The sequence below is a fragment of the Haliotis rubra genome, unplaced genomic scaffold (genome assembly GCF_003918875.1).
Source record: "Haliotis rubra isolate DU_JTF1 unplaced genomic scaffold, ASM391887v1 Scf493, whole genome shotgun sequence".
NCBI classification, from domain to species: Eukaryota; Metazoa; Mollusca; class Gastropoda; order Lepetellida; family Haliotidae; genus Haliotis; species Haliotis rubra.
Window position 1 is genome coordinate 708,315 of NW_025767183.1, and position 139,273 is coordinate 847,587.

At 40.1% G+C, this 139,273-nt stretch overlaps 3 protein-coding genes across 4 annotated transcripts; all 3 read right to left on the reverse strand.

Moving 5' to 3' along the window:
* Positions 1–7,477: 7,477 nt before the first annotated feature.
* On the reverse strand, positions 7,478–64,917 carry LOC124291506 (fatty acid-binding protein, heart-like). 2 transcript variants are annotated; one of them, XM_046728492.1, is made up of 4 exons: positions 64,782–64,917; positions 12,362–12,549; positions 9,020–9,121; positions 7,478–8,669 (listed from the first exon to the last, which is right to left on the reverse strand). In XM_046728492.1, the coding sequence occupies exons 1-4, from the start codon at positions 64,849–64,851 to the stop codon at positions 8,616–8,618; spliced, it is 414 nt and encodes a 137-aa protein (XP_046584448.1). In that variant the 5' UTR covers positions 64,852–64,917; the 3' UTR covers positions 7,478–8,615. The 2 variants fall into 2 exon arrangements, with proteins under 2 accessions (XP_046584448.1, XP_046584447.1); XM_046728491.1 differs by lacking the exon at positions 64,782–64,917 and adding an exon at positions 30,612–30,882.
* A 14,625-nt stretch (positions 64,918–79,542) lies between these two features.
* Positions 79,543–95,521, reverse strand: LOC124291507 (zinc metalloproteinase nas-13-like). The gene is made up of 12 exons (XM_046728493.1): positions 95,369–95,521; positions 94,136–94,202; positions 91,514–91,613; positions 88,538–88,635; positions 86,775–86,892; positions 86,561–86,627; positions 85,870–86,073; positions 84,828–84,951; positions 84,306–84,491; positions 83,089–83,208; positions 81,295–81,429; positions 79,543–80,369 (listed from the first exon to the last, which is right to left on the reverse strand). The coding sequence occupies exons 1-12, from the start codon at positions 95,438–95,440 to the stop codon at positions 80,266–80,268; spliced, it is 1,395 nt and encodes a 464-aa protein (XP_046584449.1). The 5' UTR covers positions 95,441–95,521; the 3' UTR covers positions 79,543–80,265.
* A 30,690-nt stretch (positions 95,522–126,211) lies between these two features.
* On the reverse strand, positions 126,212–127,215 carry LOC124291505 (M-phase inducer phosphatase 1-like). Its single transcript, XM_046728490.1, has 3 exons — positions 127,081–127,215; positions 126,624–126,923; positions 126,212–126,427 (listed from the first exon to the last, which is right to left on the reverse strand). Exons 1-3 carry the CDS (start codon positions 127,213–127,215, stop codon positions 126,212–126,214), a joined length of 651 nt encoding a protein of 216 aa, XP_046584446.1.
* Positions 127,216–139,273: the final 12,058 nt, after the last annotated feature.

The following is a 139,273-nucleotide window of genomic DNA, read 5'->3' on the forward strand; positions in this document are numbered from 1 at the left end:
CTGTTGTGCCCAGTGTAGACTTCGCGGCGGTGACATTGCGTTAGCACTGGTCCCAGAGCACGACGTCTACAGTCTAAGTTGATGTGTTGTACAAACTTATCATTTAGTCTTCGGATCATGTTTTTTTAAATGTTGTTTTCAGTCATCAAGTGACAACTAGTTAATCAAAAAAACATCATTGATACCAAATCCATAATCTCAAAAATACGACGTTTCTTTTGCCTTTCAGTATATAATTCCTGCTTTAAATATTTGATTTCACGCATTTGTGTCACAACCAGGCCATGCACTCTACACTACTCAGTAGAAGTTAAGGACCAACAATTCTTTCCAATTACTTTCTTTAATCTGGCATTCTGTGACATTTTGACCATTGGAATGAAAAAGAATCTTGTGATCCCATTTAGGGTAACATGTATTCCTATTTTTACATTTTTTTGAGTGGAAAAGCCTGGTTGTTTCATATTTATGTTGAAACACATTCAGTGAGATATTTCAGATTGTTCTTTAGGTTCTTTGGGGGGCGATGGGGTAGCCTAGTGGTTAAAGCGTTGGCTCGTCACGCCGAAGACCCGGGCTCGATTCCCCACATGGGTACAATGTGTGAAACCCATTTCTGGTGTTCCCCACCGTGATGTTGCTGGAATATTGCTAAAAACAGCGTTAAACCATACTCACTCTTTAGGTTCTTTAAAATGTCCCGTGAATATGTCGACCTGTCAGTTGAGCATGTCTGGTCATTTCACCTGCTACAATCATGCAGTTTACATTAGCTTGACATTATGTATGACAAAAGTTTTTGACCGAGAAATGTAAATAAGCATTTCAAATAAAGAGGACCATGCTTTCAAGGTTTTAATATTTTCAACATTGACTTTATTTATTGTCGTCAAAAGCCATAGACTATTAAGAGAGTGTCAGGTATTTTTCAATCTCATATATTTATGCCTTGAAGAAAGTTAAGTGCTGTTCTTCTTTGTTAATACTCTTTTATGAGTTGATAAGTAAACAGTATGACATGTCTCAGTAATTGAGTGGTATGTCCTTTCAGTGTTAACTAATCACTGGCATGGATTACTTCCAATGCATATGAGATAATTGATTTAATTTGATTTTGTTTTCAATGTCATTTTTTGAACACAAACACAATTATTAGAAAATTAATGCTCGATATCTTTCCTTAAAATATCGAAATAAGTAAGCCAGTCTATATGTCAATATGTGTCATGTATAGAGCATTGGCTTCCTACACCTAGGGTCTGTTTTGTTTCACCCTCATGGGTGCCATTTGCTTTATAAGTTCTTTGTGTTCCTTACTATTGCAATAAATAGTGCTAAAAGAGGCATAAAACATTTTACCTACTTTTTTGTTTGTGTCTTCTTTTTTAAAAATGTATGTATCTAGTATTCCAAGATGAACCTCATTTCTTTCTTTATGATCTGCAAATAATTCATTCATTCGTTCTATATTTGGGTGTGTGAAGCCCATTTCTGGTGTCCCCCGCCGTGATGTTGCTGGAATATTGCTAAAAGCGGCGTAAAACCAAACTCAGTCAGTCAGTCTATACTTGGGGTGGACATTGTAATGGTACTTTTGTGACCCACTCGTGTTATTCCGGGAAAAGACGAAGAGCCTTCGTTGAGGTTACGGAAAGGGGCGAGGGGTGACGAATGTGTAATGGTATTTCGGCCAATTCTTGTTTTGGGCCATTCTGGAAACCTATGATTGTGGGTTCCAATCCGGTGTACCATGGGTGATTCTTTGGCCGTCAGCACCATCCACATTCTCATGGGTTTCATCATCACCATACCGTCTGAGACCAACTCACTCACTGTTGCCGTGGGGGCGTGGGCTAGCCTAGTGGTTAAAGCGTCCGCTCGTCAGGCAGAAGATCTGGCCTAGATTTTCGAAGCTCTCTCAGCGCTACGATAGTCGTAAGTGCCATACATTTTAACATTAACTTACAACTGTCTTAGCGCTATTAGAGCTTCGAAAATCTAGGCCCTGGGTTCGATATCCCACATGGGTACAATGTGTGAAGCCCATTCAGGCGCGTGGCAAGCCATTTTTTCGTGTAAGCTCGATAGGTTGCAAAGCTTTATATTTAGATCGTATTGAAGGCTTGCCCAACCTTTTTAGCAACAATCATGTGTAAGCCCGGGCTTCTTTTTTTATAATGGTAGCTACGCCCCTACCAGTTTTGGTGTCCCCTGCCGTGATATAGCTGGAATATTGCTAAAAGCAGGTAAAACCCAACTCACTCACTCACTATTGCCCTGTTAGTTCAGTAGTGCTGCCTTTGTGGTACTGTGACAGCACAATGAATAGTGTCCTCATTGTCCCACATTCCAGATTTCCTGATTTTGTTCAGCAAGATGTCAAAGCTTTCAATGATGTATCTTATGGACTTTTTTCTTTTCCCTACAGTTAAAGGGTGATTTTGGAAATGTGAATGTGTTCCTGGGATTTTCTTTTGGCCAATGCATCAAGATACCATTCAATTTGAATAGACTCAAATCGCAGTTGACAGCTGAGATATAGCTGAAAAGTTACTTTTGTCCAGCTGATTCCAGCTTTTTTTTCAAAATCGCTATTGTGATATGTATTATAACCTTTCAGAACTGGCCTATGTTTCATTCATTGATTGTATTTAAGAAGAAATTCAACATAGAGAGGTTAACCTTTTCGTATTTGTTGGGACTCGTAAGTCTTGTCAGAGGACACTCAGTCACTTAATGCACCGCTGTTGTCTGTGCAGACCTGCGTCATGGACACATGAACGTGGGTTCGTATCCCAGTTCGCCCCAGATTAAGATCCCCTGCTCGTGTTTTTAACCAAGGGAGGGACCCGTGGATCCGGGGTAGAATATGTCTCAGCAACCTGCATGGTTTGGGGACTAACGGGATCGGGTGGTCCTCCTACTCTACATGTCTGACTCACGATGATGCTGTTGATCACTGGATTGTCTGGTATAATTACGCCGCAAAAGAAAGCTGATGAACCTCACAACTAATTTGCATGTGTTCTACACTCTCAAGAGGAACTAATGTTCGATGAACCCTAATTTCTGTGTTCTATGTCTAAGAGGAACTAATGTTCTGACCCCCCTTATCTATCTGAACAACCCATGCTTGTCGTAAGAGACGACTAACGGGATGACATGTGACTTGGTTGACACATGCCATCCTATCCCAGTTGCGTAGATCGATGCTCATGATGTTGATCAGTTGATTGTCTGGTCCAGACTCGATTATTTACAGACCGCCGCCATATAGCTGGAGTATTGCTTAGTGCGGCGTAAAACTAAACTCATTCACTCACTATTGACTGTCATCCATAAGTATAAAGAAGTATATTTTGTCCCTGTTTGCAGTAGACTGTTACTGTAATGCAAATTGAGGTGTTTTAATGTGTTACCACATCCCGCTTTTTGTGAACATAAGGTTATTGTCCAATAAACATCATCCCCCAAAATAGTTTTGTCATTACTTTACTGGTAGATACCTATTGATTACCTGTTCAACTCGCACTCCTCACCCGATGCTTTCGGGCTAATGGTACTGTGGTCGCTATTGGTAAGGTAGTCTGTCTCACAGACCCTGAAACAAATATACCCAATGCAGCATATACAAGTCTAGAATATGTCTAGAATAGAATAGATTTCACAGTTTCTGGAGGGATGTCTCTGGACTACTATACTTTATATTATATTTATTTTGGATGCATTTTTCAACATTTTATACAAACAAATAACAGTGATATTCCAGTACACATGATGAAAAATCAAATAGTTTTAGCAGAATTTATGATTATTGAATCTGACGGGAATTCAAACGTTGAAAATATTTATTTTCTGATTAAACCGTTTTATTTTCTGTAAAATATGTTTATTTCAGAGATTATACGTTAGTGTATCCGCAAAGATATAACGCTTGCCTAGTGTTGCTATTATTTGTGTGGCATCGTACACTTGGCCAGGACCACCAGATTGGTCCAATGGATAGAACGTTTGCCATGAGAGCGAAAGCGGGGCTGGATATCGTTTCACACGGAAAGATTTCAAGGTTATTACCCTGCTGTCGCCGGGCACGGACGAGCCAGCACGGTGTATCATCGGGCGAGCACTATAAAACCTGCGTTAGTCCGTACAAATAGATGTACAGTATGCGAGAACGACGGGGTCGATGAGTTAGCCTTGTGGTTAAGGCATTCGCTCGTCACGCCGAAGACCTGGGTTTAGTTCATCACATTGGTAAAACGATTGAAGTCCATTCTGGTGTCCCGGTCGTGATATTACTGAAAGCGGCATAAAACCAGGGACACTCACTGGCTTGAACGCGACGTAAAGCTGACTACGTCGTTGCTTCCGCATAATCCACTGTGAATTCATAACCCTCATTTGACCCGTGAAGGTCCGGGTTAGAATATTGATCTTCAGTAACCCATGCTTGTCGTAAGAGGCGAATAACGGGTGGGGGGTGGGGTGGGTGTGTGTTGTGTGTGTCAGGCTCGCTGACTTGGTTGACACATGTCATCGGTTCGACCAATGGCGCAGATCGATGCTCATTTTGTTGATCACTGGATTGTCTGGTCCAGACTTGATTATTTACAGACCGCCGCCGTATAGCTGGAACATTGCTGAGTACAGCGTAAAACGAAACTCCCTCTCTCACTCGTATGTAACTGAGCTCACACGGTTGCCGCAAAGTCAAGGTCATGTCAACCTTGTCAGTTCATTCCCATTTCAGTAATTCATGTTTGTCAGTTTGCTATTCTAAAATAAATATTTTTAAAAGCCCATTTGATTTATTTTCCACGGCAGGTTTCTGTCAATAAACACTAAATCACTGGATTGTCTGGTCCAGACTCGATTATTTACAAACCGCCGCCATATAGCTGGAATATTGCTCACTCATAACCCTCATTTTTAGGGTTAATGGTGCGACCGTAAAATATTCAACTATTTCATGCAAATTCATTTCGGTTATCGGTTATTGGTTCAGTCGAGCATTTGAAATTAAACCCGGCGTATTGCAAAGCGCTATCATTTAGTTAGTTACAGAGGCGAAATATTGGGTTTAGCGTCGCGTTCAAGATTATCAAACTTGAGTGACTTGTTGCGTGTGGTTTTGCTGGTACGGTCCGGACTAACAGGTATATTTTGCTAGTCTTTGAGGCATTAACCTATATTACAATTAGGTAATGCAGCATTTTACTACACCGTGGTATGCAGTCCCCGAGCCGACCAGTCTTAGCTTTCCCTCCTAATGCTGAGCGCCAGGCAGGGCAATAACAAATACCATCTTTCAACGTCTTTGTAACTGATCGCGACTGCCGATTGTGGGTTTTGCAAGGGAGGATATAGTTCGAGGAAAGCCTTGAGGCACACGTGACAAAGTGTGCTAAGTTGCTGAGGTACTCCGCTGATATGTCCTGATCCAGGAGTGGAAACTTACTCTTACTTGACACAAGGGACGTGAGGTGCGTGACGTAAGCTTGTCAGAATCCTGCCATCATAGGTTCGAATCCAGGATTCCCCTTGACGTTTGGTTTGTCAGCACCGTTATCATGATCGATTTTGCCAAAAGTGTTAACTTGTGGTTTCCATTTTACGAGCTGATACGGGGCGGTGGGTAGCCTTGTGGTTAAAACGTTCGCTCGTCACGCCGAAGACCTGGGTTCAGTTCATCACATTGGTAAAACGATTGAAGTCCATTCTGGTGTCCCGGTCGTGATATTACTGGAAAGCGGCATAAAACTGGTTTGAACGCGACTGGCTTGACACGCGACAGTATGAAGCAAACATGACGGTACGACGTTGCTTCCTGCATAATCCACTGTGAATTCATAACCCTCATTTGACCCGTGAAGGTCCGGGTTAGAATATTGATCTTCAGTAACCCATGCTTGTCGTAAGAGGCGAATAACGGGATGGGGTGGTCAGGCTCGCTGACTTGGTTGACACATGTCATCGGTTCGACCAATGGCGCAGATCGATGCTCATTTTGTTGATCACTGGATTGTCTGGTCCAGACTTGATTATTTACAGACCGCCGCCGTATAGCTGGAAAATTGCTGAGTATGGCGTAAAATGAAACTCCCTCTATCACTCGTATGTAACTGAGCTCACACGGTTGCCGCAAAGTCAAGGTCATGTCAACCTTTGTCGTCAGTTCAACCCAGGTTCGATTCCCCACATGGGCACAATGTGTTAAGCCCATTTGTCAGTTTCATTCCCATTTCAGTAATTCATCAGTTTGTCTGTTTGCTATTCTAAAATAAATATTTTTAAAAGCCCATTTGATTTATTTTCCACGGCAGGTTTCTGTCAATAAACACTAAATCACTGGATTGTCTGGTCCAGACTCGATTATTTACAAACCGCCGCCATATAGCTGGAATATTGCTGAGTGCGGCTCACTCATAACCCTCATTTTTAGGGTTAATGGTGCGACCGTAAAATATTCAACTATTTCATGCAAATTCATTTCGGTTATCGGTTATTGGTTCAGTCGAGCATTTGAAATTAAACCCGGCGTATTGCAAAGCGCTATCATTTAGTTGGTTACAGAGGCGAAATATTTGGTTTAGCGTCGCGTTCAAGATTATCAAACTTGAGTGACTTGTCGCGTGTGGTTTTGCTGGTAGGGTCCGGACTAACAGGTATATTTTGCTAGTGTTTGAGGCATTAACCTACATTACAATTAGGTAATGCAGCATTTTACTACACCGTGGTATGCAGTCCCCGAGCCGACCAGTCTTAGCTTTCCCTCCTAATGCTGAGCGCCAGGCAGGGCAATAACAAATACCATCTTTCAACGTCTTTGTAACTGATCGCGACTGCCGATTGTGGTTTTGGCAAGGGAGGATATAGTTCGAGGAAAGCCTTGAGGCACACGTGACAAAGTGTGCTAAGTTGCTGAGGTACTCCGCTGATATGTCCTGATCCAGGAGTGGAAACTTACTCTTACTTGACACAAGGGACGTGAGGTGCGTGACGTAAGCTTGTCAGAATCCTGCCATCATAGGTTCGAATCCAGGATTCCCCTTGACGTTTGGTTTGTCAGCACCGTTATCATGATAGATTTTGCCAAAAGTGTTAACTTGTGGTTTCCATTTTACGAGCTGATACGGGGCGGTGGGGTAGCCTGGTGGTTAAAACGTTCGCTCGTCACGCCGAAGACCCTGGTTCGATTCCCCACATGGATACAATGTATGCAGCCCATTTCTGGTGTCAACCGCCGTGATATTGCTGGAATATTGCTAAAAGCGGCGTAACACCATTCTCACTCACTGCTGAGCTCATACATCGTGATAACATGATCCTGTCCAAAGGGGAGATCACTCCCGACTACATAAAGAATATCTAAGCAGGACCACATCAACTGAGAACAAAGCTTGTTTTGCGACATGTGGAACTACTACTATATATGTGTATGGAGATAGACAAAAGTGGAACATGTGTACAATGAAAAAAACATTTATTAATCAGTATCGTCATACATGTAGAACAACACGACTGACAAATTAAAATATACATAAAAAAGCTCACTCGACATTGACATATGTATTGTAATTGTGTAGAATCGGAACAAATGAAATGTATAATGAAATAGCACACGAACATCCCTGAAGACTTGTCTCTTGACCACATCTTGACGTCAAGGCTGAACACATATCATTACAGAAGCTTATTTGCTAGCACTGCAGTTCCGACTAAAATATATATGTGACACTTTTAATTGAAAGGATATTGATACAATGTAGACCCACACTCGAAACTCGTTATTTCAACATTAAGGTGTTTATACTGATAGAGATGTAGTGTTTTATGGTTACCTGATCACGTTTTTGAAAAAAAAAATCCAACTCTTCTTTCACAGAAAACAAGGACAATCGATGATATTGCAACATCTGGACAAAAACTTTGCCTAAAGATCATAAGCACATTTAGCCAGGATAGTGTCTTCAGTGAGTTTACTATCAGAGAAGTGGTAGTTTTATTACCTTGAAGTTACGACATATATGAAATTTCATTTGCTTTTGAGATACTGTAACACCTCTTCGCCTTCTTCCCATACGGTTGGCAGTGATATGCAAATTTGACAAAACACTTGACACAACTTATGACGCTGGTGTGATGGTATGGTGAAACTCTGACGTTGTCTGAACAGTCATTTACAACCGAGAATATGTATATTTTCAGAATATCTGCGGTCAAATTAGAATATGCTTTTGTGATGCTATAGTTAATAAGGTATATGGATGTTTTTTATCCAGGACTAAAACAGGAAGCAGTGACTTCAATATTAACTTTTCCGCCAAGGTAGAGAACCTCAGTCAAGTCCCATGTTTTTGCATATATAAATACCATAGCAACGGACCCACAAACTGGAAGAGATCAATCAGACTTCTTCAAGTACAATTGATGAACAACAAAAGGACACAAAGCGCTCAGACAAAATCATTTCGGAATACTTTTCATTGTAATGAAAGCTCTGAACTTATTTCCTTCACGCGAATCAGAACACGAGATAGACCTTTAACATTGGACACATGTGCACAAAAAAGTGGTACTACATTTGCTAAAGTTCATATGGCCAGATGATTTGTTCAACCAATTTTCTTGTACTTCCGGGTACACGTCGCTCCACTTCCGGTCATAGTCTGAAAAAGAGAATGGCAAATTTTGAACACGAGGACCTTTTATTTTGGAAATGGCTGTGGGTATGAGTGAACCAACTTTTAAATTCATGAACAGAAAGGGTCTCACATATACGATCTTTCTAGCAACATTTCATTTACACATGTACTTACATATAGAGATCGATCAATTCTAAAGCATAGACATATACAATACTGAATATGACAGCAGTGATGACATACACTGAATGGCTGTACATACAGATGCTTATCAGCTGCTTGTCAGTACATCATTGGTTCGTTGATTTGACACTTTTCGGAATCTAGATAAAAAGAACATGTTTGTATTCATCCTTTAAATAGTTTACACCTACCATGACCATCTCATCTCCAGATGCTGTCCTCACGTTCTTGGTCTCAAATCCATCCCCCTTTTGTGTCTCCACCAAGCTGCCACCTTCCTCCGTAACAACAACCTGAAACAGCAATCATATCATTAAGTCATCCGTGACTACAACATGAAACAACGACCTTATCATCAAGTCATGTTATAACAATCTGATACAGACAACGTATCAGTAGGTCATCCCTGACTACAACCTGAAGCAGCAATCATCCGTGACTACAACCTGAAGCAGCAATCATCCGTGACTACAACCTGAAGCAGCAATCATCCGTGACTATAACCTGAAGCAGCAATCATCCGTGACTACAACCTGAAGCAGCAATCATCCTGACTACAACCTGAAGCAGCAATCATCCGTGACTACAACCTGAAGCAGCAATCATCCTTGACTACAACCTGAAGCAGCAATCATCCCTGACTACAACCTGAAGCAGCAATCATCCGTGACTACAACCTGAAGCAGCAATCATCCGTGACTATAACCTGAAACAACCTGAAGCAGCAATCATCCGTGACAACAACCTGAAGCAGCAATCATCCTTGACTACAACCTGAAGCAGCAATCATCCGTGACTACAACCTGAAGCAGCAATCATCCGTGACAACAACCTGAAGCAGCAATCATCCGTGACTACAACCTGAAACAGCAATCATCCGTGACTATGACCTGAAGCAGCAATCATCCGTGACTACAACCTGAAGCAGCAATCATCCGTGACTACAACCTGAAGCAGCAATCATCCGTGACTACAACCTGAAGCAGCAATCATCCGTGACTATAACCTGAAGCAGCAATCATCCGTGACTACAACCTGAAGCAGCAATCATCCGTGACTACAACCTGAAGCAGCAATCATCCATGACTACAACCTGAAACAGCAATCATCCGTGACTACAACCTGAAGCAGCAATCATCCGTGACTACAACCTGAAGCAGCAATCATCCGTGACTACAACCTGAAACAGCAATCATATCATTAAGTCATACGTGACTACAACCTGAAGCAGCAATCATCCGTGAGTATAACCTGAACACAGCAATCATATCATTAAGACATCCGTGACAACCTTAGACAGCAACCATATCATTATGTCACCCGTGACATCAACCTGAAAACAATCTGAAACAAACAAATGTTGGTTATCCGTAACAACAACCTGAAACAGCAATCATCGGTCTGTAAATAATCGAGTCTGGACCAGACGATCCAGTGATCAACAACATGAGCATCGAACCGATTGGGAACCGATGACATGTGTCAACCAAGTCAGTGAGCCTGACCACCCGATCCCGTTAGTCGCTATTTACGACAAGCATAGGTTGCTGAAGATATTCTAACCTGGATCTTCACGGGTCAAACCACACCATGAAATTGAACCAGTCTTCTTCGCCAGTGACAAATTGTGACTGCCCACACGTGTCAACCTATATATTTATCGCTCTCTGATTCCACTGCCGACAGAACTTGCTCCCTGGCAGTCACATAGGTGAGACCAGGGTATCCATTGGCCCCAGGGAAATTATTGAAAGTCGTGTAAAGTATTTATGTCCGTCTCCGATGATGTCCCAAATGACTTGGACACAGTGACACCAATTGTTATGTAGCAGCCTTGAAACACATGACTGAAGCACCACCAATCCTTAAAGGCCCATTCCAGGTAAATCATTCAAATCCAAATTCCCAAAGGTGGGTTGTAATTACAGCTTACTTTCCCGGAAATTCTCTTTATGCGCGCACCCCGAAATGGACCTGTTTTTTTCTCCTGGCGTCAGTGTCATATGCACAAGAGAATCTTCTTGCCATGAATAATAATACCTGAACCCTATTCTTGTGCCATATATCCTTCGGAGCCATTTTGTCACTGAGGTGATGGTGCACATACTGTTTGCACAACTGAAGAATATGATTTCCAAAATTTCAACGAAATGTTATACCATTACATGATGAAGGCACTATAACCTTGCATAAACTGTCAGATTGTGGTCTAAACAGATTCTGAAACATAATCAAAGTTTGAATAATTAAAAAATTAAAAATGTATTTACTTAATTTTCTTCTCGAACAAATTTGAAACTCTTTGTGTTTCTGTATATATCAACGTCTCAGAAACCTTGAAGTTGAGACAAAAGCCTTTTCAAACGTATTCCACAATTGTACCTTGATGAACATATATTAGTTCTGTTATGGTGCCTGACCTTCTCACGTTTCAGTCTTGTCCATTCTGCTGGTTTGGAAAACGAGAAGAATATTAACAGACTTTGGGGAAATGGAGAAAGTTTAGTTACAAACAAACTAAAATACGTTTTCTTTGACAATGGAATGCCCAGAATATTGATGGAGGGTGACTTAGCTCTGGAACATTTAGGATGGTATTCTTTGTCAGTCCGAGTATCCATAAAGAGAACTTAATTCATCTCTTATGACTTGTACGCTTTTTTAAAGGCCTGAGGCTACTCGGATGCTACCCAAATATCAACTGAAACACTTTCCTTGTCAGCTTCAGCAGTTTGTGTACGAGCTTCAAGTACTTATATATAATTAGACTAACATGCACATCTTTTACAGAAAAAAACGGTCCCTAAGTTATATTTATAAAATATTATTGAAAGGAGTCCAGAGACCTTCTTCATTTTCATCTAGCTGCCACCTAATCTTGGCTTGCTGTATTGGGTATATTTGTTTCAGTGTCTGTATGACAGACTATCAAGTACCCTAATGGAACAGATATCATTTTTACACAGACATGGTACTACACATGTAGGAAATCATCACAGTCAGGGCCGGAAATAACTTTAAAATTGCTAGTGTACTCCGGTACAGTGGCACATGTAAAATCACTTGCCCTGATAAGTTTTCCACTATACCGGCCGTTTTCTTGTTGATTTTTTTTAAATAAACAACATTATTAACATTGGAAAGGCAATTGGACACCGGTACAGCATGGTATACAAATTTGCTTGCCCGACAGAAAAAAACACTGGACTCGGACGTCGGGCAATGGGTTATTTCCACCCCTGCACAGTATACATGAACTAGTGAAATCGGCATGCTCTAGTTTTAGTGATTTCAAAAATTGAAAATAATCAGTTTCAACTGTCAACAAAGTTAATCGTCTTTGCCAACCAAGTTTCAATACTGGCCAAATATTACCTTTACCTTTTCCAGAAAGAAAGGATACTCTCACCCTTGTGTGTAGCGTCATTGGACGTCGAGCTAGTTTGGGTATCTTGTCATTTGAACGCAACCGACATTTAATCAGTAAGAGCTAATTGGAATGTGTGATCGATGTGTTTTTCTTCTGTACATACCTTCACAGGCCTGCCATCGAGAGTGGCTGTTGAAAATTCTTCACCCAGAGTAAACGTGACCTCCTTCTCTCCAGCCTTGGTGATGGTCTTGATGGTCCAGGAACTGCCGTTGTTGGAGAGATCCTGCACCAGCTTCGACCCGGCAGACAGAGCACTCTTCGCCTTATCTATGTTCTCGTTGGAGACGCCTGAAGCAGTGAGCGAGTGAGTGAGTGAGTGAGTGAGTGGGTGGGTGGGTGAGTGAGTGAGTGAGTGAGAGTGGGTGAGTGAGTGGGTGAGTGAGTGAGTGAGTGAGGTGGTGGGTGGGTGCATCGGGTTCAAAGAGTAAATGCAACCACTAAAACCTACTGACATGAGATATTTTGCACAGCACACTTGGTCTGAAACCTTACTCTGATTATGTAATGTTTTGGTGCCGAGTGATAAAAATAATTAATGACCAGCCTGTATGAGAGTCATTGTTTCTTTTGTCCCATGTGTGACTACTCCTCTTTTGATTTGTATATTCATCTAATTTCCACGACAAAAAGTATTCTCACATTATGTTAAGTGTAAATATAGGTAGAATTAAACTTATTATATTTGAAGTGTATATTTAGATATAATTATTCTTATGATATGTAGTGTATATTTGGATAGTATTCTTCTCATATGGCAAGTGAATATCAAGACCGACATACCTGACTGACCCTATCAAAAGTTGTGTAGTATACATACTTCAGTTGGGTATCGCCACAATGCCACGGATGTTTGCACCTAAGTAAAGAGGTAGAGACAAGCGGGACGAGACGAGCTCAGGGAAAGGCAATGTTTAACGCATTTTAAGTATTATCAAGCACAGCATACGGTGTATTTACGTTACGTATTCAGCTCCCTCGCTGATAGTGTAAATGGGTTTAACGCCTCGTGTAAATGTATCAGCGAGGCCAGGTCGCAAACACAGTCACCACAGCCGACCTGGCGTCTATGGCAGAATTTAACATGGAATCTGCCTGGCATTAGGAACAGAATTCTTCATTAAATCCAGTCAAAATAGCTCTGGCATTAAAATCGGCTGTATACTTGTCTGATGTGTTTCATATGTACCCACCCTTGTCGAAACATTCCTGTGGAGAATGCCATAGAATGATGTTATTTTGCCATGTTCACAGTACAGGCTCGCCCAAAGCGATTGTACAAATATGCATACGTATTCAACCTTATGGAATGCCATGTTTCAATTTTATTTATTTAGATTATGCAATTTGATAGACATGGACAAATGTGTTATTCGCAAATTAGATAATTTAAACTCAGTATGTATATGTTGTTTATTGAAGTTACTATTCAACGCCCATAAACTAAATAGACACATTGATAATATGTAAACGCAATGGGTTATTCAACTGTTTCGGTGGATAACTGAAAGAAAGTGTACATCCCAAGTATGGAATTCTTGCTTTTCTTCACGCACTTCTTTTTGTCAACAATTCAAAAGAGTATACATACCTTTTGCTAAAGACTGACTGACTGAGTTTGGTTTTACGACGCTTTTAGCAATATTCCAGCAATATCACGGCGGGGGACACCAGAAATAGCTTCACACATTGTGCCCATGTGTGGATTCGAACCCGGGTGTTCGGCGTGACGAGCCAACGCTTTAACCATTAGGCTACCCCACCGCCCCTTTTGCTCAAGAAATGATAGTAAGTAGATGTAATAATGGGCCGAGTGGTTATTGTTTTACACCGCAGCCATATATCCCACATGTATAGCGACATTGAATCGGGATCCCGCAGACCAATGACTGACAGCATGAACACCGAGCAAGGTCACCATGACACAATCGGTCAAGTCACACAATGTATACGTGAGACTGAACTTATCGAGCAGTGAGGACAAATTCAACTCATGGGTTTAAAGTATATTATTAAAGTATACATGTATATTATATCATAATATTTTCCTTGATAAATATGAAGTGTATTATGAACAATAGATAGCAGTGACGATTCCGAGAACAGAATAATTATTTTTGAGATCTACATGCAAAAACATGGGCGTTAAGGACAAACGTGTTTCTAATCAGTAGACGGTGCCAAGGTATCTGTTTTACGAGGGTTGAACCCTTCAGGTTACAAATGCTTATGGTCTTATCCAGACAGAAATGTTCTACCGAATAATCAGAGTTGGAATGTTTTTGGTTTCCAATTCTCATTCGAGAACTGAGGTGTTAAGTTTTTCAATCCCCCTTCAAGTACAAAAGCGAGAAGCTTGTTTGTGAAATATGATATCGCAGCAATCAGAAAGCTAAAGTTCTTGTCTTGATATAAACAGAATGATATCACAACCGTGTGGGCGTATTTCTCTTCAAAGGATTTTTTATTGTGGAATCTGTAAGACTGCATTAAAAAACAGACATATGCGTTGCAGAATTTAAGGGAAATTAAGCAGTCTGATTGTGAATGTAAATCTTAGAAGTCTAGAACACTCGGAAATTAGCACATCAGCGTTAGGGAGAAGTTTCAGGAAGTCACGAAGCCTGGAACTGGATAAACAACACATACGCAGGTCAAGAGAGAGAAACCACGTATACTCCATGCCTTTACTGTTTGCAGGAAATACTGTATATCTTGAAGAATCTGTTTGATAGGGGTGTACTTTATTAGACCTGGGTAAAAACGTTTTAATCAGTAAATAAATATATTTCTGAAAATAACATAATTCTGAAACTTCTATTCATCTCTGTATATACACACGTATACGATTCAGAGGTACAGATAAGTTGCGTATCTGCGTAAATTACGCAAATATTTATGTGAAAACTCAATTCCTATTTAGTCTATTGCGTACAAGTACGCTTGAATTTTTGTAAATACCCAATAAATGTGATCTTACATACCCAATTGAGACGAACACAAGAGAGTACATAACTCAATGACCCAAAAGGTTATCAGTAGCTCTAAACGATGTATGCGACATCCTAGTGAAAGCGAAGACGTTAGGTAGCCAAGTGGTTAAGGCGTTCGCTCGTCACGCCGAAGATTCCCCAAATGGGTACAATGTGTGAAGCCCATTTCTGGTGTCCCCGTGACATTGCTGAAATATTGCTAAAGGCGGCGCAAAACTCAACTCACTCACTCACTCCTGGTGGAAGGCTTCTTCTGTGTCTGGGACACTTGTACCTACTTCTGGATTCAGCTGCTGATTTCATACACTCTGCAACCTGACCCCAATTTCCTTACTGGTAAGGTTGTAATGTAAATAGTTAGATGAATCCCTATGGGGTGTTTACATGAATACTTTCCCCCACTCAAGATGGTTGCCATCGGAAGACCGGGACATGCTTGTACGCGAGCACATGGGGTTATCTTCGTAAGTTACACCTTTGAGTAAAGACTTATATGAATTTGTAGCTTCATCCTTGTTAGTTTCTTTTCTTATCAGGTGATACAAAGTTTAATATTTCAGAATATAGGTGTTCGCTTGACACGCCGTTAGTTTATGTCCATATGGCAAACGCTCAAATAATTATGGAAATACTGAAGCCCTTGATTGTTGCTCTTGAAACATTGACGTCATTAATCAAATGGTTCTATTCCTCTCTACAGCTGTGCGTGATAAGCTGCTCAGCAGTGCTTCCCAATGATGTCAATGAGTTCTTAATCGATACTTGTGTAGAATTCATTTCCAGAATCTCATCATGCTAAGTGGTTATTAATTCGGATGACAATTCTTCTGTTATTGGATTATTACCTAAATTTATCATCCCTCATTCTAGGTCAAAAGCAGGATGATTTCAGACCAAATAAAATCTTCAGCTTGATGTGAATGAATGTGGTTTTATGCCGCTCGCTATTCGAGGAATATCGTGGCGAGTGGCAACTGAAGTATGCTTCATACATTTGTATCGTGCGGGGAATCATGGAACCCTGGCGGAAAACGCTTCGTCCACTAGGCGACCCCACTGCGCAAATATCCTTCTTAAAATAAGCTTTCTTTACGTTATCATTTATAGCGAACTGCTGGGATCATCGTTAGTTGATCGTGTTTCAAAGGTACAGTGACATTCTTATCAAGTCATTTTTGTGAAATCAAGTCTGGTTTTAGCACATATTTCCTATTTCTTACAAGTGGGGCGTCTTCACCATTCCAATAGTCAACTTCCCTTTATGACGAACAGTCTTCCAAAAGCTCCAGCCTGTTCCCTAAGCAAGATTTCAAAGGGCGTCACATATCTCTTGATCAGAAGTTGACTAATCAAGATTGCAACTTTCAAGGTTTCGGTGAAGTTTTCAAAACAGTTTATGGCAGACATGTGGACGCCATTTCCAAATCAAATTTGGGAACGGCATCCGAGGCAATTCCCGATTTTGAATTGTAGCACATTTCCGACTTTTATCAGGTAAATAGTTGACTAGCCTTTGCATATGTTTATGACGGATGAAACCACTGGGGCAGGATACGCTTATCTTTTCGGGGGGCCATCGAGACCTTGGGCTATCTTTCAGTTGTTTGCCCCACCCTTAATTTCAAACACTTTATTGTAAATGTTTGCAAACAATGGGCATATACTTCATCTGGTGGAGATTAAAATGTTTCTAAATTTAGCACTAAATGTCACATCATACAGCTAAGATCATATCAACTATAATTAAAAGTGCACATGACATGAGATGAACGAGGGCCACCTAGAATCCATCCAATCATGGAATGTACTGATACTGATATTTTCCAACAAATGACAAAGTGAGGATTCAAAGGGACACGGCTGAATCTATTGACTTTTTGGTCAGCTCACCGTGCGCCTCTCACACATGCACGTGCTAATGATGTATTATTTACGGCTGATCAATGATGTGTGCAACAGAAATACTCCCTCGGCCCCAATCAAACCCCGTCAGCTCCAGAGAACTATTCCCATCTTGTCAATCAAATCATTGCCAACATCATGTTCAATTTTACTCAAGCCGGACTGATTCGGAGTTTATACCATGGCTTAGTGGTAGATAATCCCAGCGGGATAGCCGTCAATATATCCAATATTAATCCAGAACCAGCCTTTTCAATCAGCGCACAATGCCGAATCCCCAGTGACACGGAACTGAAGTTAAGAACAAAATAAGATGCGGATTCACATGGTTACCGAAGTGTTTATGCCGGAATGATTTCAAACCTGAATCATGGACGTTTAAAGTTACTGTACCTTTGTGTACATTCAGTAAAAAATAGTGAGTGAGTCTAATTTTACGCCGCTTTTAGCAATATTCCAGCAATTTTACGGCAGGAAGACACCAGAAATGGGCTTCACACATTGTACCCATGTGGGGAATCGAACCCGGGTCGTCAGCGTCACGAGTCAACGCTTTTAAGCACTAGGCTACCCCACCGCCCCAGTCAGAAATAGTATACACTTAGCCATATCTATACTTTGTGTACAAAAGAGTTAGCATTGAAAATTGTATAAACGATGAGATGTGTACAGTCAAACACCATTTTGTCGAACTAAGATGTATAGCAATTACGGTTCGCTCGAACTAAACGTTTTGTCGTTTCGAAAGCTCTCTTTTATTCATCATTTTCCGGTTGTCACGATCCTCGGATAACTCAAAGTTTTTATCTAGGTCTCTTCAACTTCAACAAAGATGTGTAAATGTATATTCAAGTAAAGTGTAATTATTACCCAAGGCAAACATGCCTGGCCATGGTGAACAGAAGAATACCATATACGTTAGTTGGTAACCAAGAACAGAGAATAACGCAGACGATATGCATGTGATTACTCGTTAGATATGAAAAGCAAACACATAAAACAATGAATGTTCTGACGAAGTATGACTGACTGACGGAGTTTGGTTTTACGCCGCTTTTAGCAATATTCCAGCAACATCACGGCGGGGGACTCCAGAAATGGGCTTCACACATTGTACCCATGTGGGGATTCGAACCCGGGTCTGTGGCGTGACGGGCCAACGCTTTAACCACTAGGCTACCCCACCGCCCTGACGAAGTATGAAAACTTGATAACGTTTGTGAATGCAATACAGCATGTCATTATTTCTCCGTCGGTCTAAGAATTGGCAATTTGTAAAACAAATACTATTCGAATAATTTATTTAAATTCACATACATTTTTGTGTGTAAATTTATTACCCCAATAAGAATAAAAATACTTAAAAACGCATTTTCAAGCTTCAACACACATTGCCGAGAGATATAAACTCTAATCAAATCAGCCCACTTTATATCAGACGATATACATAATAAGAAATACAGTCAACAGTATACAGTATGTAACATTCAAATGTGGTTTCATCTCAGGAAATAATTTATACATGTGTGTTAAATATCACGGAGATAGTCAAACTAAAGGGGAGGTAACTCAAGTGTTTATTCAGTCCGTGTACAACCAAGTACAACAAATGCTACAACCCTGTATATTGATCAGGCCACTTCATTTAACCACGCTCGGGACGTGGATTCGAAGACCAAGCATTGACCGCTTCGGGACCGTACCCTGTGAACCTCATTAACAAACACTCTGCACTTGTTTCTTTGTCTACTGTTAAACACTCATCAAGCTTCGTCATGGATCGTTCATTAGAGAACAGGTTGGACACAGGTCCATGCGTACAAGTCAAACGAATTAATTCAATACGACGATAAGAAGAGGAACTTAGAACTGAAAGGCCATTTAACATCGGATTAGACTTAATGCCACATTTGACAAGCTAAGGTTATTTCAGCGGCTAATGCGTTCACGCATGAACATCAATACCTTATCAAAGAATTTTAACTCAATATTTGTCATCTAATTTCACCTGCGTAAAAACAGTACCTTTTTCCAAAACATCGATAACCAATCGATAAGCAATTTGTTTCTTGGTACAACATTTTCATGAATACTCTTGGGTTTTATTCAAGTAATTAAATACCAAGTAGCTACAAAAAACCCGCCATATCAATATTAATAAAATGCAAAATGTCGAAAACACTGTAGGTTTCAGAAGATCTGACAGTTAGCTGTCTCCATAAGACGAAAGAAGGCAGACCTAAGATAATTGCCCGGTTTTATTGATCACGTCCGACTAAATTCATTTAGGGTCAAACTGAAAGCCTTGTCAATTATAGACTGTTTGCAGTGAAAACGTACCGATGAATGTCACTTAAAACCAAAAAGTAAAACAAATAAAGTGAAATTAAGACTGCGAATCCTCATGATTTTACCTTGCCAATTAAAAATTTAAATCTCAGAATTTTATTCGACTTAGGATAAAAGTTGTTTAACAAACGATCATAGTTTCAGATGGCTATTATTGGTTTGTATTACAAGGGGGTATGCACATCAAATGAAACACCGAAAACGACAAGGGCTGTTATAAGTTAACGCTCTTCACGTACCGCACGTGCATTTGTTTCACTGTTCCAACTACTGCGCTTACCCCATTGTAATACAAACCAGTAATAGCGATTTGATTCTATTCTAAAGTTAAACAACTTTTATCCTAATTTGAATAAAATTTTGAGATTTAAATGTTCAATTGGCAAGGTAAAATTATGAGGATTCGCAATCTTAATTTCACTTTATTTGATTTACTTTTTTGTTTAAAGTGAAATTCATCGGTACGTTGTCACTGCAAACAGACTATACACAAGGCTAGCAGTGGATCGATTACCTTGTGTACACAAGACATACATGTGATTAGTTAATGGATTAGGGGCAGTGACGAGATAAGTATAGGATAACGAGAACATTATTTTGACTTTTTGACCACAGAAGGAAACTCATGACATAATGTTTCATTTATCTTAACGCGATTACTTTAAGAAACTGGAAATATGTGGCGATTATTTTGAAATTTCAAATGTTTAAATATTGTAGTATGATTCACAGTCAACATTAACGCCCGAAACTCACTTGTTTGAATCCATGTATTGATTTGTTCTCGTATTGGACTAATAGCACTAACAAGGTCAGGGGATTAGGTAGGAAGTCGTCTTAGGCAAGCGCAATTCGCTGTGCAGAGTTACCCCCCCCCCCCTGGGCATGCAAGAAATGCATGGCGAGTGTTCGAATTCCAGTTCGCCCTGATAATGTTTCTAGGTTTGCCAGCACCATCCCCTACTTGTGTGTTTCACTAAAGTGATAAAAGTCTAAGCCCTGCATCACCCCTGGACAACCTACCATAGTAATCTGACACGCATTTATAATGTTTCAACCCAACCCCCACCCTCAGTAATAAGGTAACATTACCTGATCATTTTGACATTCCGATTATGATGCCTAACTCTTTCGATTATCCAGAGATCTATGTGTATTTCCAATTCATATTCAATGACCGGAAGCACGTCATCTCTCATCGACAGTTCGTGTCATTCCGGAACTAGCCTCCTCGCTCTTTACGGAAACACGCGATCTACGAGACCACGTAGTGGGTCACCTTAAGTGGGTTAAGCGTGAGGTAGGTTAATTCGTGATATCGTGCTGTGAACTGAACGGAAACTGTTTACAATGTACTAGCTAGTATATACGCAAAGACCGTGATCATGTCTCAGAGTGACACAGCAACATGAACACACAGATAGAAAAGGACGTACATTAATGTATACATAATTGATGGCTTTGCCGTCTAAGCTGAACAGGATTGCAATGCCAAATAACCTAATAAGGTAATTTGAAACACTGCTGAATCAGATAGGAATTCCCAGATAATGAAACTGATTCGGTTGCGGAGAAATCGGCTATCTATATGCCAAGTAAAACATGCGATCAAAGCCCGTGAGGGAAATCAGACATACTCTAAAATTGTGATGGAGTCATGTAGATTTCAAAATGGTTTTCATTCTAAATTCATGGTGAAAAGTGTGACAGGTAATAAACTGGTTTGAACAGATGAGTATTGATGCACGATAACGACCCTCTGAACTGTTTCCCTGGGAATATCCTATCTCCCTGATCAGCTGTGGATTGTGATCCCATAAATAGCAGAACTCCCCAAAAAGTTAAACAACTCCGCTTTGCCTAATACGACTTCTTTGCTGTACTTATATTTAGTAGAAGCTGTCCGTTTATAAATATTACAACACTAAATTTCACAAGATGTTGAATGCGAGTAAAACGCTGGACAAAACAGGTTGCATTACACATCTAATCACAATTTGAAATTAGAACTTGTTAACAAGAACTTTTTAGATTTGATAACATATATCCAAAGGATCGTCTAAAACTACCGAATTCAATATTGTGAACCAAAGATTCCAGTTGTTCTGTTTATGTGTTTATTTCTTGAAGTTTCAGGCCATTGGCCCACAGAACATAGGGTTATGACAATAATTCATACATACTGAGTGAAAACGATACCGAGAAGGGGTGATACGTGGACATCAGGTTTGTGATGAATGCCGTTTAAATGCAAAAAAATACAAATTTTGATAGAGATACAAGTGCGCATACAGTTGTTTTGTTTGATTCTTGGAATTAAGAGTATTATCGCATAGAAATGTCTCAACTATCGAGGTTCCTTTAGTGTTATTTCTCGGCATATTTAGGTCGTTTTCCATCTCTTGGAGTAAACAATGTAAACGTTGCAAATTCAAATTGTTCTACTGCCAGACTTCACACAGTGGCTTTTCCCCCCTACTCAAAACACTATTGATTACAGTGTTTATCAACTATTAAAATAGTAATTTTAGAAATGGTATAGATACACTAACAAGTGCTTTGCAAAATGTATGTAGCTCGTCATGCTCAGTGAGAGATCAGCAAGACTAAGTGTTCTGGCAATCAGGCATTCAGGTTGGATACGTGACTCGGCTAGTTGCGAAAACTTACACGTACTTTACTCAGATCAGTGACTAAACCTTTCAGGAACACCATGTTATGTATAAATGAGATTAATCATTAAGCGTGACTTTAATAAATAGACGACTTCGATTATAAATAGAGTATTATTTGAGTGCCTAAATATCGGTATATCCCTCGCTCTCGCTCGGGAAATACCAACATTTAGGCACTCGTGTCGTAAACATAGTATGATATGGGTACTCATATAATATCCTCTACATATGTGCTCATTGTCCTTACAGATCTACAACCCGTGAAGTAACCCATGCTTGTCGTAAGAGGCGACTAACGGCATCGGTTGGCCAGGTTCGCTGGCTTGGTTGACACATGTCATCGGTTCCCAATTGCGCAAATCGATGCTCATGCTGTTGATCACTGGACTGTCTGGTCCAGACTCGATTATTTACAGACCGCCGCCATATAGCTGGAATATTGCTGAGTGCGGCGTTAAACTAAACTCACTCACTCCAGATCTACAACTTCTAATTATAACTTCACTAACATCTCAAATGTTTGCTCCTTTTAAATAGACGCTCTATCAATCTGGCAGCACGGTGGATCCCTAACATTCCGCAGAGATAAGATGAAAGCGAAGTCGTGGATGAAAGCTTAACGCGTTAAAATGTTTACCTTCTGCCATCCTATGTACAATAAACACTTACATATGTGGAGTGTATTTAGCCTATGTTGTATTCTGGTATGTCAGTTTAATTTCAAATAAAAGCTGATAGTGGTGTTTATTTTCCAAGTGCACCATAATTTATCTAAGTAAGCATCAACAATCTGGAAACTAAGGGTACATAGATTGGTAGACAAACGCCCAGTCTTAATATATATACGTGTTTTTGATGGAAACCAAAAGCTCCAATTGAAAGGGAGCCCGAGGTGGCCTGAGGAAAATGTAGACTTGCTTCATTTAGGATACCGTACTTCCTCTAATAAGTGCCCTGGAGCGTATTTATTCAACGGACTTCCAGACCCGGCGCTTACTGCGCTAACTTGGTGTAATTAAATATTTCTTAACATCTGCTTCACTCCCGGCGCTTATTAGAGACCCCTGCGCTTATTGAAAGAAATACGGTATTTGCATGGAAGAAAGGGTTGGACGGAAGGGAAAATACTTTGGTTCGGGGACTGTGAGACAGATTAATAGATTGGTTTGATGGTCTTTCACGGTACAAAGCAAGTAAACTAACGTTGATGACAAGAAATAACATTGTAAAATCAAATTATTGAATTACTCAAGTAGGCAATAATGATTTTAACGACTTTTGTACTTGTACAACATTAAGACACTACAGAAGCAAAATCTTTGAAAGTTCTAAACGGAGCCGTTCTCGACATCTTTTTGCATGCACCCCTACACCTTTTGGGATGAACACAGGCGTGCATTGATATACACACGTGCAAGGTGCAGCGTGCCTGTGTGCGGCTGTGCCTCTAAATCGCTGTACAAGTTTAGACGTTACAGTCGAATTAGCCGATCACAGTGAATCACAAATTGTTCCGCTAAACACACCAACACGGAGGTGCATAAACACACGACCTCAGCAACTACACACAAAACAGGTGGCGGGAGTGTTGTTTACCGAGAAACATAATTCGTTGAGTAAAATGTCAGATTTATTTAGCTTCCGAAACATACATATGATAGCAACCCCAGCAGACTCTAGGGCAGTGAACCAAGGGAAATGCTGCGCAGATATTTATGTGCCACACGTCGACATGGAGAGATGGTGGATGTGTTTTAGGGAAAGCTCCTGTTACATAGACCGAACGCTCAAAGGAATAATTATTTACAATTATTTATTTATTTACTTTAATTGGAGTGCTCTTACATTAAGAAAAAACACAGACAACTTCCAGAGTGGCTGACATATATTGAACAAATTTTGGTTGTTTGTGCTTCAAGGTCGGACTCAGCAATTTGCAACGAATGAACTCTGTAAACGTAAGCTGGATCAGACGATCCAGTGATTCAAAAATACAATGTCACGTGTACGTATCACTTGCATAGCTGTAAAAATGATAACATTCACTTTTGAATTCTCTCTGATGTGGAGACGTAAGATCATACAGTATTGAACATTTAGACGTCCAATGTATATTTTCCCCTCAAAACTGTTTAACAACGGTACAAGAATCTTTCGAAACGTCGCACTCACGAATAAAAATGAATCTATATTTTTAATATCTGATGTTAAAAATGAATCTATTTTAAGATGTTAAAATACTTTAAATATTAATTATCTCCAGGCAGTCAAGACAATGAAGGGTGTCTGATTCAAAATACATAGCTTAGTGTCAAAGGTAGAGGTCGTGTATGCACCTGAGTACATCAGTACTAGACCCAGTTCCGCAGAGTGACCAAAGCGCTTAGGTGAACGTAACTCCCATACCTTAACACAGGCTTGCGATAGTCATAGCGCTTAGGTGAACGTAACTCCCACACCTTAACACAGGCTTGCGATAGTCATAGCGCTTAGGTGAACGTAACTCCCATACCTTAACACAGGCTTGCGATAGTCATAGCGTTAAGGTGAACGTAACTCCCACACCTTAACACAGGCTTGCGATAGTCATAACGCTTAGGTGAACGTAACTCCCATACCTTAACACAGGTTTGCGATAGTCATAGCGTTAAGGTCTTTATGTAATGGGGCCCAGGGCCCAGATTTTCGAAGCTCTCTTAGCGCTGAGATAGTCGTAAGTTAATGTTAATGTATGGCAAAAAATGTATTCGAAAATCTGGGCCCTGTATTTGTTCCTGGACGCGACCTTGATGTTCATACATCCTGCCAGTGATAGAGTCCTTGACGATCTAACAGGTGATATGATATTGGTATCTCTTGTATGAACAGGTGCTCGTCAGCTTATCCGTGCCAGATTACCTGATAATCCAACACTAACCTTGGCGATAGTCTGTGACACGCCTTGTCATCAATTACATGCCAGAGGAGAAAACAGAACATGAAAATGTGTCTTAAATGATAGAAATAATCGTATGCTGTGTTCTGAAATTCCACAAAACAAGATAGCAATGTACACCAAGTTCGCATAACAATAGAATAGTAAATAAAATACATCGAAATACAGGAAGCTACGTTAAAACAAGCTCAGAGGAACCTCACACTTCTGTTATATACATCAACCACACACTACTGTTACATACTGGTCAGGTCCAGAAAATACTTCGTTATATTTGTCAGCGCTTGACCATGGGATTTACGACAGGACAAAGAGGATGGTATGATGGTAATCTCGATCTTGTTCAACAAAAGTTGATTTCGATTACGACTTAGTTGATGGTAGACATGCTCCTGCTGGGATGGGACTACTACTTATCTTCACTTGACCAAGGGATGTACCCGAGAAGAAAGGCCGGAGCCGACACAGCTCACTAACTTCATCTTTGATTAATTAGTTTAAGGTTGGCGTGGACACACTTACTAACTGACATTTGTGCCATAAACAAGATACACTATGCACAGCCACTTGCACATATACCGATTTCCTTTGTTAAAAATAAATTTGTGAAAAATATGAAAATGTATGAAGATATATATGCACTGCAATACAAGTCGGTGGGGTAGCCTAGTCGTTAAAGCGTTCGCTCGTCACGCCGAAGACCCGGGTTCGATTCCCCACATGGGTACAACATTTGAATCCCCATTTGTGGTGTCTCCCGCAATGACATTACTGGAATATTGCTTAAAGCGGCGTAAAACCATAATCACTCACTCTTAAGCACACCATGTTTGTCATATGAGGCGACCTAAGGTCAGGCTCACTGACTTAGTTGACGCATGTCATCGTATCCCAATAGCGTGGATCGGTGCTCATGATGTCAATCACTGGACTGGATTTCGGCGTTAATTAACAAACAACGCAAACTTAATGCGTCTTGGCCGTCGCGTGGCAACGCACACTTTACTGACAACGAACACTTTACTCTTTTTAAGCAGTTTGTATGAGTGTCGGGTCTATCCGGTAGCACAGGACAGACTTTCCCTATTAACTAACATTCGATGTCCTCACTAATTTTCGGTGATCCATTACATTTATTTTCCCCGTTTCGTTGCCTTGAATCCCAATGGAATATGTTTCAGCGAACAATTACAATTAGAGACAGGTTATTTTCGCCATTGACGTCCTAAATTGAAACAAAAATTGAAAGACACCACGACCAAGCGCTCGCGAACGCGACGAGTTTTTCAACCGCTTATACAGTAGCCTCAGAATGGAGTGAAACAAGAGATAATGAGCCAACTTGATGTATAGTTCACTTAATAGCGCTTTTTGTATGCACATTTGACACGCACCATATATCTTACACATCGCTGTCTTTTACTGCTTATTCTTCATTTTTTTATTGAATGTCAGATTCAGAGCTATAAGCTCTTCAGTTAGGTTGTTGTTAGTCTGTCTCACAGTCCCTGAACCACATTATTTTCCCTACTGCAAAGCCCTCTCTGCAGTGCTAAAGCCCTAAATAAAGCAAATCTAGACTTCCTCAGGTTCAGGTTCTGAATCTCTGGTCTCCCTGGGGCTCCTTTTCAATTTAAATGGGCTTGTTTGTTACTATCAAAATTATATATATTCAGAGACTAAGCATTAGTCTAGGTTGTTGTGCGCGAGCGTATGCCGCTGCCATGTGACATATTAGAGGCAAAGATGACCAGGCAGGGGTGGAAATAACTTTAAAATTGCTAGTGTACTCCGGTACAGTGGCACATGTAAAATCACTTGCCCTGATAAGTTTTCCACCATGCCGGCCGTTTTCTTGTTGATTTTTTAAATAAACAACATTATCAACATTGGAAAGTCAATTGACACCGGTACAGCATGGTATACAAATTTGCTTGCCTGACAGAAAAAAACACTGGACTCGGACGTCGGGCAATGGATTATTTCCACCCCTGCCAGGATATATGGCCACCTATGATCACTACATGATAATACTGTCTTCAACTACAAACTGTAGTACGGAGACTAACAGACTCCCCAAGTGTATAAAGGGCAGAAATTTGATTTATCTGTTCAAAGTCTTAAGGAACTGACCGTAAAATCAGCAGCATGGCAAAAGAATTATATATACTGAGAGAACCAAATAAGGGATCGCATAAAATTTCAGATTTTAATCACGGCAAACATAGCAGACGTGATTCATGGTTTTCATGTTTAAATAAAGAAAGGCAGTATTGAGTTTGGCCCCGACCTGGTCACGCAACTATCTGGCAACGTCTGGGCATACTTCCAATCAGTGTCCTCATTGTGTGTGTGTGTGTGTGTGTGTGTGTGTGTGTGTGTGTGCGTAAAATTCTGACCTTCATACACTTGGGGAGTCTGTTAGTCTCTGTACTACAGTTTGTAGTTGAAGACAGTATCATCATCTAGTGATCATATGTGGGCATACATATATATATCTCACACTCACACACACACTCTCTCTCTCACACACACAGAGACAACAGGGGCGATCCTTTATTTTTCTCCTTCAGTATATTTTCTGGAGAGTCCAGTATGTGGAAGGTGTTTGTGACGATATGAGCAATACAGCGTGTTCTATGGACACCTGATTTCTAAACACAGCGTATTCACTTTGATATTTGAGACTATAAACAAATATATACGTTCTGATACACGTCATGCAAATGGACTTTCCCAGCGGGAATTGTCCAGAAAGCGGGATTTCCGGATTTGACTGGGTACGACTTAACGCTGTTTCACCGAATATTTGTTTCATCGTAACTTGTTTGGATTCGCTAGAAAACAAGTATTTTGTCTATTAAACAATTAGATCTGTACTACACACACACTCTCCCCTGACAGCCCTTATCTCGATAACAAAATCTTAAACCCGACACTACTGCACTATGTTCAACGATAAAACAAGCTATAAACGACTTCTTACACACAAATATTAGCTCTACCCCAGGCCACATGGTGTGCTGGCTGAACAGATGCTGTGTGAAGTATTGGGGCGAAGGGATGGAACATTACCGTTGCATTTCACTACGTCGTGTGTTCAGTTCACCGACATAAATATCTAATTAGGAGTTAGCTAATCAGCGAGATCAATATGTTACTGGCCAAATTAAGCTGGAGATTCGTTTGAAACGCATTAACAAACCATGGGCCCGCAATGTAAATTAGTGTCAACGTACAGGGAATTTTTGTCCAAGTTTTCTTCATTTACAGTTACATGATGTGTGAGGTTAGATCAAATTCTGATTAGGAATCATCTCTGAACTATTGATACAATGAATAGACATCATCTCTGAACTATTGCTACAATGAATAGACACCATCTCTGAACTATTGATACAATGAATAGACATCATCTCTGAACTATTGATACAATGAATAGACATCATCTCTGAACTATTGATACAATGAATAGACACTGAACTATTGATACAATGAATAGACATCATCTCTGAACTACTGATACAATGAATAGACACCCTCTCTGAACTACTGATACAATGAATAGACATCTCTGAACTATTGATACAATGAATAGACATCATACTGATACAATGAATACTGATACAATCTCTGAACTATCTGAACTATTGACAATGAATAGACATCATCTCTGAACTACTGATACAATGAATAGACATCATCTCTGAACTACTGATACAATGAATAGACATCATCTCTGAACTATTGATATAATGAATAGACATCATCTCTGAACTACTGATACAATGAATAGACATCATCTCTGAACTATTGATACAATGAATAGACATCATCTCTGAACTATTGATGCAATGAATAGACATCATCTCTGAACTACTGATATTGATGCAATGAATAGACATCATCTCTGAACATTGATACAATGAATAGACATCATCTCTGAACTACTGATAGAATGAATAGACATCATTTCTGAACTATTGATACAATGAATAGACATCATCTCTGAACTATTGATATAATGAATAGACATCATCTCTGAACTACATCTCTGAACTGATACAATGAATAGACAATCTCTGAACTACTGATACAATGAATAGACATCTCTGAACTATTGATACAATAATCAAATACTGATACAATGAATCACCCTCTGAACTATTGATACAATGAATAGACATCATCTCTGAACTACTGATAGACAATGAATAGACATCATCTCTGAACTATTGATACAATGAATAGACATCATCTCTGAACTACTGATAATGAATAGACATCATCTCTGAACTATTGACAATGAATCATCATCTGAACTACTGATATAAATAGACATCATCTCTGAATGATAGACATCATCTCTGAACTACTGATACAATGAATAGACATCATCTCTCTATTGATACAATGAATAGACATCATCTCTGAACTATTGATACAATGAATAGACATCATCTCTGAACTACTGATACAATGAATAGACATCATCTCTGAACTACTGATATAATGAACAGACATCATCTCTGAACTACTGATAGAAAGAATAGACATCATCTATGAACTATTGATATAATAAATAGACATAATCTCTGAACTCTCATGTTTAAAATTGTGGGGAGTGTGTTTAAACGTGTGTTGATAATCACGCATGTTTTATAAAATTTATTTTTATGCATTTTTAGACTGGTAAAGCTGCAGCACGTTGTTAGTGATGTGCACCAGAACAGGTTTCAAACATTCCACCCATAATGGAGTGAAATTCAATCAAATTAGACTCAGGACAATCAATTGGACAGAGTAATGCGACCAAACATGACTCTCCCGATGAGGATTTGCTCTGGTCTACTATTACCTGCAGCATCTATAATTGATGTTACATTCAAGCACCAGTCTATAATTGTGAACAGGTTTGGCGACAGAACTCATTACCTACCGTATTCATTATGTATTATACAGTTATGCTTCGTTTCATTTGAACATATCAGCAACGGTGAAGTGAAACGGCTGAAATTTGTTTCCTCTTAGTGTTTAAGCTAAGTCGTTATCGTTTGATGTTTCGGATAGTATATGAAACGAAATCTCATTGTCAATATGACGATCTGTTCCAAGGAAGTTCTCCAAACAGCCAAATTGTCAATGGAACATGAGCATAAGCGTAGTTAATGCCATGATCCTCATAAGGTAATTAGATTTGTAAGTGATTATGAGGAAAACTAAACGTAAACAATATATTATGTATGAGCAAATTGACAGTAAATCCGGTAAATCACAAAATCACACATGAACAATAAACTGTCTGTCTGTCTATCAAGGTCGAGGTGTCTTACATTTGAAAAACACTAATTTGATAATTGCAGTTGATGAAAACAGCTAGTGTTCGATTTGTCAACCTTGGGTAATTGCTATTGTTATCGATATTCGTCAAAAAGTTTGCGAAGCGTGCATGCAAAAAAGTGCATGTGGATATTTCGATGAAATATAAATCTAACTCACCAATTGCTTTCATATATTCATCAAATCCTTCACTGCTAAACAGCTCCCAACGTCCAACGCTTCCAGCCATGATAGCAGCACAAACAGACACTGAAACTTGCTCGCCAATAACTTTCCACCGTGTCGTCTGCTCTTATCGGCACGTGCCAGTGATCATCAGAATCCCGTGCACTCTATATATAGGTTATAGGGTCACGTGACATCAGCTACTTCCGTTAATCGGAATCAAGAATTATGAGCAAGGTGGAGCTGTGTATTGTCAATTGGATTCTGATATCAGTCCTGTTTGTTGCTTGTCAAAACTTGTTTGGCATTTCTCGCTCAGTGCTTGCATTTTTTTTAGCGGTATTGGATTACGGCCAAATATCACTGTTTCGTACACTGCGTAGATTAAACGTGTGACTATGCATGGAAGAATGTTCCACAAAGGGGTGCATCATCATCATCATCATCATCATCACCATCACCACCACTACCATCATCATCATCATCATCGTCGTCGTCGTCACCATCATCATCGTCGTGGTCACCATCATAAAAATAATATTAATCATCATCACCATCATCATCATCATCATCGTGGCAATTAAAGATAGCTCTATTTTATGCTTTTATTTTAGTAACATTACACTCGTATACCACACAAATGTTGATAGGGATAATCAGATAATCCTTTGATTTAACGTTTGATAAAGGATGTCAAGAGTTGAAAAGTATACGGTTACTGTAAACATTGCTGGTGTGAAATGTCACGCATGTTTCAAATAATTTGTATAAACTGATTCATGTGCAGGTTATTTCTAATGTTTCGATCAAATATGGAAGCTAAATATACTCATGCCAATAATGGTTGTCACCCCCTTCAATTGTTTTAATTGGAGAAGGGGTGTGGGGTGGGGGTGTGAGGTGTGTGTGGGGTTGGGATTGGGAGGGGGGTGACAACCATTATTGGCATGAGTATATGTCACTATGTGCAACTGCTCACCAATACAACTACACAAAACTAGACAAAAATCGATTTTTGTTTCCATTATCAACTTGATGTATGCCACTCACGTCAACAATTAAGAAAGAGAATTTTATGAGAAAAGAATCATAGTTCGAAGATTACCTAATATAAGACATATGTAAGTTCGTGCGTTTCACTGACCAAATAACACCTGCTACACTCTGGGCTTTCTTCCTCAAGAGACGTAACTCGAATGCTGTTCAAAGTTGTGGGGAACAGTGAGAGAGTATGAGTTATGAAGTTAATTCAAAACATCTTATCCATTTTGAGAATTGAACACGAGTTTCGCCGTACGAGCTAACACCTCACTGCTGGGCTAAATCAGGATGCATGCTTTGGAGGAGGAAGTCCCGCTTTAAACTTTTTAACATACAGTCAGACGAGGATGCTATCATTACGTGACATATCTATTTGTGTAGCTTGTTGTAAAATTGAACTTGAGTAGCTTCAAATATGAAGCTTTAAAAATAAGTGCGATTATAATTTATTGTAGACATATATTGCAAAAAGCTATGTCTCGTCGGATTAACTATAGGAGGGTGAACAGTTCTTTTTGTCTTTAATTTATAGAGTTATATATAGTTCCATTTCCAAGAACTCCTTTGAGAACATCAACACCTTACAAAAAATTCTTCATTGCTATTATTAAGTAAGCATTGACATTGTCAATGGACTCTACACCATATTACAAGCCAAACACAACTTTTCTTGACACATTAACGCATATTTCACACATAATTGAAGGCACATCTACGTGCGTATCTCGTTCAAGAATCTCGTTTGTACAGAGACATCAAAGGGTTGATATTCTGTACCTGATTACACAGGCACCGCCGACCTTGCGGGGGGTCTGTCAAGTCCGTTTTTGCCGAAACAAACAAGTGCGTGTTTCTTTATCCACGAGGTGTATTTTATTTGTTCATTAAGTGCTTTCGTTGCAGCAGGAGTAAACTGATCCTTTTTCTATTTCACGTGCCGACAGGTTGAAGCAGCTCTGTTCCTTGGAGGTAGAGTCGTGTTGTCTTACGTTGATTCCAGACTGAAAGGTACCTACGCCCCACAATCTGGTACACTGGTTTTGGTGTGGAAGTTGTAATCAATGAATTGCGCTGGCTATGTGTTTGTTGTTTAACGCCTCATAGTATTCCAGCAACGTTTCTCAGAGGTAGAGAGCCATGTTATCTTATTTCGAGACTTAAAGGGGCTTACGTCCCTGATCTGGTACCCTGGTTTAGGTCCAGACGTTATCAATGGATGAATTAGTCAGTGTTTATTGTTTAACGCCTCATAGTCTTCCAGCAACGTCAGAGGTAGAGGGCCATGTTATCTTATTTCGAGACTTAAAGGGGCTCACACCCCTGATCTGGTACCCTGGTTTAGGTCCAGACGTTATCAATGGATGAATTAGTCAGTGTTTATTGTTTAACGCCCCACTCCATTCCAGCTGTGTGACTGCAGTCAGTAAATAATCAAACCTTGACCAGACAATACAGTTATTGACATAATGAGCATCGATCAACACATTTCTGGTCAAGGTCACATGCATTCATCATCATCATCATCATCATCACCATCATAATCATCATCACCACCACCATCGTCACCGTCATCGTCACCACCACCACCACCACCACCATCCATCAGCGTCATCATCATTACCACCATCATCATCGTCATCGTCACCACCACCATCATCATCATCATCATCAACATCATCATTGTCGATCATACAGGGTACCAATACAGTGTCTGGAGAATAGTTAAGAAAGTTCTTGTACCGTTACAGTTGGTTTCAGTTACAGATGGAACAGGTGTTGATTAATCCACGCAGAAGCTACAGAAGAAGACAGCTGTATGTATGAGATTGCAATAGACACTATTCATCCGAGCTTACTTTCGTAAAACATATGCGATTTCTTGTGCATGTAAATATACATCCAGTAAGATAGCAACACGCTAAGATTCCAGGTAAATGTAGCCACAGATATTTACAAGTTGAGTTGATGATTTACTGTATCCTACGTTCACAGCTGCTTATACTAAATATAATGTTTGAAGCATTACGCTAACCACAGTCTGTGCTACTCTAAACACTGTCTGCACTTCACGTAACCCTGTCTGGACAACTCTAAACACTGTCTGCGCTACTCTAAACACTGTCTGCGCTACTCTATACACTGTCTGTGCTGCTCTAAACACTGTCTGGACAACTCTAACCACAGTCTGTGCTACTCTAAACACTGTCTGCGCTGCTCTAAACACTGTCAGGACAATTCTAAACACTGTCTGAGCTACTCTAAACATTGAAAGTACTACTCTAAACACTACATGCACTACACGAAACACTGTCTGAGCTACTCTAAACATTGAATGTACTACTCTAAACACTACATGCACTACACGAAACACTGTCTGAGCTACTCTAAACATTGAATGTACTACTCTAAACACTACATGCACTACACGAAACACTGTCTGAGCTACTCTAAACATTGAATGTACTACTCTAAACACTACATGCACTACACGAAACACTGTCTGGACAACTCTAAACACTGTCTGTGCTACTCTAAACACTCTGTGCTGCTCTAAACACTGTCAGGACAACTCTAAACACTGTCTGAGCTACTCTAAACATTGAATGTACTACTCTAAACACTACATGCACTACACGAAACACTGTCTGAGCTACTCTAAACATTGAATGTACTACTCTAAACACTACATGCACTACACGAAACACTGTCTGAGCTACTCTAAACATTGAATGTACTACTCTAAACACTACATGCACTGCACGAAACACTGTCTGGGCAACACTAAACACTGTCTGTGCTACACTAAACACTGTCTGTGCTGCTCTAAACACTGTCAGGACAACTCGAAACACTGCCTGAGCTACTCTAAACATTGAATGTACTACTCTAAACACTACATGCACTGCACGAAACACTGTCCGGACAACTCTAAACACTGTCTGTGCTACTCTAAACACTGTTTAGACTCAAATGTTTGATGGGCATTGAGTAGTTGGAAGGTATCATAACAACGAATGGTATGGATTTACAACTTCCTTATTATTTACAACACACCTAGTGTTGGGGAAACAAGTAGCCAAGAAACTTCGTGTTGTAAATAATAAAGAGTAGTCTAGACTACTCTTAACACAGCACGTACTAAACATAACACTATCTGGACTACTCTAAACACTGCATGTACCACACTAAACCATTAAATAGTGTGTGCTCTATACTTAGCACTTATGCTCACTTTCCAAATACTCTATTTATACTCTAAAGCGGCATAAAACAACATCCACTCGTTCCCACCACGAATTATTGCTCCTTAAGTTGTACCACCTATTTCCAAATGCATCTGAGATTCTTACATAACTTGGTCTTCCCCTCATGCCACGACCCCATTTGTCTCTCTTAATATCACAGACAAAATCCATCGTGGTCAGTGGTGCAAGCTAATGGTGTTTATAGGCGAGATACACAACATCCATGTATAAAGAGAAGAAAGAGAACCGCAGCACCAAGATGGAAGCGTCCATGTGTTGACCACGTGTGTCTGGAAGCAAAACCTGCGTTCTGAGCCGCAAGGGCGGTCATTGACATAAACATTGCATTGTTTGGGTAGACATGGGAAATACTAGCGTGTATATAACAATGTCACGACGCCTTTGGCGAAATAGGAATGCACATACACGCACCTAGAACACACCATGGATACACCAGATAAGTGAGTGAGTTTAGTTTTACGCCGCTTTTAGCAATATTCCAGCAATATCACAGCGGGGGACACCAGAAATGGGCTTCACACATTGTACACCTGTGGAGAATCGAGCCTGGATCTTCAGCGTAACGAGCTGACGCTTTAACCTCTAGGCTACCCCATCGCCCCTACACCAGATAAAAGATAAGATAAGAATGTATTATCCCAAGGTAAATTCTTATTTCACAGATGAAATATTCAAAAAGGAAAATATATAGAGAATTGATAACTAATTGAGAGTAAACATCAATCGAGTCTTGTGGCAAGGCAAATACCGATTGACTTGACGAGGTTGCTGTACCTATATAAATAAACATCGTGAAGAATTACATATTTCATTTTCATATTACTATTTCCCTTTAAAATGCATTAATTTACAATTAACACAAAACGCTGGCCGATATAAATTATTATCGTGCTTGGTCATACATATTTTCACTGGACTGTGAACCAAAATGTATAACCGGTTAACTCCATTTTAGCATATTCATACGCTGACAAATAATGTTCCTCGGATTATTTAAAAGAAAGACTTTAATCGAATAACTGAAACTTTGATAACAGTAACAGCAACAATTCTGTGTCATTTGATTACACCTCTTCTATAATTTCTCTGATATTTAACTTTCGAATCAAACCGCGATCTCACAGAAAAATAGTCCAACTTCCGTTTCTCTAATTTCAAGTAATTTGCATACATATCTCATTATAGTATGACGTACATATTTTTATGCCATACGGTTTTGTTATGGATAAATGCTTTGGTTAAATGATAACTGACAATACAATATGTTCAAGAGTACATTAGAACATATACTTGAGGAAATAGAAGCGTGTAAATCGGACAAGCCAAATATTCCATTGAGCAAAATTGTATTGGTCTTTGACCTAATAAAAATCTTGTCTTGTCATAATGTTATTAAGCCGTTTGGGAAATAGGAATTAACATATGCATAATACAAACATGCGGAAACTTACACATCATAATGTCACGGTGCCCTTAGAGAAGTGTCTGGGAATGTACATACAGACACAACAAAGAAGAGAAGCACAGAAAATACCAACTTGTAAATCAAAATGTCACGATTATTTGGAAGGAACATCTGGAGAGTGTACGTACAGGTCCGAGAGCACACCATGGAGATATGGGGATATATTGACTGGTATATATCTTGGCATATGTCATCCATCTTTTAATGCGTCATGATACACCGGCACATGCATATCTAATGTACCACATCAGTGAGTGAGTACGGTTTTACGGCGCTTTTACTAATATTACAGCAATATCACAGCAGGGGACACCAGAAATGGGCTTCACACAATATACCAACATGGGGAATCGAACCCGGGGCGAGCGGACGCTTTAACCACGATGTTACTCAGGGTCCCTTGCAACCACATTGAGACACTACTGCGCTATCACATAACACAGTGGTTTGCCCTGTCGCTGACCCACTGATGTAATTGACACTGTGGGAGACATCGTCAGTATGTCAGCTGCAACAGGAGCCGCTAAACACAGGTAGATGCGTGACCTTCACAACTAGGTATCTGGGAGCTAGGGTGATATCCAATAACAAGTAAATGCTACTTGGAACTGATTATTAGTGATTTGATACATCTGTTATTAACATTATTTGCTCAGATGTGAAGTAATGTAGGTTCCTCTATGTCTGACGGGGTACAGTTCACCAGGCAAAGAGAGATCAGTGATTTCCACTTTGATACACGTAACGTTTTATGGATTAGTAGGGCATGAGATAGGAATCACATTATAGATGGAGAACATGTAATACGATTTAAAAAGACCTACAACTGACGTTTTCAATGCACGTTTCTGATGTTTTGTCTAATTCATTGAACGGGGAAATATGTTCTCTTAAACACATGTTGAAGCATTTAAAGTACATTACACATCTCTGAGGTGTCAGTGACAGGAGTGAGTGAGTGGGTTTCGTTTTACGCCGCTTTTAGCAATATTCCAGCAATATCATGGCGGGGGACACCAGAAATGGGCTTCACACATTGTACCCATGTGGGGAATCGAACCTGGGTCTTCGACGTGACGAGCGAACGCATTAACCACTAGGTTACCCCGTCACTGACCGTGATAGACAACATGGATTTTTATATTTTCACATACGAATCACCACTAAATGGAAATTAAGGGTTAAGGATCGGAAACAATTTTGCATAACACAACACAAATGCAACCATTATATATATTTCTTGCACATACATGTCTCATTATGAAAATGAATGATGTCCTAAAATAGAAGCGCGGTAATTTCCATGACAACTTTAGCTGTAAATGACATCAATCATTTGGAAAGTGGGCATATTATGTAATTAATGTTCTTTTCCATGGCGGTTTGTATAAAAAACATTCTTTTTCTTTTCGAAATGGGATAATTTTTGGAGTGGAAGGAAAATTCTAATGATACTGCCAGTCTGGACACAACCTACGTGGCGTTGTGGATAGAGTGTCAGTCCGAGAATGGAAAGTCATCGGTTCGATTCCCAACCACGTCAAAACTAAAGATATTAAAAGATGGTACTGTCCCTGCCTGGTGTGCGGCATTAAGGTATTACAAGTAGGTTCAGCTTGGAGTCAGCGCGCACATTCACAGACATCCATGCGTGTTGTTATATAAGAGCAATCATCTTGAACGCGAAGTTCTTTTCTACTTCAGTTTAGATTCATCGCGCAGCTTCGCAGACTTGGTTGATGCATGCCATCGTACCCCAATTGGTCAGATAGATGTCCATCACCGGATCGTCTTGCCCAGACATGATACTTTGCAGACCGCCATCAAACAGCTGAGGCGCGGTGGGGTAGCCTAGTGGTTAAAGCGTTGGCTCGTCACGCCGAAGACGCGGGTTCAATTCCCCAAATGGTTACAATGTGGGAAGTCTATTTCTGGTGTCCCCCGGCGTGATGTTGCTGGAATACTGCTAAAAGCAGCGTAAAACCATATTCACTCACTCACTCCTACCTCACCTAGTTTGAAACAGTGATTAATGTCAGTCCCTATAATGGCCCACACATTTGTCTACATCGCTACACCTGAGGGTCAGAACAGAACCTCAGCATATTTTCCTCACCGTAAGCGTCGACATTGATTGGAGATTCAGACTCGGTGACAAGACTGATGGTGTGTACCCCAACCGCTTGAATTGTTGCTCTTAATATCACTCACTGGTTTGTTTAGTCCAGACTCGAACATTACCACATAGCTCATTATAATGGTGTTAAACACCAGGCAAATAAACCTCCAAAGCAAAAGCATAATGGAATACAATGGTGATGGCTATTCTGATAATGCGTGTTACACACACATTAGTAAAACCTTGGCGTGATGATCCCTCGTTGGGAGAAAGAGCCCCCACTGTAGGGAATTGGTGGTTTGGCCATAATGTCAACACTACGGATGTACGGGCATGCTCGCCTTTGTAGAAAACACCTGGTTCAACATTGATTCTTCGTCTTCCATTCAAATTATTATCATGGTTATTTTGACGTATACTCTCAATAGAATTCGTTTCGGCAGATATTCGGGATTTATTATTCTTTGGCACATGAACTTTTTCTTGCTATCGGGCACTAGTTGGGCATTGTTTCCAGGGTCTGAACAGGAATAATTCTGACTGCCACATTAAACAGCATGAAGCATTCTCACTTTTTTAACTGCCCTGAATCTACTAGTGTTCAGATACATATACCCTGTCTGTGTTTCAGTCAAAACGGATATTATTTGTGGTTGGAAAATTGTGCATGTGCTTTCAGCATATTCCTCTGATCTAAGTCGGAGTTGATAATCAATATCGCGAACTGGCTTTCCTGAGTGTTTGGTTTTACGTGGAAGTAAAATAAGTCAATGCCAGTGATTAATCAGTTTCGATTATTCGCCGAAACTGATTGTCTTTGACGTAAAGGGGAAACAGCAGTGACTGACTGAGTTTAGTCCGCTTTAAGCAATATTCCAGCAATATCCCGGCGGGGGACACCGGGAACGGGCTTCACACATTGTACCCATATAGGAAATCGAACCCGGGTGACGGGTCTTCTGCGTGACGAGCGAACGCTTTAACCACTAGGCTAACATATTAATTGATCAGTGAACATCAGTGATGATCCCAGGTAAACACGTTTCGAAAATCATGTCTCGATACTGAAATAATCAAATACCGATCAGGGTGCTGTTGCACAACACAACCTTAGCGCTAAGACTACCTTAAGTCCATGTTAAGGTATGGGAGTTACGGTCACCTTAGCGCTAAGGCTACCTTCAGTCCATGTTAAGGTATGGGAGTTACGGTCACCTTAGCGCTAAAGCTACCTTAAGTCCATGTTAAGGTATGGGAGTTACGGTCACCTTAGCGCTAAGACTACCTTAAGTCCATGTTAAGGTATGGGAGTTACGGTCACCTTAGCGCTAAGGCTACCTTAAGTCCATGTTAAGGTATGGGAGTTACGGTCACCTTAGCGCTAAGGCTACCTTAAGTCCATGTTAAGGTATGGGAGTTACGGTCACCTTAGCGCTAAAGCTACCTTAAGTCCATGTTAAGGTATGGGAGTTACGGTCACCTTAGCGCTAAGGCTACCTTAAGTCTATGTTAAGGTATGGGAGTTACGGTCACCTTAGCGCTAAGGCTACCTTAAGTCCATGTTATGGTATGGGAGTTACGGTCACCTTAGCGCTAAGGCTACCTTAAGTCCATGTTAAGGTATAGGAGTTACGGTCACCTTAGCGCTAAGGCTACCTTAAGTCTATGTTAAGGTATAGGAGTTACGGTCACCTTAGCGCTAAGGCTACCTTAAGTCCATGTTAAGGTATGGGAGTTACGGTCACCTTAGCGCTAAGGCTACCTTAAGTCCATGTTAAGGTATGGGAGTTACGGTCACCTTAGCGCTAAGGCTACCTTAAGTCCATGTTAAGGTATGGGAGTTACGGTCACCTTAGCGCTAAGGCTACCTTAAGTCTATGTTAAGGTATGGGAGTTACGGTCACCTTAGCGCTAAGGCTACCTTAAGTCCATGTTAAGGTATGGGAGTTACGGTCACCTTAGCGCTAAGGCTACCTTAAGTCCATGTTAAGGTATAGGAGTTACGGTCACCTTAGCGCTAAGGCTACCTTAAGTCTATGTTAAGGTATGGGAGTTACGGTCACCTTAGCGCTAAGGCTACCTTAAGTCTATGTTAAGGTATGGGGAGTTACGGTCACCTTAGCGCTAAGGCTACCTTAAGTCTATGTTAAGGTATGGGAGTTACGGTCACCTTAGCGCTAAGGCTACCTTAAGTCCATGTTAAGGTATGGGAGTTACGGTCACCTTAGCGCTAAGGCTACCTTAAGTCTATGTTAAGGTATGGGAGTTACGGTCACCTTAGCGCTAAGGCTACCTTAAGTCCATGTTAAGGTATGGGAGTTACGGTCACCTTAGCGCTAAGACTACCTTAAGTCTATGTTAAGGTATGGGAGTTACGGTCACCTTAGCGCTAAGGCTACCTTAAGTCCATGTTAAGGTATAGGAGTTACGGTCACCTTAGCGCTAAGACTACCTTAAGTCCATGTTAAGGTATGGGAGTTACGGTCACCTTAGCGCTAAGACTACCTTAAGTCCATGTTAAGGTATGGGAGTTACGGTCACCTTAGCGCTAAGGCTACCTTAAGTCCATGTTAAGGTATGGGAGTTACGGTCACCTTAGCGCTAAGGCTACCTTAAGTCCATGTTAAGGTATGGGAGTTACGGTCACCTTAGCGCTAAGGCTACCTTAAGTCCATGTTAAGGTATGGGAGTTACGGTCACCTTAGCGCTAAGGCTACCTTAAGTCCATGTTAAGGTATGGGAGTTACGGTCACCTTAGCGCTAAGGCTACCTTAAGTCCATGTTAAGGTATGGGAGTTACGGTCACCTTAGCGCTAAGACTACCTTAAGTCCATGTTAAGGTATGGGAGTTACGGTCACCTTAGCGCTAAGGCTACCTTAAGTCCATGTTAAGGTATGGGAGTTACGGTCACCTTAGCGCTAAGGCTACCTTAAGTCTATGTTAAGGTATGGGAGTTACGGTCACCTTAGCGCTAAGGCTACCTTAAGTCCCTGCGCTAAGACTACCTTAAGTCCATGTTAAGGTATGGGAGTTACGGTCACCTTAGCGCTAAGGCTACCTTAAGTCCATGTTAAGGTATGGGAGTTACGGTCACCTTAGCGCTAAAGCTACCTTAAGTCCATGTTAAGGTATGGGAGTTACGGTCACCTTAGCGCTAAGGCTACCTTAAGTCCATGTTAAGGTATGGGAGTTACGGTCACCTTAGCGCTAAGGCTACCTTAAGTCCATGTTAAGGTAGGGAGTTACGGTCACCTTAGCGCTAAGGCTACCTTAAGTCTATGTTAAGGTATGGGAGTTACGGTCACCTTAGCGCTAAGGCTACCTTAAGTCTATGTTAAGGTATGGGAGTTACGGTCACCTTAGCGCTAAGGCTACCTTAAGTCTATGTTAAGGTATGGGAGTTACGGTCACCTTAGCGCTAAGGCTACCTTAAGTCCATGTTAAGGTATGGGAGTTACGGTCACCTTAGCGCTAAGGCTACCTTAAGTCCATGTTAAGGTATAGGAGTTACGGTCACCTTAGCGCTAAGGCTACCTTAAGTCTATGTTAAGGTATAGGAGTTACGGTCACCTTAGCGCTAAGGCTACCTTAAGTCCATGTTAAGGTATGGGAGTTACGGTCACCTTAGCGCTAAGGCTACCTTAAGTCCATGTTAAGGTATGGGAGTTACGGTCACCTTAGCGCTAAGGCTACCTTAAGTCTATGTTAAGGTATAGGAGTTACGGTCACCTTAGCGCTTAAGTCCATGCTACAAGACTACCCTTAAGTCCATGTTAAGGTATGGGAGTTACGGTCACCTTAGCGCTAAGGCTACCTTAAGTCTATGTTAAGGTATGGGAGTTACGGTCACCTTAGCGCTAAGGCTACCTTAAGTCCATGCGCTAAGACTACCTTAAGTCCATGTTAAGGTATGGGAGTTACGGTCACCTTAGCGCTAAGGCTACCTTAAGTCTATGTTAAGGTATGGGAGTTACGGTCACCTTAGCGCTAAAGCTACCTTAAGTCCATGTTAAGGTATGGGAGTTACGGTCACCTTAGCGCTAAGGCTTCCTTAAGTCTATGTTAAGGTATGGGAGTTACGGTCACCTTAGCGCTAAGACGACCTTAAAGGTCACATGCAACCAAAAAATCAAACATAATTAAAACACAATTATCACTTATTCATGACATATAATATGCATTGCTGATTATGAAAAAACAAATAAACAAAATTATAAGCGTATAATCGCAAATCAAAAGTGCAATATTGTGTACTTGGGTTTACCTCCCTCGAAACGAAGCAGCCGGGATACCGAACCCAGTCAGAGCGGGTGGGTGTGCACTCAAGTGTAACGGCTGGTTCATTAGCAGATGCCGCCTTCACGGCTGGCTCATGGTGTGTGTGTAGAGATGTTGGGTTTTGTAAATACATGCTCATTTTTGTGTATAACATTTTGCAATCAACAGACATCATAACATGTCATGTGTTCAAGTATCACACCTGCCTGTCTGTGTAATTACATAATGTGACAGAGACCGAACTCGGGCCATAAATCAATGCGTTTTGTTTATGGTGTATAGCCTGATTGGTGTTAAGTTCAAATTGCATGTGGTCAGTGATCGCAGTTGTGTATTGAATATTGTCATTAGCAGACAGGCAGGCAGACACACAGGTGTCAATAAAACAAGACATTGAGTTTTGTCTGTGACAACGACATATCTATATCACAGTTAGAAATTGTGTCAACGCTAAATAATGACATTGCTTTTAAGTATCGAACTGAGAAAGTGACGCGGTAAGAAGAACGTGTGGTGAAATAGACAATTGAAATTATATAAACAGTTTATTTACTGTCATAACATATAAAAAGCTCGCGCCTGTGAGATATCAACAAAACATTAGAAAAATAGCTCACACCAAAGCCTTCACCGAGTATTCACCCGACAACCCGCTTCCAAGCTGCGCGAACCTATTTACTTGCGCACGTGCTATGAGCGCAGCCCAACTGTTGAAACCCGTATTCCCCAGAAAAGTCTGGGGAAAATTAGTGAAACGTTTGAACTCCGATTTCGCGCGTTTTTTCATTGCGTTATTTTTCAACTTTATAAGTTGAATTTGCATTTTTGACGATTTGTTTCGCTATGTCCATACCGAAAGGTATCAGAATCTGCAAAGTTGTGTTTTACGTTGCATGTGACCTTTAAGTCCATGTTAAGGTATAGGAGTTACGGTCACCTTAGCGCTAAGACTACCGTAAGTCCATGTTAAGGTATAGGAGTTACGGTCACCTTAGCGCTAAGACTACCTTAAGTCCATGTTAAGGTATGGGAGTTACGGTCACCTTAGCGCTAAGATCGCTATGTACAACGGCACCCAGGACTTTTGATCAACGTGGTGTACAATGCATGTGAATTTCATACACTTATATAACAAATAGGTATCGACAGAAACGTATCATGGAAAATAAATGAAATGGGCTTTTAAAACAAACTCATTATTTTAGAATAGCAAACTGACTCGCACTGGATGAATTACTCAGATGAAAACGTATAGGGAATAATGTGACGCCAAGGTTAACATGACCTTGACTTTGTGACGTTGTGACCTCAGTTACATACGATCAACATGTAGATGCACTATACTCAGTAATGCATGCTTATTACATCATATCCCATTCCGAATGGCATCCCTCCGTTTATTGTCCAACATTCTCTGCTGTAAACAGAAGTATTACTATGACAACATGGCGGATTTCTTATGTGATCATGCCTCGTTGGTTACACTCTAAAACCACTCAGTATGTTACAAACTATGTGATAATGTGCCAACTATTAATGTAGTCTTGAAAGTATACATTCATGAATGTTTCAAAATGAAACACATATGTTATCTGACTGACTTTGGTTTTATGACGCTTTTAGCAATATTCCAGCAACATCACGGCGGGGGACACCAGAAATGGGCTTCACACATTGTACCCATTTGGGTATTCGAACCCAGGTCTTCGGCGTGACGAGCCAACGCTTTAACCACTGGGCTACCCCACCGCCCTCACATATGTTATCAGTTTATTTTATAGAAGTAGCAATCACAATAGACGAGCTGAAACTCTGTTGGCCACACAATATATACTCCAGTAAAATATGTACTCCAAACAATTTCATTTTGATTTGCTTCTTATGTGTATATGGTAATGCAAATGGGGAGTTCATAAGATCATTCGTACGTTGAATGAATGACCAAAAGAACGGACGGACGGACGGATGAGTCAGTGGATGGGTGGATGAATGGAGGAATAGTGGAGTACCATGCAATCATAATTCCTGAACACATCGCTATTGATATCCCAGTTGCCCGCCATAAGTAGACAGGGACCATTCATTATAACACAGCTTCGTTATCTCAAAGTCTGAAGAACCAACGAGGTACCGTATCCCCTATTTCAGATAAATGGGACGCTGATTCACACCAGTGTGACAATACGAAGTCTATAAAGTTCCCATGTATTTATTCACATCTTGAGTAAATCGAAGTTCAAAATAGTGAGGTTGTTCCACTACAGCCTCGCCTAATAGTATGTCATGAATTCGCTGATTACGTTCGATGTATTTATTACTATTTGAGTTAACCGTTAGGAAAAATATTTCTTTAAGCCTCTCATGTTGTACTTCATCATCAATGATTTGCAGGAGGTACTGATATTGTTTATTGAATCATTGCCACCAGAAGTCATGAAGCGAACGTCCCAAGAGTATAAACGTTATCAAGCGTCGGTAATTTAGCCTCCAACAACACACACATCGAGGCTGTCTGCAGGCCAAAGCGAGGTTCGGCACGTGCAGGTCGTGTGCATTATTTGATATGTAAACCCAAATCAATTCTCCAGCTTTAGATCTCAACATCGCATTGATTACATTACGAGCTAATGCAATAAAGGTTGATACTGTGTGCAAATAACGAATTTGGGTGAATGATCTGCCATAGAAGTAATATTTTCTGGTGAGAGATTATCCATGTAACAGGAATTTTATTGAGCGATGACTGGGATACCGTCTGTGTGTGAGGTATGTTGTACCAGGCAGGGCGTTACTGGATACACTAGCTGTAATACTGTATCTGGGAATCCGCGATAGAGCCCAAGTTAATATAAAAAGCTGGTAATCGAACTTACTGTCTTTGTCTTGTGATACCCCAAACAGATCTCTTGTATTGATTAACTGCCAGTTTAGTGAGCGGGTTCAACGTCTTTGTATCATTATGTCAGATCAACTGCTCCAGTACACCCGTCTGGTGGACCTTACAGTGCACCTTTCATATATTGGGTTACAAAACCAACATTTATAAATGGAAATAAGAAAAAAGTGGAATTTGACATTTGTTCCACAATTCGCTGCGCTGCCGGCCTAAGAATGTGTAAACCATGACATAGGAATATGACAATTGATTTTTATTAAGACCGACTGTGTTCCACAATTAACTTGCTAAAGCCCCAATAATGTGTAACTTAAAACATAAAAAAGTTGCATTTGACATTATTAACGCTGATTCTGTTTCATTGTTAGCTGTCGTTCCAGAATGTGTAAGCCATCATGATATATACAGAATATCATCTGACAATGTATTAATACCGACACCGTTTCACAATTAGGTATGGTTCCAGAAGTGTGTAAGCCAAGACATTTTGACATTGTGTTAAGACTGACACTGTTGTTCCAAGCATGTGTAAGAAATGACAGGGGAAATGACAACTGACGTTTTGTTAAGACTGACATTGTTGTTCCAAGCATGTGGAAGAAATGACAGGGGAAATGACAACTGACGTTTTGTTAAGACTGACATTGTTGTTCCAAGTATGTGTAAGAAATGACATAGGGAAATGACAACTGACATTGTGTTACGACTGACACTGTTGTTCCAAGTATGTGTAAGAAATGACTTAGGGAAATGACAACTGACGTTTTGTTACGACTGACACTGTTGTTCCAAGTATGTGTAAGAAATGACAGGCAAATGACAACTGACGTTTTTTACGACTGACATTGTTGTTCCAAGTATGTGTAAGAAATGACTTAGGGAAATGACAACTGACGTTTTGTTAAGACTGACATTGTTGTTCCAAGTATGTGTAAGAAATGACAGGGAAATGACAACTGACGTTTTGTTAAGACTGACATTGTTGTTCCAAGTATGTGTAAGAAATGACTTAGGGAAAAGACAACTGACGTTTTGTTAAGACTGACATTGTTGTTCCAAGTATGTGTAAGAAATGACAGGGAAATGACAACTGACGTTTTGTTAAGACTGACATTGTTGTTCCAAGTATGTGTAAGAAATGACAGGGAAATGACAACTGACGTTTTGTTAAGACTGACATTGTTGTTCCAAGTATGTGTAAGAAATGACAGGGAAATGACAACTGACGTTTTGTTAAGACTGACATTGTTGTTCCAAGTATGTGTAAGAAATGACAGGGAAATGACAACTGACGTTTTGTTAAGACTGACATTGTTGTTCCAAGTATGTGTAAGAAATGACATAGGGAAATGACAACTGACGTTTTGTTAAGACTGACACTGTTGTTCCAAGTATGTGTAAGAAATGACTTAGGGAAATGACAACTGACGTTTTGTTAAGACTGACATTGTTGTTCCAAGTATGTGTAAGAAATGACTTAGGGAAATGACAACTGACGTTTTGTTAAGACTGACATTGTTGTTCCAAGTATGTGTAAGAAATGACAGGGGAAATGACAACTGACGTTTTGTTAAGACTGACATTGTTGTTCCAAGTATGTGTAAGAAATGACAGGGAAATGACAACTGACGTTTTGTTAAGACTGACATTGTTGTTCCAAGTATGTGTAAGAAATGACAGGGAAATGACAACTGACGTTTTGTTAAGACTGACATTGTTGTTCCAAGTATGTGTAAGAAATGACAGGGAAATGACAACTGACGTTTTGTTAAGACTGACATTGTTGTTCCAAGTATGTGTAAGAAATGACATAGGGAAATGACAACTGACGTTTTGTTAAGACTGACACTGTTGTTCCAAGTATGTGTAAGAAATGACTTAGGGAAATGACAACTGACGTTTTGTTAAGACTGACATTGTTGTTCCAAGTATGTGTAAGAAATGACAGGGAAATGACAACTGACGTTTTGTTAAGACTGACATTGTTGTTCCAAGTATGTGTAAGAAATGACAGGGAAATGACAACTGACGTTTTGTTAAGACTGACATTGTTGTTCCAAGTATGTGTAAGAAATGACATAGGGAAATGACAACTGACGTTTTGTTACGACTGACATTGTTCTATAGTTACCCCCTGTTCCAGGTTTTTATAATTGTTAAAAAGATGAAAAATACGACAATGTGGAAACTGGTCGAAATCAAACCCTTAAACACCATACAAAGTTTATCTAATCTGCTTGGAAATATTGAAAGACCTCGGATGCACATTAGCCTTGTCTCACAGTCCCTAAACTATACTACTAAAGAAGCAAGTCTAGATTTCCCCAGGTTCTGGCGCTCACATCTTACTTTGGCTCCTTTTCAGTTTAAATGAAGTTCTTTATTTTCATCAAAATCATGTATTTCCGAGTCTGAGCGTAGTCTAAGATTGGTCACGCACGTGATACTGAGATACGTCACTGAACTCCATATGCAGCGCAAGGGGATATTGCTTTTTTGGGCCCGTTGTATGGTAAAGTGTGAAAGCTGATAAAACCCCGTAGACACATTAAACAGTGAAGTGAGGTTCATTGGCCAAGAAGAGGTTAACAGGATGTAGTGAATCTGCAGCAGATATTATTCCGTTTTTTGTCGGACATGTCTGGATTTGATCAGTTTAGGGAGGACACGAAATTAAGAGACATTCAATCCCCCACCCTTACGCAACAAATCACATTGACGACACAGGAGCAGCCAGTTAACTAGAGCAATTAACGTGGTTCCGCCATGATGTCAGATAAAACGTAAGAGGATTGTTGATCCGTGATGTGGAGAATGTAAATAGCCCTATTAGGACTATCATTAAACTGAATGAACGTCACAGACCTCCTCCAACTCACAACATGCCCTGATATGGCACACAAGGAACGAAAGATTAAGTTGTGATTATGTACACAGCGCAACGCCTGGAAATAACCAGTCTCGATTGAAGAAACAAATTCGAATTGGCGTAAAAGGGAAAAGGAGCGATAATGATAAGACCAGGTGTTCGCGAAAAGGAGAAGTATGTCCGATCCTACAGCTGGCAGCCACCTACTCACGTAATTTGCCAAAAAAGTATGAACAATGCAAAGTTTCAGAATATTGTTGCACTTTAACAAGGGCTACATGTGGTTTTATGCGCCCCACGAGCTTCCGGTTGAAATGAGTGAGTGAGTTTAGTTGAACGCCGCTTTTAGCAATATTCCAACAATATCTCGACGGGGGATACCAGAAAATGGGCTTCTCACATTCTACCCATAATGTTTTTTTCTATGGCGATGTATTTGGCGGATTTTACAAACGACATTTGATGCATAATATCGATGGATATATAGCAATGAGGTCATTGCAATAACGCTTTGATAAATATTGGATGTTTAAGTCAAATCCAAATTTTAAGTGTGTACATCTTTTTGCCGGACAGTTACGCCATACTTTTTTTTTACTTGAGTTTGAAATGGAGTAAGAACAAAAGTCGTTGAAAACGCTACAGTTGGCAAACCCAATTTCGACGAACCTAGTTATTGATAAATGGAGACAATTGACCAGCACAATCTGTCGTGTATGTGTCTGTATTATATCTTAATAAATCATCAATTATTGCTGCCAGCGTTCATTTGTTTGCTGAAGACCAGACAGTAGCATTAAGGCGATTACCGTCAATAGCTGTGTCCACACAGCAGGCCCACAGCGCGGAGACGGATATGAGATAATATCAATGTCATAATGACTGGTGCTGGGAGGGAATTCAGGATGGACAGGAAAGGCTCGGACAGGATGCAATAATGATGCAATTTGTAACGTGGAACTATAAATTATTAGGCTTAATGGTACATTGTATGATATATACCGAGAAACAAAAGAAACTACTTAGTTAACTTTTTCATAAATATCTATAAACATATAACTTCTCAGGAATATATATAATAATATTAATAAACTCTTATTGCGCTTAATCGGCACTTAAATCATACCTCTTTAGGGTGAGATTCTTGATATGTAATTGGGCTTAACAACTTTTAAAAATCAACAAACAGCAAAACATTATCGAAATATAAACAACTGCTGACGATATATTTGGCATTTTATCTAATTTACGATGGAATGGTCAGAAAGGAAGCAGTTAGAGAGTGGTCAAATGTGACACATGATATATTTAGGATTACAGATTCTTGTACTTTTGTTGGATTGAGTCCCATTAGGGATTCGAACGCACAATCTCAGAGTCAGGCACCTAATCGCCAGCACATTTATGTTGGATTTTTGCTGCAATTTGTGACTGAAGTGTACGAAACATGGTGCACTTTGGGATATATACTATATTTTAGGAAACGTACGTGTTTGTCGTCGACGGATGAACAGTTGGTCAGATTTGCGTCCCAGGATCCGCTATTTATTGGTTCCAGATTCAAACGCGAGGAGCATTTTTTTGCCTGTTTGCGGCACCATGTCCTGTCTGGCTTTTCAGGGGCGGTGGGAAGCCTAGTGGGTAAAGCGTTCGCTCGTCACGCCGAAGGCTCGGGTTCGATTCCCCACATGGGTACATTATGTGAAGCCCATTCGTGGAGTCCCCCGCCGTGATATTGCTGGAATATTGCTAAAAGCAGCGTAAAACCTTACTCACTCACTCATTCACTCACTCTGGCTTTTCACCGAAGTCAAGCTGACACGTCTTGGTGTACTGTTTAAAGGGGGTAAAGTCAAATCAATCAAATCAAATTAGACATTTGTATAGCGCTACATATCCAGAGTCCTGCTCATGTGGGCTTAGTCGAATGCTCGTTTGAAGAGGATGGTTTTGAGACAAGATCGGCAACTGTTGATATTTTCCGATTTTCTGACATTTTCAGGTAATCCATTCCAGAGTACAGCACCCGCTCCGCTAAATGTTCTGTCCCCGTATGTTGTGGTTCGGACAGATGGAACACAATAGTAAGGTCTACTAATGATGAATAAATACTTTACTATAAGGAATTTACAATGAGAGAACGAGTGTACTGTCCGCTGTACCTCCATTGCACCTGACTCGGCTTGTCCGTGTGTGGTAAGTCGGATCTAGCTTTCATCACATGACCGAAATGCGATCACAACCGCTTGGGAATACTCAAAACTCGGATCCCTCCTCGCGAGCTATTTATTCAGCGAGGGGTCCCCGATGGTTACAGGCGTCTTGGTAAAACAAGCGTTAACATCTGCCGGGGGAACGTTAACATTCTGATCAAAGAGGCCAGTTTACACGCCTTCGACTGTCGCATAGGAGGAGAGCCTTGTGCATACCGAGCTGATATTCGATTGCGACAAAACGTTTTAATCTTCCGTGAGGTGGGATGGATGGCGTTCACGACTTTTGCACTTAGATAGCGACTTGGAGGTATGTGTAGTAAATGGTTCTGAACGACTGGTGTTACTGAAAGACTTGTACTGAAGAACAAAATAAATACTTCAAATTACGAAAGCTGGTATGAAAACTACTATTTACAATCAATTAGGGATTTTATATATCGCCACTGGAAACCAGAAATACCACCTAAATTTAAAACTGGAGAACATTTCTATAGGATTCAACAGGTGATGACCATGTTTTACTTTATTGTAAAGCCTCCTTAGATATAATGAATAAATATCTAGATAAATATTAGAAACACCCTCTATCGCAACACAGCTTTGTTAATATAATGTCTTCAACAAATATAAATGTTATAAATAATTTATGTCTATTTTAATATAATGTCAGGAAAATTAATATTCTGATGTTTTTCTGTATAGCTCATGCTAAATATGTATTCATGAATGTATTTTGGATCAATGGCCTTTTACTGAATAAAATGTCTGTCTGTCTGTCTGTCCATTGTACAAAATCCACTTCGTCCGTGGTCCAGCGGATAGAGTGTCTGTCTAGAAAACGGAAGGTCGATGGTTCGATTCCCAGGTGCGCCATACCAAATTTTGTACTCAGTATTAAAGGGATAAAACAAGGACTGACTGGAATCAGTATACCGTGGTTTAGGGATATCCATGTTAAACCTGCTCTATCTCATTGGCCTGGCACTATAACTCCGACAGTATTCCCGGGCACACAAATACATACACGCATACGCGTCGCTATATAAGTGCAGTAATGTTGAAAACATCATTAAACCTCATTTCGACTCTCCTTGTTTACGCCCACAGAGTGTTGGATTATCTAAAGTAGGATTCAGTATTGAAAACCTCATAATAGTGGAATACGATTTGTTTGGTAAAATAAGTCCCTCTACGCTGGGACAAACATACTGATCCTTTTAAATATTGTAAAGGTTTGATCATCCTGTGGTGTGTAACAAATGACGCCGGAAATATCGGATGCTGTAAAATTTTGATTTCGGTTCAGTATGAGCTACGGCCCTTAGATTGTGGTGGAGAGGAGTGAATTCTGTCAAAATTGTACACTTAGAAGATTGTCTGAACGAAACTTCGATCAGTAGAGACGGCAGAAAGCCATATAAAATAAACAAAATATGAAATGATTAAAATTGTTTTCCACAAATTGTGAGTTAGTTTTTGAAAATTAAAAAAATAGATCATTTAGTAATAGTCTTTAAAAGATTTCATGACATAGATCGCGTCGTTTGGCTTTGGAAATGACGTTTGAAATAAGCGCCTTGAGCATGCACTAGTGCGTGGATATGTGCGCTATATAAATATCCAATAATAATAATAAATAATAATAATAAAATAAGCATAAACGAACAAATTTTATGATTTTGCAAGGGAAGATATTAATATTTATCACATCAGGCGTACAATACAGATACGACAACTTTATATCATTGCACGTCCGAATGAACATTCTGGGTGGACGGGAAACACAGGAAAACACAGACAGTCTTCTATAACTGACATCTAGCTAGGGAGACTTTGTTCGAACCGATTCCCAATAAAGGTACGTATCCTGGGTATATAACAACAGAAGGGAAATATAATACCCTGGTTCATCGAGGATGTACCATTGCCATGAATTTATATTCTGTCGTCAGCAGAGCGTGCATCACGTACAGCAGCGTCCTTGTTTATACGACATAAATGAAATGTACATCAATAAATGAAAATTATATATATTAACTTCTTTTTATTCTTTGCCATCTCGACATGTTAATTCATATGAATATTCTAATTTTGTATTCTTATGTACCACCGTTGGTGGTGGAGAAATAAAATGAATTGTTAATACTGAAACATTGTTGCATTCAGTATCTATTCTGCATCATTGATCTGCCATAGTGACGTCAATCATGACGCAATCCCACGGGCAACACAATTCGCCATAAACCACAACCTATACCCCCTCGTGTGAATATTGAAGTTATTCGAAACCAGTTCAATTTCAGTATTTATTATTTATTGGCATTTTGTTAATGCTGAAACATTGTTGTATTCAGTATCTATTCCGCATAACTGATCTGCGATATTGACGTCAAGCGACGTAACAAATCTCAATTTGCCACGAACCCTTCTGGCAATACAAACTTAATCCATCACAATGACAGAAGGCTTTTTTTCTGGTTTTTGAAAACACTCGCAAATGATAAAACTCCTGAACTTATGGAATTGATATTAACCGTCTCTCGGGACATATTTGTGGTCGTTTCCCGTCTGTGACTTCATTTATAAAACAAACATAGGGTAGAATCTCAAACAGCGGTATCGATATGAGTTGTTACCGTGTTTAACTGGACAAGGAAACCTCTTATTGACTCTGGTGCTATATATGTTGATGCTCAATAGCTTGAATCATGTTCCTGTCAAGCAATCAATCGCTTAAACAGTCAAGCAGAAGCAGCTCAGGGAACAAAGCAAGATGAAAATCGAAGGTTCGTTGTTTGAGCTATATTGCCCGAGAGAGATTGAAAAAAGGTGATTTTGTAGTATCATCGCATTATGCTGATTATACTTGGACTCGTTAGTCAAGATTATGTCGAGTTGACGATGTTAATGATCAGATACGTTCACCCAGTCCTCTTGTAAAAACCCTTCTCTCTCTCTCTCTCTCTCTCTCTCTCTCTCTCTCTCTCTCTCTCTCTCTCTTCTCTCTCTTAATGTCGCTATAGACAAAGAAGAATTAGTAACAACTGACAATTGTCAAGATATTGTCATATATCTGCCTCTTTGAAACTGGAGCCTAGATCTTGTTTTGCTAGAATATTGGCAAAAGCGACAAATACAAAACATACTCGCTCACTTACTCACTCACTCCTAGAGACACAAATCACCAGAACAATCATGCCACCATGGTCACATGACACCACGTCCTCACTCACTCACTCCTAGAGACACAAATCCCAACAACAATCATGCCACCATTGTCACATGACACCACGTCCTCACTCACTCACTCACTCACTCCTAGAGACACAAATCACAAGAACAATCATGCCACCATGGTCACATGCCACCACGTCCTCACTCACTCACTCCTAGAGACACAAATCCCAACAACAATCATGCCACCATGGTCACATGCCACCACGTCCTCACTCACTCACTCCTAGAGACACAAATCCCAACAACAATCATGCCACCATGGTCACATGCCACCACGTCCCTCACTCACTCACTCACTCCTAGAGACACAAATCCCAACAACAATCATGCCACCATGGTCACATGCCACCACGTCCTCACTCACTCACTCACTCACTCCTAGAGACACAAATCCCAACAACAATCATGCCACCATTGTCACATGACACCACGTCCTCACTCACTCACTCACTCACTCCTAGAGACACAAATCACAAGAACAATCATGCCACCATGGTCACATGACACCACGTCCTCACTCACTCCTAGAGACACAAATCCCAACAGCAATCATGCCACCATTGTCACATGACACCACGTCCTCACTCACTCACACTCACTCCTAGAGACACAAATCACAAGAACAATCAAGCCGCCATGGTCCAAGTACCAATCAATGAGGTCATAAACTTAGAACGCACTAAACCAATCATCCTGAAGAGGTCAGGATTACCTTCATTGATTAGACACAGCAGGAATGGACAAGAAAAGCATATGCATCAGTAACTGTTTATTTATCTCTGGGTCAATGGCTCATTAATTCTCCTCAACTGGCATTGTCAGGCTGCCCTGTACCCACCTGCAGGCCATATATACCACTCTAAAGAAGAAGTTCCTATTCTTTCAGTTTGCATTATTTAATCTTGCATTATTTAATCTAGTCATTTTGCGGATGAGTTGGATTTACCCTGCTTTGAATAGTATTAGAGAATGTATCACGTCCTGCTGGCTCAATATAACGCAGTACGAAGAGTAATCGTTTGTCCTGCCATCATTACTGTTAAGTGTCGGAAATGTTATTCCTCTCAATAGTTTTATAATAATCAACATTATAATGTAAGTGGAACTAAATAATTAAGTTTAAAAAACCCATGACGACCAAAAATCTTTACTATTCTTTTAAATCAATCTATTTTAGAAACTACAAAAGATACATGGGTGAAATGAAATGTATACATAATTAAATAGATCAAAATCTCAACAAATCAGTATAAAAAAGAATGTCATGCAGCAGCTGATATTGGCATGATAATTGCAAAAGACACAAAAAACAAAAATAATCAGAAACAAACAAAAAGCAAAATAAAAACAAACAACAACCAAAAATCACCAACCAAGCATTTAGCCAAAGAACCAATCAACAAACCAAGCAACCAGTAATGTACCACTTTTGCAAAGATCCATTGTTGTGTTTGGACAGTGTTTTGCATTGATTTAGTTGGAACGTGTGTTTTGAAATTGTATATGGTCAAGTTTCTTTTGGCCGTCAGTTTAGGTCTATATCTGCAAATATTTTAGCTGTTACTTTTAACATGTATTGCAAGTTTTAGCACGTTGAGTGTTTTTTCGGTATTATTATTGATCCGATTATGGCGCATTAGTGTTACTGGCCATACGGTGTATATTTTTCTCAGATAAAAGTATTAATTTCAGTACAGCATATGCTATGTGAGGCGCATTAAAATCTAATCTTATCTACAAAAGAAAAAGTCAAAAGCGATGCGGATCTGTGACACTTACACGACTTGCCTAGGGGCGGTGGGGTAGCCTAGTGGTTAAGGCGTTCGCTCATCACGCCGAAGACCCGGGTTCGATTCTCCACATGGGCACATTGTGTGAAGCCCATTCCTCGTGTCCCTCGCCGTGATATTGCTGGAATATTGCTAAGAGCGGCGTCAAACTATACTCACCCAATCAATACATGACTTGCCTGTCATGAGTGACTGAGTTGGGGCTTAACGCCGCTTTGGACAGTATTCTCAGCACATCACAGCGAGTGAGTGAGTGAGTGAGTTTAGTTTTACATCACATCAGGGCGTGTCGGCTTAACGTGGCATGGAGGCTCGAGGTGATGCTGGCCTCAGACGTTTAATTTGTTTCTTATGTGAAACCCACTGTTCTGTGACAGCAGTCTCAAAATAAGACAGTGTTGGCTTATCAAATTAGTGATTGATGTTATGAACATCATCACCGCAATCGACCAAATCACCGATTTACACCGAACTGACAAACCTAGAAACACAATCAAGATGAACTGGGATGCGACCATGGATTTCTGGAATGTCCAAGAGGTGGACAGCGAATCGCGATGGACTTAGACGGCTGTTCCGCCCTGTTAGTGACTGAGTCAGTGAGTGAGTTTAGTTTTAACCCGCTTTTAGCAATATTCCAGCAATATCACGGTGAGGGACACCCGTGTTGGGAATAGAACCCGGGTCTTCGGCGTGATGAGCGAACGCTTTAACCAATAGGCTACCCCACCCCCCTCCCTATTGGTTAAGTCAGGAGAGTCAGACACTTGAAGCCAGATGCAGCGTTAATTCTGATTTCACCCATCCTTCTAATTGATGACCTGTATATGTTGGTCAATGCCTGTTTGGCGATCGGACAAGGCTGAGAAAGTCTACCCCCAACCGTACACATAAGACTGAGTGGAAGACCAAGGTGCCCGTTCGGGAATCGCGTTGTGTAGAGTTATCGTAGGGTCATTGATGGGTCATCTGTCATGATTGTCCGGTTAATTGGTCAGAGGAGACCGACGTTTGGAGAGGATAATAAATATGTGTGGTTGGCGACTATTGGGAGTTTTCTTAACTACCTGATTTCAGGATCCGTTGAATCGACAGGTCACGTTAAGGGGCTTGGTTGGTTGTTTAACGCAGCACTCAGCAATATTCCAGCTATATGGTGGCGGTTTGTAAATAATCGAGTCTGGACTAGACAATCCAGTGATCAACAGCATCGGTATCAATCTACGTAATTTGAATACGATGACATGTGTCAACCAAGACAGCGAACCTGACCACCCGATCCCTTCAGTCGCGTCTTACGTCATGCATGGGTTACTAAAGACCAGTTGTAACCCGGATCTTCACGGGTCTGTTAAGGAGGTTAATGCATACCAAGCCTGTTAACTCGGGGGAAAATAAAATAACTTTGACTTGAACCAAATGTTCAATTACACTTAACATTGAAATTATTTTCAACGATCGACCGTGAAAAACTTTGTAACTGTGCTATTCTTTCTTGTTCGTGTTGAAATAGAACGAGAACGCTAAAAAGATCGGTTATCAGCCTAAACAGATTCATTTGGTGTAAAAGACGAAATAACGGTGAAAATGTTATGAATGGGTCGCTGAGTGTTCGCGAAAAGCCGTCGACAATTGAAAGCCGAGTCGACAAATCTGATAAATGAAATGTCTCACCAAAAAAACAACTACGAAAATCAAAACAAATTTAACAAAAACGATTTAGGAGAATGGATATCTCTTGTAGTAAATATTAAACAAAAAAAAGAAAACAATAGAAAAAGTATCTTCCTAAATATTCATAATTCCCATAAAAATGAAAATCCTAATGCAGTCTGTCTCTTGACGAGACGTGTCGCCGCTAGAACCGTTAAAAGCATCCCTCCTGGACACAGCAGTAATGAATAATGAGTGGTTGTGGAAGTGACATTCTCGTTATGTCGCTCATAACTACCATGGGACGCCCATAACACTTTTTAAACTGTTTATCACCATCCGGGAGGTCACTAAAGACGTGGTGCAAGAACGTTAATGTTTCAGCGCGATCAATATTTTTTTCTATTTTTGCCCGGTAAAACAGTAACTGATGGCAATATTCAGATGGTTCGGATTTTAATGGAACAGTTATCTCCTCTTGCCTAAACTTACACCGGCTCTGCTCTATTCCAGAAATATATGACGGCGTTCTGTAAATAATCAAGTCTGGACCAGCCAATCCTGTGATTGTATCATGCGCATCGATGTACGCAGTTGGGATATGGTGAACGATTTTAGCGAGCCTGACCGCCAGATCCCATTAGTCGCCTCTTACTATAAGCACTGGTTTGTGAAGACTAATGGGGAATATTCCTGGAGTTGCGCCCCCTTGCCCGGATAAGTTTGTCATTCAGACCCTGAAACAATTATACCCACTGCAGCCCATGTAAGTCTAGAACATGTGGTAAGTCAAGATTACCGCAGTGTCTGACAATGAAGAAAGTCTCTTGGCTACTTTTTATTATTTATATGATAACGTGGTGGGGTAGCCTAGTGGGTAAAGCGTTCGCCCGTCACGCAGAAGCGTTTTTCTGTGAAATATGTTCATTTCAGAGACTAGCTGTTAGTCTAAGCCCGGATGTGAGCGGCTCCACTCCAACCTTCCACTGCAGGGTGAGGTTATTGCAATTAGGGTGCGGCAAACTCAAATATTCGGCTGCAGATGGTCTTTATCAGAAGAAAGTTGTCAGCGATGCTGTCTATTCCATTAAAATCGGAGCTGAGTGAGTCTGGTCCAGGCAAACGGGTGATTGATAACGTGAAGATCCTTTCCCCGATATGGGTACGATGATTGACTATCAACCATTGCCACCCGTGCCTGACCCGTGAAGATCCGGGTTATAATTGATCTTTAGTAATCCATGCTTGTCGTGAGAGGCGACTAACGGGGTCGAGTGGTCAGGTTCGCTGATTTGGTTGACACATGTCATCGTATCCTAACTGCGAGGATCGATGCTCATGCTGTTGATCAATGGATTGTCTGGTCCAGACTCGATATTTACAAACCGCCACCATACAGCTGGAATATTGCTGAGTGCGGCGTAAAACTACAAACCAAATCAAACCTGCCTCATTTCGGGCATTCTTCCACATCAAGCTAACACACAGTAATATAGTGCGTGAGTATGGTTTTACGCCGCTTTTAGCAATATTCCAGCAATATCACGGCGGGGGACACCAGAAATGGGCTTCACACAATGTACCCATGTAAGGAATTGAACCAGGGTTTTGGCGTGACGAGCGAACGCTTCAACCACTAGGCTACCCCACCGCCCCCACACAGTAATATATCTAGAAACTGTTCAAAGCGACGCGCACTCACTCATTTTCCTTCATTGTGTTGACTGTACTATTTTACGCCTCTTAGCAACATTGGAGTGGGTGAGTGAGTACAATTTTACGCCGCTTTTAGCAATATTCCAGCAATATCACGACAGGGGACACCAGAAATGGGCTTCACACATTGTACCCATGTGGAGAATCGAACCCGGATCGTCGGCGTGACGAGGGAACGCTTTATCCACTAGGCTACCCCACCGCCCCCCTCATAATTGGATAATTTGTCTCGTTGATAGAACATATTGCAGAAGAGCGAGTATTATTTTACGCCGCTTTTTCAATATGTCAGCAATATCACGGCGGGACTGCCCACATTATACCCACGCGGGGAATCGAACCGCTTTAACCATTAGACTACCACGCAGTCCCTCAGAAAAACGAAAGGTAAGTGGTTCGATCCCCGCAGCGTCATTACAAAATGGTACTTGTTGTTACCCTGTCTGAAAGGGTATAAAACCCGGACCTGTCTGGTTCGAGTCAGTTTAATGCCTCTGTGTTGGGCATCCATGGCAAACAAAAGGGTGGGATATCAGTGGATAAGCATCAGTAGATATTGTTTGAGAAAATACAAGTGAGTGAGTGAGTGAGTGAAATTAGTTTCACACCGCACTCGGCAATATTCCAGCTATATGGCGGCGGTCTGTAAATAATCGAGTCTGGACCAGACAATCCAGTGATCAACAGCATGAACATCGATGTACGCATTTGGGACATGATGACATGTGTCAACCCAGTCAGCGATCCCGTTAGTCGCCTCTTACCACAAGCACGGGTTACTAAAGATCAATTCTAACCCGGATCTTCACGGGTCGAGTAAATACAAGTACAAGTAACACCACACATACAAAACCCCATCCACTACGCTCTATCAGCGTATTAGTCTTGAGCGTGACGTTACACCTCATGTCATCTGACCCCTATCTCTCTCCACTACACATCAATACACAGATACCAATATTAATACAATACAATCAAATCAAATCGTAACGCGAAGCACAGTGGTCTCCCCGGACCCCGTCATGTGCTCTAGTTCTCTCTGAGTAAACGCGCTCGTAAAATCAATCTAAAGCCTCTCTGAGACGAGGACTAATGTGTTCATGCGCCGCTGAAACACTGGGGTGCAGTATTGTCATAATTTCATTATCACAAATAGTTGTTGTGGGAGCTGGATTCAGCTATTAACACCGCTCCTAACACCCGATTGGCGTGTGGGTTACAGATTGGCGTGTTGACGATGTACGACGTCACGTGGTTCCTTGCCGCTGTTTGTATCAGCCTTAATGTTATTGTACTTCTCTATAAACTAATTATGGATGCGTGAGTATAGTTTTACGCCGCTTTGGGGCACATTCCAGCAACAGCACGGCGGGGGGCGCGGGAAATGGGTTTCACGCATTGAACGTCAAGTGAGCAATCAAACCCAACCTTCGTCGTGACGAGCCAACACTTTAACCATGGGGCTACCCTACTACCCCTCCACATATTAAAGGATGGTAGGTAGCCTAGCGTTCTCCCTCTTCACCGAAGAACCTAGCTCGATTCTGAACACATATACCGCGTAGCAATCTAAATCGTGATGCCTCCAGTTCGTCAAGCAATCATACCAAATGGTGAAAATGTATTTTCGTTCCGAAAAGTATGGAGAAGAAAATGATTTCTCTCGGATTTCGTCCCCCAAAATGGACGTACTGCTTAATTATATCCTTTGTCGTGCATCTTCATTTAAAAAAGGCAAGGTATGAATGATGGATCGGCCAAGTTACAGCGGGAGGATTTATTGAGCATCCTGTAGAAGATCAGACCTACACCTATCTGGGAATGCAAGTTCGAGACAAGCTCCAGAATGACTAAATTCAAGACAAACTTCGGGCCGAGTATAAATCTCGCTTAAAGAAAATCTGGAGCTCAGAGCTAAATGCTCGAAACAAGGTCAAAGCCACCAATACATTTGCTGTGCCAGACACCAGATGACATTTTCCCTTAATCGTTTATGTGCCAGACATCCAGAGACCCTGACCGCCTGGCAATGTGTTAAGAGTCCCCGCCATATGCTGGAATCTGCTAAAAGCGGCCTTAATCGTTTATAAATGTCAATCAGTTGGAGAGGTCGGGGTTTGGGCATTGTTGAAGGCCTTCATGGTAGAATTGTATCGTGTACTTTTGCACATATTTATTTATCTAACGATACCCTGGTGATATTAGGCGTGCCAGTGTTGTTGGACAGAATCTCAAATTTGAGGTTGATTTTGTTGAATGCGATGTACTGCTGGTGTGAACAAGGTGAAGTCATTCACCAAGTCTGCCCTGAGTCGGTCATATGCTTCTGAGCATCCACTGTATCGTGTATATGCAGTGTGTGGAACGGACATGCAATTCACCTGCATGAAGTCGGGTTGTCTTACGAGTGAAACTTACGACTTTCGTTTTGCTGCACAAGACCGGTCTTATAATATAGAACAAACTTTATGGATAACAAATTCTTTTTTCGCGAGTGCGACGGTTCGATACAGATTCCTATACCGCTGTCAAGCATAAATGCAGTCATAAATGCACTCACGAATATAAGAAGCTGTTATCCATAAAGTTTGTTCCATGTTATACTTCCCAACTTCTAAAATGTCACTCAAGGAAGACCAGTCTTTTCCCACACGCAATCGCCAAGAAATCTTTCTTACAGAAAACATTAACATCAAATATCGATTAAGCAATGAATTCACAGAGACTTTCCACCACCGTGTCAGTGGATGCCCCGCCTTGGCATAAGCAGCATATCATATGTCAACGACATGATGGCATGGCTCGTTGCTTCTACTAGCGCCTTCGCCATGCCTGTTGCTTTGACTCCGCTATTCATCCATGGTACCACCCTAAACATGTCCAGGGCGTCATGGACAAAACGGACAGTTTGTTATAAACTTCTTTGGAAGAAATTCTGCCAACAAACCTGGTCGTGCCCTTATTGATAAAACAATGAGTCATAGGGCAATGTGATTGACAAGACTCAGGAAATATTCCTCTCTCTCTCTCTCTCTCTCACTCTCTCCTCTCTCTCAATGTGTGTGCGTGTGTGTATGTGCGTGCGTGTGTGTGTGTGTGTTAGCGCTTGTTTTGGACAGTGGGTACATACCTGATACACTCCACATTGATCGCAGGCTCAAGACAAATTATTTGTTATCTCAACTTTCCAAAATATCTGCAAATCTGGTGATCGTGTTCCTCGTTTGCCCTAACTCGTCGTTAAGGAACGCTAAGTGCATGTGATAATACATGTATGTTTCTTGTCACGTCTATCGTTAAAACATGAAAAGTAGCACTAATAAGTAAATCTTATCTTAATGCATTGATATAGTTATCTTTAGAGAGAGAGGAGGAGGTCTGGAGAGAGAGATGGAGAGAGGGAGGGAGAGAGAGAGAGAGAGAGAGAGAGAGAGAGAGAGAGAGAGAGAGAGAGAGAGAGAGAGAGAGAGAGAGAGAGAGAGAGAGAGAGAGAGGTATAGTGGCATATTTCCTGAATCATGTCAATCACATTGACAGAGAGAGATTGTATATTCAGTTGTGAAAACTAGGTTCAGTGGTTTGCGATTCAGTAGCGTGTTTCTTGAATACTGGCACCTATAGATTATATAGTCAGACATAAACTGCAATCTATGATTCAGCGCATTTCACCCGCACAGTCATGTTTCGGCCACAGTACCCCGGATGTGCAGCTATTGAACCCAACCAGCGATTGGATGTGGACCCAACCAACGATGGAGTATTCATCGACAACAAACATGCCCGTATTCAGAATATCCGGATCAGCATTAACAGGACACAAGCTTGTATGACCCCATGTTGCACTTCACACCGGTGAAGTGATAAGGCTGTACCAGATCAAAGTGCGTGACCCTCAATGAACGCCAGAACGGTTCCCCAGGTATCTGGCAGTGAATCCCCAAGACACGTGGCCATCTGTAGCAAACCGCGTTCAGAAATCTCTGGTACGTTTAACAAGTTTAAACATATATTTTTCTTTCTCACTTAGTTTGTTTAATTACAATTTAGAACATAGTAAGAAAGGTTTAGGCAACTTTAATCATTTTTTTTGAGGATACAAATTTACTAATTCGGAGACACTTGAATCTACTTGAATCTTATAACCCACGTGTAATAACATTAAATCCAAAAAGTTATCTTAACAATATAATATGTTTATATTATATATACAAAGCATAGAATAAGATCAAAAGGAACAGAAACGGATGCTGAATGTTTTCTGATTAATCTAGACTTTCCAAATCATTCTGGTGGCTTCTATTCTCTGATAGTATCATCTAGGACACGGGCTACCTGCGCATCAGAGACCGTAGAGATGGCAGAACGTGTGCAAAAGCGAAATCTGGTTGAGATGTCGTTTCTTAAACACTACTATAGATATACAAAAATGTAAAGGTAGGTAATTTTAGGGTTAGGCGGGTAATGAGACACAACAATATATTTTACCAAAGCTGATACAATATTTCAATAATCGGACTGAGTGAGTATGGTATGACGTCAGTTTTAAAGGTGTTTCAGTTATATCAACAGTTTTGCGGGAATTGCACATGTACATCTGGCAGGCAGTCTACTGTCAACCTTAGACCTTCTGATAACTATGTCAGTAATGTTTATCTTGTCAAGTACGTTCACAATGAACATGCATATTACGAACTGACGTATATAACGAACTGTTTTAGTCGAGGTCACTTCTTCGAAAGCTGTATAACAAACTACGAATATATCGAACTAAAATTAGAGGTCCCTTTGAGTTCATATGCTGTCAGCTGTTCGAGCTTTTTGTATTATGTCAGTTGTCAACTGAAAACATTTCGTTGTGTGTTTCAACGCGATGTATTTGATGGAAGTTATTGTTTCTACTCGGTAATCGACACATCACACTCTGTAGTGTAAAATACGTTCATAACGAACACGTTTATAACGAACTACGGATATAACGAACTAAAGTTACAGGTCCCCTTGAGTCGTTATAACCATAGTTTACTTTATATAGTAACATCTGTAATGTTAGAACTATGGTAGTTCGAGGGAACCTGTATGTACTTCTCGAATAGGTGTGAGTGGGTGCGTTTGGTTTTAAGCCGCTCTTAGCAATATTCCAGCAATATCACGGCGGGGAACGCTAAAATGGGCTTCACACAATGTACCCTTGTTGGGAATTGAACCCGGGTCCTCGGCGTGACGAGCGAACGCTTTAACTACTAGGCTACCCACCGCCCCTTGCGAGTAGGAAGCTGGTTGCAGTACAGTTGGAATCAGCACTCAACATATTTCTATTAGTAACAGTTTTGGATATTTTGTAACTGCATAGGTTTGATTTATCTTATTCTTCGTCTTGATCTGAGCTAATCACCCCGTCGACGTAGACGTTAACAAAAGATGAACGTCTTAAGACGTCATATGTGCCGACAAATACGCTTACCTGAACTTCTGAAATGATTGTGTTTAGAATATCACCTAAACTGTTGCAGTCAGAAAATTAATGCATCATAAATGAATATAAGATCCGGCGGAATACAAACATCAAATACAGTCACATGATCGTTCGTTTCACTGATTACAAGGCGAGTTTACTTACCTATAGCCGTCATGTACTCTTCGAAGTTATCGCTAGAGAAAATCTCCCATTTTCCTGCTAAATTCGCCATTGTTAAGAATGGGAGATCCACCGTATACTGTTCAATCCTGAACTGTGATGCCAACAGTTTTATGGTGCGATGGAGACTGAATTTATTTATAGGAACCTCATCTGGAGGCAGGTTGCACGTGACACGTGCTGAGATCGTCTGGGAGTCAAATTATAGGGCGTTAGAGCAATCGTCCCACATCGCCGATAGCGGCCTTTGCTTGGCACTGGAGCTCAGGTGTATCAACAATTGGATTTAATCAATGTACATTGTGGTATGGGTGCTACATGTTGGAGAAAAATCTGTCTGTGTTGGTGTGTGACTGTGTCTGTGTCTGTGTCTGACTTAAATGTGTTTACCTAGCTTTTACAGAATAATGTTGATGCTAACTTTTTTTAAAAAGAGTGAGTGAGTTTGGTTTTACGCCGCTTTTAGCAATATTCCAGCAACATCACGGCGGGGGACACCAGAAATGAGCTTCCCACAATGTACCCATGTGGGGATTAGAACCCGGGTCTTCGGCTTGACGAGCGAACGCTTTAACCACTAGGCTACCCCACCGCCCCTTTTTGAAAAAGAAGTACCAAATACCAGCCCAAAGCTGCTGAACCTCATAAGATATGCTCAGGGGCAAATATAAAGTATCTTTTGTGGGAATATAAATTGGTTCAATAAAACGTAGAGTAAGAAATAAATTTGCAACTACGTTGCCCTAATATGTTTGAATTGCATCGTATTTGTGCTGAGAAAAGTATATTTATTGATTTTCAATGACTTGACGTCTAAGATACAAATCATATGTAGTGTATTATGCTATTTGTTCTTCATTTTTATAACGTTGAAACGAGATATGTCAGAAACACGAAACCGTGTACATTTGATCCTTGACCGCCGACTTACTACAAGTACAAAGTATAGTCAGTTGTTTATATCAGATATTTTCATTTAAAAATCAAATGTATGGTACACTGAAACTGCGAGGTATAGTTTCTTTTGCACTTCGGCTCATAAGTATGTTCATGTTTAAAAATGTCCCCATAGTATTCATTGTGTACCTGCAAAGCAGTGATGTATTTGTCACTGTGAATACTGGGACGTATATATTATATAGATGGAGCAGTGTAATATTGTCAAAACAAAGTTTGGCATATCCGGCAATGACGAATGAATACAAAAGATGTCGAGATGTGTTAGTGGATATGGATATGTCAAGAACTGTGTTTTATATGACAAGGTTGGGATGTTTATCTTCCCGTGACATTCTGGTGATGGTTTGCTGCGGGCTATAGTCAGTTACGAAACATGCACATTGGGCACAAGCGTTAATTCTTGAAAGACAAAACGTGGACCAGCAACTAAAAGCGTCGGTATGTTGACCCGATAGCCCTGTCCAGTGGAACTTCCATAGAAATGCACCCGTAGAGGTCCGGGTCAGAATTGGTCTTCAACAACCCATGCTTGTGGTAAGAGGCGACTAACGGGATCGGGTGGTCAGGCTGACTTGGATTACACGTGTCACCGTATCCCAATTGCGTAGATCGATGCTCATGCTGTTGATCACTGGATTGTATGATCCGGATTAATTATTATTTACGGACCTCCGCCATATAGCTGGTATATTGTTGAGTGCAGCGTAAAACAATTACCAAATCCATGGAAATACATTTGTGGGATGGCTGTCATAGTGATCCCAACCCACATCAGAAGAGACCCACCCCTAAATCTGTTATAGCATGGATCTTCTCAGACAAGCTCACACATAAACAGAAATTACAGTGTGAATCTGGATTACACCAGGCCATCAGCGACTACAACAGGTTCAATTCACGATTTGTTAACAACAAGATGTCCCAGTCGTCTGGCGAACGTAAACGACGTTGTGGCTGGATGTCTTGGCTCGATTTTAAAAAATCGTTATTTGTTAATAATCAATCCTGTAGATGTTTTGTTCATCAAGATATCCCTGTGCAGGACCAGTCATAAACAGTTTCTGTTTGCAGAGAAACATGTTCCAATGAAACACATTGAACATACTAGCTACCTCTCGTTGAGTTGCCAACTGCCCTTCCGCGTTCATCACGTTGTAGACGACGAATTCCCAATCTGATCACAAATACTGTATTCAAGCAAGAGTAGTCAGTGAGTTTGGTTTTACTACGCTTGAACAATATTCCTGCAATAGCACTTCAGGGGGTCACCAGAAATGGACTTAACCTGGCGCGTAGCAAGCCATTTTCCCCGTGTAAGCCCGATAGGTAGCAAAGCGTTATATTTCTATAGTATTGGGAGCTTGCCCAACCTTTTGAGCAACAATCATATGTAAGCCCGGCCTTTCTTTGATAACGGTAGCTACGCCCCTGTTCACACACTGGGAAGAATACCGAGGTCTTCGGTGAGATGAGGGAACGCTTTAACCACTAACTACTAGACTAACCCACCCCAACAACAAGAGTAGTTTCATTTTTGTGGATAATTAAAGTCAACAATGAACCAATACCTCAGAGCATTTTGACAAGATTGCAAAAATTAGAATAAATCTTTCCCACGTCCACATATGAATTGTTTGCAAAGTTTTAGGCCTTAGGAACTCCAGCAGTCATTTGTAAAGCTGACATCTCGTCTTCAGACCGAATATATCATATATATTTCATGATCCCCTTCTTTCAGCCTGGTTCCCTGGGTCTGTTGCGCCTGCGCTACGCTCCGACACTCGATCAGTGTCGGAGCGTAGCGCAGGCGCAACAGACCCAGGGAACCAGGATGCCCTTCTTTGCGTAGACAGCATATATCAATAAACAGAGAAGGGGAGATGTCAGTAACGTCTTATCTGCACCATCTTGTTATCAGCGTGCTGCTACGTCGACTCCGCCTTCCACAATATTCCCTAATGCATATTGCCGTACCAGCTTCTGCATCTCGACCATGCAGGTTATGGGAGGACGCGAACATTGCACTGATAAATAGCTGGGCCCGAGGCAGAATAGATAGCAGTATCATTGGATGTCTAGACGTGGCAAATTTTGCCTCCCAATTTTTGAGAAGAGAACACCTCATTTCCGAGACTTTTATCATGTTTTGTCAGATAACATAATAGTTCGCATATCGAAGGAGAGTGAGACACAGAATTCCATCTTTGTGGTGTTTGCGATGGTTGTGTTCTGACACTCATACATACCATGGGATGTTCCACCTAGCGACGCCAGCGCTACGATGATCGTAACGTTTATATTGTACCATATCCCTTTCTTTTCTTTTCCTGCACCTACAAATCATTAACTGTGAAATTATTGGTTTGTAATGATTGGCTATGCTAGGTTACATGGAAAATATTACGGCATTTTTTGTAAATGTACGGAGGGGTGTGTGTGTGTGTGTGTGTTTGCAATGGGTGGTTTAAGGTAAAGAAGTGCTGGTCCAGGTCCAGCGTTGAGGTTAAGGATGGGCATGATGGTCCGGGATAAGGGTTAAAGATTTATGGTGAAATGTCCTGTGCAAGAGGGAAAATTTTGGAAGGGAGTGGTAATCCAAAGACTAGATTCGTAATTGAAGGAAGGCATAAAGTGTGATGGTTCATGGGAAGGGTGCTGTTTTAAAGGAAGGTTTGGTGGTCCAAGGGAAGGGAATGGGATTTAAGGCAAAATGTGGTTGTCTAAGGAAAGGTGTGATAGTTTATGGGAAGGTGTCATTGTCCAAGGGAAGGGAATATAGCTGAATGGAAAGTGTGGCGGTCCAAAGGAAAGGGTGATGGTTTAAGGGAAAATGTGATGATCCTAGGGAAGGGTTGATAGTTTAAGGTCAAGAATGATAGTCCAGGGTAAGGGATGACGGTCCAAGGGAAGGAATGATGGTTTGGTGGAAGTGTGATGGTCTAGGGGAGGGGGTGATGGTTTAATGGAAAGGGTGATGGTCCAGCGGAGGGGATTGATGATGGTTTTATGCAAAGTGGGATGATTCCTGGGAAGGATAATGGCTGAAGGAAAGGTGTGATGGTCCAAGGGAAGGGATGATGACTTAATGGAACGTGTTGATTGTCCAAGGGAAGGGATGACAGCTGAAGCCACAGTTAAGGGAAAGAATGGTTTAAGGGAAGGCCTGATGGTCCAAGGTAAAAGGTGATGGTTTGATGATCCAAAGGAAGGGTTTGCTGTCGTAGAGAAGCTGCTAAGATCAAGTTTCCATTAAAACTGTGCATTTAATGATAAAAGCACAAAAGTTTGTCATCCTTTTCAAGAACATTTCTGATTAATTTCCGATATGGAGGCACATAATATATATTTTGTCCGTGTGCGCATGTGCAGTAGACAAAACATGCCGTACTATTTTCAGTGTTTCATCTTACATAGTCAGCAGGGCCAATCATTACAAACCAATAATTTCACAGTTAATGATTACAAGACCAGGAAAAGAGAAGAAACAGAACACCCCCAAAATGTAAATGCTCCCTCCATCCAAAATGGCAGGTAGCAGATAGGTTTTCGAGTAAAGAGTTCCATGACAAAATATAAATATGCTATGGTTTCATCTGACCAATACTGACGTACTATTGGGCAAATGAATTCCAGGATAATTCACAAGTTATAATTTTGGGTATTTTTAACAATAAAGTCTTTAAGTTATTAGACTCAAAGGCAAGTGTGGCAGATAATCCAGATTTGTCTTTCGCAAGGGAGCAGTCATTATTTTATCATGATTTTGTTCCAGTAAACATCATCACTAAACCGCACTTTTATTGTTTAATATTTTTTGAAAACCAATCACAATTATTGCATTTCAGTGACAATTTTGCCTAAATCGATTTTACAAATGTCAGATAAAATATTTTCTATACGTTTTCTTTAGAAAATACCATTTCGGCATAATTAAGTTTTGAGGTTTTGTTTTCCAGGATGATTGATGATAATACACTAAGTTTATGTTCAAAAACTATTTTATTAGAAATTGAAAACTCATGGTGACACATTAGTCGTCTTCGCTTACAGCCCCCGTGACAGATATAGTACAAATGACAAGTTAGGATATTGAATTTGGACATCATGCTCAAGGCCACTGTGGTATGTATGCATGAGCATTAATCATGCAATAACACACCTTTTAAGATGAGTTCGAAATCCACGCTGGTGCATATGTTATGAAAAAAAAAATTACACGGATTTAAATGGTAACTGTAACACATTTTACTCTGATTTCAACAAAAACAAAACTGAAATTGAAACATGCAATCAATACTGCAATCTGGAAAAAAATACACATAACGTGAACATCAACAATGCTGAACGTATATTCACCATGGCTACCCCACAGTTTTTAAACAATGGTTGTATGAAGCACCACTGGCGACCACTCTATTACCATGTGAAGCCATCTCTCACACTTATAACATCTGCCAGTCTCCTCCTCTTACTGCCAATCAAGCATCGCGTACTTAGCATCCCGATGCAGTGTATGCCTCGATTCTTCACTTATTTAAACAGCATAAGACCAATCTCGAACTTGGCATCTAACATAGTCCGAAAGATGTTCAATGAGGTTTATATCGGGGTTCCTTGCGGGCCATGGAAGAAGAAGAATTTATTTCGGTATATAGGCCATTGGCCCGTGTACAATAAATGCAAAGTGATATATGATATATAGACAATATGGTTTAAACACATATATATACATGTCTCTTCTAATATTGATAGAATTCCTTTTGGATAGTGCATGTTTAATAAATAATGAAATTTTATAAGTAAATTCTTATCTTTGCATGTTAACAACTTATGATATTTGCTTAAAACAGATGGACAATTAAATTCTGGTAGGTATTTGCTTCTTAAATTTGCATATGCATCACAGACAAGTACAAAATGTAATTCATCTTCAAAATTATAGCGGTTACACATTTTACGTATTTTGCTTAACCCACTGTCATCTTGACATCTTACGTTACATAGGAGAGGCAATTGTTGAATACGTAATAAGCATAAATAACGGCGATATTCCTTTAGATGTACATTAGAAATATAGTATTCAACATCCAGTAGTGACTTTAGTGATTTGTAATAAGATAAACGTGCTGATTCATTTATTTTGCTAAACATATTTTGCTTTGCAGAATCTACAAGTCTTTGTTTAAACATAAATACAAAATCATTTACACTACCAACTTCTTGGCTTACCCACACAAAACCAAATCCATACGTGTTTAACAATATTCTTATATAAGATGCCCAAGTAATTCTGCTACAATCATCAAGCTTTTTCAAAAGAATATAAGATTGCTTGGGGTACCTATCGGTAGCCATACATAATAGTTTACACCAGTACCGGATACATTTGATTTGATAGTCAATACTAATACAATATCTACCGCATTCTGCTAATACTGCGTTACTGGACACATGCTTACCTACACCTAGTACAAATTTACAAAAATTAGAGTGGAATTTGTTAATAGCTTGTCTATCTTGGTGACCCCATACTTCTGCACCGTAAAGTAATATTGGCTTTATTTTACTGTCAAAGAGCTTGAAAAGAACACTTGCAGACATATTTGGATATTTATAAGATACCCGTTTGATAGCAAATAGGGCTTTAGTGGCTTTAGTGGTAAGTGTCTCGGTACATTTAGTCCATGACAGTCGAGTGGAGAACATTATTCCGAGATAGTTATAATATGTTGAGCATTTAATCTGTGATCCGTGTAAATACCATTTTTCATAATTTCGTAAGAAGCCTCCGTTCCGAAAGACAAGGATTTCCGTTTTGTTCATGTTGACTTCCATTCCCCATGTCAGACAGTAGATGTGTAGAATATAAATTTTTCTTTGAAGTCCAATTACAGAATCGTCGAATATACATAGGTCATCAGCAAAAAGTAACAGGAACAGCTCCATAAATTCAGGGTCGACGAATATTCCTCTAAGATTGGCATTTTCCAACATGACTTGAAATTCTGAAATGAATATTGTAAAAAGGAAAGGGCTGAGGGCGCACCCTTGTCGCACACCGCTCAAACATTGAAAATAGTCGGAGATTGAGTTGGTGCCTGTTCTCACGGCTGACTGTATTTTAGAGTACATATCCCTTAGCACATTTGATATTCTGCCATGGATATCGTTTCTGATTAGTGTGTACCAAAGAAGCTGTCTATTAATTGAATCGAAGGCCTTTCTAAAGTCCACAAATATGCAATAAAAGCGACCGCCTCGTTTTGAGAGATATTTCTGAATCAAACTTTGAAGAGTGAATATATTGTCAGTTGTACTGTAGTTCTTCCTGAATCCAGCTTGGGCCTCGGGGATTTTATCATAAACATCTGCAAACGATTGTAAACGTTCATTAAAAATTGAGCAAAATATTCTCCCAAAACATCCATGAGGGATATGCCTCTATAATTATTCACATCGTTGACGTCACCTTTCTTGTGAAGAGGTACGATTATACCCTTGGCCCACTCAATCGGATAATTTCCGGTGACTAATATCTCGTTGAAGATGGTAGTTAGATATGGAGCGAGTAAGTCCCCACAACATTTCACCATCTCTGTCTTTATACCATCTGGACCTGCTGCTTTACCGTCTTTTAAGTTCCTAATAGCTGCCTTGACCTCTTTACGGATATATCCCTATTGAGCAGGTACATAATGTCATCATCCTGACATACATCACATGACAGACTGCAGTGATCAAGTAGAATTTCCTCTGCTTTGTCGAGATGGAGTTGATCGACCGAGTTGCCTGTTACATTCAGAACTTCTTTGAAATATTCTGTCCACTCGTCCTGGCATATATATGTTGTTACCTTTCTGTTACTTGACATTTTCTTTATTTTTGCCAAAACGCTCTGTTATTGATATCCACATCAGTCAATTCATTTTATCTGTCGATCTTGGTATTGTTTTTCTTACTTCGACACAAACCTCTGTAACTATTCCTGAGTTTAATGTATTCAGTCAATATTTGTTTATCACCAGTAGTTCTGAATTTGTTCAATAAACCGAATTTCTTGTCCTTGAGGTTTTACACTTGCTGTCGTACCATGCGTTGTTCTCTCGTTCCTGATATGGTCTGCTCACCATACCACATACTACAGCAGCATCTTGTATTGTTTGTGAAATATCATTGACAATAAAGTCGATGTTGTCAACGTGATCTTGAAGTAATAAGTCCATATGTATGTTGCTTAAGGATGAAGATACAATGTCCCTAAATGTTACTGAATTGTTTGCTTTCCATACGAATCTGGGAATACTGGTTCCATTCGTGTCTACGCCTGTGTTCTGCCTAGCTGCAGTGCCGATGTTGAATGTAACCTTCATGGTGATGTTTCGATGGAATTGTTCTCTAGAAAGGGTGAAGACGGCACGAGACGGCCTGGCGTTGTAATCCATGAATATATGAAGATTGGCAAGGTTAACAAAATTTGGTCCCATGGCCGTATCCAGTACTTCCTATCGAAAACATTCACTTTTGTGTTTCCCAGGTACTGTAATGAGATCCAACTTGCAGCCATACGAAACACAACTGCACGCCATCACTGATGGATTCAGCTGCATAGATCAAAGGGAAGGGGTGATGGTCCAGTGGAGGGCATTATGGTTTAAGGGAAGGTGTGATGGTCCAGTGGAGTATATTATGGTTTAAGGGGAAAGGGTGATTGTCCAGTGGAGGGCATACTGGATTAAGGGAAGGTGTGATGGTCCAGTTAGAGTGCATTATGGTTTTCAGGGAAAGGTGATGGTCCAGTAGGTTGCATTATGGTTAGGGGAAAGGGTGATGGCAGTGGATGGTTTATGGGGAAGGGGATGGTCCAGTAGGTTGCATTATGGTGTAGGGGAAGGTGTGATGGTCCAGTGGGGGCATTATGGTTTAAGGGAAGGTTTGTTGGTCCAGTTGAGGGCATTATGGTTTAAGGGAAGGTGTGATGGTCCAGTGGAGGGCATTATGGTTTAAGTGAAGGTGTGATGGTCCAGTGGAGGGCATTATGGTTTAAGGGAAGGTGTGATGGTCCAGTGGAATGCATTATAATTTAAGGGAAGGTGTGATGGTCCAGTTCGGGGCATTATGGTTTAACGGAAGGTGTGATGGTCCAGTGGAGTGCATTATGGTTTAAGGGAAGGTGTGATGGTCCAGTGGAGTGCATTATGGTTTAAAGGGAATGTATGATGGTCCATTTTAGGGCATTATGGTTTAAGGGAAGGTTTGATGGTCCAGTGGGGAAGGTGTGATGGTCCATTGGAGTGCATTATGGTTTTCAGGGGAAAAGGGTGATGGTCCAGTGGAGGGCATTATGGTTTTAAGGGAAGGTGTGATGGTCCAGTGGAGGGCATTATGGTTTAAGGGGAAGGTGTGATGGCCCATTGGAGTGCATTATAATCTAAGGGAAGGTGTGATGGTCCAGTGGAGGGCATTATGGTTTAAGGGAAGGTGTGATGGTCCAGTGGAGGGCATTATGGTTTTCAGGGAAAACTGTGATGGTCCAGTAGAGGGCATTATGGTTTAAGGGAAGGTGTGATCGTCCAGTGGAGTGCAATAATGTTTAAGGGAAGGTATGATGGTCCAGTTAGGGGCATTATGGTTTAAGGGAAGGTGTGATTGTCCAGTGGAGGTCTTTATGGTTTAAGGGAAAGTGTGATGATCCAGTGGAGGGCATTATGGTTTAAGGGAATGTGTGATGATCCAGTGGAGGGCATTATGGTTTAAGGGAAGGTGTGATGGTCCAGTGGAGGGCATTATGGTTTAAGGGAAAGTGTGATGGTCCAGTGGAGGGCATTATGGTTTAAGGGAAGGTGTGATAGTCCAGTGGAGTGCATTATGATTTAAGGGAAGGTGTGATGGTCTAGTGGAGGGCATTATGGTTTAAGGGAAGGTATGATGGTCCAGTGGAGGGCATTATGGTTTAGAGGACGGCGTGATGGTCCAGTGAAGGACATTATGGTATAAGGGCAGGAGTGTGATGGTCCAGTGGAGGGCATTATGGTTTAAGGGAAGGTGTGATGGTCCAGTGGAGTGCATTATTGTTTAAGGGAAGGTGTGATGGTCCAGTGGAATGCATTATGGTTTAAGGGAAAGTGTGATGGTCCAGTAGGGGCATTATCGTTTATGGAAGGTGTGATGGCCCAGTGGAGGGCATTATGATGTAAGGGGAGGATGTGATGGTCCAGTGGAGGGCATTATGGTTTCAGGGGAAAAGTGTGATGGTCCAGTAGAGGGCATTATGGTTTAAGGGAAGGTGTGATGGTCCAGTGAAGTGCAATATGGTTTAAGGGGAAGGTATGATGATCCAGTTGGGGGCATTATGGTTTTAAGGAAGGTCCGATGGTCCAGTGGAGGGATTATGGTTTAAGGGAAGGTGTGATGATCCAGTGGAGGGCATTATGGTTTAAGGGAAGGTGTGGTGGTCCAGTGGAGGGCATTATGGTTTAAGGGAAGGTATGATGGTCCAGTGGAGGGCATTATGGTTTTATGGGAAGGTGTGATGGTCCAGTGGAGGTCATTATGGTTTAAGCGAAGGTGTGATGGTCCAGTGGAATGCATTATGATTTAAGTCCATGGAAGGTGTGATGGTCTAGTGGAGGTCATTATGATTTAAGGGAAGGTGTGATGGTCCAGTGGAGGGGATTTATGGTTTAAAGGACTGGGTGATGGTCCAGTGAAGGGCATTATGATTTAAGGGAAGGTATGATGGTCCAGTGGAGGGCATTATGGTTTAGGGAATGTGTGATGGTCCAGTGGAGTGCATTATGGTTTAAGGGAAGGTGTGATGGTCCAGTCGAATGCATTTATGGTTTAAGGGAAGGTGTGATGGTCCATTGGAGGGCATTTATGGTTTAAGGGAAGGTGTGATGGTCCAGTGGAGGGCTTTATGGTTTAAGGGAATGTGTGATGATCCAGTGGAGGGCATTTTAGTTTAAGGAAAGGTGTGATAGTCCAGTGGAGTGAAATAAGGTTTAAAGGGAGGTATGATGGTCCAGTTGGGGGCATTATGGTTTCAGGGAAAAGTGTGATGGTCCAGTAGAGGGCATTATGATTTAAGGGATGGTATGATGGTCCAGTTCGGGGCATTATGGTTTAAGGGAAGGTGTGATGGTCCAGTGGAGGGATTTATGGTTTAAGGGAAAGTATGATGATCCAGTGGAGGGCATTATGGTTTAAGGGAAGGTGTGATGGTCCAGTGGAGGGCATTATGGTTTAAGGGAAGGTGTGATGGTCCAGTGGAGTGCATTATGGTTTAAGGGAAGGTGTGATGGTCCAGTGGAGGGCATTATGGTTTAAGGGAAGGTGTGATGGTCCAGTGGAGGGCATTATGGTTTAAGGGAAGGGTTGATGGTCCAGTGGAGGACATTATGGTATAAGGGCAGGAGTGATGGTCCAGTGGAGGGGTGCATTATGGTTTAAGGGAAGGTGTGATGGTCCAGTGGAGTGCATTATTGTTTAGGGGAAGGTGTGATGGTCCAGTGGAATGCATTATGGTTTAAGGGAAAGTGTGATGGTCCAGTAGAGGGCATTATGGTTTATGGGAAGGTGTGATGGTCCAGTGGAGGGCATTATGGTTTTCAGGGGAAAGGGGATGGTTCAGTAGGGGGCATTATCGTTAGGGGAAAGGGGTGATGGTCCAGTGGAGTGCATTATGGTTTAAGGGAAGGTGTGATGGCCCAGTGGAGGGCATTATGATTTAAGGAAGGGAGGATGTGATGGTCCAGTGGAGGGCATTATGGTTTTCAGGGAAGTGTGTGATGGTCCAGTAGAGGGCATTATGGTTTAAGGGAAGGTGTGATCGTCCAGTGAAGTGCAATATGGTTTCAAGGAAGGTATGATGATCCAGTTGGGGGCATTATGATTTAAGGGAAGGTGTGATGGTCCAGTGGAGGGGATTATGGTTTAAGGGAAGGTGTGATGATCCAGTGGAGGGCATTATGGTTTAAGGGAAGGTGTGTGGTCCAGTGGAGGGCATTATGGTTTAAGGGAAGGTGTGATGGTCCAGTGGGAGGTCATTATGGTTTTAAGCGAAGGTGTGATGGTCCAGTGGAATGCATTATGATTTAAGGGAAGGTGTGATGGTCTAGTGGAGGTCATTATGGTTTAAGGGAAGGTGTGATGGTCCAGTGGAGGGATTATGGTTGAAAGGACTGGGTGATGGTCCAGTGAAGGGCATTTTGATTTAAGGGAAGGTGTGATGGTCCAGTGGAGGGCATTATGGTTTAGGGGAATCTGTGATGGTCCAGTGGAGTGCATTATGGTTTAAGGGAAGGTGTGATGGTCCAGTGGAGTGCATTATGGTTTAAGGGAAGGTGTGATGGTCCAGTGGAGGGCATTATGGTTTAAGGGAAGGTGTGATGGTCCAGTGGAGGGCTTTATGGTTTAAGGGAATGTGTGTGATGATCCACTGGAGGGCATTTAGTTTAAGGAAAGGTGTGATAGTCCAGTGGAGTGAAATAAGGCTTAAAGGGAGGTATGATGGTCCAGTTGGGGGGCATTATGGTTTTCAGGGAAAAGTGTGATGGTCCAGTAGAGGGCATTATGATTTAAGGGAAGGTGTGATCGTCCAGTGGAGTGCAATATGGTTTAAGGTAAAGGTGTGATGGTCCAGTAGAGGGCATTATGGTTTAAGGGAAGGTGTGATGGTCCAGTGGAGGGCATTATGGTTTAAAGGAAGGTGTGATGGTCCAGTGGAGGGCATTATGGTTTAAGGGAAGGTGTGATGGTCCAGTGGAGGGCATTATGGTTTAAGGGAAGGTGTGATGGTCCAGTGGAGGGCATTATGGTTTAAGGGAAGGTGTGATGGTCCAGTGGAGTGCATTATGGTTTAAGGGAAGGTGTGATGGTCCAGTGGAGGGCATTATGGTTTAAGGGAAGGTGTGATGATCCAGTGGAATGCATTCTGATTTTTAAGGGAAGGTGTGATGGTCTAGTGGAGGTCATTATGGTTTAAGGGAAGGTGTGATGGTCCAGTGGGGGGATTATGGTTTATAGGACGGGGTAATGGTCCAGTGAAGGGCATTATGGTTTAAGGGAAGGTGTGATGGTCCAGTGGAGGGCATTATGGTTTAAGGGAAGGTGTGATGGTCCAGTGGAGTGCATTATGGTTTAAGGGAAGGTGTGATGGTCCAGTGGAGGGCATTATGGTTTAAGGGAAGGTGTGATGGTCCAGTGGAGGGCATTATGGTTTAAGGGAAGGTGTGATAGTCCAGTGGAGTGCATTATGGTTTTCAGGGGAAAGGGGATGGTCCAGTAGGGGACATTATGGTTATTGGAAAGGGTGATGGTCCAGTGGAGGGCATTATGGTTTAAGGGAAGGTGTGATGGTCCAGTGGAGTGCATTATGGTTTAAAGGAAGGTGTGATTGTCCAGTGGAGGGCATTATGGTTTCAGCGAAGGTGTGATGATCCAGTGGAGGGGCATTATGATTTAAGGGAAGGTGTGATGGTCCAGTGGAGGGCATTATGGTTTAAAGGGAAGGTGTGATGGTCCAGTGGAGTGCATTATGGTTTCAGGGAAAAGGGTGATGGTCCAGTAGCTTGCATTATGGTTTAAGGGACGGTGTGATCGTCCAGTGGAGTGCAATATGGTTTAAGGGAAGGTATGACGGTCCAGTGGACGGCATTATGGTTTAAGGGAAAGGGTGATGGTCCAGTGGAGGGCATTATAGTTTAAGGGAAGGGGTGATGGTCCTGTGGAGGGCATTATGGTTTAAGGGAAGGTGTGATGGTCCAGTGAGGGCAATATGGTTTAAGGGAAGGTGTGATGGTCCAGTGGAGGTCTTTATAGTTTAAGGGAAGAGGTAACGGTCCAGTGGTAGGCATTATGGTTTAAGGGAAGGGGGGTGATGGTCTGAGGGAAGGTGTGATGGTCGAAGGAAGGGATGATGGTTTTAGGGAAGGTGGGATAGTCAAAGGGAGGAGATGATAGTTGAAGCGACAGTTTGATGGTCCAGGGGAAAGAAATGATGGCTTCAAGGGAAGGTGTGATGGTCCAATCGAGGGGATGATTGTTTAAGGGAAGGTGAGAGATTATGTTCCGTTGTGAAAGCTACCTTCAGTGATATGCCATACCGTGACATGTTACTTGAATAACGACACAAATAGATTATGTAGCAAGACAAGAGAGGGTGAGGCAATTATTCAAGAGGGACGAAAGGGAAGAGTTGATTCACAGGGGATGTGATGGACCAGGCGTATTTGAGAAGATCAAGGTGATGATTCACGACGGAAGTGATGATTCAAAGGAGAAGCGTTGCTTCCGGGTAAAGATGGCTGAAGGAAGTTGATTCAGTGGGAATTGAGTGCTGGTTTAAGATGTTCAAGGCCACTATGCTAGGGGTAGATGAGATGAAGTAAAGTGGGGTTTTGCGGCGTGATTAATTTCAAGATTGTTGCACTTGTTTTGCACCTTGCATGTCTTTTGCGTTGTGATTGCGTTTAGTATTTCGGATTAATACGGCTTTTCTGGTGCTATGCCAGGAAGATACCCTGCCGCAGTGTAATATGGTTACCCAACTCAGACACCGATTACTCCTTGTTTGTCCATATTTGAACGTCATGGTACGTTTTGGTTTGGTTTGATGTTTTACGCCGCTCTCAGCAATATTTCAGCTATATGGTGGAGGTCTGTAAATAATCGCGTCTGGACCAGACAATCCAGTGATCAACAGCATGAGCATCAATCAACAACGAATAAATGTCAAAAAGATTGAAATTTCATTTGACATGATAAAAAGGATTTATATGTACCCCAGATAGATAATTTATTCATATTATAAAATACAGTATTTAGGAGGCGGCTGTATACAACCTGTTGTAGCATGACAAATATACCTGGACAAATTTTTACAACATCAATGTTAACTAAATATATTAGAGAAACAAATCTGTGGATACTTTGATTGACATCAATCTGTCGTTTTAAGTATATACTGCTAAGATTACAGGCAAGTTCACAGGAAGCATCGGCATCAGTCTCTTTCTCTGTCTTTTCTTTCTCTCTCTCTCTCACGCTCTCGTTCAGTGTGTCTCATCCCTCTCTCTCTATATATGTACACACATATGACTTTGAATTTGAAATAATACAGAAACACAAAACTCATTGTATCATCTGATCTGGAAAGGGTTTCCAAGATTATAACTTTGGATTGATAAGTCCATTCATTCGAGGATACGGAATCTGCATTTATCACTATGGCAACATAAAATAAATACACTGTATATTATCCGCAGTGAAGAGGTAGTTTAATGTTTCTTATACTATGGCTATATCCGCTGGGGCTGTATCAATAAATTCCGGTCATTCAAGCATCACGTCACACAAATTCTCTACACGTATCTAGTAAAAGCAAGTCAATAAAATAGGGGTATTTCACACGGGAAAACAGATACTATCTACAGACCGTGACCTGAAATAAACGCCTGACCATGGATTCTTTTATTTTTGGCGTACTTTCGAACTTTTGTTACCAACTTCAACAGAAGCCCCAAATAGCAACAACCATCATTATAAATGTTGCTAGGCTGGGTGACATGTGACCGGAAGAGGAACTCTGGCTCTGGAAGGCTGCGCATTCGTCTGTAAAGAAAGGAATTTGTTTCTTACTGTCCTCATTCCTTTCACACCTGATTCTGGATATGTCAACGAAAATGTATGATTTTAACAATATTCCAGCAGTATCACTGCTGGGGACACCAGAAATGGGTTTCACACATTCTACTGATGAGGCATTCGTCACCACTCGCCCCTTTCCGTCGCTATTCGGCTCGTCCCGGAATAACACGAGTTGGTCACGAATGCTGATGAGGCCTCGGACTCGGATATCTCCGGCGAACGGCGAAGAGCGAACGCTTTGACCTGTAGTAGACTACGGCACCGGCCCGCTGCTAGCAGACATTTACCACTCTGGTGAAATATAACATCACGGGTATGTTGCTCACAAACCTAAAACATTTGGGCAAATCTGCGACTCGAACCTACGTTCATAGGTTTCTAGCGTGTCCAAGGGACGCAACTCCGAACTGCAAATTTATGACGATTAGGCCACCCTTGTCCCTACACCGTACACGGCTATTACACCCCGCCTCTCAACAGGAGAGAGATCAACTGTCCATTACCAGCGAGATCCCTCTCGTACCAGGAGTGGTGCAACCTTATCTGAACAGACGCCATATTGTTGTCGGATTACGATAAATAGAACCTAAAACGGGCATAGCGTTCTCCTGATTGTCCTCTGTATATGAGGGGCGGTGGGGTAGTCTAGTGGTTAAAGTGTTCGCTCGTCACGCCGAAGACCCGGGTTCGAATCCCCACATGGGTACAATGAGTGAAGCCCATTTCTGGTGTCCCCCGCCGTGATATTGCTGGAATATTGCTAAAAGCGGCGTAAAACCAAACTCAGTCAGTCAGTCAGTCCTCTGTATATGTGTCCAGCAGATGTATTAGTAATGCTGCTGAGGACGTATGCAATAAAACCGAGACATGATTAGTTCAGGTTTCTTACCCGTTGGTGTGCACTCTTTACAAGACAGAGGACATTCGTCTCTAAAGAAAACTCCAAGTCCGTCCCTCTCACAGTAGCCATTGGCGGCGAACAGGGGACAGCCTTCGTCATAGTCCATGCAAGACTCTGAGGGGGCTGAAACATGGTCAGGGTAGGTCAGTGATGCATGTTGGAGGTTAAAGGAATACTCTTAAATCGAGCCTGGTCAAAAGTCCGCTTATGAGCTGTACTATGATTTGTATCATACGTGGTCAGACAAATATTTAGTTCCTAAACTATAATTACCTTAGTTATCTAAAAATGAATAAAATATTATGTGGTATGGTATGTGACCTGTCTGTGATGTCGAATAGGGTATATTTAGTGGTTTATGTTATAGTTCCTGTGTGAAACTTCGATTTGTGTTAGATTGTATAGAGTTGTTTAACACTGTACACAACAGCAGTCTGGGTGTAAATGATCTAATCTGAACCAGACAATCGAGTAAATGTCTTCACGAGTATCGATCTTCGCAGTTGGGATAATTTGCACCAACCATGTCTGGGGGCCTGATCAACCGGTGCCGTTATAATCAGTCTCCCTTTCTGTTGCTGATGACCAACCCGTAACATATGTTATATTTGGGATTACACTTTCTTAGTAAAGTACAGTTTCAAGTACTCTTGGGGTTGAGTCCCATCCGTGATTCGAACCCGCACCCTCAGAGTCAGGCACCTTATCGCCAGCACACAAAGTCAGCCGTCTAACCCGCTCAGCCACTGTGACTTCCACAAAAATTGAAGTCGCACAACTGGTAGTCTAGACTGCAAACTTTGTGAACCCCTCTGATAACTGTAAATTGGCACGGCTCCTACGGCCGAAAGCTATGCTTACACAAGGCCATTCAGAAAGTGGTCAAATGTAACATATACATGTATTATATTTGGGATTACACTTTCTTAGTAAAGTACAGTTCAAGTACTTTTTTGGGTTGAGTTCCGGATGGCATTGTGTGATCATAACTTTAACCGGAAGGTCACGGTTGTACATTTTGTACAGGTGTGGTACAAGAACAGCGTGTGGTATATGCATAGGTGAGGTGAGATAGGGTTAACGTCGTACCTAAGAATACTTCGCTCATATGACGACGTGCATGCGTGTGTATGTGTATGTGCGGCTGCTTGTACTAGCCCACACTTAAGCTGGTTTTATACTGCTAGCCCACTGAGATACCAGACCGCAGTGAAGCATGAATACCCCACTCAGACACATTATACTGACTCCGAGCCGACCAGTCCTTGTTGTACCCATTAATGCCGAGCGCCAGGCAGGGACCAACAGGTACCATATTTTAACGTCTTTTGGTATCGAACCCGCGACCTTCCGCTCTCCGCGCGGACGCTCTAACCACTAGACCACGGAGGCGGTTACTATGTATAGAGTGTAGCACATGCATATTACGTAATGTATTGACAATGTATACTGTATACTTTGTGATATAACACGTGTCATGCCTTGGTGTGTCACTGCATTTGAACCCCTTGAGGCTGTGTGATGTTGTACTTCATGGTGTGGCATAGACTGGAATCCTGCCAAGTACATAGACTGCCAGGTGCAGTGAAGAGCGCAGGCGTTTTAGGGCTAGAAAGCCAACTTGGGCTTTGCTTGGGGTGGCGTGATTGAGTTTGCATTCGTTGGACTTATTCGCTAGACAAAAGCCGTGAATTAGATAAGTAGCGTTGAACATGAATCTTCATACTTGAGATGCTCTAATCAGCAGGAAAAATGTTTCATTGTAAGCTAAAAAGTACTCACTTGTGCCGCAGAGGTTACATGTTTTTCTGCAGAAGACACTCATTCTAGCCATGTCGTTAGTACAGAGACCCCTGGCCTTGAGGTCAGCGCAGCCGCTCCGTACATCCATACAGTCGGGTCCTGACACAAACACACAGACATTTCTTAAAGAACAGTAAGTAATTTTATCATCCCAAACTGACTCCCACAATCAATAACTACAAGCGATAGCTACAATAGAATTGTAAACCAAAGGTGACTGTTCTTAAATCTGATTGGTTGAACAACATGATCGAATGGTATTCGATTCCCGAAATTGCAAGACCATTCGCTGCGTGTGAATACGTACAAACATCGCACACACCATTGTATTGCTACGTCGTCAGCAGTGGTGACGTCATTCTAATCATACTGTGACGTAAAGTCCAAATGGCGTCACAAATGAGCAGTTCCTGATGCCACCATGGGAGACAGACGAAACGGCCGGCTAATGTGACATTTCACTACGCACTCGATGTCAATGAGTGCAGACAGAAAAACGTGTGTTGACCTTTTGGTTTACTTTTGTGTTTACAATGTTGATAAACATCTGTGTTGGCCAATTTCTGGGTGTTACTGAATATTTGAAGCACGGGAATATTTCATTTGAAACCTCCGGCTGACGTCGTCGGTTCCAAATGAATTCCCGTGCTTCAAATACTCAATAACACCCGGAAATTGGCCAACACATGATGTTTATCTCCTAATTGTCATAATGCTATTACATCGTTAGTTAATGACCTCACAATGCTTTGATATCCCTAAGAACACAGCTGACAATGCTATGACGTCACAAAGTTGATGACGTCACAATGCTATGACGTCACTGGGATCACTGCTCGAGTAGCCTAATGGCAGTAATGTTTTCAGATAATTCATTCTTTTACTGATAACTGATGAAGAATGATTTTGGATGATAAATACAATCCCCCCCCTCCCCCTCGCGTCTTCTGATATCAAATATATCAACACTCCTGGTTAGAACTCCATGTCCTACTGTGACACCATATCAGACCCAAATGTCCTAGTGTATAACTATATTTGTTCATAACCCGATGTCCTAGTCCATCAATGTTCTACAACCCCCATGTCCCGATTTTATACTGTATTAGTATGCAACACGGAATAATTTACATTCTAACTGTAAGAAACCCTAGTTCTAGTGTACCAAGATACCTAAGGTATACACATTTGATCACCTGGTGGAACACCTTCTGTTGTAGATGTTGCAGACGTTGTTGTTGTTGGGGTTGTTGCCTTGGTTGTCACTATCGGCGAATTTCCACATGGGACAACAGGACTGGTTCTGAGAGGCCCTGGGCAGTAACACCTGCAGTCCTTGGCTCGGAACCCCTCCCCAGGACAAGGCCTTGTTGTGCAGCCCACTGGAAGCAATAAAAAGCATTTGCTGGTACTGGAACCCAAACTCAAAGCTATAAAGATTCCAACCACACCATCAGCATGTGTTTACAAATCACTATCAAATACTAGTGACAAAAACCAATAAACAACAACCCCAAACACCGAAAACCCCCACAAAAACAAAAACAAAACGGATCAGAACCAAACCCTAACCCATACATGGGCATGCTGAGTGTTTATCGAGGAAAAGCAGGAAACCAGAGTCTGACAGTTCGTCTTAGAAATAGTGTTTAAAAATTTACATTTAAAAAATTGTTAACCTCAAAGAGAGCCACAAACTATTTTCAAAAACAACTCACTGGTCCCTGCACAGTTGTACATGAGATTGGCCAATTTGATGTCACGGAAGCTCAAGCCGAACCGCTGTCCTAGTCGGTCTTGGTCTTCTGGATCACGTGTCACAATGGTGCCGGGTCCGAAAGTCTGTAATACATATGGCGACTCATGATTAAACAACACACAAATACACTGGGAACACAATCCAAACAAGTGCTCCACTCTACCACCTCTACCGTACTTTGGTATGACGTAACCAGCGATCGAAAACCCACACTTCCGCTTTCTAGGCAGACGTTCTACCCACAAGACCAAGAGACGGTCCTTTGAGCTATAGACGTAGACGTTACCATTTTCATTGCTATGGCTACTACCAAGTACTACTGCTGCTGCTACTACCACTACCACTGCCACTACCAGTACATTACCAACACTGAGCTAAACGTTACCTTTTCCACTGCTATGACTACGCTATAGGCGTATACGTTACCATTACATACAGGTCTACAGTGTGACGAGCAAACGGTGTAACCAGTCTGCAATCATAAAAAGACCTTAATTCGAGCTCCCACTTCCTGCCTCAGAACAGCATGGCAGTGCTACCCACAGGGATTTTTGTCAAAACGCAAATTGTGCTTTTGGACTGAAGAAAAAGATTCTGTTTGAGAAAGAAATTTGCTGCCCCGCTATATGTGTTGTGTAATCATTGCCTCCCGCCCTGGAGAGGTGTATTTAACATAACGATCGCTAATTCTACTTAATGTATATGAATAATGAACAAAACCACTGTGATCAGGTTTAAGTGGGACTAAAAATGGACCCCCATGAATTTTCGAATTTGAAAATTCGAAATCGAAATTAGCGTAAATATTTATTTTCGATTACAGAACTCAAAGGAACAATTCTGACGATTTCTATCCCCGATGACAGCATTGATATGTTCACATGTTATTTGATGACGTATGAATAATGTAATGTCTTACAAAATCGTTTCATAATTGATTTACTGAATCAGTGCTAATATATCTACAACACGACTCTACTATAGTATAGGCCGATACATACATTGCCAGAGTAGTGCATGATGCTGTCATAGTCGTATTCGACACCGCGGTCGTTGACGAGAGCTTGTGCCACTTTTCCAAACTGTGACCTCCAGTTGACGGGGATTTGGTCGAAGTTGATGGTGACGTAGTCATCCCTGTCAGGTCTCGCCTGCTCGTGGAACCATCCAATTGCGTGGCCAAATTCGTGTACAACCACACCTTTCTGAATAACAGACGACAGGGAATGAATACGAATACAAGTGGGTGATGATCGTAAATTACCTGGAATATGAAAGCCAGCGGCTGGGACAGGACAGGGTCAGGAAGTGCCGGCACAATCTGGTGTAGAGGGGGTTAATGTGCGACATGGTAGACATGGACGATTGCTCACAATATTGAACACTGGTTTGCTTTGTACACATTGGATTAAATACAGACCGTCATTTGCTGTTAAGACAGACAGGACATATAGCTTGCTGTGATTGACCTGTACGGCCTCATTACCCTCCTCCACAACACCCTCTTCCCCGACACGCCCACTCCGTCTTCGTCACACACGTTCCCCTTTCGCCCTGACCCACCTACCCCATCCAAGGACAGACCTACCCGCTTCCCGACACACATAACTCCGCCCAAGACACACATCACCCCCTCCCTCACAAATATTCCCAGACATACCACTTCCAGAACAAACACACACAAACACTTACGCTACGGCAGTTGGGAGCCAATGCCAGGTCCTGAACGCCCCCCGTTCTCCCAAGTCTGGAATAGCATCTGTAAAGATAAACAGTTTCTATTACTAAGGTATTACATTGACTCTATGTTGCCAAACGACACTGACACTATGAAGACGATGAAAGCTCCAGCGGCTTAATACAGTCACTTTATCAGCTGGACCTTGTATTACTGAAGTGGACTTACCCCCCACCGTTGCGGACTCGAATTCGACTTTGCTCGGTGCTGCTTTTTCTGAAGTTAAGACATGTGTAGTTCTCCCATTCCGCTAAAGCTTCTTTTATGACGGCTTGGTCCGAGTCAGCTGAAAACGGAAGCGAATATCGTCCAGCCAAACATAACAAAAACACTCTCTCCCTTTTGAATTTCAAAATATACTCTGTTGACACGTGAGAGTATTTCCAAATTTGGTGCGTCAGTGTCAAAAATGATGCCCAATGCATTTCCCTATTTTGACTCATCTTCCTGTGTTCTTTTCAGTGGAACAACTGACTTGCCTTTACCTTCAACAGGAAACACTCGGCTTTACAAGGACGCCTGGTGTTATTATTTGATAGTGATTCATTAACTCGTGTAAATTATATAGCTCAAATTATACAATCGACACTGCTTTTAGCAGAGATTTCGTGCGAATACGGAATGTGGTTGGTTTTTTTTTAAATCCAGGAGTACTCTCAATAGGTAGTCTCGCGACTTTGACAAACAATAAGGTTAGATTTGAGGGAACTACGCCGATGCGATCCAATCAATATCTGATGATCAAGGCTTACACGCCACATTTAAACGACACCGATTTATAACAACAGCAATGCCGCAATAGACGATTGAAAAAGACCCGAGTTTAATACATAATTCTGTCACTCAGTGTGCTAAGTAAGGGTTAAAAAAGTTTGTTCACGCACACTGGCGGTTTCTTGCTGCAGTAATAAATCTGTTATTCACTGTTCGATGTTTTGATACGTAAGCTCATACACTATGCCGTCACACGTGACATCACAGATAACCATATCTGACATTCTCTTTCAGTAGAGTTACAAGTATATCTCCTGGCAGCTGACTATGACGTCACACGTGACATCACAGATACACATATCTGACATTCTCCTTCAGTAGAGGCGACTATGCTTGTCGTAATAGGCGACTAACGGGATCGGGTGGTCAGGCTCGCTGACTTGGTTGACACATGTCATCGGTTCCCAATTGCGCAGAGCGATGCTCATGCTGTTGATCACTGGATTGTCTGGTCCAGACTCGATTATCTACAGACCGCCGCCATATAGCTGGAATATTGCTGAGTGCGGCGTAAAACTAAACTCACCCACTCTTTCAGTAGCGTTACATGTATATCTCCGGGCAGGGAATTGTTTAAACTGATGGATTATTGGGGCGTAGTCTGTCAAAGGCGCCAGACTAGTGATCCAGCGAGGTTAAGGTATCGGGATCGAGCCCACCTGTGACCGGGTGTAAAAGCCTTCGAGTCAACTTTGTGTGCAGACTCTTTCAGTGTTGTCACAACCCCTAGTGTACAGTACACAACCCTGTGCACTAAAAGGACCCACGAATCCGCTGGTAAATGACCAGATGGTGGCCACATGAATACGTGCAAACACCTAGTGCAGGTACAGCAACGTGCAGTGAAACTTTGGACAAAGTACAGTGACTATGTGTCCCAGTCCACAGCTGTGAATGGGTACTTCGTAAGGATGGGAAAGCCACATTAACTCCGTGCGCCTAGTCACTGCAAGAGTTGCATGGTCCCCAGGGAGTTGTGATTGATAATACGATGTGCCGTTTGGGTTTGACATCCAATGATCGAGGAAAAATCAAAGCGCCTTTGAGTATCTGAGCTTTATATTGGCGCTATACAAATGTTATTATGATAATAATTACATCATGGCCAGGACTTAAGAGACGGGTCGGGATTCAAACCCTAGACTCCAATAACTCACTAAAATCAGCATCTACGGTCTCATAGTAGACGTTGCAGTTTTCCCAAAGCTGTCGGTCACTGGAGGTAGCTTTCCTCTTGCTTCGTGATCTTCTCTCCCTGATGATAGAATACAGAAATAAGAAAAATATTAATGAATTGGTCCTCGTTATTGCCACCGACTGTTTTCCAGATTAAACCAACACTATGTTGTGTTTTTTTAATAATACAGGTTAGTTTGGTAACCAGTGCAATAAATACGAATATTTTTTAAATTGAACTAAAGAATCCTCAGAATTAGTGCTTGTTATGAGGTAATAGTAATAGAAGTAGTAGCGGTATTGGTGTAGGTAAGCGGTATTAGATATAGGTATTGGTATTGGTATTGGTATTGGTAATGGTAATGGTAAAATGGTAATGGTAAAATGGTATTGGTAAAATGGTAATGTAAAATGGTAATTGTAAAATGATATTGGTATTGGTATTGGCAATGGTATTGGCATTGGCATTGGCATTGGCATTGGCATTGGCATTGGCATTGGCATTGACATTGACATTGGCATTGGTATTGGTATTGGTATTGGCATTGGCATTGGCATTGGCATTGGCATTGGCATTGGCATTGACATTATTGGCATTGGCATTGACATTGGCATTGGCATTGGCATTGGCATTGACATTGGACATTGGCATTGGCATTGGCATTGGCATTGGCATTGGCATTGGCATTGGCATTGGCATTGGCATTGGCATTGGTATTGGCATTGGCATTGGCATTGGTATTGGCATTGGCATTGGCATTGGCATTGGTATTGGTATTGGTATTGGTATTGGTATTGGCATTGACATTGGCATTGACATTGACATTGACATTGGTATTGTATTGTATTGTATTGTATTGTATTTTATTGGTAATGGTAATGGGAATGGCATGGTATTTGTATTGGTATTGGCATGGTATTTGTATTGGTATTGGTAATGACACTGGTAATGGTCTAGAGGGTAGAGCGTATGTCTAGAAAGCGTAAATGTGGGGGTTCGATCGCTGGTTACGTCATACCCAAATGCTGTAGTTGGGAGAAGTTGTTGCTGGGCGCTCTGCATAAAGGGAATGAAAAGAGAAAGTGACGGCTCGCAGTCAGTATACCCTGAATGTGTCTTATACTGTGACATAAGTCCCTAGTACCTACTAGCACAATCACACGCACACACGCATCGCTATATAGGTGCAATACATGTGATATTAAACCTCAAGTCAAATACCTCCCACTTCATCTATATGAAAATGGGATACACACTGCGCTTTTGTCTGAGATGACGCAGTTCGCTGTTTAAAGATCCGTCACTTTAGCATGACACACATTTATGACTGAATTCGAGTCTCTGTTTGTTTGCGAGTACCGTGCCCATCCTCGTGTGCTGCGTCAAAGAGGTGAACAGCTTAGAACTGCGTTACCTATTAACAATGGTTTTCCTCTCATAACACGCTCATATGCCGCAGGGGCGGTGGGGTAGCCTAGTGGTTAAAGCGTTGGCTCGTCACGCCGAAGACCCGGGTTCGAATCCCCACATGGGTACAATGTGTTAAAGCCCATTTCTGGTGTCCCCCGCCGTGATGTTGCTGGAATATTGTTAAAAGCGGCGTAAAACCAAACTCAGTTAGTCAGTCATATGCCGCAATATATGTGAAATACTGTTCAAAGGGAATAAAACACAACTCACTCTCTCCTTTGAGAATGGCGAATGATCACTGTCGATTCTGGTAGTAAAACTACCACAAACACTTTGATCTTTTGATAATTGAAAAAAAGCATTCCTTAATTAACTAGCAGTCAAATATTTACACGTTTCCCGTTTATCTTAAATCGTGATATGTTGCAATAAAAACTGCCGAAAGCGGAGTAAAATCTTTCATAATCATAATGTGTTGAGTTCGACGCCCTGTGTCATACTGTCCGACTCCGTGTTATACGAGTAGATTGTGATAATGATGTTATCAGTAGATACCTATTTGGGTACATTTATAATCTGACGTCACATTATTTCAGTTTCGACAATTTTGGAGCTCCTTTCTCTTCGACAGCTCACGTCAGGTTTGTCCCTTACCCGCCAATTTCCTGAGTGAGTGAGTGAGTGAGTGAGTGAGAACAGCCTTTATCTAAAATACTAATATTATGGAAAATTGATAGAACCCCTGACATCTATTTTAAACTAATCGAGAAAGGTGCTTCATTTTAAGTGGCGTAAATGTCATGCTACTGAAAATCTAACACTTTGTTTGATAAAAATAATAATAAAAGTTTTACCCGGAAGGAAAAAGGACAATACACCTCCTTGTCAGACAATCTACATCTATTTCGTTGATGTGATATCTAATAATTAGGTTGAAGCGTAAATGGATGTGTGACAACTTGATACTTCCGGGTTACTGAGCATTGTTCACAGTGTATCGGCTGTCCGTAATCTTTTCTCCCAGACCCCTAACCCCCTTATCTCAATTACCCAGCGGCTGAAGAAATGTACGTTCGGATGTAAAAAAACAAACAACGGTTTTTCCACGCCTACTCATAAAATCACAATTATTTACAAAATGTTTCCGAAGCAAAACGACAAGTACCAAGTGACTTAGTTATAATGTAATTAAATACGTTACACAATTATTGAAAAAACATTATATACATATTTGTTCTTTCTTTATCTGTTTTCAGTTTGTTTCGCTGTCTGGTTGGTTGAGTTTGGAGATGAGAAAAAAACAAACACAAAAAGCAGATGGCTTTACTGTGAAATTGCGGTTGTGGTTAAGTGTTAAATATCTTTTGTTAAACTGACAAACGACAGGTTAGTCAACATGCAGCAGCAGAACATGCTATATCAATTATTGTGAACTGTAATGCCACTGCAGATAGCAAAGAAGGAAAGTATTTATGGTCGGAGACCACGTGCCAGTGTTACATTATCAACACCAAGGGATAGTGTCGTCTCAATTAGGTTAACCTACCCGTATTTTGCTAGTTCCTTTAGCGTCATCAGAATATCCAACTCCACCATCACCATCATCTCCCCGTCACCCATGTCGTGAATTAGATCAAACATCTCATCTGAAAAGGGAAAAGCAATATATATTCACCAAGGAGAAAGTGGTTAAACTATCAGAGTTATACCGCCAAGCAGCAAGCATACCAATATTACCCGACCCAATATATATTCACCAGGGAGAAAGTGGTTAAACTATCAGAGTTATCCCACCAAGCAGCGAGCATACCAATATTACCCAACCCAATATATATTCACCAAGGAGAAAGTGGTTTATGTATGAGAGTTATCCCGCCAAGCAGCGAGCATACCAATATTACCCGACTCAATATATATTCACCAAGGAGAAAGTGGTTAAAGTATCAGAGTTATCCCGCCAAGCAGCGAGCATACTAATATTACCCGACCCAATATATATTCACCAAGGAGAAAGTGGTTAAACTATCAGAGTTATCCCGCCAAGCAGCGAGCATACCAATATTACCCGACCCAATATATATTCACCAGGGAGAAAGTGGTTAAAGTATCAGAGTTATCCCGCCAAGCAGCGAGCATACTAATATTACCCGACCCAATATATATTCACCAAGGAGAAAGTGGTTTATGTATGAGAGTTATCCCGCCAAGCAGCGAGCATAACAATATTACCCGACTCAATATATATTCACCAAGGAGAAAGTGAGCATAACATGCATTTGCATATCTATCAGAAGATGTATATTTGCAGAAGCCAGTGATTTAATGACACTTTGATGCAATTCAATGTAACATTTCTGCAGCATATAACATTCACTTGATTTGTCTATCCATCCTTATCAAACTTGCATAATACACACATCCACATACACACACACACACTCCTAGCTGGGCTGGTTGTGACAAACGGAAAGGGAGAGGATTGTGTCTGTGCCTCATCGTACACCTCAGTGTGTCCGGTTTAGTTGTACTTCCGATTGACGCGGGTGAAAGGTCAGTCCGTTTGTTGGATGTAACACTGAATGGTTCCGCTAGCTTCAAGCCACCATAACCACACACTCATACACGTCATTCAAATTGTTTTAACCACTGCACACACCCAGACACGATACGAGTAACATTACCACCTCTTTTAGATTATACATATTTCGTAAACACCCGGTGTCATCACTGATTTTCAGTGATCTCTTCAAATTTCCACCGCTTTTTCGCCTTTTACGACTAGTGGAAACATTTGGGGAGATAATTGAGACTGGTTGTTCTCTGGTGGTGACTACAATGAAATCATCTTGCTTTAATCTAAAATGCTGTTCGAATGTACCGTTCGGTCGCTGTATGTTAATTTTGTACAGTTGAAATAGAAAGGAGAAAGTGGTTAAACTATCAGAGTTATACCGCCAAGCAGCAAGCATACCAATATTACCCGACCCAATATATATTCACCAGGGAGAAAGTGGTTAAAGTATCAGAGTTATCCCGCCAAGCAGCGAGCATACCAATATTACCCAACCCAATATATATTCACCAAGTATGTTAATTTTGTACAGTTGAAATATACTGAGGGAAAAATAATATAAGGGATCACACGAAAGCACAAGTGTTCCTTTATTTTTTTCCAGGTTTCTTCACAAGTTGTGCGATACAACGCTTGAGAGTTAAATGGAAAAAAATAAAGGAACACTTGTGCTTTCATGTGATCCCTTTTAGTAAAGGAGTCGTGGCTGCTTACAGTCAGTACTGATCCAACGTGTGTGACATTTACATTCTTAAGTCAGCCTGTTTTAATCATCTGTATCTATATATCGGTCATTTGTCACATTGTTTGGTAATGTCAATTGAATAATATATTTATTAGTCTCAGAATTATCAATATGAATTACCAGTTTACTGAATGTGTGTTTTGTGCCTCCATGTATATGTATAGTAAACATTCCTGCTTTGGCCGAGAGCTTGTTTGTTTTTGAAGAAATGGCGATCCCGAAGCTAATAACCCCTAACTAGTTCAAGGCAGAAAACAGCCACCACAACATGATTGTTTCAACTGGAGAAGAATCTGGTTTCAGAAAGAACATTTTTGATCCAGGCAACAAGTGCATGCTCAAGGCGCTGGTATTTTTTCCCCGATCATTGGATGTCAATCTCAACGGCACATCGTATTATCAATCTCAACTCCCTGGGGAGTATACAACTCTTGCAGCCACTAGGCGCACCGAGATATTGTGACTTTCTCATCCTAACGAGCTACCCATTCACACAGGTTGGACTGGGACATATACCAACGGATTCGGGGGTTCTTTTAAGTGCAGGGGCGGTGGGGTAGCCTAGTGGTTAAAGCGTTGGCTCGTCACGGCGAAGACCCGGGTTCGAATCCCCACATGGGCACAATGTGTGAAGCCCATTTCTGGTGTCCCCCGCCGTGATGTTGCTGGAATATTGCTAAAAGCGGCGTAAGACCAATCTCAGTCAGTCAGTCTTTTAAGTGCACAGGGTTGTGCACTGTACACTAGGGGACATCCTTTCTCTCCTTTCAAGTGTAAGCAGTCAAGTGTGTGATAATAGATAGCATGTATTGCTATACAAAAACGCATGATATAAATGGCTGTCTACTCACGGGAAGAAGCTGATTCCATGATGATCTGATCGATAGTCTTGCCATCAGCTGGTGCTGCATCACACGCCTGGAGAAGAAGCGGAGGGTCAAGCTACGTCATTTGAGTGAGTTAGGTTCACACAGAAGTGAACGATATATATGTTCTGTCATTCTGTTTGATAAACATGAACGTGTCGAGAAATAGAAACAGGCATATTTGAAAACACCACACCGAGTTATTCTAAACACGATGTATAAATATGGTTTGTTAGACAGTGTACGATATATTTCACACACGCACTTGCTCTTTCTCTCGCAGACCCGCGCACACACCTAATGTGCGAACGCCGAACTATCAAGATATCATAAAACCAGCTATACCAACGCCGATATACCATCATGTATCAAAACCATATATACTCACACCGATATATCTTGGTATCACAAAACAAGATGTACTCACGCCGAAATAATATGCCGATACATTGGCGGATCCAGGAATTTTTTAACCCCCCTGAACCCCCATTGACTCCCCCAACGCAAAAACAATCTTCAATGTGGTCTTAAGTCATTTTCAAAGGGCGGTGTGTGTGTGTGTGTGTGTGTGTGTGTGTGTGTGTGTGTGTGTGTGTGTGTGTGTGTGTGTGTGTGTGTGTGTGTGTGTGTGTGTGTGTGTGTGTGTGTGTGTGTGTGTGTGTGTGTGTGTGTGTGTGGAACCCCCTGAACCCCACCTCTGGATCAGCCAATGCGATATACCATGATGTCACAAAACCAGATATACTAAAGCCGAAATTTCACCCCGAGATACCATGATGTGACAAAACCAGACATACTTACGCCGAAATATCACAAGACCAGATTAACAAGGCCCAGACATATGGGTGTATCTGAACCTGACATACTAACTCTCAGGCATTTCATAAGTATCTCTTGTGTCAATATCTGATATATCCCTTTATCACAAAGCTGATATACTTGATCATAAACAGGGCGATCGCAGAACAGAACGCAGACAGAGACAAGACAAAACCTTATCCGAGAACCTGCAGTCACCAGTTCATATATAACAGTGCACGTACATGGAAGATATGTGAACATATAGGATCACAATGGAACATGAAACAGCGAATATGTGTGTGTGTGTGTATATACGCCGCTGAAATGTCGCTTTATTTGTCTTAAATATATAATTTCTACACATCAGTATTCCTCACCTTTTAAATTCTCAAGTGAATGAAAAGTGAATATTCTTACCTGATAAGATACAAGCCCTAGAAGAATAACCACAATCTTCATTTTCAGCACTTTCTTGCAATCGCTGTACATGTGTAGTTGAACCCTAACTCAAGCCCGCTACTGCTGTACGTTTATATGTAACGATTCTGACCACTTCGTGTATCTGCTCATGAGATTTTACTTCCCTGTACTAAATATGTCACGGTGAAACATATCCTGGGAGGCAGAAGTGCGTGCAGTTGTCCCATGTATTACTCTGTAAGGGCAGGATGATTCACATATTCATCGTTGATATTGTGTCATATCATCCTTACACGATGTAGCGAGTGGGAAGTGTTTTATGACACTCTCGAGCCCATTTCAGATAAAAACACACTTTTACTTAAAGATGACATCATGTTTTTGCGTCTTAAAAGTAAAAGTTTTTGAGGTTTAAAGTAACATGCGTGTGCATACTAATATGTGTGGTTAGAACAGGATGTTTGTTACATGTAAACAAGGAACGTAATTAAGCACCCACTGTAATGTTTGAAATGATAGGATTTCAACACGTACATAAAACATTTTTTTCTGGCTCGTGTGACTCATAAAACGACAAAATGACGCAAGTCCCTGTTGAATTTATGATCATATTTAGCAATTCTTCTAACCCCCCCCCCCCAACACACACACACACACACACAAACACACACTTACATTGTAACAACATCACAAGAGTGACAATCAACAAGAAACATATCAGCTGCACCAGTCGTGTAAGAATGTAACCTCCAGCAAACACCTCGGTTTAAAACTGCAGACAGACCATAAGATGAGACTCTGTTTGACATTGCTGATCGAAAGATGGAGAAGACATGCTTCTGACATTCATCCTTTGCCTACTTCTTCTCATCTTTTTCTGGCCTGCTGTCCCCGACTTGGATCGTGCCCGAAACGTCTTCAAATCGTCCACGTGATCAGCGTGCAGCATGGGAACGTAGGTCTGGGGTTCACACATATCCTGCAAGGAAACATACCAGAGAAATTACAAATCTATCTTGAAGAAAATCAGTTGTGTTAGTCTCCGCACAAAATGGAAAGTATATAAATGAGTGGGCTACAATACATTGTCCATAGGAATGTAGTATATTATACAAGCAGACACCCTACCTTGTGCTCACTTGTATCCAGATTGCAGAAGGTAGACCTCGGGATAATACAGCTCTGGGTAACGGTGACTGTTGGCTTTTCTGTCTTCGCTTCTCAAGTGACGCATCCTGTAGAAAGAGAACATGAACATTTAAATAAAGTCTATGGTGACTGAGGGACGATATGGTATATCTGGGAAAATCTTACGTTTGAAGAGTTAACAATAGGCGAAAAATAGCATATCCAATAACAGAAGTAATGTAATATGATTGCTAAACAACTTACATTTTAGGACCTCTTTCGGATGAGAACTCACAATGGAAAATCAAAACTGTCGGTTGGCTAGCAGGGCGTTTAATAAGCTCTGAAATGCCTTCCTCTGTGTATATATTGGTTGCACCTTGGATATGTCCTCCCTCAAATTCGTAGGGGTACCTGCAGTCAACGATACTCGCTAATCTCGGGAAAGCGCCCTTTCATTAGTAGCTGAACCTGAAAACATGCAAGAAGATAAAACATAAGAACAAGGGGTAGATGGTTTCGACGCTCACCAAGACATCCAAATGTATTCACTTAACACTATGTGTATTTTAACTTCCATATCTATTCATTGTTGCTTCTAGATAATGTATGCTGTATGGGCGTTTCTAAGGAATCGCAGTATAATATACAGCAGAGACACACATACCGTTGACGGAGTAAATCTGATATCAGCCTCGGATATATGAGCCATTGTAAAACACGGGGAAGACATACTACTTGTATTGGAGGAATGGAGAATAAAAATCAATGCAACTAGTAGATAAACGCTGGATGTAATGATCCATCTCCTGAGCTCGCTTGCTTATAAGCTGTTATTTAATGAAGCCAGAGATGTCCTCTTGATTTGATTAGTGTGAGCTTATTTCACAGTGAGGTGACGGGTTGAGTTACTGAGCCCAAGTCAGCGGTGATTCAATAAAGCTTAAAACAACACGCTTTTGTAGGCGTGACTGTATACACTGATCTATAGGTCAAATTTAATGACGACGTTGATATAGGAAACATGTTCTACTTAGCCCCTTTTATCTTAGTTCAATGCAACGTCCCTATACCAAGTAATTGGCAACTGCATTTCTACGTATGGCTTCACATACAATAACAAAACGCAATTGTGTCCCACTTGCTTGGATGTCTTGATGTGTGCATTCAAAACTTGGCCTCAACGATACCTTACTTTTGCATGTAAAGTCGACCATACACTGGTCATCCTGAATAACATGAAAGTATGATAGAACATGTTGCGAACCTCTGTTCAATATATGTGTAAGTTAAATATATGTATAAGTTTGTATTGAATAGAAAGTATTGTTACTTGGACAGCAACTGTCTATAGGTATGTGCTCTGTCATCACTTCTGACAGCACAAAGTTGTCAACACACAAGAAAATAATGAGTTGTCGCATTACCTTACATGTGTAAGTTTATATGTGTAAGTTTAACATATTTGTATTGAATAGTTAAATATAAAGTTTGTATTGAATAGAAAGTGTTACTTGGACAGCAACTGTCTATAGGTATGTGCTCTGTTATCACTTCTGACAGCACAAAGTTGTCAACACACAAGAAAATAATGAGTTGTCGCAGTACCTTACATGTGTAAGTTTAACATATGTGTAAGTTTAACATATGTCTAAGTTAAATATATGTTTAACTTAAATATATGAGTAAGTTTAACATATGTTTAAGTTAATATGTGTTTATAGAAAGTTAATATATGTGTAAGTTTTACATATGTTTGAAGTTTCTGAAAGTATATGTGTTTTAACATATGTTTGCTTAATATACATGTAAGTTTAACATATGTTTAAGTTAAATATGTGTCTAAGTTAAATTGAATAGAAAGTATTGTTACTTGGACAGCAACTGTCTATAGGTATATGCTCTGTCATCACTTCTGACAGCACAAAGTTGTCAACACACAAGAAAATAATGAGTTGTCGCAGTGTACGTCAGAACATTAATAGAAACGAAATAGTCTTGCAATTTGTTTTATTGAAAACTGGCCATAAATATCAACGCCATACATAAGGGTAACATTCTTTGAAAATGGTATTATAACAGTAACAATCGTCAACAACTACATGATATACAAATGCATGAGCAGCAGAATAACAATGTCGTTTTGCAATTTGTTTCATTTAAAACAATACATGAATCGTCCCAAACATCGTAACATACTAACATTGTAACAACATCACAAGAGTGACAATCAACAAGAAAACATATCAGCTGCACCAGTCGTGTAAGAATATAACCTCCAGCAAAGAGCACAACACCTCGGTTTAAAACTGCAGACAGACCATAAGATGAGACTCTGTTTGACATTGCTGATCGAAAGATGGAGAAGACATGCTTCTGACATTCATCCTTTGCCTACTTCTTCCCATCTTTTTCTGGCCTGCTGTCCCCGACTTGGATCGTGCCCGAAACGTCTTCAAATCGTCCACGTGATCAGCATGCAGCATGGGAACGTAGGTCTGGGGTTCACACATATCCTGCAAGGAAACATACAAGAGAAATTACAAATCTATCTTGAAGAAAATCAGTTGTGTTAGTCTCCGCACAAAATGGAAAGCATATGAAGATTGGACTACAATACATTGTCCATAGGAATGTAGTATATTATACAAGCAGACAGCCTACCTTATGTTCACTAAAGAAAGCCTTGTATCCAGATTGCAGAAGGTAGACCTCGGGATAATACAGCTCAGGGTAACGGTGACTGTTGGCTTTTCTGTCTTCGCTTCTCAAGTGACGCATCCTGTAGAAAGAGAACATGAACATTTAAATAAAGTCTATGGTGACTGAGGGACGATATGGTATATCTCGGAAAATCTTGCGTTTGAAGAGCTTACATTTAGGCGAAAAATAGTATATCCAATAACAGAAGTAATGTAATATGATTGCTAAACAACTTACATTTTAGGACCTCTTTCGGATGAGAACTCACAATGGAAAATCAAAACTGTCGGTTGGCTAGCAGGGCGTTTAATAAGCTCTGAAATGCCTTTCTCTGTGTGTATATTGGTTGCACCTTGGATATGTCCTCCCTCAAATTCGTAGGGGTACCTGCAGTCAACGATCTGATACTCGCTAATCTCGGGAAAGCGCCCTTTCATTAGTAGCTGAACCTGAAAACATGCAAGAAGATAAAACATAAGAACAAGGGGTAGATCGTTTCGACGCTCACCGAGACATCCAAATGTATTCACTTAACACTATGTGTATTTTAACTTCCATATGTACTCATTGTTGCTTCTAGATAATGTATGATGTATGGGCGTTTCTAAGGAATCGCAGTATAATATACAGCAGAGACACACATACCGTTGAAGGAGTAACAGTCTTCCAATCCCTGTGGTTTCTCGTCTCTACGTTTGGAAGGGAGTGTACTCTTGTGCCATCACCAATAAGGTTTTGGTCAGCAGCTTGCAACTTTTATACAGCAGATCGCGTTTTCTCTTCTTCGTCATCGGAATACAGTCTTCAAATCCCTGTGGTTTCTCGTCTCTACCGTTGGAAGGGTGTGTACTCTTGTGCCATCACCAATAAGGTTTTGGTCAGCAGCTTGCAACTTTTCCACAGCAGATCGCGTTCTCTCTTCTTCGTCATCGGAATTCCAATCCAAGGATATCAGTTCTTGTCTTGAACGTTTGATTGGAGAATCTTCCTGATCATCCAAGTCTTCGCGCTGCCTTTTGGAAGGGAAAAGTGAACGCCTGGCAAGGGATCCACACAAAGAAACTGGGCTCCCATCAGAGGAACACTGAAAAGAATAAATGAATATTCAGCAAAGGCACACAATTTACCAGGCACGATTAAAAGACACATAGGCAGAATCGTTTTTGATTTGTGACATCGTTTTATGTATGCCAGAAACTAGCTAGAATGCATTCAACTATTAAAGAGAAGGAGTACCAACCTCTGATAATGAGTCGGGCGATCCCAAACCACTGTCACTTGATTCGGAGTCGCTGTTTCTCCAGGCACATGGGCTGTCAAAGAGCAAGGCCTTCAGGTCAGTAAAGCTGATATCAGCCTCGGATATATGAGCCATTGTAAAACACGGGGAAGACATACTTCTTGTATTGGAGGAATGGAGAATAAAAATCAATGGAACTAGTAGATAAACGCTGGATGTAATGATCAATCTCCCGAGCTCGCTTGCTTATAAGCTGTTTCTTAATGAAGCCAGAGATGTCCTCTTGATTGGATTAGTGTGAGCTTATTTCACAGTGAGGTGACGGGTTGAGTGAGTGAGGCCAAGTCAGCGGTGATTCAATTAAAGCTTAAAACAACACGCTTTTGTAGGCGTGACTGTATACACTGATCTATAGGTCAAATTTAATGACGACGTTGATATAGGAAACATGTTCTATTTAATCCCTTTTATCTTAGTTCAATGCAACGTCCCTATACCAAGTAATTGGCAACTGCATTTCTACGTATGGCTTCACATACAATAACAAAAAGCAATTGTGTCCCACTTGCTTGGATGTCTTGATGTGTGCATTCAAAACTTGGCCTAAACGATACCTTACTTTTGCATGTAAAGTCGACCATACACTGGTCATGCTGAATAACATGCAAGCATGATAGAACATGTTGCGAACCTCTGTTCAATATGTGTAAGTTTAACATATGTGTAAGTTAAATATATGTGTAAGTTAAATATATGTGTAAGTTTGTATTGAATAGAAAGTATTGTTACTTGGACAGCAACTGTGTATTGGTATGTGCTCTGTTATCACTTCTGACAGCACAAAGTTGTCAACACACAAGAAAATAATGAGTTGTCGCATTACCTTACACATGTGTAAGTTTAACATATGTGTAAGTTTAATACATGTTTAAGTTAAATATATGTGTAAGTTAAATATATGTGTAAGTTAAATATATGTGTAAGTTTGTATTGAATAGAAAGTAGTGTTACTTGGACAGCAACTGTCTATAGGTATGTGCTCTGTCATCACTTCTGACAGCACAAAGTTGTCAACACACAAGAAAATAATGAGTTGTCGCAGTATACGTCAGAACATTAATAGAAACGAAATAGTCTTGCAATTTGTTTTATTGAAAACTGGCCATAAATATCAACGCCATACATAAGGGTAACATTCTTTGAAAATGGTATTATAACAGTAACAATCGTCAAAAACCACTTGATATACAAATGCATGAGCAGAAGAATAACAATGTCGCTTTGCAATTTGTTTCATTCAAAACAATACATGAATGGTCCCAAACATCGTAACATACTAACATTGTAACAACATCACAAGAGTGACAATCAACAAGAAAACATATCAGCTGCACCAGTCGTGTAAGGATATAACATCCAGCAAAGAGCACAACACCTCGGTTTAAAACTGCAGACAAACCATAAGATGAGACTCTGTATGACATTGCTGATCAAAAGATGGAGAAGACATGCTTCTGACATTCATCCTTTGCCTACTTCTTCCCATCTTTTTCTGGCCTGCTGTCCCCGACTTGGATCGTGCCCGAAACTTCTTCAAATCGTCCACGTGATCAGCGTGCAGCATAGGAACGTAGGTCTGGGGTTCACACATATCCTGCAAGGAAACATACAAGAGAAATTACAAATCTATCTTGAAGAAAATCAGTTGTGTTAGTCTCCGCACAAAATTGAAAGCATATGAAGAGTGGGCTACAATACATTGTCCATAGGAATGTAGTATATTATACAAGCAGACACCCTACCTTGTGCTCACTAAAGAAAGCCTTGTATCCTGATTGCAGAAGGTAGACCTCGGGATAATACAGCTCTGGGTAACGGTGACTGTTGGCTTGTCTGTCTTCGCTTCTCAAGTGACGCATCCTGTAGAAAGAGAACATGAACATTTGAATAAAGTCTATGGTGACTGAGGGACGATATCGTATATCTCGGAAAATCTTACGTTTGAAGAGCTTACATTAGGCGAAAAATAGTATATCCAATAACAGAAGTAATGTAATATGACTGCTAAACAACTTACATTTTAGGACCTCTTTCGGATGAGAACTCACAATGGAAAATCAAAACTGTCGGTTGGCTAGCAGGGCGTTTAATAAGCTCTGAAATGCCTTTCTCTGTGTATATATTGGCGGCACCTTGGATATGTCCTCCCTCAAATTCGTAGGGGTACCTGCAGTCAACGATCTGATACTCGCTAATCTCGGGAAAGCGCCCTTTCATTAGTAGCTGAACCTGAAAATATGCAAGAAGATAAAACATAAGAACAAGGGGTAGATGGTTTCGACGCTCACCAAGACATCCAAATGTATTCACTTAACACTATGTGTATTTAAACTTCCATATGTATTCATTGTTGCTTCTAGATAATGTATGATGTATGGGCGTTTCTAAGGAATCGCAATATAATATACAGCAGAGACACACATACCGTTGAAGGAGTAACAGTCTTCAAATCCCTGTGGTTTCTCGTCTCTACCGTTGGAAGGGTGTGTACTCTTGGGATCAAGATGGCGGAGCAAGCTGCTCAGTATCTAAAGAACAGTGAGCACTTCTCAAAATAAGCCCCACTTATAAGTCACCACAGAAATTCAACGACTGAAATGATATGTAATACATGCCAGGCAACTGTGGACGTCAGAAACTCAACAGAAAACGCAAGAATAAGCGGAAAAAGATATCGTCCTCAAGTGGATCAGACACGAACTTAGGTGACACCCCTGCAACAACAAACATGGCCACCGCCACGGGCAACTTGGTGCGACAGTCACTGGAGACAATCTACTCAGCTAACGCAACCACCCAGGAACAGCCGCACTTCGGTACACCCCAGGTATTTAGCCCTTATCCTATTAACCAAGGTTCTGTTCTACCTTTGAATCCGGACTGTAGTAAGGCCATCATGGAAAAGTTGGAATGTATCGACAAAAAGCTGTCTAAACTCGATCTCATCGAGAATGATATTTCGGTAATCAAAACAAAAGTGGCAACACTCGAGCTAAAAGTGGGTGAAGTCGACAATGTGAAAAGTCGTGTTTCAGGTGTAGAGGAAAGTGTAAAGTTTGTAGCCGATCAATACGAAGATTGGAAAAAAGGAAAAACTGATATTCATCGTGACCTGAATAACCTAAAAGATCAAGTTACGGGGAACATATCCACTCTTGGTAAACTTAGTCAGGAGAACTTGCAACTCAAGGAATCCATCATAGATCAAAGATGTAGATCAATGAGGGATAATCTGATTTTTGGCAACATCCCAGAAACAGAAAGTACCCCGACTTTTGAAAGTTCCGAAGTGTTACTCAGAGAGTTCATCGAATCCAAATTGCACCTAGACAGCCAGAATATAAAATTCAAAAGAGTCCACAGGATTGGGCGCCCCCGTCGTCCACAACGACCAGGTGATACAGTGAAACCACGCCCCCTCATTGCTAAATTCATATATACAACTGAGAGGGACTCTGTTAAGAGAGCTGCCAGAGAACTAAAGGGAACTAATTTTTCAATTGCTGAACAATTTCCTGAAGAAATCAGTTGTTACAGAAGAGATGTACTGTTACCTCTGCTGAGGGATGCAAGAAAGAACAATAAAAGAGCCTACATGTCCGTTGATAAACTCTACGTAGATAATGTGTTACAAAAGGCCCCACCCCCACCTTACCGGGTACAACAGCATGTTCCTAACACCACTCATAGATAGGAAAACGACGGTGGTCACGAGGATGTGCCTGTACTGTGCACTTACAGTAAAGCTAAACATGCCCATGCATGTTGCCCAGTGCACAAGCTAAAAGTCACTCATCCGAGAAACAGTGACCCGGCGAACAAGAAAAATGCACCTATCTGTATAGAAACTGTACACAGTGCCAGTGAAGATAATTGTTTTAACAATGTCACCGTAGAAAATGCCAAGAATTCTCTAAATATTGTTGGTGATGAAACTAGTTCTGACTTTGCAAATAATAGCACACTAAAACCTGTAAATAATAACTCTTTGAACGTCACAGATACAAAAACCGAGTTTGATTATGTAAACAAGTCTACATTAGAATATTTATATGCTCCCATTTTGAATATCGGAGATATGTCACATTCAATGAAAAATTCCTCCGTGGAATATGTAAACAATAAACCTTTGATCAGAGATAATGAAATTGCCTCTGACTATGGAAAGAATTGTATAACGAAACCTGTAAATAACAACCCTTTGAATTACAGAGATAAAGAAACTGGATCTAAGTGCATAAACATTTTGACACTAGAATCTGCACATGGCACCTACTTGAATATCACAGATGAAGAAATTGTATCTGAATGTGTAAACAATCATGCATTAGTGTATTTAAGAGATAACTATCTGAATACATCAGATAAAGAAACTGCATCTAAATGGGTGAAAAAACCCACAGTAGATTCTGCACATAACACCTATTTGAATATCACAGATGAAGAAATTGCATCTGATTGTGTAAACAATCACACATTAGAATATGTAAGTAATAACTATCTGAATACATCAGATAAAGAAACTGCATCTAAATGGGTGGACAACCTCACAGTAAAATCTGCACATGACACCTATTTGAATATCACAGATGAAGAAATTGCATCTGATTGTGTAAACAATCACACATTAGAAAGTATGCACATAATAACTATCTGAATACATCAGATAAAGAAACTGCATCTAAATGGGTGGACAACCTCACAGTAAAATCTGCACATGACACCTATTTGAATATCACAGATGAAGAAATTGCATCTGATTGTGTAAACAATCACACATTAGAGTATGCAAGTAATAACTATCTGAATACATCAGATAAAGAAACTGCATCTAAATGGGTGAAAAATCCCACAGTAGAATCTGCACATGGCACCTATTTTATTATCACAGATCAAGAAATTGCATCTGATTGTGTAAACAATCACACATTAGAATATGTAAGTAATAACTATCTGAATACATCAGATAAAGAAACTGCATCTAAATGGGTGGACAACCTCACAGTAAAATCTGCACATGGCACCTATTTGAATATCACAGATGAAGAAATTGCATCTGATTGTGTAAACAATCACACATTAGAGTATGTAGTAATAACTATCTGAATACATCAGATAAAGAAACTGCATCTAAATGGGTGAAAAATCCCACAGTAGAATCTGCACATGGCACCTACTTGATTATCACAGATCAAGAAATTGCATCTGATTGTGTAAACAATCACACATTAGAATATGTAAGTAATAACTATCTGAATACATCGGATAAAGAAACTGCATCTAAATGGGTGAAAAGTCCCACAGTAGAATCTGCACATGACACCTATTTGAATATCACAGATGAAGAAATTGCATCTGATTGTGTAAACAATCACACATTAGAATATGTAAGTAATAACTATCTGAATACATCAGATAAAGAAACTGCATCTAAATTGGTGAACAACCCTACATTAGAATTTGCACATGATAACTACAGTGGAAACCGCCTAAGTAAAGACCGCTTAACTAAACAGACCTGATAAGTAAACACTTTTCTTTGGTCCCAGCAAATTTCTTCATTAATTATCACTATTAGAGTCTGGTTAACTAAACTCGGATAAGTAAACAATACCGCTTAACTAAACGTCTTCTCACGGTCCCTGGAAGTAAATTACTTAACAAAAGAGACTGGATAACTAAATTAGCGATCACCACATGATCCGACATGAGGGGCAGTCGTGTCAGTCTCCAGTCAAACAAACATCCTACTTACAGCTCGCTGGCATCAAGCAGTTGACAATACACTGACAACTGGAGGCCAGCCCTGATAAGTTGTTCATTGTTACATATGCATACATATACATGCACATGGTTGTCATTTGCAGGTTTTTATAACTTTGGATAAGTAAAATACCTGATAAGTAAACAATTTTGGCGAGTCCCTTGAAATTTTACTTATCAGGTTTCCACTGTATATGAATATCTCAGATGAAGAAATTGCATTTGACTGTTCAAATAACTCCACTATGCAAACTGTAAATAATACTCCCCTGAATATCATGGATAATGAAATTATAACTGATTGTGCAACCAAGGCAACATTTGAAACTGTACATGACCATTCCTTGAACGTCATAGATAAGGGAAGCGTTAATAATGACTGTGTTTCTTCTGCTGCTGCGGACGGTAATGTTGATGGTGATAGTGATCTTGATGATAAGGATGTTGTTGATGTTGATGATGATGATGATGATGATGATGATGATGATAATGATGATGGTGATGATGATGATGGTGATGATGATGTTAATAACAAAGATGATGCTTTTGCAAATGATTATAGTCAACAGATAGTAAGCTTTTTAAATCTTAATGTGTGTGGTCTAAGAAAGAGACTTGAATATGCCGAATTTACAGAGTTTATTGAGAAGTATGACATTATTGGTCTGCAAGAAACCAAAACTGACATCTTTGATGATCTAAGATTACATGGATATGAATTACATATTCATCACAGGTCTGGGTCCTTAAGAAAATCAGGTGGTATTGGTTTTGCAATCAGAAATACTTTAAAAGATTTAGTCACATGTCTAGAAGAAGAAAGCACTTATGTTCTGTGGATTAAGATATCAAAGTCTGTGTTTCACATTGATCAGGATATGTACATTGGTAATGTATATCTCCCACCTGAAGGTTCTAAGTATGTGAATTGTAACGCATTTAATGAGATTGAACAATCCCTATTACACTATCTATCAGTCAGTGATTATGTAAGCCTTATGGGGGATTTCAATGCCAGAACTAACACTATGTGTGATTACCTTTTACTTGATAAGCACATTGTTGATGATTTCGAAATGGACGTACCACAACTTGAAAATGATATTAACCCTCTGAATATACTAGACAAACTGAGCCTACCACACCAGAGGTGCACACAAGATAAAGATGGGGCTAACAACTTTGGGTTTAAATTGATAGAATTGTGTAAGAATTTAAATCTCTTTATCTGTAATGGAAGAGTTGGTTCAGACAAAACAATCGGCAAAGCAACATGTAAAGGCAAATCTGTTGTGGACTATGTTATTTCGTCACCATCATGTCTATGTCTTTTGTTAATTTTGAAATAATTGATTACTCACCATTATATTCAGATGTCCACTGCCCTGTTCAATTTGTTTTAAAATCCCATAGAAACATCACCAATAAAATTGTCCATCCCTCGGTAAATCCAATGGAAGATAACATTACTATAGGCAAACCGTTACGATATGATACCAAAAATCGGACCTCTACTGCAATAATATAAATGTTGATAATATCGCACGCCTCACTGAGCGTACACAAAGCGCAAGCGAACGCGGTGTTGACCCAGATCTGGTCAACGAGCTTGCAACAGACATAGCGCACGTGCTGGTGGACGCTGCACGCGAAACTTTCGGCGTCAGGAGTGTTCGCGCGAATCGTCCCAAACAGAATAGAAAGAAAAAAGATAAACCGTGGTTTAACAATGAGTGTAGGAAAATGCGAAAATCATTCCATAAAGCTAAAAGAAAATATAAGTCACGTAACACTCCATTAAATAGAACGCATTATCATCAAACGTCAAGAGCATATAAAAAATGTATGGACAAAAGTATGCGACAATTTCAAAATGAGACCACTAAACAGTTTCGTGACCTTATGAAACGCTCGCCCAAAGAATACTGGAAGCTACTGAGTAAAGGGGATGTCACTAAATCTGATAATACACCTGATATTGAAACATTCTTTGAGTTCTATAAAGATATTAATGAATCCAAATCTAATGAGGATATATCAGATGATGTTGTAGATGATCAACAATATGACACTGATGTCTTAAATAAGGTTATAACGGGTGAGGAAATCCTTTCGGCAATCAAAATCTTAAAAGAAATAAAGCCACTGGACTGGACTTTGTTGAAAATGATTATTTTATTGATGCTTCCACACATTTAATACCACTCCTAACCCATTTCTTTAACTTGATACTTCGTTCCGGATTTGTACCAGACTGTTGGCTAAAGGGTATAATCAGACCGATATATAAGAAAAAGGGCGAACACCTAGATCCAAACTCATATAGACCTATAACAATTCTCAGTTGTTTCGGTAAACTATTCACAAGTATTCTTAATGCGAGGCTCACTAAGTTTGTCGAAGTAAATAATATTTTAACTCCAGCTCAAGCAGGATTTAGAAGAGGTTTCTCTACAAGCGACAATGTATATGCTCTACATGCTGTTAGGGAAATTTTAAAACAAACAAAACGTAAACTCTATTACGTCTTTGTTGATTTCACAAAAGCGTTCGACACTGTGTGGAGGGCTGGGCTGTGTATAAACTGCTAAACTGTGGAATATCTGGTAGATTTCTTAACTTAGTAAAGAACATGTATAAGAATATAAAATCCACTGTCATGTTACATAATCAAATATCCTCATTCTTCCCATGCAACACGGGAGTAAGACAAGGGGAAAATCTATCGCCACTTCTGTCTTCACTTTTTATAAATGATATTGAGCCATTTCTACTGAAACGAGGAAGTAAAGGTGTTAATCTAGAATACCAAACCGAAACCGAATTGATACTTTGCCTGCAGTTTATTGTCTTGCTATATGCAGATGATGCTGTCGTATTCAGTGAAGACCCTGAAGACTTACAACAATCACTCGACACTTTTCATGTATATTGCTCACGATGGAAACTAAAAGTAAACTTGTCCAAAACCAAAATAATAGTTTTTGGAAGCGGGCCTGCTAAAAACAGTAAACTAAAATATAAATTCACGTTCGGCAATCAAACTATCGAAATGGTTGATACTTATACCTACCTTGGAATAAAGTTTACACAGAAACGGGAGATTTGTAGAAGCCATTAAAGTCTTAGCAGAAAATGCAACAAAAGCTATGTTCTTATTATTAAAAAGCACGACGAGTTAATCTATCGTTGGACTGTTTAATATTGGCATTTGACACTTTGATTGCTCCGATCATAATGTACTGCTCTGAAATTTGGGCATTTGAAAACATAAAACTAATTGAAAAGGTTCATTTAAAATTTCTTAAGTTGGCAGCAGGTCTTCGAAATTCAACACCAAACTATATGATTTATGGAGAACTTGGTAGGAACCCCTCTACATCAAAATATATAAACGTGCTATTCTATTCTGGCACAAAATGGCAAGTCATAATGAAACTCCAAAACTAACAAATATTATCTACAGATTTATCACCAGTAATTTCACTGACAACACTGAAAAACTACTATGGACAACGTTCGTTAAGAAAATATTAAATAACTGTGGATTAGGTGATATATTTGACAATCCATTTATGTGTTCTTCACGGTGGTTAGCTTCAAAAGTTGAAGAAATATTGAAAGACCAGTTCCTGCAGAACTGGCATAGTTCCATTATTGAAAGCCCGAAAGGTGTGTACTATAAAATGTTTAAAGAAAATATAAGTTTTGAAAAATACATTTATCTACCAAAACACGTCTATTACCCAATCTTGAAATTTAGAACAACAAATCACAACTTACCAGTTGAAACTGGACGCTGGTCTGATACCCCAAGAGTGGAACGTTTGTGCCATCTATGTAATTCCCCGGCGGTTGGTTAGTTCCACTACCTGTTCAGGTGTGAAGCCCTTCTCCAGCCGCGGTCTATACACATACGTCAAGATCTCTACGAATGGCCTAATATGTTCAAGCTAAAAAAAATGTTTATCTAGCACCAGAGTAAAAAATGTGAAAAACCTGTCTAAATTCATCAACATCATCTTCAGACTAGTTGCAGCTGCATGAGAATCATGTTAACTTACTTTGTCATATTTCATTGAAAATACATTATATATGTGTTTACCTTATATTGCTGTCATCTTGATTGATTATATTACCATATGCGAATTTATATTGTACTTTTCTCATGTACCACCGTTGGTGGGTTCTCTTGAGAATAAACTGTCTGTCTGTCTGTCTTGTGCCATCACCAATAAGGTTTTGGTCAGCAGCTTGCAACTTTTCCACAGCAGATCGCGTTCTCTCTTCTTCTTCATCGGAATCCCAATCCAAGGATATCAGCTCTTGTCTTGAACGTTTGATTGGAGAATCTTCATGATCATCCAAGTCTTCGCGCTGCGTTTTGGAGGGGAAAAGTGAACGTCTGGCAAAGGGATCCACACAAAGAAACTGGGCTCCCATCAGAGGAACACTGAAAAAGAATAAATGAATATTCAGCAAAGGCACACAATTTACCAGACAAGATGAAAAGACACATAGGCAGAATCGTTTTGGATTTGTGATATCGATTTATGTATGCCAGGAACTAGCTAGAATGCATTCAACTATCAAAGAGCAGGATTACCAACCTCTGATAATGAGTCGGGCGATCCCAAACCACTGTCACTTGATTCGGAGTCGCTGTTTCTCCAGGCACATGGGCTGTCAAAGAGCAAGGTCTTTAGGTCAGTAAAGCTGATATCAGCCTCGGATATATGAGCCATTGTAAAACACGGGGGAAGACATACTACTTGTATTGGAGGAATAGAGAATAAAAATCAATGCAACTAGTAGATAAACGCTGGATGTAATGATCAATCTCCCCAGCTCGCTTGCTTATAAGCTGTTTCTTAATGAAGCCAGAGATGTCCTCTTGATTGGATTAGTGTGAGCTTATTTCACAGTGAGGTGACGGGTTGAGTGACTGAGGCCAAGTCAGCGGTGATTCAATTAAAGCTTAAAACAACACGCTTTTGTAGGCGTGACTGTATACACTGATCTATAGGTCAAATTTAATGACGACGTTGATATAGGAAACATGTTCTACTTAGCCCCTTTTATCTTAGTTCAATGCAACGTCCCTATACCAAGTAATTGGCAACTGCATTTCTACGTATGGCTTCACATACAATAACAAAACGCAATTGTGTCCCACTTGCTTGGATGTCTTGATGTGTGCATTCAAAACTTGGCCTCAACGATACCTTACTTTTGCATGTAAAGTCGACCATACACTGGTCATCCTGAATAATATGCGAGTATGATAGAACATGTTGCGAACCTCTGTTCAATATATGTGCAAGTTTAATATATGTGTAAGTTAAATATATGTGTAAGTTAAATATATGTGGAAGTTTGTATTGAATAGAAAGTATTGTTACTTGGACAGCAACTGTCTATAGGTATGTGCTGTTATCACTTCTGACAGCACAAAGTTGTCAACACACAAGAAAATAATGAGTTGTCGCATTACCTTACATGTGTAAGTTTAACATATGTGTAAGTTTAATATATGTTTAAGTTAAATATATGTGTAAGTTAAATATATGTGTAAGTTTGTATTGAATAGAAAGTAGAGTTACTTGGACAGCAACTGTCTATAGGTATGTGCTCTGTTATCACTTCTGACAGCACAAAGTTGTCAACACACAAGAAAAATAATGAGTTGTCGCATGTGTAAGTTTAATACATTGTGCAAGTTTGTAAGTTAGTATGTGTCAGTTTGTAACTTGGACACATGTCTATAGGTATGTGCTAAATCATATGACAGCACAAAGTTCAACACACAGAAAATAAAATATATGTGTAAGTTTAATATATGTGTAAGTTTGTATTGAATAGAAAGTAGTGTTACTTGGACAGCAACTGTCTATAGGTATGTGCTCTGTCAACACTTCTGACAGCACAAAGTTGTCAACACACAAGAAAATAATGAGTTGTCGCAGTATACGTCAGAACATTAATAGAAACGAAATAGTCTTGCAATTTGTTTTATTGAAAACTGGCCATCAATATCAACGCCATACATAAGGGTAACATTCTTTGAAAATGGTATTATAACAGTAACAATCGTCAACAACCACTTGATATACAAATGCATGAGCAGGAGAATAACAATGTTGCTTTGCAATTTGTTTCATTCAAAACAATACATGAATCGTCCCAAACATCGTAACATACTAACATTGTAACAACATCACAAGAGTGACAATCAACAAGAAAACATATCAGCTGCACCAGTCGTGTAAGAATATAACATCCAGCAAAGAGCACAACACCTCGGTTTTAAAACTGCAGACAAACCATAAGATGAGACTCTGTATGACATTGTTGATCGAAAGATGGGAAGACATGCTTCTGACACTCATCCTTTGCCTACTTCTTCCCATCTTTTTCTGGCCTGCTGTCCCCGACTTGGATCGTGCCCGAAACTTCTTCAAATCGTCCACGTGATCAGCGTGCAGCATGGGAACGTAGGTCTGGGGTTCACACATATCCTGCAAGGAAACATACAAGAGAAATTACAAATCTATCTTGAAGAAAATCAGTTGTGTTAGTCTCCGCACAAAATTGAAAGCATATGAAGAGTGGGCTACAATACATTGTCCATAGGAATGTAGTATATTATACAAGCAGACACCCTACCTTGTGCTCACTAAAGAAAGCCTTGTATCCAGATTGCAGAAGGTAGACCTCGGGATAATACAGCTCTGTGTAACGGTGACTGTTGGTTTGTCTGTCTTCGCTTCTCAAGTGACGCATCCTGTAGAAAGAGAACATGAACATTTGAATAAAGTCTATGGTGACTGAGGGACGATATGGTATATCTCGGAAAATCTTACGTTTGAAGAGCTTACATTAGGCGAAAAATAGTATATCCAATAACAGAAGTAATGTAATATGACTGCTAAACAACTTACATTTTAGGAACTCTTTCGGATGAGAACTAATATGCGAGTATGATAGAACTTGTTGCGAACCTCTGTTCAATATATGTGCAAGTTTAATATATGTGTAAGTTAAATATATGTGTAAGTTTGTATTGAATAGAAAGTATTGTTACTTGGACAGCAACTGTGTATAGGTATGTGCTCTGTCATCACTTCTGACAGCACAAAGTTGTCAACACACAAGAAAATAATGAGTTGTCGCAGTAACTTACATGTGTAAGTTTAACATATGTGTAAGTTTAATACATGTTTAAGTTAAATATATGTGGAAGATTGTATTGAATAGAAAGTAGTGTTACTTGGACAGCAACTGTCTATAGGTATGTGCTGTCATCACTTCTGACAGCACAAAGTTGTCAACACACAAGAAAATAATGAGTTGTCGCAGTACCTTACATGTGTAAGTTTAACATATGTGTAAGTTTAATACATGTTTAAGTTAAATATATGTGTAAGTTTGTATTGAATAGAAAGTAGTGTTACTTGGACAGCAACTGTCTATAGGTATGTGCTGTCATCACTTCTGACAGCACAAAGTTGTCAACACACAAGAAAATAATGAGTTGTCGCATTACCTTACATGTGTAAGTTAAATATATGTGTAAGTTAAAAATATGTGTGAGTTAAATATATGTGTAAGTTTGTATTGAATAGAAAGCAGTGTTACTTGGACAGCAACTGTCTATAGGTATGTGCTCTGTTATCACTTCTGACAGCACAAAGTTGTCAACACACAAGAAAATAATGAGTTGTCGCAGTAGCTGAAATGTGCAAGTGTAACATGTCTAAGTTAAATATATGTGTAAGTTAAATATATGTGTAAGTTTGTATTGAATAGAAAGTAGTGTTACTTGGACAGCAACTGTCTATAGGTATGTGTTCTGTCATCACTTCTGACAGCACAAAGTTGTCAACACACAAGAAAATAATGAGTTGTCGCAGTATACGTCAGAACATTAATAGAAACGAAATAGTCTTGCAATTTGTTTTATTGAAAACTGGCCATAAATATCAACGCCATACATAAGGGTAACATTCTTTGAAAATGGTATTATAACAGTAACAATCGTCAACAACCACTTGATATACAAATGCATGAGCAGAAGAATAACAATGTTGCTTTGCAATTTGTTTCATTCAAAACAATACATGAATCGTCCCAAACATCGTAACATACTAACATTGTAACAACATCACAAGAGTGACAATCAACAAGAAAACATATCAGCTGCACCAGTCGTGTAAGAATATAACATCCAGCAAAGAGCACAACACCTCGGTTTAAAACTGCAGACAAACCATAAGATGAGAGTCTGTATGACATTGTTGATCGAAAGATGGAGAAGACATGCTTCTGACACTCATCCTTTGCCTACTTCTTCCCATCTTTTTCTGGCCTGCTGTGCCCGACTTGGATCGTGCCCGAAACTTCTTCAAATCGTCCACGTGATCATCGTGCAGCATAGGAACGTAGGTCTGGGGTTCACACATATCCTGCAAGGAAACATACAAGAGAAATTACAAATCTATCTTGAAGAAAATCAGTTGTGCTAGTCTCCGCCCAAAATTGAAAGCATATGAAGAGTGGGCTACAATACATTGTCCATAGGAATGTAGTATATTATACAAGCAGACACCCTACCTTGTGCTCACTAAAGAAAGCCTTGTATCCAGATTGCAGAAGGTAGACCTCGGGATAATACAGCTCTGTGTAACGGTGACTGTTGGCTTGTCTGTCTTCGCTTCTCAAGTGACGCATCCTGTAGAAAGAGAACATGAACATTTGAATAAAGTCTATGGTGACTGAGGGACGATATGGTATATCTCGGAAAATCTTACGTTTGAAGAGCTTACATTAGGCGAAAAATAGTATATCCAATAACAGAAGTAATGTAATATGACTGCTAAACAACTTACATTTTAGGAACTCTTTCGGATGAGAACTAATATGCGAGTATGATAGAACTTGTTGCGAACCTCTGTTCAATATATGTGCAAGTTTAATATATGTGTAAGTTAAATATATGTGTAAGTTAAATATATGTATAAGTTTGTATTGAATAGAAAGTATTGTTACTTGGACAGCAACTGTCTATAGGTATGTGCTCTGTCAACGCTTCTGACAACACAAAGTTGTCAACACACAAGAAAATAATGAGTTGTCGCAGTATACGTCAGAACATTAATAGAAACGAAATAGTCTTGCAATTTGTTTTATTGAAAACTGGCCATAAATATCAACGCCATACATAAGGGTAACATTCTTTGAAAATGGTATTATAACAGTAACAATCGTCAACAACCACTTGATATACAAATGCATGAGCAGGAGAATAACAATGTTGCTTTGCAATTTGTTTCATTCAAAACAATACATGAATCGTCCCAAACATCGTAACATACTAACATTGTAACAACATCACAAGAGTGACAATCAACAAGAAAACATATCAGCTGCACCAGTCGTGTAAGAATATAACATCCAGCAAAGAGCACAACACCTCGGTTTAAAACTGCAGACAAACCATAAGATGAGAGTCTGTATGACATTGTTGATCGAAAGATGGAGAAGACATGCTTCTGACACTCATCCTTTGCCTACTTCTTCCCATCTTTTCTGGCCTGCTGTGCCCGACTTGGATCGTGCCCGAAACTTCTTCAAATCGTCCACGTGATCAGCGTGCAGCATAGGAACGTAGGTCTGGGGTTCACACATATCCTGCAAGGAAACATACAAGAGAAATTACAAATCTATCTTGAAGAAAATCAGTTGTGCTAGTCTCCGCCCAAAATTGAAAGCATATGAAGAGTGGGCTACAATACATTGTCCATAGGAATGTAGTATATTATACAAGCAGACACCCTACCTTGTGCTCACTAAAGAAAGCCTTGTATCCAGATTGCAGAAGGTAGACCTCGGGATAATACAGCTCTGTGTAACGGTGACTGTTGGCTTGTCTGTCTTCGCTTCTCAAGTGACGCATCCTGTAGAAAGAGAACATGAACATTTGAATAAAGTCTATGGTGACTGAGGGACGATATGGTATATCTCGGAAAATCTTACGTTTGAAGAGCTTACATTAGGCGAAAAATAGTATATCCAATAACAGAAGTAATGTAATATGACTGCTAAACAACTTACATTTTAGGAACTCTTTCGGATGAGAACTAATATGCGAGTATGATAGAACTTGTTGCGAACCTCTGTTCAATATATGTGCAAGTTTAATATATGTGTAAGTTAAATATATGTGTAAGTTTGTATTGAATAGAAAGTATTGTTACTTGGACAGCAACTGTCTATAGGTATGTGCTCTGTCATCACTTCTGACAGCACAAAGTTGTCAACACACAAGAAAATAATGAGTTGTCGCAGTAACTTACATGTAAGTTTAACATATGTGTAAGTTTAATACATGTTTAAGTTAAATATATGTGTAAGTTTGTATTGAATAGAAAGTAGTGTTACTTGGACAGCAACTGTCTATAGGTATGTGCTGTCATCACTTCTGACAGCACAAAGTTGTCAACACACAAGAAAATAATGAGTTGTCGCAGTACCTTACATGTGTAAGTTTAACATATGTGTAAGTTTAATACATGTTTAAGTTAAATATATGTGTAAGTTTGTATTGAATAGAAAGTAGTGTTACTTGGACAGCAACTGTCTATAGGTATGTGCTGTCATCACTTCTGACAGCACAAAGTTGTCAACACACAAGAAAATAATGAGTTGTCGCATTACCTTACATGTGTAAGTTAAATATATGTGTAAGTTAAAAATATGTGTGAGTTTAATATATGTGTAAGTTTGTATTGAATAGAAAGCAGTGTTACTTGGACAGCAACTGTCTATAGGTATGTGCTCTGTTATCACTTCTGACAGCACAAAGTTGTCAACACACAAGAAAATAATGAGTTGTCGCAGTACCTGACATGTGCAAGTGTAACATGTCTAAGTTAAATATATGTGTAAGTTAAATATATGTGTAAGTTTGTATTGAATAGAAAGTAGTGTTACTTGGACAGCAACTGTCTATAGGTATGTGCTCTGTCATCACTTCTGACAGCACAAAGTTGTCAACACACAAGAAAATAATGAGTTGTCGCAGTATACGTCAGAACATTAATAGAAACGAAATAGTCTTGCAATTTGTTTTATTGAAAACTGGCCATCAATATCAACGCCATACATAAGGGTAACATTCTTTGAAAATGGTATTATAACAGTAACAATCGTCAACAACCACTTGATATACAAATGCATGAGCAGGAGAATAACAATGTTGTTTTTGCAATTTGTTTCATTCAAAACAATACATGAATCGTCCCAAACATCGTAACATACTAACATTGTAACAACATCACAAGAGTGACAATCAACAAGAAAACATATCAGCTGCACCAGTCGTGTAAGAATATAACATCCAGCAAAGAGCACAACACCTCGGTTTAAAACTGCAGACAAACCATAAGATGAGAGTCTGTATGACATTGTTGATCGAAAGATGGAGAAGACATGCTTCTGACACTCATCCTTTGCCTACTTCTTCCCATCTTTTCTGGCCTGCTGTGCCCGACTTGGATCGTGCCCGAAACTTCTTCAAATCGTCCACGTGATCATCGTGCAGCATAGGAACGTAGGTCTGGGGTTCACACATATCCTGCAAGGAAACATACAAGAGAAATTACAAATCTATCTTGAAGAAAATCAGTTGTGCTAGTCTCCGCCCAAAATTGAAAGCATATGAAGAGTGGGCTACAATACATTGTCCATAGGAATGTAGTATATTATACAAGCAGACACCCTACCTTGTGCTCACTAAAGAAAGCCTTGTATCCAGATTGCAGAAGGTAGACTCTCGGGATAATACAGCTCTGTGTAACGGTGACTGTTGGCTTGTCTGTCTTCGCTTCTCAAGTGACGCATCCTGTAGAAAGAGAACATGAACATTTGAATAAAGTCTATGGTGACTGAGGGACGATATGGTATATCTCGGAAAATCTTACGTTTGAAGAGCTTACATTAGGCGAAAAATAGTATATCCAATAACAGAAGTAATGTAATATGACTGCTAAACAACTTACATTTTAGGAACTCTTTCGGATGAGAACTAATATGCGAGTATGATAGAACTTGTTGCGAACCTCTGTTCAATATATGTGCAAGTTTAATATATGTGTAAGTTAAATATATGTGTAAGTTTGTATTGAATAGAAAGTAGTGTTACTTGACAGCAACTGTCTATAGGTATGTGCTCTGTCAACGCTTCTGACAACACAAAGTTGTCAACACACAAGAAAATAATGAGTTGTCGCAGTATACGTCAGAACATTAATAGAAACGAAATAGTCTTGCAATTTGTTTTATTGAAAACTGGCCATCAATATCAACGCCATACATAAGGGTAACATTCTTTGAAAATGGTATTATAACAGTAACAATCGTCAACAACCACTTGATATACAAATGCATGAGCAGGAGAATAACAATGTTGCTTTGCAATTTGTTTCATTCAAAACAATACATGAATCGTCCCAAACATCGTAACATACTAACATTGTAACAACATCACAAGAGTGACAATCAACAAGAAAACATATCAGCTGCACCAGTCGTGTAAGAATATAACATCCAGCAAAGAGCACAACACCTCGGTTTAAAACTGCAGACAAACCATAAGATGAGAGTCTGTATGACATTGTTGATCGAAAGATGGAGAAGACATGCTTCTGACACTCATCCTTTGCCTACTTCTTCCCATCTTTTTCTGGCCTGCTGTCCCCGACTTGGATCGTGCCCGAAACTTCTTCAAATCGTCCACGTGATCAGCGTGCAGCATAGGAACGTAGGTCTGGGGTTCACACACATATCCTGCAAGGAAACATACAAGAGAAATTACAAATCTATCTTGAAGAAAATCAGTTGTGCTAGTCTCCGCCCAAAATTGAAAGCATATGAAGAGTGGGCTACAATACATTGTCCATAGGAATGTAGTATATTATACAAGCAGACACCCTACCTTGTGCTCACTAAAGAAAGCCTTGTATCCAGATTGCAGAAGGTAGACCTCGGGATAATACAGCTCTGTGTAACGGTGACTGTTGGCTTGTCTGTCTTCGCTTCTCAAGTGACGCATCCTGTAGAAAGAGAACATGAACATTTGAATAAAGTCTATGGTGACTGAGGGACGATATGGTATATCTCGGAAAATCTTACGTTTGAAAGAGCTTACATTAGGCGAAAAATAGTATATCCAATAACAGAAGTAATGTAATATGACTGCTAAACAACTTACATTTTAGGAACTCTTTCGGATGAGAACTAATATGCGAGTATGATAGAACTTGTTGCAAACCTCTGTTCAATATATGTGCAAGTTTAATATATGTGTAAGTTAAATATATGTAAGTTTGTATTGAATAGAAAGTATTGTTACTTGGACAGCAACTGTGTATAGGTATGTGCTCTGTCATCACTTCTGACAGCACAAAGTTGTCAACACACAAGAAAATAATGAGTTGTCGCAGTAACTTACATGTGTAAGTTTAACATATGTGTAAGTTTAATACATGTTTAAGTTAAATATATGTGGAAGATTGTATTGAATAGAAAGTAGTGTTACTTGGACAGCAACTGTCTATAGGTATGTGCTGTCATCACTTCTGACAGCACAAAGTTGTCAACACACAAGAAAATAATGAGTTGTCGCAGTACCTTACATGTGTAAGTTTAACATATGTGTAAGTTTAATACATGTTTAAGTTAAATATATGTGTAAGTTTGTATTGAATAGAAAGTAGTCTTACTTGGACAGCAACTGTGTATAGGTATGTGCTGTTATCACTTCTGACAGCACAAAGTTGTCAACACACAAGAAAATAATGAGTTGTCGCATTACCTTACATGTGTAAGTTAAATATATGTGTAAGTTAAAAATATGTGTGAGTTTAATATATGTGTAAGTTTGTATTGAATAGAAAGCAGTGTTACTTGACAGCAACTGTCTATAGGTATGTGCTCTGTTATCACTCTGACAGCACAAAGTTGTCAACACACAAGAAAATAATGAGTTGTCGCATAGTACCTGACATGTGCAAGTGTAACATGTCTAAGTTAAATATATGTGTAAGTTAAATATATGTGTAAGTTTGTATTGAATAGAAAGTAGTGTTACTTTGACAGCAACTGTCTATAGGTATGTGCTCTGTCATCACTTCTGACAGCACAAAGTTGTCAACACACAAGAAAATAATGAGTTGTCGCAGTATACGTCAGAACATTAATAGAAACGAAATAGTCTTGCAATTTGTTTTATTGAAAACTGGCCATCAATATCAACGCCATACATAAGGGTAACATTCTTTGAAAATGGTATTATAACAGTAACAATCGTCAACAACCACTTGATATACAAATGCATGAGCAGGAGAATAACAATGTTGCTTTGCAATTTGTTTCATTCAAAACAATACATGAATCGTCCCAAACATCGTAACATACTAACATTGTAACAACATCACAAGAGTGACAATCAACAAGAAAACATATCAGCTGCACCAGTCGTGTAAGAATATAACATCCAGCAAAGAGCACAACACCTCGGTTTAAAACTGCAGACAAACCATAAGATGAGAGTCTGTATGACATTGTTGATCGAAAGATGGAGAAGACATGCTTCTGACACTCATCCTTTGCCTACTTCTTCCCATCTTTTTCTGGCCTGCTGTCCCCGACTTGGATCGTGCCCGAAACTTCTTCAAATCGTCCACGTGATCAGCGTGCAGCATAGGAACGTAGGTCTGGGGTTCACACATATCCTGCAAGGAAACATACAAGAGAAATTACAAATCTATCTTGAAGAAAATCAGTTGTGCTAGTCTCCGCCCAAAATTGAAAGCATATGAAGAGTGGGCTACAATACATTGTCCATAGGAATGTAGTATATTATACAAGCAGACACCCTACCTTGTGCTCACTAAAGAAAGCCTTGTATCCAGATTGCAGAAGGTAGACCTCTGGATAATACAGCTCTGTGTAACGGTGACTGTTGGCTTGTCTGTCTTCGCTTCTCAAGTGACGCATCCTGTAGAAAGAGAACATGAACATTTGAATAAAGTCTATGGTGACTGAGGGACGATATGGTATATCTCGGAAAATCTTACGTTTGAAGAGCTTACATTAGGCGAAAAATAGTATATCCAATAACAGAAGTAATGTAATATGACTGCTAAACAACTTACATTTTAGGAACTCTTTCGGATGAGAACTAATATGCGAGTATGATAGAACTTGTTGCGAACCTCTGTTCAATATGTGCAAGTTTAATATATGTGTAAGTTAAATATATGTGTAAGTTTGTATTGAATAGAAAGTAGTGTTACTTGGACAGCAACTGTCTATAGGTATGTGCTCTGTCATCACTTCTGACAGCACAAAGTTGTCAACACACAAGAAAATAATGAGTTGTCGCAGTACCCTTACATGTGTAAGTTTAACATATGTGTAAGTTTAATACATGTTTAAGTTAAATATATGTTGAAGTTTGTATTGAATAGAAAGTAGTGTTACTTGGACAGCAACTGTAGATAGGTATGTGCTGTCATCACTTCTGACAGCACAAAGTTGTCAACACACAAGAAAATAATGAGTTATCGCAGTACCTTACATGTGTAAGTTTAACATATGTGTAAGTTTAATACATGTTTAAGTTAAATATATGTGTAAGTTTGTATTGAATAGAAAGTAGTGTTACTTGGACAGCAACTGTCTATAGGTATGTGCTGTTATCACTTCTGACAGCACAAAGTTGTCAACACACAAGAAAATAATGAGTTGTCGCAGTACCTTACATGTGTAAGTTAAATATGTGTAAGTTAAAAATATGTGTGAGTTAAATATATGTGTAAGTTTGTATTGAATAGAAAGCAGTGTTACTTGGACAGCAACTGTCTATAGGTATGTGCTCTGTTATCACTTCTGACAGCACAAAGTTGTCAACACACAAGAAAATAATGAGTTGTCGCATTACCTTACATGTGTAAGTTTAACATATGTGTACGTTTAACATATGTGTAAGTTTAATACATGTTTAAGTTAAATATATGTGTAAGTTTGTATTGAATAGAAAGTAGTGTTACTTGGACAGCAACTGTCTATAGGTATGTGCTGTCATCACTTCTGACAGCACAAAGTTGTCAACACACAAGAAAATAATGAGTTGTCGCAGTACCTTACATGTGTAAGTTTAACATATGTGTAAGTTTAATACATGTTTAAGTTAAATATATGTGTAAGTTTGTATTGAATAGAAAGTAGTGTTTCTTGGACAGCAACTGTCTATAGGTATGTGCTGTCATCACTTCTGACAGCACAAAGTTGTCAACACACAAGAAAATAATGAGTTGTCGCAGTACCTTACATGTGTAAGTTTAACATATGTGTAAGTTTAATACATGTTTAAGTTAAATATATGTGTAAGTTAAATATATGTGTAAGTTTGTATTGAATAGAAAGTAGTGTTACTTGGACAGCAACTGTCTATAGGTATGTGCTCTGTCATCACTTCTGACAGCACAAAGTTGTCAACACACAAGAAAATAATGAGTTGTCGCAGTATACGTCAGAACATTAATAGAAACGAAATAGTCTTGCAATTTGTTTTATTGAAAACTGGCCATAAATATCAACGCCATACATAAGGGTAACATTCTTTGAAAATGGTATTATAACAGTAACAATCGTCAACAACCACTTGATATACAAATGCATGAGCAGGAGAATAACAATGTTGCTTTGCAATTTGTTTCATTCAAAACAATACATGAATCGTCCCAAACATCGTAACATACTAACATTGTAACAACATCACAAGAGTGACAATCAACAAGAAAACATATCAGCTGCACCAGTCGTGTAAGAATATAACATCCAGCAAAGAGCACAACACCTCGGTTTAAAACTGCAGACAAACCATAAGATGAGAGTCTGTATGACATTGTTGATCGAAAGATGGAGAAGACATGCTTCTGACACTCATCCTTTGCCTACTTCTTCCCATCTTTTTCTGGCCTGCTGTCCCCGACTTGGATCGTGCCCGAAACTTCTTCAAATCGTCCACGTGATCAGCGTGCAGCATAGGAACGTAGGTCTGGGGTTCACACATATCCTGCAAGGAAACATACAAGAGAAATTACAAATCTATCTTGAAGAAAATCAGTTGTGCTAGTCTCCGCCCAAAATGGAAAGCATATGAAGAGTGGGCTACAATACATTGTCCATGGGAATGTAGTATATTATACAAGCAGACACCCCTACCTTGTGCTCACTAAAGAAAGCCTTGTATCCAGATTGCAGAAGGTAGACCTCGGGATAATACAGCTCTATGTAACGGTGACTGTTGGCTTTGTCTGTCTTCGCTTCTCAAGTGACGCATCCTGTAGAAAGAGAACATGAACATTTGAATAAAGTCTATGGTGACTGAGGGACGATATGGTATATCTCGGAAAATCTTACGTTTAAAGAGCTTACATTAGGCGAAAAAATAGTATATCCAATAACAGAAGTAATGTAATATGACTGCTAAACAACTTACATTTTAGGAACTCTTTCGGATGAGAACTAATATGCGAGTATGATAGAACTTGTTGCGAACCTCTGTTCAATATATGTGCAAGTTTAATATATGTGTAAGTTAAATATATGTGTAAGTTTGTATTGAATAGAAAGTATTGTTACTTGGACAGCAACTGTCTATAGGTATGTGCTCTGTCATCACTTCTGACAGCACAAAGTTGTCAACACACAAGAAAATAATGAGTTGTCGCAGTACCTTACATGTGTAAGTTTAACATATGTGTAAGTTTAATACATGTTTAAGTTAAATATATGTGGAAGTTTGTATTGAATAGAAAGTAGTGTTACTTGGACAGCAACTGTCTATAGGTATGTGCTGTCATCACTTCTGACAGCACAAAGTTGTCAACACACAAGAAAATAATGAGTTATCGCAGTACCTTACATGTGTAAGTTTAACATATGTGTAAGTTTTAATTTAATACATGTTTATGTTAAATATATGTGTAAGTTTGTATTGAATAGAAAGTAGTGTTACTTGGACAGCAACTGTGTATAGGTATGTGCTGTTATCACTTCTGACAGCACAAAGTTGTCAACACACAAGAAAATAATGAGTTGTCGCATTACCTTACATGTGTAAGTTAAATATATGTGTAAGTTAAAAATATGTGTGAGTTTAATATATGTGTAAGTTTGTATTGAATAGAAAGCAGTGTTACTTGGACAGCAACTGTCTATAGGTATGTGCTCTGTTATCACTCTGACAGCACAAAGTTGTCAACACACAAAGAAAATAATGAGCAGTCGCATTACCTTACATGTGTGTAAGTTTATGTGTAACATATGTGTACGTTTAACATATGTGTAAGTTTAATACACAGTTTAAGTTAAATATATGTGTAAGTTTGTATTGAATAGAAAGTAGTGTTACTTTGACAGCAACTGTCTATAGGTATGTGTGTTACTTGGACAGCAACTCATCACTTGCTGACAGCACAAAAAGTTGTCAACACACAAGAAAATAATGAGTTGTCGCAGTACCTTACATGTGTAAGTTTAACATATGTGTAAGTTTAATACATGTTTAAGTTAAATATATGTGTAAGTTTGTATTGAATAGAAAGTAGTGTTTCTTGGACAGCAACTGTCTATAGGTATGTGCTGTCATCACTTCTGACAGCACAAAGTTGTCAACACACAAGAAAATAATGAGTTGTTGCAGTACCTTACTTGTGTAAGTTTAACATATGTGTAAGTTTAACACATGTTTAAGTTAAATATATGTGTAAGTTAAATATATGTGTAAGTTTGTATTGAATAGAAAGTAGTGTTACTTGGACAGCAACTGTCTATAGGTATGTGCTCTGTCATCACTTCTGACAGCACAAAGTTGTCAACACACAAGAAAATAATGAGTTGTCGCAGTATACGTCAGAACATTAATAGAAACGAAATAGTCTTGCAATTTGTTTTATTGAAAACTAGCCATAAATATCAACGCCATTCATAAGGGTAACATTCTTTGAAAATGGTATTATAACAGTAACAATCGTCAACAACCACTTGATATACAAATGCATGAGCAGAAGAATAACAATGTCGCTTTGCAATTTGTTTCATTCAAAACAATACATGAATCGTCCCAAACATCGTAACATACTAACATTGTAACAACATCACAAGAGTGACAATCAACAAGAAAACATATCAGCTGCACCAGTCGTGTAAGAATATAACATCCAGCAAAGAGCACAACACCTCGGTTTAAAACTGCAGACAAACCATAAGATGAGAGTCTGTATGACATTGTTGATCGAAAGATGGAGAAGACATGCTTCTGACACTCATCCTTTGCCTACTTCTTCCCATCTTTTTCTGGCCTGCTGTCCCCGACTTGGATCGTGTCCGAAACTTCTTCAAATCGTCCACGTGATCAGCGTGCAGCATGGGAACGTAGGTCTGGGGTTCACACATATCCTGCAAGGAAACATACAAGAGAAATTACAAATCTATCTTGAAGAAAATCAGTTGTGTTAGTCTCTGCACAAAATTGAAAGCATATGAAGAGTGGGCTACAATACATTGTCCATGGGAATGTAGTATATTATACAAGCAGACACCCTACCTTGTGCTCACTAAAGAAAGCCTTGTATCCAGATTGCAGAAGGTAGACCTCGGGATAATACAGCTCTGGGTAACGGTGACTGTTGGCTTGTCTGTCTTCGCTTCTCAAGTGACGCATCCTGTAGAAAGAGAACATGAACATTTGAATAAAGTCTATGGTGACTGAGGGACGATATCGTATATCTCGGAAAATCTTACGTTTGAAGAGCTTACATTAGGCGAAAAATAGTATATCCAATAACAGAAGTAATGTAATATGACTTCTAAACAACTTACATTTTAGGACCTCTTTCGGATGAGAACTCACAATGGAAAATCAAAACTGTCGGTTGGCTAGCAGGGCGTTTAATAAGCTCTGAAATGCCTTTCTCTGTGTATATATTGGCGGCACCTTGGATATGTCCTCCCTCAAATTCGTAGGGGTACCTGCAGTCAACGATCTGATACTCGCTAATCTCGGGAAAGCGCCCTTTCATTAGTAGCTGAACCTGAAAATATGCAAGAAGATAAAACATAAGAACAAGGGGTAGATGGTTTCGACGCTCACCAAGACATCCAAATGTATTCACTTAACACTATGTGTATTTTAACTTCCATATGTATTCATTGTTGCTTCTAGATAATGTATGATGTATGGGCGTTTCTAAGGAATCGCAATATGATATACAGCAGAGACACACATACCGTTGAAGGAGTAACAGTCTTCAAATCCCTGTGGTTTCTCGTCTCTACCGTTGGAAGGGTGTGTACTCTTGTGCCATCACCAATAAGGTTTTGGTCAGCAGCTTGCAACTTTTCCACAGCAGATCGCGTTCTCTCTTCTTCTTCATCGGAATCCCAATCCAAGGATATCAGCTCTTGTCTTGAACGTTTGATTGGAGAATCTTCCTGATCATCCAAGTCTTCGCGCTGCCTTTTGGAGGGGAAAAGTGAACGTCTGGCAAGGGATCCACACAAAGAAACTGGGCTCCCATCAGAGGAACACTGAAAAAGAATAAATGAATATTCAGCAAAGGCACACAATGTACCAGACAAGATGAAAAGACACATAGGCAGAATCGTTTTGGATTTGTGATATCGATTTATGTATGCCAGTAACTAGCTAGAATGCATTCAACTATTAAAGAGCAGGATTACCAACCTCTGATAATGAGTCGGGCGATCCCAAACCACTGTCACTTGATTCGGAGTCGCTGTTTCTCCAGGCACATGGGCTGTCAAAGAGCAAGGTCTTTAGGTCAGTAAAGCTGATATCAGCCTCGGATATATGAGCCATTGTAAAACACGGGAAGACATACTACTTGTATTGGAGGAATGGAGAATAAAAATCAATGCAACTAGTAGATAAACGCTGGATGTAATGATCAATCTCCCGAGCTCGCTTGCTTATAAGCTGTTTCTTAATGAAGCCAGAGATGTCCTCTTGATTGGATTAGTGTGAGCTTATTTCACAGTGAGGTGACGGGTTGAGTGACTGAGGCCAAGTCAGCGGTGATTCAATTCAAGCTTAAAACAACACGCTTTTGTAGGCGTGACTGTATACACTGATCTATAGGTCAAATTTAATGACGACGTTGATACAGGAAACATGTTCTACTTAGCCCCTTTTATCTTAGTTCAATGCAACGTCCCTATACCAAGTAATTGGCATCTGCATTTCTACGTATGGCTTCACATACAATAACAAAACGCAATTGTGTCCCACTTGCTTGGATGTCTTGATGTGTGCATTCAAAACTTGGCCTCAACGATACCTTACTTTTGCATGTAAAGTCGACCATACACTGGTCATCCTGAATAACATACGAGTATGATAGAACATGTTGCGAACCTCTGTTCAATATATGTGCAAGTTTAATATATGTGTAAGTTAAATATATGTGTAAGTTAAATATATGTGTAAGTTTGTATTGAATAGAAAGTATTGTTACTTGGACAGCAACTGTGTATAGGTATGTGCTCTGTCATCACTTCTGACAGCACAAAGTTGTCAACACACAAGAAAATAATGAGTTGTCGCAGTATACGTCAGAACATTAATAGAAACGAAATAGTCTTGCAATTTGTTTTATTGAAAACTAGCCATAAATATCAACGCCATTCATAAGGGTAACATTCTTTGAAAATGGTATTATAACAGTAACAATCGTCAACAACCACTTGATATACAAATGCATGAGCAGAAGAATAACAATGTCGCTTTGCAATTTGTTTCATTCAAAACAATACATGAATCGTCCCAAACATCGTAACATACTAACATTGTAACAACATCACAAGAGTGACAATCAACAAGAAAACATATCAGCTGCACCAGTCGTGTAAGAATATAACATCCAGCAAAGAGCACAACACCTCGGTTTAAAACTGCAGACAAACCATAAGATGAGAGTCTGTATGACATTGTTGATCGAAAGATGGAGAAGACATGCTTCTGACACTCATCCTTTGCCTACTTCTTCCCATCTTTTTCTGGCCTGCTGTCCCCGACTTGGATCGTGTCCGAAACTTCTTCAAATCGTCCACGTGATCAGCGTGCAGCATGGGAACGTAGGTCTGGGGTTCACACATATCCTGCAAGGAAACATACAAGAGAAATTACAAATCTATCTTGAAGAAAATCAGTTGTGTTAGTCTCTGCACAAAATTGAAAGCATATGAAGAGTGGGCTACAATACATTGTCCATGGGAATGTAGTATATTATACAAGCAGACACCCTACCTTGTGCTCACTAAAGAAAGCCTTGTATCCAGATTGCAGAAGGTAGACCTCGGGATAATACAGCTCTGGGTAACGGTGACTGTTGGCTTGTCTGTCTTCGCTTCTCAAGTGACGCATCCTGTAGAAAGAGAACATGAACATTTGAATAAAGTCTATGGTGACTGAGGGACGATATCGTATATCTCGGAAAATCTTACGTTTGAAGAGCTTACATTAGGCGAAAAATAGTATATCCAATAACAGAAGTAATGTAATATGACTTCTAAACAACTTACATTTTAGGACCTCTTTCGGATGAGAACTCACAATGGAAAATCAAAACTGTCGGTTGGCTAGCAGGGCGTTTAATAAGCTCTGAAATGCCTTTCTCTGTGTATATATTGGCGGCACCTTGGATATGTCCTCCCTCAAATTCGTAGGGGTACCTGCAGTCAACGATCTGATACTCGCTAATCTCGGAAAGCGCCCTTTCATTAGTAGCTGAACCTGAAAATATGCAAGAAGATAAAACATAAGAACAAGGGGTAGATGGTTTCGACGCTCACCAAGACATCCAAATGTATTCACTTAACACTATGTGTATTTTAACTTCCATATGTATTCATTGTTGCTTCTAGATAATGTATGATGTATGGGCGTTTCTAAGGAATCGCAATATGATATACAGCAGAGACACACATACCGTTGAAGGAGTAACAGTCTTCAAATCCCTGTGGTTTCTCGTCTCTACCGTTGGAAGGGTGTGTACTCTTGTGCCATCACCAATAAGGTTTTGGTCAGCAGCTTGCAACTTTTCCACAGCAGATCGCGTTCTCTCTTCTTCTTCATCGGAATCCCAATCCAAGGATATCAGCTCTTGTCTTGAACGTTTGATTGGAGAATCTTCCTGATCATCCAAGTCTTCGCGCTGCCTTTTGGAGGGGGGAAAAGTGAACGTCTGGCAAGGGATCCACACAAAGAAACTGGGCTCCCATCAGAGGAACACTGAAAAAAGAATAAATGAATATTCAGCAAAGGCACACAATGTACCAGACAAGATGAAAAGACACATAGGCAGAATCGTTTTGGATTTGTGATATCGATTTATGTATGCCAGTAACTAGCTAGAATGCATTCAACTATTAAAGAGCAGGATTACCAACCTCTGATAATGAGTCGGGCGATCCCAAACCACTGTCACTTGATTCGGAGTCGCTGTTTCTCCAGGCACATGGGCTGTCAAAGAGCAAGGTCTTTAGGTCAGTAAAGCTGATATCAGCCTCGGATATATGAGCCATTGTAAAACACGGGGAAGACATACTACTTGTATTGGAGGAATGGAGAATAAAAATCAATGCAACTAGTAGATAAACGCTGGATGTAATGATCAATCTCCCGAGCTCGCTTGCTTATAAGCTGTTTCTTAATGAAGCCAGAGATGTCCTCTTGATTGGATTAGTGTGAGCTTATTTCACAGTGAGGTGACGGGTTGAGTGAGTGAGGCCAAGTCAGCGGTGATTCAATTCAAGCTTAAAACAACACGCTTTTGTAGGCGTGACTGTATACACTGATCTATAGGTCAAATTTAATGACGACGTTGATACAGGAAACATGTTCTACTTAGCCCCTTTTATCTTAGTTCAATGCAACGTCCCTATACCAAGTAATTGGCATCTGCATTTCTACGTATGGCTTCACATACAATAACAAAACGCAATTGTGTCCCACTTGCTTGGATGTCTTGATGTGTGCATTCAAAACTTGGCCTCAACGATACCTTACTTTTGCATGTAAAGTCGACCATACACTGGTCATCCTGAATAACATGCGAGTATGATAGAACATGTTGCGAACCTCTGTTCAATATATGTGCAAGTTTAATATATGTGTAAGTTAAATATATGTGTAAATTAAATATATGTGTAAGTTTGTATTGAATAGAAAGTATTGTTACTTGGACAGCAACTGTCTATAGGTATGTGCTGTCATCACTTCTGACAGCACAAAGTTGTCAACACACAAGAAAATAATGAGTTGTCGCAGTACCTTACATGTGTAAGTTTAACATATGTGTAAGTTTAATAGATATTTAAGTTAAATATATGTGTAAGTTTGTATTGAATAGAAAGTAGTGTTACTTGGACAGCAACTGTCTATAGGTATGTGCTGTCATCACTTCTGACAGCACAAAGTTGTCAACACACAAGAAAATAATGAGTTGTCGCAGTACCTTACATGTGTAAGTTTAACATATGTGTAAGTTTAATACATGTTTAAGTTAAATATATGTGTATGTTTGTATTGAATAGAAAGTAGTGTTACTTGGACAGCAACTGTCTATAGGTATGTGCTCTGTCATCACTTCAACACAAAGTGACAGCAACAAAGTTGTCAACACACAAGAAAATAATGAGTTGTCGCAGTAATAGAAACCTTACATATCAACGTGTAAGTTATTATAACAGTAACAATCGTCAACAACCACTTTAATAGCATAACAATGTCGCTTTGCAATTTGTTTCATTCAAAACAATAAATGAATCGTCCCAAACATCGTAACATACTAACATTGTAACAACATCACAAGAGTGACAATCAACAAGAAAACATATCAGCTGCACCAGTCGTGTAAGAATATAACATCCAGCAAAGAGCACAACACCTCGGTTTAAAACTGCAGACAAACCATAAGATGAGAGTCTGTCATTGTTGATCGAAAGATGGAGAAGACATGCTTCTGACACTCATCCTTTGCCTCTTCTTCCCATCTTTTCTGGCCTGCTGTCCCTCGAACTTGGATCGTGCCCGAAACTAGAAATCGTCCACGTGATCAGCGTGCAGCATGGGAACGTAGGTCTGGGGTTCACACATATCCTGCAAGGAAACATACAAGAGAAATTACAAATCTATCTTGAAGAAAATCAGTTGTGTTAGTCTCTCCGCACAAAATGGAAAGCATATGAAGAGTGGGCTACAATACATTGTCCATAGGAATGTAGTATATTATACAAGCAGACACCCTACCTTGTGCTCACTAAAGAAAGCCTTGTATCCAGATTGCAGAAGGTAGACCCCGGGATAATACAGCTCTGGGTAACGGTGACTGTTGGCTTGTCTGTCTTCGCTTCTCAAGTGACGCATCCTGTAGAAAGAGAACAATGAACATTTGAATAAAGTCTATGGTGACTGAGGGACGATATGGTATATCTCGGAAAATCTTACGTTTGAAGAGCTTACATTAGGCGAAAAAATAGTATATCCAATAACAGAAGTAATGTAATATGACTTCTAAACAACTTACATTTTAGGACCTCTTTCGGATGAGAACTCACAATGGAAAATCAAAACTGTCGGTTGGCTAGCAGGGCGTTTAATAAGCTCTGAAATGCCTTTGTCTGTGTATATATTGGCGGCACCTTGGATATGTCCTCCCTCAAATTCGTAGGGGTACCTGCAGTCAACGATCTGATACTCGCTAATCTCGGGAAAGCGCCCTTTCATTAGTAGCTGAACCTGAAAACATGCAAGAAGATAAAACATAAGAACAAGGGGTAGATGGTTTCGACGCTCACCAAGACATCCAAATGTATTCACTTAACACTATGTGTATTTTAACTTCCATATGTATTCATTGTTGCTTCTAGATAATGTATGATGTATGGGCGTTTCTAAGGAATCGCAATATGATATACAGCAGAGACACACATACCGTTGAAGGAGTAACAGTCTTCAAATCCCTGTGGTTTCTCGTCTCTACCGTTGGAAGGGTGTGTACTCTTGTGCCATCACCAATAAGGTTTTGGTCAGCAGCTTGCAACTTTTCCACAGCAGATCGCGTTCTCTCTTCTTCTTCATCGGAATCCCAATCCAAGGATATCAGCTCTTGTCTTGAACGTTTGATTGGAGAATCTTCCTGATCATCCAAGTCTTCGCGCTGCCTTTTGGGAGGGGAAAAGTGAACGTCTGGCAAGGGATCCACACAAAGAAACTGGGCTCCCATCAGAGGAACACTGAAAAAGAATAAATGAATATTCAGCAAAGGCACACAATGTACCAGACAAGATGAAAAGACACATAGGCAGAATCGTTTTGGATTTGTGATATCGATTTATGTATGCCAGTAACTAGCTAGAATGCATTCAACTATTAAAGAGCAGGATTACCAACCTCTGATAATGAGTCGGGCGATCCCAAACCACTGTCACTTGATTCGGAGTCGCTGTTTCTCCAGGCACATGGGCTGTCAAAGAGCAAGGTCTTTAGGTCAGTAAAGCTGATATCAGCCTCGGCTATATGAGCCATTGTAAAACACGGGGAAGACATACTACTTGTATTGGAGGAATGGAGAATAAAAATCAATGCAACTAGTAGATAAACGCTGGATGTAATGATCAATCTCCCGAGCTCGCTTGCTTATAAGCTGTTTCTTAATGAAGCCAGAGATGTCCTCTTGATTGGATTAGTGTGAGCTTATTTCACAGTGAGGTGACGGGTTGAGTGACTGAGGCCAAGTCAGCGGTGATTCAATTCAAGCTTAAAACAACACGCTTTTGTAGGCGTGACTGTATACACTGATCTATAGGTCAAATTTAATGACGACGTTGATACAGGAAACATGTTCTACTTAGCCCCTTTATCTTAGTTCAATGCAACGTCCCTATACCAAGTAATTGGCATCTGCATTTCTACGTATGGCTTCACATACAATAACAAAACGCAATTGTGTCCCACTTGCTTGGATGTCTTGATGTGTGCATTCAAAACTTGGCCTCAACGATACCTTACTTTTGCATGTAAAGTCGACCATACACTGGTCATCCTGAATAACATACGAGTATGATAGAACATGTTGCGAACCTCTGTTCAATATATGTGCAAGTTTAATATATGTGTAAGTTAAATATATGTGTAAGTTAAATATATGTGGAAGTTTGTATTGAATAGAAAGTATTGTTACTTGGACAGCAACTGTCTATAGGTATGTGCTCTGTTATCACTTCTGACAGCACAAAGTTGTCAACACACAAGAAAATAATGAGTTGTCGCATTACCTTACATGTGTAAGTTTAACATATGTGTAAGTTTAATACATGTTTAAGTTAAATATATGTGTAAGTTTGTATTGAATAGAAAGTAGTGTTACTTGGACAGCAACTGTCTATAGGTATGTGCTGTCATCACTTCTGACAGCACAAAGTTGTCAACACACAAGAAAATAATGAGTTGTCGCAGTACCTTACATGTGTAAGTTTAACATATGTGTAAGTTTAATACATGTTTAAGTTAAATATATGTGTATGTTTGTATTGAATAGAAAGTAGTGTTACTTGGACAGCAACTGTCTATAGGTATGTGCTCTGTCATCACTTCTGACAGCACAAAGTTGTCAACACACAAGAAAATAATGGGTTGTCGCAGTACCTTACATGTGTAAGTTTTTCATATGTGTAAGTTTAATACATGTTTAAGTTAAATATATGTGTCATCACTTCTGAGAGCACAAAGTTGTCAACACTCAAGAAAATAATGAGTTGTCGCAGTATACGTCAGAACATTAATAGAAACGAGATATTAGGTCTGGGGTTCACACATATCCTGCAAGGAAACATACAAGAGAAATTACAAATCTATCTTGAAGAAAATCAGTTGTGTTACTCCCCGCCCAAAATGGAAAGCATATGAAGAGTGGGCTACAATACATTGTCCATAGGAATGTAGTATATTATACAAGCAGACACCCTACCTTGTGCTCACTAAAGAAAGCCTTGTATCCAGATTGCAGAAGGTAGACCTCGGGATAATACAGCTCTGGGTAACGGTGACTGTTGGCTTGTCTGTCTTCGCTTCTCAAGTGACGCATCCTGTAGAAAGAGAACAATGAACATTTGAATAAAGTCTATGGTGACTGAGGGACGATATGGTATATCTCGGAAAATCTTACGTTTGAAGAGCTTACATTAGGCGAAAAATAGTATATCCAATAACAGAAGTAATGTAATATGACTTCTAAACAACTTACATTTTAGGACCTCTTTCGGATGAGAACTCACAATGGAAAATCAAAACTGTCGGTTGGCTAGCAGGGCGTTTAATAAGCTCTGAAATGCCTTTGTCTGTGTATATATTGGCGGCACCTTGGATATGTCCTCCCTCAAATTCGTAGGGGTACCTGCAGTCAACGATCTGATACTCGCTAATCTCGGGAAAGCGCCCTTTCATTAGTAGCTGAACCTGAAAACATGCAAGAAGATAAAACATAAGAACAAGGGGTAGATGGTTTCGACGCTCACCAAGACATCCAAATGTATTCACTTAACACTATGTGTATTTTAACTTCCATATGTATTCATTGTTGCTTCTAGATAATGTATGATGTATGGGCGTTTCTAAGGAATCGCAATATGATATACAGCAGAGACACACATACCGTTGAAGGAGTAACAGTCTTCAAATCCCTGTGGTTTCTCGTCTCTACCGTTGGAAGGGTGTGTACTCTTGTGCCATCACCAATAAGGTTTTGGTCAGCAGCTTGCAACTTTTCCACAGCAGATCGCGTTCTCTCTTCTTCTTCATCGGAATCCCAATCCAAGGATATCAGCTCTTGTCTTGAACGTTTGATTGGAGAATCTTCCTGATCATCCAAGTCTTCGCGCTGCCTTTTGGAGGGGAAAAGTGAACGTCTGGCAAGGGATCCACACAAAGAAACTGGGCTCCCATCAGAGGAACACTGAAAAAGAATAAATGAATATTCAGCAAAGGCACACAATTTACCAGACAAGATGAAAAGACACATAGGCAGAATCGTTTTGGATTTGTGACATCGATTTATGTATGCCAGGAACTAGCTAGAATGCATTCAACTATTAAAGAGCAGGATTACCAACCTCTGATAATGAGTCGGGCGATCCCAAACCACTGTCACTTGATTCGGAGTCGCTGTTTCTCCAGGCACATGGGCTGTCAAAGAGCAAGGTCTTTAGGTCAGTAAAGCTGATATCAGCCTCGGCTATATGAGCCATTGTAAAACACGGGGAAGACATACTACTTGTATTGGAGGAATGGAGAATAAAAATCAATGCAACTAGTAGATAAACGCTGGATGTAATGATCAATCTCCCGAGCTCGCTTGCTTATAAGCTGTTTCTTAATGAAGCCAGAGATGTCCTCTTGATTGGATTAGTGTGAGCTTATTTCACAGTGAGGTGACGGGTTGAGTGACTGAGGTCAAGTCAGCGGTGATTCAATTAAAGCTTAAAACAACACGCTTTGTAGGCGTGACTGTATACACTGATCTATAGGTCAAATTTAAAGACGACGTTGATATAGGAACCATGTTCTACTTAGCCCCTTTTATCTTAGTTCAATGCAACGTCCCTATACCAAGTAATTGGCATCTGCATTTCTACGTATGGCTTCACATACAATAACAAAACGCAAATGTGTCCCACTTGCTTGGATGTCTTGATGTGTGCATTCAAAACTTGGCCTCAACGATACCTTACTTTTGCATGTAAAGTTTACCATACACTGGTCATCCTGAATAACATGCGAGTATGATAGAACATGTTGCGAACCTCTGTTCAATATATGTGCAAGTTTAATATATGTGTAAGTTTAATATATGTGTAAGTTAAATATATGTATAAGTTTGTATTGAATAGAAAGTATTGTTACTTGGACAGCAACTGTCTATAGGTATGTGCTCTGTTATCACTTCTGACAGCACAAAGTTGTCAACACACAAGAAAATAATGAGTTGTCGCATTACCTTACATGTGTAAGTTTAACATATGTGTAAGTTTAATACATGTCTAAGTTAAATATATGTGTAAGTTTGTATTGAATAGAAAGTAGTGTTACTTGGACAGCAACTGTCTATAGGTATGTGCTCTGTCATCACTTCTGACAGCACAAAGTTGTCAACACACAAAGAAAATAATGAGTTGTCGCAGTATACGTCAGAACATTAATAGAAACGAAATAGTCTTGCAATTTGTTTTATTGAAAACTGGCCATAAATATCAACGCCATACATAAGGGTAACATTCTTTGAAAATTGTATTATAACAGTAACAATCGTCAACAACCACTTGATATACAAATGCATGAGAAGAAGAATAACAATGTCGCTTTGCAATTTGTTTCATTCAAAACAATACATGAATCGTCCCGAACATCGTAACATACTAACATTGTAACAACATCACAAGAGTGACAATCAACAAGAAAACATATCAGCTGCACCAGTCGTGTAAGAATATAACATCCAGCAAAGAGCACAACACCTCGGTTTAAAACTGCAGACAAACCATAAGATGAGACTCTGTATGACATTGCTGATCGAAAGATGGAGAAGACATGCTTCTGACACTCATCCTTTACCTACTTCTTCCCATCTTTTTCTGGCCTGCTGTCCCCGACTTGGATCGTGCCCGAAACTTCTTCAAATCGTCCACGTGATCAGCGAGCAGCATGGGAACGTAGGTCTGGGGTTCACACATATCCTGCAAGGAAACATACAAGAGAAATTACAAATCTATCTTGAAGAAAGTCAGTTGTGTTAGTCTCCGCCCAAAATGGAAAGCATATGAAGAGTGGGCTACAATACATTGTCCATAGGAATGTAGTATATTATACAAGCAGACACCCTACCTTGTGCTCACTAAAGAAAGCCTTGTATCCAGATTGCAGAAGGTAGACCTCGGGATAATACAGCTCTGGTAGACTGTTGGCTTGTCTGTCTTCGCTTCTCAAGTGACGCATCCTGTAGAAAGAGAACATGAACATTTGAATAAAGTCTATGGTGACTGAGGGACGATATGGTATATCTCGGAAAATCTTACGTTTGAAGAGCTTACATTAGGCGAAAAATAGTATATCCAATAACAGAAGTAATGTAATATGACTGCTAAACAACTTACATTTTAGGACCTCTTTCGGATGAGAACTCACAATGGAATATCAAAACTGTCGGTTGGCTAGCAGGGCGTTTATTGAAACACATCCTTTGGCAAAAAGATACTTATATATGCCTTGAGAAGGAAAGCATTAAAAGATAACAAGAAGAGAATATTGGGTTCAAGGTCAGAGGTGAGGCTGATCTGTGGGCTGCCCTAATAAACAATGAGTATGTAAGGATGGGCAACTACGGTTGCCAGCAGCAGCAGCAGCAGCAATGGGCAACAATGTTGCCTGCAGACAAACCATAAGATGAGACTCTGTATGACATTGCTGATCGAAAGATGGAGAAGACATGCTTCTGACACTCATCCTTTGCCTACTTCTTCCCATCTTTTTCTGGCCTGCTGTCCCCGACTTGGATCGTGCCCGAAACTTCTTCAAATCGTCCACGTGATCAGCGTGCAGCATGGGAACGTAGGTCTGGGGTTCACACATATCCTGCAAGGAAACATACAAGAGAAATTACAAATCTATCTTGAAGAAAGTCAGTTGTGTTAGTCTCCGCCCAAAATGGAAAGCATATGAAGAGTGGGCTACAATACATTGTCCATAGGAATGTAGTATATTATACAAGCAGACACCCTACCTTGTGCTCACTAAAGAAAGCCTTGTATCCAGATTGCAGAAGGTAGACCTCGGGATAATACAGCTCTGGGTAACGGTGACTGTTGGCTTGTCTGTCTTCGCTTCTCAAGTGACGCATCCTGTAGAAAGAGAACATGAACATTTGAATAAAGTCTATGGTGACTGAGGGACGATATCGTATATCTCGGAAAATCCTACGTTTGAAGAGCTTACATTAGGCGAAAAATAGTATATCCAATAACAGAAGTAATGTAATATGACTTCTAAACAACTTACATTTTAGGACCTCTTTCGGATGAAAACTCACAATGGAATATCAAAACTGTCGGTTGGCTAGCAGGGCGTTTATTGAAACACATCCTTTGGCAAAATGATACTTATATATGCCTTGAGAAGGAAAGCATTAAAAGATAACAAGAAGAGAATATTGGGTTCAAGGTCAGAGGTGAGGCTGATCTGTGGGCTGCCCTAATAAACAATGAGTATGTTAGGATGGGCAACTACAGTTGCCAGCAGCAGCAGCAGCAGCAGCAATGGGCAACAATGTTGCCAGCAGCAGCAATGGGCAACAATGTTGCCAGCAGCAAATAGAGCAATCGCATTTCTGCTGAAAAGCAGACAATAATAAGGCAAAGCCAAAAGATTCCTATCCGCTGAGAAGCAGAAGGGTTAAACAGATTCCGGCTGAAGAGCCGTCCTGCCATAATTTTGAATATTGCCTAAGTATTAATGATTGCAGCCCACAAGATCCAGGCCAAAAGCACTAATGTGCTAAGCCCACCTAAGACCATGAACCAGGAATCAAAATTCCTTCCCTCACCAGCCATTTAATAATGGAAATGTAATACTTACGCTAATGCTGTACTTACGTTATTAGTTAGGATGCATTACAGATAGGGCACAAGGGCTTCGCGGATGGCCAGAGAAAACTTACACAGACCTTCATGGGAGAGGTGGACACCATCCCAACAATACATATTAGGGCTACTGGGTGTAATGTCCGGGTGTTTCACGACTACACCCCCCATCTCAAGCACTCTGTTGGAGATCCTCCTGTTGAGCTTCTTTCTTGACATTTCCACCGCGT

Coding starts and splice junctions, on each gene's coding strand:
- LOC124291506 (XM_046728492.1), bottom strand. CDS start 64,851: ATGGCGAATTTAGCAGGAAAATGGGAGATTTTCTCTAGCGATAACTTC. Junction 12,550..64,781: donor AGAGTACATGACGGCTATAG/GTAAGTAAACTC, acceptor TCACTGCTTCAG/GCGTCTCCAACGAGAACATA. Junction 8,670..9,019: donor CTGGAGATGAGATGGTCATG/GTAGGTGTAAAC, acceptor TCTCTTTTTCAG/ACTATGACCGGAAGTGGAGC.
- LOC124291505 (XM_046728490.1), bottom strand. CDS start 127,215: ATGGCTCATATATCCGAGGCTGATATCAGCTTTACTGACCTAAAGACC. Junction 126,924..127,080: donor CGCCCGACTCATTATCAGAG/GTTGGTAATCCT, acceptor ATTCTTTTTCAG/TGTTCCTCTGATGGGAGCCC. Junction 126,428..126,623: donor AGACTGTTACTCCTTCAACG/GTATGTGTGTCT, acceptor GCATATTTTCAG/GTTCAGCTACTAATGAAAGG.
- LOC124291507 (XM_046728493.1), bottom strand. CDS start 95,440: ATGTACAGCGATTGCAAGAAAGTGCTGAAAATGAAGATTGTGGTTATT. Junction 84,492..84,827: donor GTACAACTGTGCAGGGACCA/GTGAGTTGTTTT, acceptor TATTGCTTCCAG/TGGGCTGCACAACAAGGCCT. Junction 81,430..83,088: donor ATGTAACCTCTGCGGCACAA/GTGAGTACTTTT, acceptor ACCATGTTTCAG/CCCCCTCAGAGTCTTGCATG.